Below are 133,714 nucleotides of genomic sequence, written 5' to 3'. Positions count from 1 at the left end.
TACACCCAGGCTCTTCGATGAAACTAAAGCCTGCTTGATTTTATAATAGGTGCTGTATCATGTGTATCTTGGCACCTGTTGAATATTAAATCATCAGCAGGAGTGTCTAGAGAATGGTAAATGTTTCATCGCATACACTGAGTATTTCTTGTTCTGCATTTCCTTCCCTATATGCTTTGAGAATATTATCAGAGTTGTTTCTGTTCTCAGCATATCTCAAAAAAACCCATATTATTAGCTGTTACTATTCTCAAAATAGAGTGCAAAGTGGTGATATTAGTATAGCGACAAGAGTAAATATCATGTTTACACTTCAAAAACCTTGTACCAGAAGACTGACCCTGCAAACACAAGCGTTTCCTTGTAGTGATGTGTGATTCATGAATGATGTTTCCTTGTGAGTGGTATCTGAAGACAAAAATCCCTTTTCCCTTCTAACTACATTGCCATGCTTTGGGAATATTGGTAATTGACAGATTCTCTCTTCAAAGCTCTTTGTATATCAAAGGCACGGAGCCACTTGGCAGTGTGACAGAGATTTTATGGGAAACCTGTAGACCAAAAAAAAAACAACAGTCAGCAACAGAAAAAAAGCAGTCTTGAATGTCTCTGAGGATATTTCAGATTAATCAGCCAAGCAAATCAGGTCTGCTTACTATTATTATTATTATTATTATTATTCCTGATGTTAGTTTAGTCCCTAGGAATGTTTGGCACAGACCAAAACCCCCCTTAGACTAACAGAGTGATCCCCACATCAGCTGACTTCTGACACAGCTTGGAGTCTAGGCATAAGACAAGAGATGTGCACGCACACAAATGAGAAGAGCAGAGAAACAAGAATTGATCAACTGCATCAGCAATGGCTTTCCACACAACAGTGGAAAAGCATTTTGCAAGGCATCATAATCAATGAACATTTTATTTTTACGCCAGAGTTGGGAAGTAAAAACGCAGCCCTGAATGTTGGCACAAAATATTGATATAAAATCCTTCATAGTCCTCTCTGAATCCTAGATTTGACATAAAAGCTGAATCCCACGCTTTGGTCTAAACTCTTATAGCTAGAGCAGTAATTACAAACATTACTCAGAGGAACATAATTTGCCTTAGAGGCAGGAACCTGTGTATGCCCAGCCTAGGCACAGCACTCTGTTCCCTTCCAAAGTCTGAGTAAAACTGAAGACACCTCTAACAGTGAAACTTCACCTCTGACCTCCCTAAATGTTAGCTCTCAGTCTGGAATAAACAGAGTCTTATAACTCTTTTAAACAGTAAAACCCATTTCTCACTTTGCACCTTCATGCTGCCCAATTTCCTCAGGGGTATTTCCACCATTTCTACTATTTCCAAAGGAAAACTGGATAATGATTCCTGCAACAAACTTTTTCCTTTCCTCTTCAGGTCTATGCAGAGCTCCCTTATAGTGAATCATCACATCTGACTAATCAACTCCCTCTGGGGGCAGTGGGATACTGTTAGCCTGGATTAAGAATTAAAGATCTTGGCTTGTAAACACTTGCCAAAAAATGCTTGTGGCCATTTCCATCTTACAGAATGTCAATCTCTGAGCAGAAATAATAAATATGTAACATCTCAAAGGACTTAGTACCCAGGGCATTCAGCTATAATGTCCTTTACAACAAAGGGAGTCAGACCTCAGTCCCAGTAAGGTTCTCACTCATTGCTCTGCTTACTCCTTTTTTGGTTACTTTTCTTTCCCCAGAAAACTAAGCTAGGGGCCTGACTTGTGTTTAACTTCACTCGATGCCTTTACAAAGCAGCAAGGAAAATGGCTTCCGTGTTTTGTTACAAGAAATGCATTATCCAGAGAGCTGCAGTTGGGACCCAGATGCTTATGGCAGCTCTCTGCAAATGTGAATAGCTTTGATGCAAAAGCAGAAAGATGACTTGGCCTTACTCCCTCTTGGAGCACTTGCCCACAGGGTAAAACTTCGGATAAATGCCTGGCAGAAAGAGGAATGCCATAGCCATCTGGGATCTAGCCCAGTAGTTTTACTGAAACAGATACATGAACCAGAACTTTCTACAGGAGAATTAACTTTTGCAATCATTATGTATTCTTCTCCTGGATTCATATGTAGAAGTGGGCACTAATTGCAAATTGAGGAATTCCAAACTGAATTTCCAACAGACATGAACAAAGCAGGGCAAGGACACTGTGACACCAATCAGCTTTGTATTTCTACCTGTAGAAGCTTGCCAGCAAGCTGAAAGACAAAGTAGACAGGAATTTGGCACCCAAAGCAAAGCAGAGCTTAGAAGCACATCTGTTAGCATGTTAGCATCTTCCTGCATTGGGCTCCATGAGGTGTGCACAGTTGTCTTCTCCCAAGAGGTTTTTCCAAACACCTGCTTGCAAGAAGGTGCCAAAACTGTGGTGCAGCCATCTCTGGTATTATGTCTGTTTGGTGATTCCTGCTGGTCCTTCCAAGAGATGCAAGCCTAACACAATGTCTTTGCTTAGTTCCTTCTGTGGAATACACCTGCAAGGAAAAAAATCTCACCGGTTCCACTCTCTAAAGCAAAATTGGTCTTTGACTTTGAGGATCAGCTGTAAAACCACAGGACTTGTCCTCTGGCCATCTATGACTGAGGAACACTTGGCACATTATAAAACTGTACCATTAATAGACTGAAAAATTATAATAAAGAAGACTTTGTGGGGATTTAACTGTTCCCATCTGTTGGTCTACCTGCTCTGTCCATTTTTTAGTTAGTTGATGCAATGGAAGGAAACGAGTATACCAGGAACCATAAGGAAATGTACCATATTGTGGAAGGAGAATTAGAAAGCAAAATAGTAATGATTATACCACACCATCCAACCTTACCTGAAAAACATAATAAGGAGAAGTAACAAGTTATGAGAGTATATTGACTGGGGATGCACCTGACCGGACAGATGCCATCTGTCTCAAGGGCTTCCAAATTCTGGCAAACGGGTGGATCATGGCTGATACACAAATTACTTCAAAGCAGCACACCCACAACTCGTAGTTCTCCCCTCCCACAGAGGTGTCAGGGAATACTTCAGAAACATGGAACTGAGAGACTCAGAGTCCCTGTTTCTCTTCAAAACACAGTGTCACTCTTGATTTTCTCCTCACTGCCCAGCTGCTGAATTTGCAGCCTTCTCTTTCCACTGTTCAGTTTGTCTCTCATCTTCAGCATATCCACTCAATGCACATTTCTCAGGCAGAGTAACAACTCCCACTGGCTGTAATACACCAGCAGAGGTATTATCAAGTGCTACAGAGGGAAAGCACAAAGTTGTGAGCCGACTTGGTCTACAGCCCATTTTCCCAACCTGGTATTTATAATTTTCACACTATCATAGAGTCAAATCAAGAATCACACTCTCTCATAGCTCAGATATTGTCCTGAAAAATTGCTGCCCATCCAGTAGTTCTTCTACCTGGTGCTTGTCATTCATAATAAGCAGAGCAGGGCATTCACCTAAGAGGTTACATACTGGGGTGTTTCTCTCTTTTGGACCATTTATGAAAGTTAAGATAATAAATTTTTTAGTTCTAATCTTCTCAGTCATTACGCTTGCCAGTCCTCTCACTTTGGTGCCATTTCTAGATTTCATAAGAACACTTCCCTTCTTCATCCCAACTTCTTCCCCTGTACTCAGCACAGGTGAGGGTGGCCTCACCTTGAGTCCTGTGTCCAGTTCTGGGTCCCTCAGTTCAGGAAGGAGATTGAGGTGCTGGAGTAGGTCCAGAGAAAAGCAAGGAGGCTGTGAAGGGACTGGAGCACAAGTCCTACAAGGAAGGGCTTGAGGGAGATGGGGTTGTTTAGTCTGGAGAAGACGAGGCTCAGGGGAGACCTCATCACTCTCTACAACTACCTGAAAGGAGGTTGGAGCCCAGGGGAGGTTGGTCTCTTCTCCCAAGTAGCTACCAGTAAGATAAGAGAGCATGAACTTAAGCCCTGCCAGGGGAGGTTTAGGTTAGATACTAGGAAGAAATTCTTTATAGATCAGGCATTGGTATGGGCTGCCCAGGGACGTGGTTGATTCCTGTTGTGAAATGAGGCAACCAGGTGCCACTAATTACCAGGTAGTGGGCATGAGCTTGTGTTAAGCCCACCTGTGCCTGATTAGGGCAGGCTCCAACTGTGCATGAGCAGGATTAGGGGGCCAATAAAGCAGTTGGGGCCCCTCCTAATCAGGCACAGGTGGGCTTAACACAAGCTCATGCCCACTACCTGGTAATTAGTGGCACCTGGTTGCCTTATTGCACTACAATTCTCTGTCCTTGGAGGTTTTTAAGAGGAGACTGATGTGGCACTTAGTGCCATGGTCTGGTAAACCACGGGGGTAGTGGATCAAGGGTTGGACTTGATGATCTCAGAGATCCTTTCCAACCCAGATAATTCTATGATTCTGTGATTTTGTCTTCAGCCAAATCATGCAAGAACAGTGCTCAACCTAAGATGGCCACTCCTGGATGTAACTACTAGCCACAGCTCTCTGTATGTAACAATTTAGCTGCTTTTGCAATTATTTTATTATACATCAAAACACACAACAACTTCCTAGCGTACTATATGTATGTTATTTAAAGCAGCATCAAAGCCTTATTAAAATCAAAGTAAATAATTTCTATTTAAAAAGCCTGTTTCTGTCTTACCCACAAAAAAACCCCAAAGCAGGAATCGATTTGACACCATTTATTCTTTTAAAAAATTCTGCTTTTCCTTTTACTTATTAGCTTCTGAGCACCTATAAACAGTTTAAATATTGGTTATGCTGGTTTACAGTAACTGGGGCATAGTCTATAGGTCCTTGACAGTTTTGCACTCCCTCATCCCTTTTTAAAAGTAGGTGTTACATCTGTAATCTTTTCCAGGAAAATCATTAATGCTTCTGAGGTTGCTTTAGCCAGATTTTATTTACCTTGAGTTAATTTCACCTGATTTGAAAACATCACCATTCTTTAAGCACAGTCTGACTTTTCTTGTTTTATCTTGAATAACTTTTTGCTGCTGGTATTAATTGTGCTGCTGCCTAATTGCAGCCTGACCTTTGTAAACAGGCAGTCCTCCACAGCTGTCAATTATTCAATTGGCTCAAAAGACAGAAGCATATGCTGTGGGTCCAAAGGTTTCTACCAGCTGAAACCCATACCGGTATCAGGAGAAATCCATTCGATGGAATTTCATCCTATTTCTTGAATGTGCTTTTTCACTATGAAGTAAAGAGAACATTCAGGTTGCGAAAGTCCAGGTCCAAAATGTGGGGAAATTCTGATATTTAAGTTTTTCTTGTAACCTTAACCAAGTACTTTCAAGGGTATACGATCCAGGTTTCACTACAGGAGCAGCTATGTTCTGCAATGCTATAATCCCTTTCAATACATGTTGGGATAAAATAAGGGCTGTGCACTAAAGGTGTCATGAAACTCATGCCTCATTTGTTACAAAAATTGGGAAACATGGAGCAAAAGAGGACATCTATATGATTATGGTAACTGAATGACATTTTAAGGATTAAATTATCTGGTTTTATTCAGCAGGTTGCTATGTTCTGATTTACAAATCATTTGAACCAAGTCTCTCACCAGTAGGCACTGCTTCTGTGAGTCACATTTTCTTAGTCCTCAGTTTGAGATACAGTCAGATTTGCAAAGTGCTAAGAGCACACAGGTGTTCATGAAAGGAGCTTCACTTTCAACAATGGAGCTTCACTTCCTTACAAATGTTCTGAAAAAAATCAGCTGCAAAGAATCTTAGAAGGGCACCAGGACTTCATAGACATTTGCAGGTTTTTTAATCCTTGTGCCTTTGCTGCCACATATAAGTTTATCTGCAGTTATGTTACATGATATTGGGGAAAAAAAAAAAAAAAGTGTTTCTGTGAAGCACTTTGGTTATGGTGATATATTAATGAGAGATTGCTTTGCAGAATCTGTGTAAATGGGTTCTGTCCACACTTTGAAATATAAGGGTAAATATAATATATATATATATAAGGGTAAATATAAATATAAATATATATATAAGGAAATATAAGGGTAAAACAAAATGCTGGAATGGCCTCTCATTAAATGCTTTCAAATGCACAACTATATAAACCTGGCCAGAAAAAGAATAGCCTGAACTCCTGTGATCAAAGATTGGTTCAGCTTGCATACCTATACGGAACAGGAAAGGAAGGGATTAATTTTATATGAATATATTAAAAATTGGCACCACGTAACATCTTAGTACTTGCCATTGCACTTTCACCTTACGTAGACTTGTTTGGATGTATTTCTAAGGCAGGAACAAAGAATACCGCAGTGGGCTTTTCCCACTGTTTTCCCAGTTCAGCCACTGGAGGGCACCATGATCCCAGTCACCCGGGCAGAGGAAGCGCCGCAGCCTCCAGGGTTCAGCAGCGCCCACCCAGACCGCCACCCGACAGCAGAAATCAGAGTTAAAAAAGCGAAATTTAAAAAAATGTTTCTATATTGTAGGATTTTTTTTTTGGAAGGTACATTTATAAATTTGTTCTTACATCTAAAAACTAGGAAGCTGGGTTTCTGCTTAGGATGATGTTTTCATGAGTTTTAAATATATGGATTAGCTAAAAGGTTTCTGAAGCAGGGGATGCGAGGCCCATTCAGCAGAGTATGAGGAGAGGTGAAATATTTCCCCCTGCTAAATAACTGAAAACTCTACACGTTTCTACTCTTTTAAATAACACTGGCAGACTTTTCTGGATTAGTTGGTAAATCCATTGCAACAGATGATTTCTTTGGGAGACTTTAGAGGACTATACGCAGCATTGGGGCAAATTTTCTTCAAAATTAATACAAATAGTTTGTGTTACTTGAACTCTGGAGCACCTGAGGTTCCTGGAGAGAACCAAAGAGTTCATGTGCGGTTTGCTGACTTTGAAGAAGCAAAAGAATAGCAAATAGTGTTTGAAAAAAGTTAAAGCTGGTATTTCAGGAAGAGGTAATAAGTACAAAGCAGATGCTGACAAAAAGAAATGGCACATTAGAAACTGGTGGAAAATGCAGTCTGTATTGTAGGACATCGCAGAATTTTGCTCCAATTTGTGTTGGCTGCTGCTCTTTCAGATTGGGATATTGCAGAAGCAGAATCTCGTCCATGTTTTGTTCAAAAACACATTAGAAGCTGACACAGCTTAGGGCAAATAATGGATTTTAGAAAGAAAGAGTGAATGAAAAACATGCTCTTGGTTTTGCAGCCTCTCTCCCTGTTTCACCTCTGTGCAGTAAATCTTTGTTTGTAGCCATTACCAATCCAGCTGTGATTTCAGCATCTCTGGAAAGCGCTTTCATGTAGCGCGATTGTTCTGGACAAGCTGTCCAGGGTAACTCACTGTGTGAAGGATTTGCTTTGTGGTTGCACAAGGATAAGCCTTTAGTATCCTCCCCCCACCAGCATCTTGCACGTATGCATGCATGCACGCACATGCACTGGCTCACGGTCCAATTTAATCCTCATAGCAGAGGGATTTGTTCCTTATCCATCCAACTGGCCTGCGGGAGGGGACACAGAGTCTTTAGCTGCCAAGCAAGGCTCTCTCCAAACAGGGAGGGAGGACCCCATTTTAGATTCCTCTTTGTTTTCCTGCACCTAGAAGCAGGCTGAAATCAGACTGAAAGTTTGGAATTTTGGATGTTTAGAGTAAAATCAGCCTTAATGCACTTTAAAATGGTACACTGCAAACACAGAAGAGGAGACTTCATGTTTTAAAGTTCTTGTGAGTCATGTTTTAAAGCACTTGATTCTTGTGAGTTCCCGGTTTGCACAGCTTTGGAGAACAAAGCAGCAGTGTGAGGAAGGGAGCTTCTATTTGAGAGAAAAGAAGGAATTAAGTTTGGTTTTTATTTGCATAAACTGATGCTAATCCATGGCACTAGCAGATACATAACAGTGTCAGATGTAGAGGCAGGGAAAGAATAATTTTGTGTTTTTCCTGTCAGCTATTTTTTGCAGGAATTCCTTGGAGGGAAGAGACCCATCAAGATGTCAGCTGCTGATTTCTGCAGATTTTTTTGTACTAGACAAGGCAGATGTTCAAACTTTTCTAACTTTCTATTGAAATAAATGGCAAATTTAGCCATCAAAAGTGAGTTGATTTTAGGGTGGAATTGGAGCTTCAGAGAAATCCTGCTGAAGTCATCACCACCACAGGAAACTCTTGCCTTAGAGTCTGTTTCTAATATTGAGTTCAGCACTCCAGCAGTGTGTCATCACACTGTGGAGTAGTTGCTATAATCTACTTTGAATCACTAAAGGTAGCTCTACCAACACAGATTTGTAAGAACTGAGATGTCATTTAGCAGTGACACTACATATGCCTTGGGATGATACTGCATGCTATATTAAATACTTTGTTGGGTTTTTTTTTCTAATACATGCAGATACTAGGAATTACTTCTGCTCATTTCCTAAGTCACAGAGAAGGTTGTTTGAATAAATTAATGAAGGTTACAATTGCTTCTGTTTCTTAATTATGCATGCAAATATTACAGGTTGAAATGTTAAGGAAAATCTCCATTATTAAGTAAGGAATTTCTAGTAATTCCCTGTAATTATAAGGACAGCTCACTACAAATGCATTTAAATACATCATAGCAAAAGACATTTGAAGCTGACATAGCTTAGGACAAATAATGTCTTTTAGAAAGAAAGAACACATAAAAACCATGATCTCCTTAGGCTGACCAAGGACCTGTTTAATTCATGCACAGCATTGACAGTATAAAAGGCATTCAGTTTACTTACGATATTTGGGGTCATTAGGATCACAACTGCAGCTGATTCAGATAACCAGCTAGAATAAATGAAGCTGCATTTATGCTGTATCACTCTAAGCCAGTTTCCTGATGTTTTGTAGTACAAATGATTCACTTACCTTATCACTGTAGGAGAAAAAAAATTCTGTACATATGAAGATATTAAAAGGCACTTTGAAATATATAGATCTTAATAGATGTTGCTGATGGAGGAACTTGAAATAAACCAAGCCCTCAGGGAACATGCTGCCTGGGAAGTGGTTTTTTATCCTATTTGCCAGGCAGATCATACTATCACATTCACTAGTTATCCATTTTTATCTTGTGAAGTTAAATTTCCAATGTAAAGAAATAGTTAGGAAAAGGATCCCTAAGACATGGAGATCTCATCTAGGCATAAACTTCGTATGTTTAGAGGGCAGATCTGAATTTCAATGGATGCAAAGTACAACAGATTTTAGCTGCTCTGGGCTTTGAGGGAAGGTTCTGTGTTTCAGTTCACCCAAAGCAAAGGCTTTTTTTTTCAACAGAGGGACAAATGCACTGCTGACCTGACTCAAGTGTTCTCTAAATGCATTCTGACTGACTTCAGCTACCATGTAATGACAAGAAATCAGGGAGACTGAAACTTAAAGGAACTGGGTGAACAGGGGGGGGTCCATGACAGAACCTCAAGCCTCATTTGCCTGGGTTGCCTGTTCAAATGCAGCCACACTTCACTCATTTACATGAAAGCATCCTTACGGGGCTTTTTGAACCCCATGGCAGTTCACCCTGCTATCAAATTAAAAAACAGACTCTCTCTCATCATCATCAAGTGGCTGCCTGTTGGAAGAGAAATCATGCTTTAGTAGTTAAAACAAGCAAACATGATGTCCCTTCTAATTTGCCACTTAAATGACAAGTTGTGTTTTCAGGTAGATTAGCCCCCTTTTATGGGTAGTGGTATTTGGAAAATGTCTGAATTTGCTTCAATCTCTCTTTTTTTGTGTGTGACTTCCCATTTCCTCATAGGGAACAAATTTGGATGGAATAATATATTCAGAAATGAATCCACAATAATCTAACTACCTCCACATCGACAAATCTTTGGCAGGAAGTAGGAAGGTCACTGATCCCAGAGATAATTCTCTGCCTGGGACAGAAAAAGGTATGCATAAATTTTGAGAAAAATTGTATCCTCCACAGGCTGTGTATTGGTGTTTTCTCTCTTTAATGCTAAAGTGTAATTGCATGATTCAGTGTTCAAGAACACATTGGAGTGGCTTTTCATAACTAGTGATTGCAGTTTCAAGAGGGTATCCATGGGGGTGGCCACATGGATCCATGGAGCAGATCCTGCTAATAGTTTCAGAGTGAGGAATTACAAGATCCTGGCCTTGGGATTCAAAGCACTGGCCCAGGGGATTAGAAGGGTGAATTCAAGAGCCTAATTGTGGTTAAAAGCACAGTTCACTGTGTGACTGTTTCAGTTCTTAAAGAAACTGAGTGGGATGGATAAATAAGCAGGTAGAACCTTCTATTCCCCTGGTGAACTACATGGTGCAGTCATACAGGTGTGTTTTGCCTGGTTCAAAGGTCTTCCATAGGAGCTTCTCCCATGGCTAACAGTTATCTTAAAAAGTTATTACCTTGTACCTCAAAGGGTAGAACTACAAATGTCAATGAGCTAATTCCCTGGTCCCACTACCTCAATCCCACCATGCCACACCAGGAAGCAGTTTGTGAACAACTAGGTTCCTCACTGGAGGTGGGAACTCCCTGACAGAAATCCACCAGGATAATCCTGTTCTTTTTTCAACATTTGTAACAGGCATCACACCAAGAGCACCTTCCTGGTATTTCCAGCTGCTGTGTTGGACATGTCACTGCCAGTGTGAAGAATTCAACTGGAGATAGCTTTTTGGCTTGAAGAGATGTTATATTGAAGCTGTGCTACCACTCAGCTTGGAATTTAATCTGGGTTTTCCAAAGATACATATCTCCTTCTCAGAAGAAGGAAAATGCCAAGTAAGTGTCTGCCCTGTGCTAGCAGGAGGGTGGAACTGTAGTAAGACTGTGTGGGAGAGCACTGAGGGTGTGTGTGTCATTTAATATTTAGACACCTTGAAGAACTATACTGGTAGATTCTCCTTTGAGTTACCATAACAGAGACCTGTCTGGAGTACTTAGGAGTTGTAAGAAATATTCCCAGCATAGCCATAAATAGCAGCTCCAAGTCACAGACACACAGACCATATTTGTTGAGTTAAACGTACTTCCTATTTTGGTATGGAAGTGTGTCCTTCCCTACAGATCCTTGGGGCTAAAGCCAAACAGATAGCCAATGAGATCAGAAAGTTTCCATTTGTGGTCTATGAAGTGAAAACAAAGAACCCAGAGCCCAGAGATATGACAGTTCTGGACAGGCACAAGAGATAATAAAACTGAGACCCATTTCAGCCACAGTGTAAAGTGGGTCTTCAAAGATAAATTACTTTAATAATTAATCACCCGCAGAGAATGATTGTGTCCATTCCACAGCACTGTTATTAACACAAAGTCAAGCAGAGGCAGGAGAGCAACACTCTTTTAAAGACACATACATCTTTATTCTCCACCCAGGCCAGCAAGGATGGAGAAAGGGAATGCAATTTAAAATAACAATCAGCAAACACACATTATCTTTACTTTAAAAAAAAAAAACAACAACATCCAAACTTGAGCAGCCAGAAACACACTCGACAATCAGAGTATCTGGAATTCCCTGCAGTTTGACAGTGGCACATAAGCAGAAATTATTTGTAAGTTTCTGAAAGAAAGGGTAGAGCATGACAAAAAATTGTGCTTTTTTTCTACTACAACAAGTGATTATGGTTATATTTTTGCAGCAGGCAAACCACTCTGGGAGATAACGGGCAAGAGAGAAAGCTATCCAGAGTTATTTTGAGAAAAGTTTGAATAAAACTTATACAAATAGCACCAGAAATAACCCCAAGCTTAAGCTAGCCCTCACTAAAATCGATGGCAGAACACCCTGACTTCAGTAGGAGCAGAGGCAAGCTTGGTTAACTGTAAAGAAGTAGAAAACACATGATGGATTGTTCCAGTTAATCCCCAAAAGGTGGCCTCCAAAACCAGAAGCATAGCTGCCATGGGAGAAGGAGGGTAATACGACTTCTCTGACACTCCTTTGTGTTTACATAGCAGTAAGAGGCACAGATTTGGGTTTGTCTCTGCTCTGGCAGGCTGTTTGCAATTCTGAAAGCAAATCCTACAGCTCAGCAGACATTTCACATGGCTGTATCTGTGAAAAGCCAGTATTTATCATTCAAGCCCTCTGTAAGTGAGGGCTCTTTGTGCTACTGACCCCAGCCTTTCGTCTAGTCTTGAACAGCTGCTGTTGAGCAGTGACAGCTGAATTGGGGTTTCTCCTTCTGCAGCAATGCACACTTGCCAGCCATGCTTTCCTCAAGCCCACTTGTCTGATGTATGTAGGGGCCAAGACACACAATCCACTCCTTTCACACCAGCAGTATCCCTCTAGGCAAAGTGTGAGAACGCTTGCCAGTAAGCTGTCCTTCCCATTAATGCTTGTTAAGCATCGTTTTTTCCCACCATCCAGCCATGTGGGAGCCTGCGATTTCCATGTGGAAGATTATTAAGCAGAGTGGCTGCACGGGGTCACGACAGACTGCCAGCACTGGCATGACTTATTCTCAGCTTCTCTATTAATCCAGAAGCATATCAAACTCCCTGACTGAAACAACCTTGTGGAAGGCATTTCACTACTTGAACTAGTCCCAGGCATATGTCAGCCTCTTTGAATCCCATTCAATTTGAATCCCACTCAATTGCTTCACAGGTTGCTGTCTTTTTTTTGTTTTGATGAAAGTTGGTCATTACCTTTGAAGAGAGAGCGTGTAAAAACTGAAAGCTGTGCATCAGGAAGGAGCAAACACAGCCTGGCTGTACCTGTTAAGGCTGAGGCCAAACCTTCTCTTGATATTTGGCTTGTACACTATTCACACTGTTAATCCTCAAGCTAGTGCTTAGAGGCTGCTTTGCCTGGACCTCCCAGAAGGGGATGGAACAAGGATGCTGCTAGGACTTTCTCACTGTCAGGCCTGGAGCATAGGATGGGCTTGCTTATACATCCCAGATGTCTGAACTAGGACAGACAGTCAGTGTAGTCTTGACCCTATCTTTGAAATGCAACATGAAGCATTAGTTCCTGTTAAATCAAATTTCTGAATGTTTCTCTTTACCATCCTAAAAGTAGAGCAGTTCCCCCTCTGGCAGGGAGACCAGGGAAGTGAAACACCTATACAGACATGAGGGACTATGCAGCCTGACTGACTGCACACTAGGAATTAACTACCTACATGCATGCAAATGGTGGGTTCCTCTAGTTTGGGACTGAGACAGACCTCCTAGCAGCAGCATTTGTGAACTAGAGCACTCATAAAATTAATCATGTTTCAGACATGTAACTCAGTCCCCATCAGAGTCCATTACACCTCTCTTTTATTTTTCTTGTGTCTTCCCTAGGAGAAAATGCCAACATTCAATTCAGAACAATGTTTCTGCTAGCTGTTTTTTTAAAATAGACAATTAAAATTTCTCCAGATTATAGTAGTCACCTCAGCCTGCTCTGGGAGCCCACTAAGATGACATGCAGTGTCCTAAAAGGAAGAAAAACAATTATGAAAATGAGGCATGAGGCAAGGAGGATATATAGTCCAGTGCTCTTCCATATAATTAACTGGAAAGTGTGTCTGGGATGCAGATTTCCAGAGCTGAGGCACTAATGCTGTTTGCAGTGGCACTAACAGACAGAGGCTCAGGGATGCCCCCATTCTGAAAGATTGGAAGACTTGCTACACTTATCAGAAGAACTGGAAAAGGATCTTTCCTAGGAAAACTTCAGGAACATCACGTTTTGCAATGTAGCCATCACCTCTGAATGATTTCCTAGATCCTGAAGGTCATCCCCTAAGTAGAGACTTCTTTTTTTCAGGTCACTGTTATGCCCCATTCCCTAAAAGTAAAGTATGATTATACATAAGTGGACCTCTTAGCACATAACTGTGCCACCTCACAAACAGCTCAAGCCCCACAGACCTGGATTTTCTCACCATTTCCAGAAGTTAGCTAAACCAGATGGCAAATCCCTGGAGTGCTATGTACCTTTCTACCCAGCCCACTTAAAGTTAGCACACTTGCATTCTGTGACACTTAAAGAGCACTCCCAGCCCAATATTTAATTCATTATGTTTGTGTTTATATATGTATATATATATAAAAAAAAATCAGTGTGTTTTTTCTAGATGGCAGCCACTCACGTATGACCAAAATAGTCAGCCAGGATAAAGGCTCAGACAGCTGAGGTCTCAACCCCCTGTGCAGAGCTTTTCCCAGAGAGACTACCTGAGATATTGTCAGAATCTAGCAGCTCAACAATGCTGTACGGAGAGCAATCTTCCAAACCCAGCTTGCTGCAGAGCCAGCCACAGAAGCCTTTCTCCATATCCCTGACAACACGCCACCAGTACCCAAAGGACCATGCTACCTGGGCCACAGCTGAGTACAGGCCTAGGGAAAAAGACACAACCATAATTATAATTGGGTAGAAGATGATCAAAAAGGGACAAAAGGTGATTTTGTGCCAGAAGGTCCTCTCTTCATTGTACACCAAGAAGATATTGTACCATGTAATGGTTCCATAGTAAAATGAAACCACAAAGGACACTACAAAAATGACGGGAAGGCAGATGATGGTCCAGAGGACAATGTGGGGTCCTCTGTCCAGTCCAACATCACAATTCTTCTTCTTCTCAGGTGTGTCCTCTTTAGGAGGTTCCTTTGATTTAGCCAGTTCCTGCAGCTCTTTGTCTGTTAGTGTGACATGGATGTCCACCATCTGACCCTTCTTCTTTCCCCTGGTGATTGTTCCAGTCAAGGTGACATACCGGCTGTCTAAAGGCATGTTCCAGACACCTATGAACACATATCAACTAATCTCCATTAGATTTATTTTCTGTAACAAGTACTTTGTGTAAATCCTCAAAGACCCTGAAGACATACTGCATATGAAGTTATAGTTTAATTTAAAAAAAGAAAGATGGAATGCAAAAAGCAATGCTGTATAAAGAAGATTGTCAGAGAAGAAAATTGAAGAAGAGCTAATGAGGGAGAAGACAGAAATTCTGGGTGACAGAAACCACAAGGATCTGCACTGGGGAAATGTGTGAACGGAGAGTGCTGCATGAGTATATGAGAAAGAGATGAGACAGAGTAACTGAATAAAAAATAGTATGCTTATTATCTCTGATACCCTCATAGATTTATTCATGAACAGCACTACAAATTGTAGTGAATTAGATATTAAATATGACTAAAATTCTTGTTCTGGAATAAGAACATCCACACAAGGACTTATACCTGAACAGGTAATATTTCATTCATTTACATTTGCACTGTATCTCAACACAAATTAATTTTCAAAGCTTAGAAAATCCTTACAAATCTTTGTATAATTATATTTGCATTTTAAGGCATCAACAAAAGCACCAAACAGGAAAGTGTTGAGATGTGTGTTAAAGTCACAGAGACTGCCAGAGCTTCCAAGTGACGTTAGTTTAGCATGGTCCCTGTACTGGTACTGGCCATAAACTGTTCTATGGGGCTAAAATAAGCTTCTTCCTGGTCTTAATTCTGACTATTTTGGAAGGAGGTCTTCAGAGGCTCTTATAAGAAGACTTAGTTGTAATATGTGACTCATAAAAATAGGAAGACAGCAGACAAACCATGAAAATAGGGCCTGAGATCATAGGGGAACATGGTGTGGCTGATGGACCAGGAGCATGCATCAACATTTAAGCATTTCTCAGCCTGAACTGTAGCCTCACAAGAGCGTTAGCTATAAGACCTATTTCCCACACTTCATCCCTACTAGGGTTTCCAGGACAGGCATCAGAAGTGAAAGTGGCCCCAAGATACCTCATGATGACCTTGCCAAATAATCACTCTTTAAGAGGAAGCTGTGCTAAGAATATGAGAAGGCAACAGCAAATCCTACATAATGGGTAAAGCTCCCAGTCCCAACTAAGTCCATCTGCTTCGATACTTTCACTTAAAATGCCTAAAACAACTGCCTGTTGAAACCAAGAGTGTGGGAACAACCAACTTCTGTGAAGAACTGCAGGAGACACCCCAAATCACCTTGTAAGGCTTTTTATTTCAGAGTGTTTTCATGTATGAACTCAAGATGTCCTTGCCACAGTACTGGAGAGGGTTGGTCCCACAGTCACGTTCATATGACCTCAGTGGATGCTGTCACCAGAAAATGTTTATGGAAACATAAACATGTGTTCTCAGGAATACATACCATCTGCCATGGTCTGACCCAGGAATTTGGAGCCTTCCTCAGAGCTCCTCTGTCCTCCTTCCTCATCTGCCTGATCTTCTTCCACCTTATTCTCATTGTCTGACCGATACACTATTATTGACTCAGGACGAGACTCTTTCTTCTTCTTTTTCCTCCGGTCCATAGTGGCTTCCCCATCAAAGGTGACAGAGGTTGCCACAGCCCTTCTCACAGAGCCATGGCAAGGGCTCTGGCTTCCAGACTTGCTCTCTTTCTGCGTGGTCTCCTCCATGCCACTGCTGCTCTCAAGTACCTCACTTGGCATCTTGTAGCACTTGTTTCCAATCTACGAGCTCCTTTACTTAGAAGTCAATGAGTAGACAACAGTCCCATGGATTCTTTGTTTTGGTACAAAGTCCCACTGCAGACACCCGAACTATGCACTCCATACCCAGCCTAAAAAGAGAAAGAAGGCTGAAAAAGTGTGGTTTTGTTAACAAGCAGAGAAAGTTGCCAGAATTCACCTTTAGTGGGTTACTTCCAACTGGTTTAAGTGACATCTGAAGATCCTTATTCCTGTCTTGAACATCAATTTTATTACAAGCACACGTTTTGTAATACCACCCAATCCTGATTCTCAGATTCCAAATTTAAATAACAACAATATCAAGTAGTAGTTTTAACTATGGTAAAGCTGCCTAAGTAAAAAACATATGATTAAAAATGCTTCAAAGCAGACAAATCCTGCTTCATAAATGGAGGAAGACGCAGTGGTTCTCAAATTCTGAGACATTTAAGAAATGGATTGTACCAAATATTCATGTTTAGGTACAAATCTGAATACACTGAATAACTTGTTAACAAATCTGTAGAGCTCTGTTGAGCATTTACATGAACATTTGTCTTTAAAAGAATTAATGAGGAATAATTAAGCTGTAATCTAGTATCTGAGTCATCTCTTTAACAGGAAACTAAGAAACACAGTTACCATAATTTATAGCCCACACAACGCTGGGGAAATCATTTCACTTGAACAGATGCTAGAAAAAAGTTGAGCATTTTTAGATTTGGCAATATGGTTCTGGTCTTCCCACAGATACAAAATTTTGCTGGTTTGTTTTGAAATTTGTTGTGGAATGTTAGATTAACTATTTATGCTTCTTACATATAACTTTTAACAGTATCACTTTAACTCCTAGGCCTGGGGCCAGATGGGTATATGAGGCTTTGAAGAACTCAACAATCCAGATTATTGTTTTGCATTATAGAAAATAAATCATCCATGTTGATCAGAAAACACACAAAATGGTAATTAAAAAATCAAGATTAGGCATACCCCAGAAATCAGACAACTTCTGAATCACTGGGCAGGGAATGTCATGGCTTGGTATGCAGCCTGGCTGGGAACAGACTGCTTAGATTGCCACCTGAGTTTACACCTGCCATGCAAAAATCTATGCCTAAATCTGTAGACATACCAGAAAACAGCTCTATAAAAGACTAAATTTGCTACAAATACTCTCCCCTCACCGCAGTGTCAAGAGTTGAACTTCAGAGATACCTAGAAGCAGTTGTTAAATCTTTCACTGGAGGGAATAAGAACAAGGAAAGAAAGAACAAAGAGAGGTGGTGATGATGGATGCCCTAGCCTGGTGTACCAGGTAGGTGTGGTTCAGTCTGGGGTTCTTCAAGATCATGGTGCATTCTTCTCCCATCCCAAAGTCCAGCCTTAACAGAGAATGGAGAAATAAAAAAAATAATGAACTTTTTCCCAGAGACTTTGGGTGTCTAGGAGAAGATATTCGTCACCTCAAACCCCTCCCCAAAAACACATAAACAAGCTATTATAAACACCAGAGTATAAAGAAAGAATGGGATATGCAAGGAACTTCACAGTGAAATCTAATGCTTTGCGTTCCTCTTCCTCCTTTTAGCTCCAAAGTGAGCCATCCACTGACTTCAAAGATAGCGAGCTCTGGATCTTAATATGTTAACATTGGCAGGAAACCAACACCTCTTCAGATCAGTTGGAATTCATGTAAGCTTTTGTTCAGTGTTCTATAAACATGTCTTTGTGGGGAACTGGATTAAATTTATTCTGTGGAATAAGCTCACTCTTTGTAGTAAATTCATCCAGGAGCTCCAATAGGCTCTAACATTCTTTGACAATCAACAATAAAACTTCATGGTTTGGATCTACGAAATCCTAAAATCACTAATGAGCCTCTGAAACAACAGTAAGATTCCCCTCCCAGAGGTGGTGAAAAGAAAGCAGGCCTGGAGTCACAGAGAAGTCAAATAATCACTGCTGAAATGATTTACTAAAAGTCTGGATACACCAAAGCTGATCTGTGATCAGATTCCAGATGTTCCTGGCTTTAGTTCCACTTTCAGTCCCTACTTCCTTGAAAAGGGGACAACTTGCCAGCAACATTCAAAAAAACCCACAAAGATACAGGCAAAGATTTTGTGGCTGGGCTTTTTTTTTCTTCAAGTTTATCCAGCTGTGACCTTAGTTAAAATCCCAGCAACTGATAAGCTAGTGTCAGTTCTTGGTGTGATGACAAATCTTAAAGAACCATGTCAACCTTGACTATACAATGAGGAGCAAGGTGATGTCATTGTGAGTCTGGCACAGATAAGCTCTAGAAATCTGCTCAGTTCTTGTGCTCACTGCACAGGGAGGATGCTGATTACTGACCAGAAGACACCCATGATCACCAAGTTGTTTTGCTATGTCTAACATTCCTACCCAGACTACATCAGCTATTGCCACTGTGAATTACCACCAGGACTGGAAACACCTCAGCAGCTGAGTTATGAAGGGTGGCAGCTCAGTTCCTTCTTCTCTTGCTCCTGAGCTGAGGGGAGGAAACAGGCAATGGGGAACAAGCCCCTAAAATGTGCCACTGCTGTGGCTGGGTCATAGCCCATGGGATAGGAAAGCAAGGGAGCACAGATTATTCTGCTTAGGGCACAAGGAGGTAAAGTCTGATGTCAGTCTGCCCATATCAGAAACAAAAACATGGTGAAGAAGATCCTCATTTTCAGCAGAGAAGGATGGAATAAAATGAAAATCTGAAAGATAGAAATATAGAGCAGACGTTAGGTAGGTGTTTTAACAAAGTGGGTAGGTGTCACTTGGTATACATCATGTAGGGCGGTGGAGAGCTGTCCCATCACTGGAAACTTCCAAATCTGGACTGGGCACCTTGGCAGCAATTTGGTTACTATTACTTGATAAGAAATGTTAATGTGGGGAAGTCCTCTGCCTTCTAATAAGGAGAAGTCAGACTGAAAGATCACAAAGATACCTCCTGATCTTAAGTCTGTTTTCACAGGAGATACGTAGATATGTAGATAGATAATATGTATTTATTACTTTCTCATCTGTTTCTGCCAATGGATCAGGATACACCCTTCCACCTGGTCCAGACTTTCTGCATACAGCAGAAACACAACCATCAACCCTATATCCTGCAGGGATGCTAGAGAATCAAACAGGTTCATGCCCCAGTTCCATTTTTCCTGGGAATATTTTGTCCATAGTGAAAAAAAAGGGCTTTTGCAGAAATCACAGTACTGTACACAAAGTTAATTTTTCCTCTCTTCTTTTTCTTTACAACCTGCAAGAACAAGGCCAGGCCTCAGCACTACACAGCTGTCCACAGCACCAACTCTTTCAGCCACACACTGAGATCTTCACACCTTAAAAGCCTTGCTGTGGAGCTCAAGCATGACAACTGCTGTGCATCTAATATTAGTGATTACATGGAGGAGACAGGAATCTAATAACAGTCCATGGGAGGAAAGGAAAAGAAATGGTCAAATTTCAGAGATAGCAGGGAACAGTTTATTAGCCACACAATTTGTTAGTAATCTCCATGTGAAAACAGATGGAGAATGCTGAGGAGGTGACTCTGAAAAAACACACTGTAGAGAAATTTTTAGAAGCACAGTCTTCTGTTACTATGCAGGAAAGCTACTGCTGCTTATGCTTCCCATGACAATATTAGTCTTTGACACACAAAAAAAGAGACTAAAATCTTGGCCTTGCACCATTTAGGTCAAAGGAAGTTATTTCCATTGGTCTTCAGGCCTTGATGCTGCTATTAACAGAAGAGAAATTATCTGGTTTGAATACAGACAGGAAGGAAGAGCCTTTCCACAACTGAATAAAATCCTTTGTCTTAAATGCCTTCTACAGCATAAATAACCTCTTTATGACTGCTCAGAACAGATATGAGAAGAAAAAATGTAGACGGTATGAAGTGAGGAACATCAATTTTTATTTTTATAGTCACATAAAATGTACAATACATAAGAAGAACTGTCACTGTATCTTCACTCACATCATGCAGGGATTATCTGCAGAAACAAAAAACAACCTGTGCTTTAAAGGTAATGGGAGTTACCCAGGACGGGGGATAGAGAAAGGGAGATTTTACCCCAGAGACCTACCTGGAGAGAGCTCACCAGGCATGGATCTTCCTTTACCTGCTCCTTCACTTCATAGCCTAATCCCTTCATTCCTAATCCCTTCCCTACTCGACTCCACCTCTGATTTTGTGCACGTGCATGGGTGTGTTTCTAAGGATCCATGCTACCCAAAGGATTATTTCCAATCCGTAGTATTTTTAAAGGGGTTGTGTGCTGGCAGATTGTACGCATGAAAAATAGATGGTATAGGATTCATCCAGCTGTTCAGAATGGATCTGTCTGCCACCAGTCAATCATGTTATGACAAAATGCACTGGTCTAATGCATAACACACAACCCCAGACCCTACAAAAACATGGAAAGGACTGTGTAAGAAAGCCCATTTAATTCAGACCTTATGCTGGGAGAGGACAAAATGGTAGGACTCCCTCAGCAGCTTTGAATCTGTTTTAAATATCTAAATGACTCCACATGATCTTTCACATATTCAACTTCACTATACCCTGCTGAAACAGAGGACAATATCTGTGTTAATTTAATGGTGAAATAGCTCAAAATAGAGTACAATTACTTGAATCCTGCAAATAGTCAAGTCTGTGATGAATGACATGTTAGAAGGTAAGGCAAGAACAGCCCTTCCCTATCAGTATGTGTCTGTGCAGCTTGCGGTGAGCTTGACAGAGCCTTTTATCTCACTGAAAATAACCCTTTTGCATTTTAAAAGAAATTAAAATGTCATTTTCAGCCAGATGCATTCCCTTGTAAGGTTCACCATGCAGCTATCCCTAGAGGAAAGATTGTCTACAGAAGGGGAAAAAAGCCACCCCTTCATGGCGTGGGCCATAGCAAGGTCACAATGAATGCCACCTTGGAGACAGATAGCAAATGTCGATTGTGAAGAATATGGATACATTATTCTTTTTGGTATGACTAAACTATTGATTAGCTGTGGACATTTGAAAGAACTTTATTTGGGCTCAGAAGATTTGTTGACTTGGGGGAAAAAATTTGTTTTCTTGCATTTTCAGTTCATGTTACGTACTTTGGATTTTGCTGATTGCTGTATAGTATTTGTTAGGAAAAATTAATATTAAATAGCAGTACAATAGCAAGAGAAACAAAAAATCATCTGTCTGCCATCCCAAAAAGGTAGGAGAAAGCAATCAGCAAAGCTCATAAATCACATCAGTCTTCCCCTCCTTCCTTACTCCACAAGCTTCAAAACACTTTTGTATCTTGGTGAAAGAGACAAGAAAAATGCCCGGGCTCTGGGTTTGCATCTGAGTGGGAGCAGACCTCAAGGTGGACTGCTGATAGCAGAAGATGGCACTGAGCACCAGAGCAGAGGGTTGGTATTTAACATGCCACCAAAAACTTCATGGGTGTTTACTAATGGATACCCCCACCCCATGGAGAAGGTAACTACGTACAAGAAGCAATCTCTGCAGGCAAACACCAACAGACCCAAGTTTGCTCTGTCCTTCCAATTCATCACTGGCACAAGTCTCTGGCCTGTTAGCTCCCTGGTGCCCACACCGTGCCAGGCAGCTCAGGGACCTTGCTCTCCCTGCCACCCTTCTGTGAGACCCCAATGTTTGCTGACAGTGTTCTATGGATACAGCCGGAACAAAATGCAGTGGTGAAGAGAGGTGTTCCAAAGTATGACTAAATTGTTTCTGGATGGCATTTTCAAAGGATTTTTTTTTAAAAGTCAAGGGCATTTTACAGAGTATCTGTTTTACAAATGTTATTTTTATTTTCTTCTGCTGTTCCATAACTTTTCCAAATGTCACAGAACAATAACTGCTGTGTAGATCAGTATTATGGAGGCTGGAAAACAGCATAGAAGAATATTATACTAAATGAAGTGCCTTATTGATTTTCTTGCATACTAACTTTTTCAAAATCCCCAAGTGTACTGTTATACCTTTTTTTAGAGTGAAAGCCTGAAGCACTACCTCTCTATTGTGTCCCCATGGCTTTGTCCAGTCTTTTAAAAGAAAGAGAAATTAAGACAAAGGATTCAAAGCTTCCTATTGCCTCCACAGGTATGAGATCTGTTTCTTTATTATAGTTTGCTAAAAATGTCAATGAATGGCACATGAACAATAGCCTTTAAAGAGAACCAAGGCTTTAAAAGGAGAATGACTTGAAAATAGAGGTTGGTTTGAAATCTTCAAAGTAATCCAGGTGGTTTAGATAAGAAACTTGAATACAAGTTAACAGATGTCCCCAGATCTTGTAGGAAAAAAATCTCCACATTAAAGACATGCTCTCTCTGATGCTCTGCTCTCCCCTTCACTTATGTATTTGTCAAATTCCTACCCCATCCACCAGGTCACTGATAAGACTAGAAGGTTCCACAGAAACAGTTGAACCACATGAGAACCATCAACTCAAGACCAGAATCCTGTTTCCACAGCACTACCTGTAGGATGGAATCAGGTGTAGGATCTTTTTTTATTGGTATAATACCCGATACATCCTCAGTTTGAAGCCTTCATATTAAATGAGATTGGAAGATGCACAAGGAGGCTGCTCCACTCAGCAAAGCAGTGGTCCAGTGGTGGGCTTCCTCTAAGCACCTAAGCAATGTCTAGAAAAAAGTAACACCAGAGCAAGCATGTAGTACCTGAAACAGTGTTTTGAGCCCCCTACCTCCCTTTCCTGAATGCAGAGGAAACAAATCTTCTGCACAGTGTACATCCACACACAAATATAAATCAGAAGCACCATGAGTTGCCCTGAAGACTGTAGAGCCATGAAGCACTACTGGTGGGTTTGAAGTACCAGTGATGGGTGTGAAGCTCATGCAAGACAGCACAGTCCTAGATAGCTAGAGATCTGGCTAAATATAATCTAAGATATTTAGACAGTATCTCCAGCAGCAGGAGATGGCACAGGGGACTTTTGATTGGATACAAGTGCAGGTACAGACTCATGATGCTGAACTATTAAAAACGGAGCACATTCAACTGCAGACAAGAGAACAGTTCAGTAATATTAGTATGGTATTAGCAAGGTGTGTGATAATTTTGAAAATCTGTCTACATACCAGTTCCAAACTGATGCTGATATTCTACATCTTGCATCACTGTGAACTCTGCTTTGAGTGGGGTGTCTGTCTTTGGTATCTTCTGTATTTTTTTTTTTTAATCACTGGAATGAAATTCCTATGGATAATGATGAAAAGTTTTAAAATCCTGATCATCATCTGATAAGAGTGAAATCCCCCAAGATACCCCTGAGAGTAAAATACCTTTCTAGAGGGGAATTCCCTACAGAGAGAAATTGACCAGAAAACCTGACCAGGTCAGTTGGTGCTGAGCAGGAGGCATTCTGACTTGGAAAGCTGAACCCACAAAGCAGAAAGGCTCTCACTTGCTGGTGAGAGATGATGAAAGGAAAAACAGCCACAGGAGAAACTGCACAGACAGGAGGTGGAAGTAGAAGAGATTTCCAGCAAGGCTTTTTCTGTAATCCCACAGAGAGGTCCAGAGAAGTAAGCAAACAGAATTTTACACTGGTTTTTTTTTGGCTTTGGCTCAATACAGGCATTTCTTGTAATAGGTATGGGGGCTGAGAAATGCTGTTACATTTCATGCATTTTGGATTCCCAGGAGAAGTAAGATATGAATGTGAAGCATCCATGAAAGTGGGGTTCTGGCTGCTGGAGAGCGGGCCTTATTTTTTCTGAAAGCCAACTAGCAGAAACCCTCTGTCAGAAATAATCTTTGACCTTAATGTTTTATTCCTGGCACTGAGATGCTTTTTGTTAAATCTCCTCTGCTCTCACCTCTTTATGAGACTGCTGGCCCCAGGAATACCTCTCCCAGGGTTTGGATCCCAGATTTTTCTCCTGTTTGGAGCCATCTGTTTTCTCACATCAGGTTGGTACTGAACAACTTTGAGACCTTCCTCCTTGCCAACAAGGATTATGAGCTACTGGAGCACACAGATACTCTGGAGGACAGCAGGACAAGAGGAATTACTACAACAGCAGATAGAGCTGCCAGGAGTGTACTGGACTGGCAGATGTCACCAGCTGAATAGCTGAGGCATAGGCTGGCAAGTCACAAAATCAGCTTTTGACAAAGTAGCCTTTTCTGAAAATGCAGTTTCCTATTCATCTCAACAAATTGAACTAATTCATTCAAAGCCAAGTCACAATCTGGGAGATGTAAAAACAGGAAATCTGCTTTTTCCTCTTCAATCTATAAATAAAAAAGTAGATGTTGAAGAATTATTGTGCTAATCCAACAACTCTGAAAGAGCTGACAACTGGAAAAAAAATCTACTGGTGAATTCTTTTCCTAAATGTGTAATTTTGGTTTTTGAATGGATAATGGTTTAAGATGTGTAAGAATTAAAAATTCAGGTGGTATTTAACTTTGAAAAACAAAAATTAAGGCTCCTAGCCTTTAAATGCAGATTTATTTTCTTCCAAATGCAAGCTGAAACATACTGACAAAAATAAAATAAAATATCAGCTATCTAATTTCATAATACATAAAAATTAAGACTCTGAACCTTAAGTTTCTAGAACAACATCAGTACATAAAAAGAGTCTTCTTACTGAATTTACCATTATGGCTTCATGTAGTGATTACCAACATGTTTTAATGCTACCAATAACATAAAAATTAACACTCTTTTGCAAATAAAAAAGTGCAGGCATAGGAGATTAAAATTTACTTCAGTTAACAAGATTTTCTTCTTTTCAGCTAAAATAATTTTGGATTTCAACCACTGGAGGAAAATTAATTCACAGAAAGGTACACCTTGAGCCCTTGGTTCAAAGGCAACCCACACAATAGTGAATAGAAGCCACTGCCTTGCTGAAAACAACTGTGAGCATTGGTTACCTCAGCTCAATTCTTTGTGGATAGATTTTGTAGCAGATGGGGCTACCCTCAACTGAATGCTGAGGAATGGATGTCTCCTTTTCTTGCCTCCTTACTCTCCAAGTCCTTATGCCTTTCCCCTTTCTCCTCCCACCCATCACTCACAGAACCTTAATTCCTTCCTTCTGCCCTTTATTTATAAAACTTCTGTGGCTCCTATAAAAATGAAAAATCCAAAGCAATCTATCCTGATAGTGAAGAAAAAACATAGTACCCTCCTGGAAGCACACTGAAACCAAGCAAGTCACGAGAGAAAAGAGGCTCAGTAGATTCTCCTTGGGGGGCCTGCGGCTCAGTTGGGATTCCAACCTCAGGAAGGTTGGAATATGAAGATCTAGTTCAGTAGCACAGATGAGTGCTTCTCCCTGGGATTAATTAATGATTGCTCTGATGCGACCTGCCAGAGGCAGTTAGCAGGGATACGTGGAGTCTATAGAAGAAAAAAATTCTTGCAGTGTCATCCCCAGTGCTTCACATTTTCCTCCCTGAAAGCAATACTGTGCTTTAAAACACTGAAGTATTCAGCAAAGATTAACCCACTTAGAAGGCAACCTTGCCTAATGGTTGCCTCACTGGCCTAAGCCACCATTCAGAAGTCCATTCCTGTCTTGTCACCTTTTGCTGAGTGATTCTGGACACACCATTAACTTCACCATGATTCCCCTTCCCTACACTTGCAAGGAGGGTATAGAGCTTCCTTTTAAACACACTGAACTTAAGGATGAAGATGTTATATTACAATTGTCTCTCATTTAGAGTATTAAACCTTAGAACATGTTTTGAGAAAAGTAGATAAATCCATGTAACAAATGAAAACCAAAACAGACTCAATGATTCTGTCATTTTATTTATGGTTGGTTGGTTTGTTTGTTTGTTTGTTTTAAATCACTCCTCCCTCTCATTAGCCATCTCCCCTAAGGCAAAAATACCAGGACAAACCTGAAACATACTTTCAGCATCTCTTCTATTGAAAAAGACAGGGAAGATGCCTGAAAACATATCTGAACATGCACACATACACAGGTCCTGGGCACATCAGCACTGGTTAAAATCACCTGCAAAGGATAAAGATGCTCTGTCACTTCACCATGGGATAGGCTGTTCTCTGTTCCAAGTGATTAATACAGAGCTTATTGAGAGGGATTTTCAGTGAGAAAACAAAACAAAACAAAATAACAACAAAAAACACAAAACCACCAAAACCAACCGAACAAAGAAGACTCTAAAGACATTTAGGCACAAAATGGCTATGTCAGGAACACGGTAAATGGTACCACCTCAGCCTCCGCGGCCTCTTCCCGACAGAAGTCCACGCCTGAAGAGGAGATTCTCCTCCCGGGGGGGTCCCTGGCAGGAGAACGCCAGCATCTTTCCCTGCTATTCCTGACACCTTCACACCACGGCACTGCGCGGGGCTCCGCTCCCCGTGCTCCCGAGAGTGCCTTCCCGCGTCGCTGCGGAAGGTGACCCAAACGGTACAGGAAACACCAACACCCCTCCCTTTCAAGCAGATGAGACCACGGGTGGGGTGCAGGTGGGTTTGCTGCAAGGCTCTAGCAGGCAGAAGCGACCCTGAGGCACCAGGACGGTACCTGAGGAACCGATCCCACCCAGGCGCTGAAGCCACCGCGGGGACAGATCCGGGCGGTACTGACCCGTGGATAAGCGCCCCTCTTACCTGCCGCCCGCCGGCTCCAGGGCCGCCTTGTACCGTCCCTCAGGACGCGGGAGCGACCCGGTCCGCCGGAATCCCGGGCACACCCGGCACTGCAGCCAGCACCGGCACCGGCACCGCCGGCACCGCCGCCGATCCCTGCCCACCGTGCCCGGCACTGGCGGGCGGGGCCGCGCGTCACGTGTGGGGGGCGGTGGCGGTGGCTGAGCGATCCGCGGTGTGAGGGAGGAGGGGGAAGATGGCGGCGGGCCGGGGGCTGCTAGCGGCCGGGCTGTTCCGCGGGAAGGTGGCCATTGTCACCGGCGGCGGCACCGGCATCGGCAAGGCGATCTCTGCTGACTTACTGTCGCTAGGTGGGCGCGGGGACTGAGGAACAGGGGGGTTGGGGGGATTGGTGAGGGAAGCTCCGCAGGGAGCCCCGGTAAGGCAGCGGGGCAGGGGGGGTTTCTCGGGGAGCAGGGCCTGGGCTTGAGGTGAAGGCGGGGGCTGGCGTTGGAGGGGACGGGTCGGGAAGTGTTCGGGGGTTGTGGTGCGTTTGGGGGCGGCTGCGCTCGGGGAGTGGATCTGTGAGTTTGTGACTGGGACATGTGTGTGACAGCGGGGGACAGGTCAGTCCTGACAGGGGGTGTGGCAGCGGTCAGTGAGCAGCGGGGAGAACCGGGGGGGAGTGATGCCGCGCGGTGCCATTGGACCCCCTGGCGCTTAAAAGATGCACCGTTTTAAATTCAGTGGTCAAAATGAGCTTATATTAATATTTATATGACACCGTCTCTCATGCTGCCCCTTAAGTGAGTTTTCATCTCACTTAACCGGGGGATTTATCTGGTTTATGGAACAGCATGGTTTTCAACTGTTGTTTACACAGTAAGCTTAGAGAAATGATGCTTCTTGATCAGTGTTTGTGACAGAAATGTCCTGAAAGCAAAGTACACCCTTTGTGTACTTTGAGGGCTTTCTTTCTGTGCCCAGTAAAGAGAATTGGTAAAATCTGTAGTGAAAGGAAATCTTCTGAGTCATTCACCTTACAATACCTTTACTGCAGGTTTCAACATAAGATGCTGGGGATCATCCTCATCAGGCTGCTTTTTGCGTAATGTTTATTATCATTATTGGATTCACTGTCTTCAAGATACCAGGACCAGCTCTGTGCTTCATGGTTCCACACTCCCTGTAGTTCGCTGTGTTGAAACGTGAGCCATGCCGTTTCACTGCATGGTCAAGAGCTCTCTTTGTCAAGATGGTGCTGAGCAAAATCCCTTCTTCTCCTGGTCTTTCTTGTCCCAACTTTCCATGGAGCTGAAACAAGGGCTAATTCTGCTACCTTTGTATGACTGGGAACTAGGCATTCTTAAGGTGTCCTTACATGTTGCCTTAAAGAGGTGGCCTGTAAAACTCCTCACAATGTTGGTTGTTGATGTTACCCAGTTACCTTAAAATTAAACTCAATTTGATCTATATTACTTTTCTCAGGTAAAGTACAAGTAACACAAGTGTGTGTCTATAACATTGTACACGTAAAATAAGGCTGCAAATCTCTTCAAAGCAAATGTGAGAAAATGAAGGGCTATGGCTTTAGTGTATCTGAGTTACCTTCCTCACCTGGATACTTGTTGGCCTACTCCTAACAATAAGATAAATAAAGCCTTAAAGCTGATCTGAGCCTTTTGGTGCAACACTAGAAATTAAACTGGTTGTAGTGCGAGCTTGCCATGAATTTGGCACCTGCATTGTTTTTCTTTGTAGAATTAGTCCCATCTATCTCCAAACGCTGAAAAATGCAGAAGGCTTGAGCTCCCTTTTCTGAGCTAGGATTCTACAGCATGTGCCAGTGCCATGAGGAAGCCTCTCGCCTCTCTTCTTTCTGTGCAGGTAGGAATGAATCTTGTGAGGCTGTCATCCTTTCCTTCAGTTTCTGTAGGGTTAAAAAGCAGAGAATTACATTCACTCAGCAGTAGTAAAAATTACAGTCAGGCATACAGTGAGATTATTTTTGTGGTTTTTAGGAGCAAGCATTTTTTTTGTAATCAGGACCTGCTGAAACATCTAAGTCACATAATTGATAAATGAGGCGGCTGTGAGCAGAGGCAGCAAAAGAGATGCCTGAAAGCTACTTTGCTGACTCTGCAACTCACAAGCTATCTTCCCTTCTGCAGGAACCTTGTGGACAATTTTTTGATTGCTATTTTCCTGGCACAGTGGCATGGTGTTGCTAAGAAGCACTTGGCATCAATCATCTCTCTCTCTCTCCAGCAGGAACTTCAACATTGTATCTTCGAGGCAGTGACAAATAAACTCAGATCCTACAGGATACCTCCATAATGACATTGAAAAACTATGGTAAGCCTGATTTTAACTGTGTTAGCTGAAGGATGTCACATTTTGTCTCTACAGGTTGCAGTGTTGTTATTGCCTCTCGTAAATTTGACCGATTAAAGGCTGCAGCAGAAGAGTTGAACAATACATTTTCTTCCATGGGTCCTGCCAAAGTGACTCCCATACAATGCAATATCCGCAAAGAAGATGAGGTAACCAGCACAACAAGTGATCTTGTTCTGGGGAGTAATGTGTCAAAATCATATTCTGTGTATAAAATCTTGGATCCCCAAAGGTCTTCTCTGCCCCTCTCAAAAGTGAAGGGATGAAGGGACAGGTGCAGTAAAGCACTGTCAAGTTGATCTAGCTAAAGATGTGCTTTCCAAGAGAAGACAGTTTGGCCATGTAAGCAAGAAGGCATTTGTAATTGCAAATATTTTTCTGAGCATGGGTATGTATTTGACATACTTCTGGGGGAGGCAGGCCTTGGAACTGGCATATTCTACAACAGAGCCAGGGCCCAGTTAGCAAGGTTCTACGTCACACGTGTGTCAGCAGTGAGGGGGTGTTAGGTTGTGAGGGTGGAGACTTTAGAATTTTTCCTTTAAACACGAAGTCATAGCATGGATCTGAGTGCTTGTGACTTGCCACAAGTGCCCAGCATTGTCAGTTTTGCTTGTATGAAAGCAAATAAAACCACACAGATATTACTGTTTTTAGCCATGTTTCAAATTTTTGTTTACCATCTGAGATGTGCTTCATTATGAATTCTTATTATCCCAGCTGAGTTTTTTTCCTTTTTCTTCATATTACTAAAATGGAAGATCAAGAGCAAAAGTATTTAATCCAGGTTTGTTAGAAGTCTGCATTCACCTCCTGATTTAATCTATGTAAATAAACATTTAAAAATCCAGCATCAAGTTGGACTTTAAGCTTGCTGAACACAGCTAGAAAATATTTTACCAATGACTGCTTGCTACCTTATTCCTACCCTTTCTAAGTCTCTGTTGAATTCTAGCATAACTTTATTAATAACCTTCAGTAGCTATGTAGAATATGGAAATATCCTAATATACAACCATAAAAGTAAAATTTTTCCCCCGTGGAATGGCTCCTGCCATAAAATATTTATAGTGGTACTTTCTCTCCTGAAGGAGATGAACCCTGGGGCTGTGCAGCATGTCACTTCACCTACCAGTGAATTTTAGATTTGTATTTACTTGCATCAGCACTGTGATATAATAGGTCATGACAGATGTCAGAGGGCAACTTACATGATTAAAGCTACAGGGAAGAAAAGAGGTAAAGAGGTAGACGATACTTAAGCCTTCTTTCACATGACTGTTCTTTCAGAAAGTGCTCTGGCAAGCCTGAAAACCTTCTGCAGATGAATCTTATTTCTGCATCAGTTTAAAAATTATTTAATAGGAACTGCAGTGTTCTGTGAAATGGTAGAGGGCTTAGATGGTGAAATGAGGCCATCTCCACTGAACAGATTACCATTCATTCTTTGTTTCCTGTTTACTAAGTGTGACTAAATACTTATCTAGCAAAAAAATCTTAGTCTTTGGAAACTTTTTTGGAAGTTCTTTTAAAGCCATTTTTACAGTTCTGTGTAAAGTGTTTAGGCATTATTTTGGGTTACAAGTAGCCATGCTGATGATTTGAGACACTTCTGTCTTTGCTATTACCCTGCAGTTTCGTCAGAGAACTGTCTTGTTTCCAGTTTAGCTTTAAGCTTTACTCATTTACAGACACACCAGAAATTTCTTAGAATTTTTCATACAATATTGGAGAAGGCTCTATCAGGTGTCTTCTTCCAGTGGAAGTTCTTATGAATTGTTTTCATTTCATCTCTGTATCTATTGAGGATACATAGGAATAAGGTAGATTAAAATTCTGTTTTGAGTTTTTCAGTCATTGGCTCAGTCATATAGTTTGACTCACTTCAGTTCTTCAGCCACACTTACTTCTTTCATTTGAAGTCCTATTTAGACAAAAAATCCCTATGAAAATTTCCTAAGCCTTTTGTGGAACTTTTGGGTAAGCAATGCAATTTCTGTTGCATGTTTATGTAAGAACTTAAGCGTACCTATTAAAGATGTCCATCTTCAAGAGCAGATACTTTGGTGGTTAGAGACAGCCTATGATTTTTGGGGTTTAGTTTTTATTTTTCTGGTTTTACCCTTTTCCATTAGCTCTTTACTGCTGAGATTCTTTAAGATTGATAAATCCTGTTAACTTGTTACTTTATTTCTAAATTTACTTTTGGACCAGCAGTATGTGGATTATGTTTTCAGCTTTTTATTTGTAGTGAGGATATTACTTCCTTACATTATTGTGTTTAGTGTTTGTACGTTGAAGCTAGATAAATTTACAGTTCAACAATTGGTAACCTAAACAGCTAAAAACTTGTCAGAACTGAGGAATGTGGCAAATTTTCCACAACCCATTGCTCACTATTGCTTATTTATTGTATTTGCTAAGAGCACCAATGGTAAGTACTGTTTTCTAACTTGCATTTGATTATCTTGCAGAGACTAGAGGAAAAGTACCTTTAGCTTATCCACTTTCAAAGCCCCTTCCATTCTTAGCCCAGAATTTAGTGCCTGGGACTTGTAGTCTTAGGAACAGGGATCAATAAAAGATGTAGTGAAGGATTTTTCTAGCCTTGGGGTAAATCTTGAGTAGAGGCAACAGCAATATAACTCACTTCACGATTTTCAGAAATACAGGAGTAGCTTCCTGTTTACAGTGAAAGATGGGGTGAGTAGGCATTTAAACTTTAGGCTTTCCTTGTGAAAGAAATAAGACTTGTACAACTGTGTTGTCTCTCTGTGCTACTCATTAATAGCTTTACAATTCATTGTCTGGTTTCAGCATAGTACATGTGAAGAGTATTTACCTCAGAAATTCATGCAAGCACTGTTGGGTAGAGACAACAGCTTGCACAAGTATTCTGTGCAAGTCATTACATCCTCTTTCTCAACCTCTATACCAGGTACCCAAGAATGTGTGAAGAAGAAGGATCTTCTAAGTGTTTTAACAAACGTAAAGATTCAGTAGTTCAAGCCTTCTGAGATGCCAGAACTGATCCATCACAAGTTGCGAAGCTCAGGAAGCTTCCTGAAGAGCCTTATAATTCATTTAGTATCTCCTTCTCTTTGATATCTCAGTGAAAATTTTCTTAGAGAAATCTTTTTTTAAAGGAAGCCACTGTGATTACCTATAGGAACCAGCCATCTGTTCTTACTGTAGCATACCTTTTTTTCATCCCTCTGTCTCCATTGGTTGTTCTGCATTTCTCTGAAGGCCCCTATGAATTCTGTCCTGGTTTTAATTTTTAAATCATACAAACTGGACAGAGCAACTTAGATGAAGGTGCTTTCAAAATTGCCAGATGATGTGGAGTTTTTTTGCCTTCTATTGCAAGCCTGAAAGTAACTGATCTGCTTTGAAGATGACACAGTTCACTCTTCTTGTGCCCTATTTTGGATCTGTGAAATCCAAGCATTAGAAAACTCACACCTCATCATATAGTGCAATATGTCTGTAACAGCTTCTTCTGGCCTAGGAACAGTCAAAAAAAGGTGCAGTGAATTAATTGCTGCAGAAGCTTGATGGTAGATATCATGGGAATAGCTTAATGAATTCACATTTTTAAGTCTCTTAATCTTCATTCTCAGAGGCCCACTTGCTTTCTAGCAAAGCTGACTTTTTGTTCAATGCGCAAGAAATTTTGCTTGATGGAGGATTTTCAACCAATGCATATCCTGTCAGGCTTATTTCTGTCATGAGTTTACTGCTGCAACTTTTGGCTAGTTTTCCATTGAGTCTTTTATAATAGATAAAAAATGTCTTTTGTTTTCAAGATTGATGAGTAGAGGGTGATGGAATACCAATAAGAGCACCTGAGATTTCTACATTGAGTCTTCATCCTGAAGCTGTGATTGTCCACCTTAGAATCATAGAATAGGCTGGGTTGGAAGGGACCTCAAAGATCATCGAGTCCAACCCTTGATCAACTACCGCCACAGTCACTAGACTATGGCACTGAGTGCCATATCGAGTCAGTTTATCCTGTGGTCTGGAGTGTATGTAGTGATCAAAATTGCTTCTGAATTATTATGAAGCTGAAGTGTTTTTAATTATTTAGATATTTTCTAACACTGCCCACATAACATGTTGAATTTAACAAGAGCAGGTCAGTTTGCTCTCACTGAGGTTCAGACCAGACTGCTGTGTATGTGCCTCTCTTCAAACCAAGCTCTTTTTCAAAAATCCCAGGATCTAATTAATTAATTCCAGTGCCTCAATGTAATGGTAGCCAGAGTGGAGGAGAGAGAACCTATACTTTTTCTGTTATGAAATGTGCTTTCTGATTATCTTTGCTGGTGCTGGGAAGAGGAGGCACATCTTTGCCTTTAATGTTGAGCTACACCAAATCTATTGATGGGGTAAAGAAAGAGATAAGGAACTTTTTACTCTATTGAAGTCATAAGTCATGCTCTGTACAAGCATTTTTTTAACTGGCATCTAGATAAGTACAAGACATATCTAAGTATGTGGAAGATAAAACTTCATACTTCTAATAGGCAACTACACTTCTTGAGATCAGTAATTCAGCATTCTGTGCACCTGTCCGCTTTCCATATTTGAACTTCAACAAGAGCTGCTGGACTAGACCCTGAGGGTAGAACCTATCACTTGGACATCTGGCAGACAAGACTTCTTGGGACAGACTCAGTACAGTACCATTTAGCACTTACTTTGTGTCTGAGTTCATTAGTAGCTTTCCTTTTCTAATAAATTTTATAGGTTAGCACAGTCTCAGTTGGTTTATAAATGCTTAACTCCAGTCTGCATGAAGACTGTAGTGGAAGAGTGTGGCTTGGTGGAGAGCTGTGGATAAGAGATTCCTGTTGTCTTACTTTAAAATAACATGGCAATAACAATCTCTTAACACTCAGTGGTGTGTGGTTTTCCTGTTGAGTTTTACTCAAGTTCAAAGTGACCTGTGGACATTTGTCCTTTTTATCTCAGTTATCTGTGAAAGTGTGCTGCTGCATAGTACTCTGGAGTTGCAGTTATGCAAAAAAAGATCCTTACTGAAGAGCTGCAGTCTTCAGACTATGTCTGAAGTGCCTGATTTTGTTCTTTTTGGTTTTGTTTGGTTTTTGGTTTTTTTCAGAAGAATGTCTAAAACTGTTAGCTCTACATTATGGAGTTTTGCTTTGCTTCCAGAGAGAGGCTTTAATATCTTCTCTTAAGATGTTCTTTCCATGTGGATTTTAATTGTTTTGGATTAGAAATAAATCTTTAGTTCTGACTGTGATTTGAGTATGTTCTACCAGACCCTCTTTCTCAGACCCTCTTTCTCACTGTGTGGTGGCTGCTGTCAGCTTGTTTACTGTAACTGGGAGAAAAACTTGCAGTGATGCTGCCTCAACAACATAGAAGACATTGTGAAGGTTGCTACAGTTAGAACAATCTGAGCTGTCATTGCAGGGTCTGCCAGCCTTTGCTGGCTTTTGGAAGGCAGAACTGGTAGGCATTTCTTGTTGGTTTTTTTGGTTTGGTTTGGTTTGGGTTTTTTTATTGCTCTGAGAATATGGCGTAAAAAGTAGGACCAGAGTTTCTGAAGATACAACATATGCACTGTTTTGAATTGATAAATCATAGCAGCTTTTGTCCAACTGTTGAAAACTTCCTTTCAATGTCTCTTCTCAGTGCCTTTCTTTTTTTTAAGATTCTTAGCATTTTCTCTCTCTCTCTCTCTCTCTCTCTTCTTTTTTCCCCTAGCCTGAATAGCCATAGTCTCTTCAAAAATATCTTGTAGTGAAACCATTTCTCTTCCATAAATGAGCCCATATTACAGTAACTTATGAAGAACAGTATTTAAAGGAAGATTCTCAGGTTGTCAGGGAGAAGAGTTTAATATTTCTGAGAAAAGCATAACATTTGCTGCTTAGCAAGACATAAGCTACTTTTCTCTGGTTGTGAGCAACCTGGAAGTCTTTGTGTTGGAAGTCTTACTTCGGTAAGGCTCACAAGTCATGGGTTTGGGACTGCTGTCACAGATATTTTGGTATTTTGGTGTATTTTTTTCTCAGATCCCACAAACTGCAGTGAGGAATGTGAGGAATAAGATGCCATTCAGAACTCAAAGATGGTGATTTAGGTATCAAAATTATTTTCTTAAGGCATTTTTTTTCCTCAGCAGGGATTGTTTTTTCAATTAGCATCTTCAGTCATGTATGTTTAGATTTTTTCTTCAGAGAGATGCATCCTTACAGGATCTGTGCTGTCCCATTAAACCAGTCTGAAGTTGAAAGCAAAAGCTGTAAGGCTGCTGTTTATTGTGACAGAGTTGCTTTAACTCTTGATGAGATACAGACCGTGCATTGCTTGTTGTTTTATTTCTGATGTTTTCTACTGCTAATTCAGTACAGAGGAAATCTGATTGATATCCCTCCCCAGTCAAATCTGTTTCAACAGCAGCATCTATCTCTTCTATTATTTAGGGTTTTTTTTGTCTATGTTTTCTTTGATCACAGATGCTAGATTAATTTTTACATATGCTTGAGTAGGAGTAACTGATGCATGGTGTCTAGTCCTGATAGGTAATGTAAGCAGGAAATAGTCAGGTTGTCCCATTTCCTCTGTTTCTGAGGTAAAAGTTAAACTACTAAGCAGTTGCTATAGAGTTCTTACTCTCAACTGACTAAACCTGTCATACCAATTTTCCAGCCTCTCTGAGGCAGGTACCTCCTCTTATCTGTGAAAACAATTTGAGAGAGAGAATACTGTATGAAAATTAAAATGGTGTATATAGCTTAATCAGTATACCACACAAATATTGTTTCAGGTAGAAGCTTTAGTAAAGTCTACACTGAGTCTGCATGGGAAGGTTGACTTCCTGGTGAATAATGGAGGGGGCCAATTCCCAAGTCTTTCTGAAGCCATCAGTGCAAAAGGCTGGAATGCTGTAATAGACACGAATCTGACAGGGACTTTCTACTGCTGCAAAGCAGGTAAGGACTGAATATTAAGCTTTTTTTGTTGTTTTGTTTTTTACAGCAATACCAGAAAACAAGCAGTGTAAAGTTTCCCTACCTTCTTTTTTCACACATTTATCTGGCAGTGGATATTTGTTTTTATTAATCTCATCCAAAGCTTTACATTAAACTGTACATTACATTTGTTCATATATACAAATGTACATTCAGACAAGTATAATCTCCTGATTAAGGCCAGGTTTGGCAAGTCTGTTGTCTTGGATACTCACTTAAAGGACTACATGCAAACCACTTCTGTGGCCTGTATTTATTTCCTCTGTGTGTAACAGAGAAAAAGACTTCTCTCTCATCAGGGATATAAAGTTAAAGGTAAATTGAAGTATAATACATGATTCTGAGATAGAGTTAGGAATATGGAAATGAAAGTACTTTATGTGGAAGCAGGAAATCGTGATTTCCACCAAAAGGCTTCCTGACAAACTTGAAACCTTACCTAGACCACACTTGTTACCAGTAGTGAGATGATACAAAAAGCAGATTGTTTATCTAGAGTGGCACAGGAAATGTGTAGTCTAGTTGGAGTTAGCACTCCAAGTTTGGTTTCCACTTGGCAAGTTAATTTGGCATTTCTTCTGACATTTATAGATTATCTTGCTCATTTATACAGTGTACAATGCCTGGATGCAGAAACATGGAGGAGTCATTGTCAACATTACTGCTACTGTGAGAAATGGGTTTCCTGGAATGTCGTAATATATATTTTATTTTATTTTTATGTTTTCCTATACTTTTCCCTTAGAAGTATTAATTGCTCCTAAATACTTCATATTAGAAAGGTGTGCACTGGGCAGCAGCAGAGTATAGAAATACAGCAGCTAGGTCGGAGGAGAGCAGGAGCATCAGTTGGCTGCATTTCTTATTGATTCAGTACAAACTGCAGGAGTAAATGTCTCTGTCAACTTATTTTGAGAAGCTATGAATCAGGACTTGCCAGGGAAGCTTTCACTGGCAATGGTATGCTAGTGGGACTAGTTGCACTGAAATGTAAACTTCGCTTCTTCTCTCTCCAAATTTCTGGAGGGTTTGCAAGAACTTGGCACCTTGGAAGCTGTAGTTTTGTTTAATCTACTACAGTTTGCAGTACTTGATGAGTAATGAGTTATGGGAGTTAGACTGGAAGGAGAGGAGCAGGAGGAACATTTATAGTATGTTACCAGATTTTGGGTTTGTCCTTCGGATCACAAAGTGCCTGCCTTTTCCCTTTTACTCTGACTTTGTAGCAAACTTTCTTGGGGAAGGTCCCTGATGATGAGAATTGGTTCTGTTTTCTCTGCTACTTTCTTGGCTGGGGGGAGGCTGCTTGGTACAAACATGGTAACATAGTTGTTTTATAGTGACACAAATAATCACATCTGTCTGTATGAAAATGCAGCATCCTCTCCTTACATGTACCATATTTATACAAATTTCTTTATCCTTGAAATGGAGGTGAGTAGTAGTCTTCTGATTTGAAACTTTTCCACCAATAAAGACCTAGTTTAGTGAAAGAGAAATAATTCTCAGAAAATTATTTTTTCTTTTCAAAGAAAATTTTGAACTTATCAAAATGCTGTGTTTTTAGTTTAATTGAAAAAAATCTTAATTTCTTACTTGAAATGACTTTTTAGAAAACTTTGAAATTTAATTTCTGTTGAAGAAATACAATTTGAGCAAATGTTACATTACTGCTCTTTGTTCAGGGTTGAAAGATTTCAACATTCAAAGTTGTTAAGGAACAGCAGAATATTTTCTATAGCTTGTTCTTTGCACTACAGAATAAATTTAGAGATCCACAGGGTGGTGCTGAAGCTTCAGTTATTTGAGTTTCTCCACTGTAATTTAAAGTCTGGATGAACTCTCATGGCAAATAGGCTGAATCTGTATTTGAGAGATGAATCAGAAGATAAAAACCATAATGCTGAATAATAGAGGAAGAAAAGTTTCCCTAGTAACTGTGTGTGGGTGTAGGTAGATAGATGGACAAAACTACTTTCAAATTATATTCTTGTTGAATTGATGCTTGCTCTAGAAATGTACTATTTAAAAAGAGTTGATTTTACAAGTCCAGCCAGTCATGCCAGAAATAATTTCAGACGGTTTTTCATAAGTATTAATTTTGAACATAAAACTAGTCAAGTTTGATTCCTCATAGTGTGCTTGGAAGTTGTTTATTTCTGGCCTATATGTATTAAGAAGCTGGGTTTTCTTGAGGTTTCTTTTATTTTTTCTCATTCCTTTCCTGGTGTCTGAGGAACTATTGTATCTGTCTCCTCTACATCTCTTTTGCTATGCTGAAGGAATTAAAACTCATTCACTTTTCTCTGAATCCCACTGTCCCCTATTCATCAGCACACTAATTTTTTTTGCATTTGTTCAAGCTTGTAAACATTTCATAATAGTTTCCTCTAGCAGCAAGGTGTATGAGATCACTCTGCCTATGGGCATCTCTATCTTCATCCACCTATGGTAATTTTTGAATAGTGGCTTATATTAATCTTGTTTACCAGAAGATCTGAACTATTTTTCAGACCACTGTCCTTTCAAGTGTTGCTCTGCCTGTGCAGCCTGCCTTTCATAGTATTACACATTTTGAACTTTGCCTCCAGTTCGTTTTCATTTTACAAGCCTGCTTCAGCAGTAGAATGTAGCTGACCTAAAGTCAGTTTGGGGAAGAGATGATAAGTATTTCCAGAAATTATGGGAATATAGATTGTTTAAAGTGTGAAGCTACAGTCAAACTTACAAACTAGAAAATCTCTCAGAGATGGTTGGTCCAGGCATAGAAAACTACTCTGACTGCCCTAGGGAGGCTGTGGTAGAATTAGCAGTGGGCACTGTTAGCTGACAGAACAGATGCTGCTTTTGCTTTCTTCTCTCAATAGGCATACGGCAGCTGCAAGAGCTGCAGTGAATAACCTGACCAAGACTTTAGCTTTAGAATGGGCCCACAGTGGAGTAAGAATCAACAGCATTGCTCCTGTAAGTAATGGCAAACAGTCCCCTTAAACTTAACCATCATAGATGGTCACGATTAAATCTTTCAGACCTAAAGGGATTTAAAAATCTATATCCTATAGTTGTTTGTGGATTGTTTGTATTTCCCTCATGTATGTTCCTCAGGTCATTTAAGATTATTTCATAATGTTTGGATAAAAAGCCAGAGATGTGAGATAAAATTGCTTCTGCTTTGGCTTGGTCCTCTTGGGGACTGAAAGCTGACTGAAATCTGTTTGCTTTTGTATTTCACAATAAAATCCATCTAGTGTTCTTACAGATCACAAGATGTAGTTGAGAACTTGTTCTTTTGGCTTTGCAGTTTCCTGCTATAAGCTAATATGAAATACTTGTAATTTCAAAGCAGTCTTTCAGTTTCTTCTTTATGTTCTTCACTTCATAGTTGTTGAAGAGACAGTGGAGAATTGGAATAATCTGAATTATTGCACTTGAACAGAGATGTGGCTAGCCAAATTACCTTCTTGTATAAATCGTACTATTTCATTAAATTTAATAATTTGCATTCAAGCACTGTTTAGATTTAATTAGATTCAAGCACTGTTTAATCCCACAGAAAATCCTGGTAATGACAATATCACAAGCTTACAATGATCAAAGTTCAAATATATACAGGAGAACTTAATTTTTATTATGCTCTTTTAAATAGGGAACAGTATTTTCAGAAACTGCTGTTGCAAACTATGGAGAACAAGGTGCAATGATGTGGTTAAACAGCATACCAAAGATTCCTGCCAAGAGGTCAGCAGTTCCTGAGGAGGTAATGTATTTCAGAACATTCGTGATATTTCTACTTCTCTGTCTCTGTTTTGAAGCCACCTTATTATGCAGAGAACAAAAAGACTTAATTTTGCACTTTGGTAGGATATAAAAAAGATAAAAAAGCTTGTAGAAATGTATAGTAGTGCCAAGTGAGGGATTTAACCAGTAATCACTGTTGCATTGAAAATTTAACTTTGGTTCCTCTTGCAGATGAAATGTTTAGTTCCTTAAAAAGTTGACTTCCAGCAGGGAGGACTGAAATAATTAATATTAATATGAAAAAAATTGTATCTGAAAAGTATGTAGCTGTCTTCCACCAAGAATCTGCACCATTGTTACACTGTTCATCTTTTTTCTTTGACTTTCAGCATCTGATGCTGATCTTTGACAGCTTGCTGGTCTTCATCTGTTATGTACTTGATGTTTGCTGCTGGCGGGATGGCTTTAAGACTTACAGTTTTTATTACTGACTAGAAAACGTTGCTGTGTATCACAAGTTTTTACAAGTGTCTTTTTGACGTGAATAGTTCCCAGCAATTTAAGATACTTTAAAACTGTTCTGGTGTTTTTTGTTAGATCTCACCTGCAGTGTGTTTCCTGCTGTCTCCAGCTGCTTCTTACATAACGGGGATAACCCTGGCTGTGGATGGTGGCCAGAGTTTATATAGCCATTTCCTAGAAATACCTGGTAAGAAATGGGCTACAAAAAAGTGTCCTTCAAGTGACTGAAGTTGAGCAGTGGGAAGATACAGAAGTGAAATGCTTACTCTCTCAGTCTACTAAGTATGTTGTTTTACTTCTTTTCCTCAGATCATGACAGATGGCCCTCACCACCAGAAGGAAAAAATTCTGAAATGCTTAAACAGCTTCTTTCTGGAAAGTTCAAGCCAAAGCTGTAAAAGAATGAGATTTCATCTTATTCCCAGTTGCACACTTGCTGATAATCTTGCTTTGTGATTTGGGCTTATTGTTCTTAGTAATATATATTTTTTGCTCATATGTAACTACATTGTGTGCCTTGATTTTTGTTCGTTTATATTTAAAACTTGGAAGGCTGTATGTAGTTGCTTTCAGTGAAACACTCGCTGCCCTGAAAACATTTGGTCTCCTGGTAAGGGAACGTATAAAAGACAAATTCTCCATTAGCACAAGCATTAAGTAATTAAGAATCTCAGGCAGAAGTGAATTTAAAAATACTTCTTTTGAAGTGAGTTGTGTGGAGAGGGAATGTTACAGAAACCTATTCTGCATGAGTTTGAGGAGAAGGTAATTTAAGTCTCTGTTGCTAGTTACATCAGTATCCCTTGAGGTGGCTGTTAGCTCTGCACTGTTTCTGTTCAGCCACACAGAGTGTGCAGCCATGATTTTAAAGACTAGATAGATAAATTATTTATCTGAAAAGAATTAAAAATAAGGCAGAATACTGCTATTAATGTTTCAAACTAATATGGTGTATTATATTTGGAATGTTTTGAATTGTTTGCAAATAATGTAATGGAATTAAGCTGGCTGCAACTCAAGTTTGACAATAGAATAAACAGATAATAAACTTAAGCTGTAACATGTAGTGGTGGAAAACAGAATGGATTCAACAATTCAACCTGCAAAATATTTTAAGTAAAAGTTAATGTGTATATTGCAGTGTTTTCTGCAGTCTGCTGTAGTGTTAAAGGAGAAAATTGAAATCCTTAATTTATCATTTTCTGTCTCCACTGTGTTGTCTTGCAAAGTTAACACGGTTTTGTTCATCATTGTCTCTAAAACTGGTGTAATATTTGTTGTCAATGCAAAGATGCCATTTAAAAAACAAAAATCCTGCAAATATCACTCAAAGAGGCTACATTTGTCAGTACTCACTTTTTTAAAATTCACTTTAAGGCAAGTGTTCCCATGTGTGATAACTTAATCAAAATATAAAATTAAGTGATGACTTGTGCTGTAGCAATTGAAATTTGAGGAATAAAGTTGCTGCTATACAAGTGACCTCTTTAATGCTTCATTTTGGGTTGAGTATAAGAGTCTCTGCCAATTTTTTGTTCTCTGCAAAGATATTTGACTTTTATGTCTTTCATTAAAATCTGGGAACCTACGTATGTACATTTATATCACTTTTTCATGGAAATCTGAATGCCTATTTTGTGGAAGAGGTGACGTTTCAGCCAAAATGCTTTCTTCTTCTCATATATCTTCTTTCCTTAGTTACTGGGTGGTCTTTAAGGGGCTGTGAGAAACTTGTACAGACATAAAAACAACTTTTTTCAAACCTCTTCTGCAAGGTATATTTTGATTATGGCAAATATTAGTTCAGGGTACACAGCAAGAGAATTCCTGGAAGAAAATGCACCTGCTAGGTATCCAACTCCAGAAGCCTAGCCCATTGCATTTAAGTGAAATTATTTGGTTTGTTAAGAGATTATTTATGCATTCTTAACATGTTTCTGTAAAAGAAGATTAAACACAAACAGGCTTGAGACTTGTGGAATTTACTTTCTTTTCTTGTTTGACTGTGAGCTTTTATGATATGTGTGGACTGTAGATTTGACATGAAGTGGAAGTTATATGATGTTAAATAGCTTTTATTATGCCCCAGAGCTGTTATCTACATTATTTGAGCATGAACTTGGATAATTATTTTATAGTGTTGCCGATTTCTTCTTTTGCTTTGATGGAATTCATAAAGAAGGGGAGTTCATGCATAATGATTGTGAAATGCATCACTCATCTCAGTGAGATGGGACATGAGAAAGATGAGTATTTTCCTGTGTGGGAGACAGGTTCAGTCCACAATTTAAAAACTCCTCCACCTATAAGAACTATAACAAACCGTTCTGCTTGCACTGAATACAAGGAATTTCTATTTGACCTTGCCCTCTTCAACTTGTAGCAAAGCAGTGGTGGATGTATTAAAAGATCTAAGTTCTTAGAAGAGGCTTTTTCTTGTGTGGGCTTTTTTCTCTGGCAAGAAATTGAAACAGCCAGCATTTGTGGAGCCATAATGCACTGCTGCTTAATGCAATAGGAGAATACACTCAAAAGTACAGTGTAAGAATACAGAATATACATGCTCAAAAAGAGATGTGTAAAGAAGGGCAACATCAGTGTTCTTTGCTTTTTTTTTTTCTTTTTTTCTTAGTAATAATGTTCCCCATATTTTGAGGCTTACTGTGCACACTATTAAAATGATTATCACGTTGAATTACTCCTCTGCTGTAATGTTTTTGCAATGATCACAGCCTGGTGTTTTTTGTGTGCATTTTTTCTTCTTGCATCAGAGAGAACATGAAATGTTTAATTCTCAGAACAGAGGGTTTATTTTGGTCCTTGCCTCTTCACTCTTTTTTTATGGAGATTAAAATTATTTTAAAAGTCTTGCAGTGCCTGGCAGAAACCCAGTGTTGTGTCAGCTGGCAGCATGAACGTTTCAGGTTTCTGCTGTTAGTGCTGCAGATGGTATCAGCTGTAGCAAAGCTCTTCCTATCCTGTTCTAACAAGAGCCCTTGATCGAAGGGCATTGAGAGGTTAAAAAAAAAAGGGTGTGGTAACAGAAGCATCCTTGACTTGTATAAGATTCAGGTATCTGAGGTTCAGAAAACAGGACTTAATTTTATTTTCTTTTTCAAGAGAGGTGAATGCAACTGTGGGTAAAGGGCTGAGAAACCTCAGGATGAATCAATTTATTAACCAAGCACTATAATGTTTTAATAAGCAAAGAGAATAATGTTAGGATAACAGTTAACATTTACCATTGTGTTAGGAATCTCTTGTTAGTTGGTTAAATACTTAGAGCTGGCAAAGCTGAACCTATTCTGCCTACCCTTTATCACACTGATTTGGCTGATAAATAGGTACTTATCAGCCGCTACTTTGCCCCACTGTTTGGTGGTGTATTTGAATTTGTGTTACAGAACTTTATATCTATGAAAGCCTTTGTGGTTCTATGAAGGGAAATTTTTGTCAACTGTGGTTGCCTTATGTTTTACAGATATTCCTTGTGTTAAGCAGAATATTAATTATTCAGAGTATTTATTTTGTGTAAAATGAAGTTTGGGTATTCAGGGGTTTTAGTTAGTGTAAAATGAAGTCTGTGCTGTAAAAATAATTCTTCAAAGATTAACAGTCCTCATGTTTGTTAAAGGGAATATAGTCTGTGCAGTGTCATTCTGTGGTAAGGTCCCTTGTCTGCCTTAGGACACAAGTTAACAAATATGAGGCACCAGTTGTTTCTTTAAGTTTTATGGCTGTGTTTAGTCTTCTAAATAGTTCACAGAATCACAGAATTGTCACAGTTGGAAAAGAACTCTAAGATCGCTGTGTCCAACAGTCAACATCTTCCCCCCAGTAAAATATGTATATAAATATCTGTATCACTCACTAGAGCATACTAGAGAATATTAGAGTCCTGAAGTGCCTTGTCTACGTTGTTTTATAATACTTCCAGGGATGGTGATTCCACCACATTCCTGGCTAGCCCAGTCCATTGCCTAACTATTCTCTCAGTAAAGAAATTCTTCCTCAGATCTAGTCTCAGCATCCCCTGGTTCAGCTTCAGCCCATTTCCTCTAATGCTATCATTATTCACTTCAGAGAAGAGGCCAGCACCCACCTTCCTACAACCTCCTTTCAGGTAGCTGTAGAGAGCAATAAGCTCTCCTCTCAGCCTTCTCTCTTCCAAACTAAAAAAATCCCAGTTCCCTCAGCATCTCCTCAGCCTTGTTCTCATCAGCCTTGTTCTCCAGACCCTTCACCAGCTTGGTTGCCCTTCTCTGACCTCTCTTCAGCAGCTCAATGTCTTTCCTGTAGTGAGAGGCCCAGAACTGAACACAGGACTTGAGCTGTGTTCTCATCAGTGCTGAACAGAAGCACCCGATCACTTCCCTTCTCCTGCTGGCCACACTATTCCCAGTTATATAACCCAGTTATATAGAATATTCTTTAAGAAAGCCTGTTATTCATCAGAGTGATTTCATATGTTTCTCATAAGCATCTCCTAATATACTTTTGCCATCTTGCATAGCAGACTTGTGTTAAATGGCTGAATAATGTAGACATTAGGGGAATAATCTTATTAGTAAAGTCAACAGTGCCTGCATTCTGTATTAGTGAAAATAGCCAAGTCCTAAAGGTAAATTAATTGCTTCATAAATTTCAGTGATGGAGTTTGTCTGGAGCAAACAAACCTATCAGTACTGCTGCCCAGTTTCATTTATAGTGTGCAGTTTCTAGAGAAGCAGCTCCATACCTGAATGACTACTGTGTTTTTCCCTTGTTTTGTTCCTTTTCAGATATTACAGGCAAATCAATAGCTGCCTGGTTCTTTTTTTTTTTTTTTTTTTTTTTTTTTTTTTTTTTTTTAATTTTATTTTTTTATTTGAGCTTGGGTAGTGAGAATGTGTCCTGAAATGTGAAATACTTAGTATGATGGGAGATTCCAGTCTGGGTAAGACATACAGTTGCTAGGGGAGAAGATGAAGCTTCCTACCAGAGTTGAGACTCATCGAAATAGAATTCAAATGAGATTGTTAATAATTTATATTCTGTGTCATTCTTTTTTATTTTAACCTAAGTCCCTTAATTTTAAAGTGTAGATAAAATCTTACTTAGGTGTCATCTTTTAAAATTACTTCTGTTTGGCTTCTTTCCTTATATTCATTTAAGAGTTATTTTTTCGTTAATTTTTTCTTGCTTTGGGGTGAGAAGAACTGGTTCCTGTAACTGTTCACCATAGCTGTATGTACTCTGAAGAAATCACTTTTTGCTTCAGATCTGTAACTCTACAGCTCTAGCTGAAAAAGTGTAATGAATCTTCCAGCAGTGATTTAGGATTGTCTTCCCCAAGCTATTTGCTCTTGCTTTCTTTTGGCATCAGCCTCACAGTAATGGTGACAGGTAGAACTAGCAGGGTCTTGAAGTATTACTGTTGTTTGCTCGATTCATGCAATCTGGATTTAAATTTATGAACAGAATCTTTGCCCTCCTGCTGGTGAGGACTCTTTATCATGTTATAATATCCTGGCATCACAAACTCTGTGCTACTGCTCTTCCCAAAAGAAGCCATTTTGACTTCCCTTACCTGTTTTGTCTCCAGCAGCTTATTTCTTTGCCAGTTAACCCCTCCGAGCTTGATTTTAAAAACATTAAATGAATCACTTTCTAAACTAGATCCTTTTCTGGATGTAGTTCAAAACATGGTAGCATGCTAATACAGTGATAGCCATAGGAAGAAGTTGTGGTGAGGCACAGAAACTTGGGGAGGAAAAGTAGGAGGATTGGCATGGCCATAGAAAGGGACTGGTTTGTTCTCATTTAAAGTGCTTAGAAGATGTGGCTTTATTGTTAATTATACAGGCACTTGGTAGCCTCAAGCTATACATCTAGAAGGAGAAAACCTCTTAGTGCAATGAGGTATTGATTCTGGAACCCAGGGAGAGTCATACTGCCAGATTTCAGTCAATTGCTTGAATAGACTGTCCTAAGATGTGCTTACCCTACAATTTCCACTCCCACTCCTCACAGCTTCCATTGCCTGTTTAGGGCTTGTGCTGAATGCATAAATAATATGCTTTATTGCAACTTCTGACATCTATTTTTAAATGCTGCTTTTCCATATCAGCAATTAGACTGTTCCTATAAGCTTTATTTCACTCCAGTAGAACCATGCCCCTGGGTTTGGGTTGAGTTCAGTGTAAGCAAGTGTCATGAGCGCTGGTCCCTTGTGTTAAAAGATCGTTTTTATTTCAAAGTCAATATTTAGCTGTTTGTCCTGCTCCTGATACTGAAGATGTTCTGTTTTAGGGATTATGGCACAACAACACTGATGCTTCTCAGGATGTACATCACCCCTGCAAAGCCCTCTGGGGGTGGTGCTCACAGTGACCACAGTGATTCTTCATGCAGAAGCACAAAGAACCACAAGGGCAGAGGAATATGGAATGATTTTCCACAACTCTTGCTAACTTCTTTGGTAGTGGAGAAACTCTTATGTCAATATCTACTGTTCACTAACCTTCCTCCCTCTATGAGATCCATTTACAAGATGCTAAAACTGATGAGTGGCCATGAACTGCAATATCAAGGCAAGGAAAACCCTGGATGTGTTTTCAAAGCTGTGTAAGCAGCTGTGGCTCATTGATCTTGCTTGATGGTGCAGGAGCATCACACAGCATCAGCATTTTTCTCTGCTCCTTCTCTATCACTTAGCAGGAAAGGTCGCCTTTTTAACTTTCTAGTTAAAGACTCTTGGTCATGACAAGTGTCTCATGAACATGGCTGACAATTTTGCTGACTATGGAATAAGGGATGACTACGTCTCCATGTTGGCTCTGGAGTTCATATAAACCAGTGATTCAGAGCCCTATGCCTTTGTTGGATATGCTTCATCATTGGTCTTTCTTTAGCACACACTCTTCAATATTTTTTTTTTTTTAACATTACAGTATTTATCATTTTCTGCAGCCTATTTAATTGGAAGGCCCACAAGCTGTGGGCCTTGATGTGCAATGTCTTATTTTCAGATGCATTTCCCACTGGATGTTTACTTGTCTGGATATGCAGCTGAGGGTCTTGTCCCACTGAAAACTTGAATATTTGGAAGAGCTTACTGGCATAATGACATCTAACTACAGTAACAATGTAAGTTTTAAACTTTCACTCAAGTAGTCTTTTCCAGGTTTCTTTAGGGTGACCCCCAAACCCTTTTTTTGAGTAGATTTTGAGGGCTCGCTCAGACTTTACAAACCTCTAATTGTCTTAAAGGGTTTAAATAGTTCTGGCCACAAGGCCAGAAAGTATCGTGTGAGTGGCAGCTCAGTCGGGATTAATGTGCCGTAGCTGCCACAGCCCAGGGCACCACTGCCACAGTACGACTCTGAACACGCGTGATCCGTCAGCGTGGCACAGGAGGGCTTCACACACAGTGCTAAACTCCTCTTAAGCTTGTTTTTAAATATGTATGAAACTAATTACAGTGCCGTAATAATATTTACTGTCCTCCGCTTTTAGGCTTCGAGGGTAGCAGCCGTAGCTATCCTGCGATGTCCTGAGAGGTGAGTGCCCCCCGCTGCTGACAGAGATGGCTCCTGCGGGGAGCTGTCAGCCTGCCCTGGGAGCAAAGGGGAAGGTGAAGGCGGCAGAGCGGCCCTGGAATTGTCCTACACGGCGTGCTCCTAATCACGGCGGAGCCGCTGGCCGCAGCTCTGGGATTGGGAAGGGAAGGGCTGTTTCGGGGTAACACGCGGAACCGCCACAGGCTGGCCCGGAATTACACTCGCTCGACAAAACTCGGGGGCAAAGGCGCACGGCTTCCAGCAGGTTCCCGGGAGGCGCAGATTCCCGAGCCGGCTGCCGCTCGGGACTCCGCGGCCGCTGGGTGCGGCGGAAGTACCCCGCCGGGGCCTGGCTGCGTCTCCCGGTACCACGGCAACAGCGGATGGGGCAGCACCGCATCCCTGCAGCCGCCCCGGAGCAGACGGGACCCGGACCCGGCCCCGCCTCTGGTCTCTACTCTCGTCACTGGGGCCGCCTGAGGGAGCGGAGCGGTGCAATGCGTTGGGTCTCACGCACCGCCCGTTCCCCGACTCCGGGACCGGAGCTGCCGGGGTGCGGAGGGATCGGGTGGCGGGGAGCCGGAGCTTGTTGCGCACGCGCCCCCGCGGCGCTGCGCCTCGAGCTGCCCGCGCCCCCGCGGCGCTGCGCCTCGAGCTGCCCGCGCCCCGCCTCCTCGTCGTGCGCCTGCGCGGAGGAGGCCGTTGATTCTCGCGCCGCCCGCGCGCCCTGCCGTGATGACGTCTCGCGCTCTCCTCCCCGCGCCTCCAGCCGGCGGCGCTGTCGACGTCACGAGTTTCGGCGGAGCGGGAGGCGGAGCTTTCGGTTGGCAGAAGCGGCGGTGGCAGCCGGCGCCTCACGGCTGAAGGGATCTTTCCTTCTTTTCTCCTTTCTTCCCTCCCTCCCTTCCCCGCTGTAGTTCCCCACGTCCCAGTCCCGGCGCGGCACCAGCGCTCGGGAGCACCTTCCCCGCTCCCTTCCGCGCGGGCCCACCGCGGCCGCGCCGACCTCGGTGCCTGCTGTCAGCCTCCCCGCCGTGCCTCCGCGCGGGCAGGCCCCGGGCCCCTTCCCCCCCTCCTCCGGGGGGGTGGGCTCCTCTCCGGAAACCTGGCCGCTCTTTCCGTGCCGCCTGCCCAGCCGGGCCTTCGCCCGCCGCTGCCGGGCAGCGCGGGGGGTCCCTCCCGGCCTCCGCCGTGACACAGGTCGGTGCGGGCGGGGGTGTCTCTGGGAAAGGCCGGGTGGCGGGCGGGGACCGGCCCTTGGCGGCGCGGATGCGTCTGTGTTTCTTGGGGACAGAGGGGGTGTGTTAGTGCGCGTTGGAGGGGACCGCCGGTGTGGGGGGAGCCTGGGGCACTTTCGGCATCCAGGAGGTGCCCGAGCTGTGGGGGGAGCACGAACCGCGGTGCTGGGTGCCGCCGGGGGCACCGTCCCTCTGCAGATGGAGCTACGCGTCGGTGTGGTTACTCGGGGTGCTGGGGGCTCACAACGTGCTAGTTATAGACGTTACCATTGCAGAATCTTAAAGGTTTTACGAGCTCTACAAATATTTCTGTGTCAGCGTAAACCTCCCTGTGATTGCATGCTGATGCTGTAGTCTCTTCAAATTGCTCTGCAGTGATAGCAGTGCTGCGAATTGGGTATGTAGGTCAGATTCTGCGAGATATTTTTGTCGGGGGAAAAAGTGAATGTTAGAATATTTTTCCCTTCAAGCTTCTGAGGTGCATTGCAGCACCCACGAGGTTGGTTTTGTTTTTTTCTGGCTTCCTCTCCAGCTTCATAAATCTGGTTTCAGTTTTTGGCTACGGAATTACTGAAAATCAAAGAATTAAATAAGCTGAGTGCTTTGAAGCTGTATTGTATCATGAAGTGCCCTCTAAGAGGGTGGTGAAAGATAATAGAAGTCTGGCTTGAAATAAGCCAGAAAATTCCTTGAAATAAGGGATTTCTAGTCCATGCGGAAAATGTTACTCAGCTAGAATATTTCTTTTCTTCAAACAATGCAGCACGTTGCAGAGTGCAAGAGGCCTTCAGAAATGTGTTGCTATGCATATAGTAAAGACAGTATTTGCAGAATGAATGGCTGCACGTTTGTCTTGTGCAATATCTTGGATTCTCTCGTGGCATAGCACTAGCAGAATACCCTAGAAAGTATTCCTTTGGAATTCTCTTATGAATAGTTTTAAGGGAATGGACAACTATGAATTGGTTCTTATGCTACACTCAAAAGCCGTAAAAGAGTTTTCTTCATTGGTTTTGTTTGTTGTTTTTTTCCCTACCCTATAGGTAAATCCTTCACTGTCATTTGAATAAAAAAGCCAAATACTGTGAAAGGAAATTATACTTTCGTCTATACCTTTGTTTACAGTGGCTTTTTAAATAGCTGCTTTTTTCAGAAATATGTTAAAAATGAGATCTCAGTACGATTCCTGTTCTCTTTGTACTTGATTCTGTCATGGTTGCTGCTGAAAGGTATTGAACTCCAATGTTGATTCAGATAGCAAAGTTGTATATAATTGATTTAAAGGTTTTATTATGTTTTGTTAAAGCAGAATATCAAGGTAATATTTGTTAAATTGTCTCAGAAAAATCTGCGTACAGTTTGTCTTGTGCTCTGTGTCAGTGGTTTACCTGACAGTAATGGAAGACTACACTGAAGAAAACAGATGTTTCTGTGTTGCTTGTCTTGGCTTGCTGAGATTTCTAAACTGTCAGAAGAAACTTTTCCTAAGATAGATGTGATGTTTGGTAATCTTTAGAGCTTATGAAGTGTATGTGGGTAGTGTGAGTATGCAGGTATCTGTGACTGGTAGAATTTATTAACACAGTGTAACTCTAGATAATTTATAGTAAAAATAAATAACCTTTCAGATTTGTTCACATACCCTGTCAGTGGTTCTTTGCTGTGGTTCTTCAGAAATCTAGTCAGTGTGCAGACTTCTGGAATTTTAAGCTGATTGAGTGTTTGGAGCTAAATGCTAAATGTATAAAAATAAGAAGATATTTATAAAAATAAGGTTTTCTTCTTGAAAAAGCAAGAAAGTGGGTCATGCTGCAAATTTAATTAACATTTATAGTTTTTACTTTACATTTTGATCTTACAGTTTCCAAAAATACAGTAGTAAGATATAGGTACAAATCAGAATTGCCATTTTTAAAAAACTTGTTGTTATTAATAATTACATATTGAGAATTTCTTGGCAAAAGCTTTGTATATTAGCAATCAATGTTGCATTTTTTTTGTTCATTTACATTCTCTTTACTGCAGGCTGGATTTTTACATATGGAAGCTTGAGTTAAAAATAATTAATAATGTGTAATTTTAAATTTATGACACATTCAGCGGCTCTTTGACAGTGTTCTTTGAACTGAAAAAAAGTATTTTCTTATAAAATGCAACCTGAGAATGGTACTAGAGTGATTTCCTTCAGTGATTTCCCCTTTCCCACTGAACACACAGCCCAAATGGATCTGATCTATTGAGAAGTACGTGTTTGGTTTGGAGTAATAAGCATATATATATTCTAACAGTTTCTTATTAGATCTGTGCTTCTAACATTACCCTCTGTTTAGACTACTATCTGGAGAAAAATAATGATGAAACTGTGACTGCTCAGTGTAGTTAAATATATCTTGTTGCTTTTCTGGAGCTTATATTTGTCTTAAGTGGGTTTTTTTGAGGTTTTGTGATGATTGAGTAAAGGAAAGATGGAGTTTTATGTCGAAGTATTGCACTGATTTCCATCTGTGGGAACTGCTGCTCTAGAGACACTTGACCCAAAAATACACATATGGCATAATTTAGAGCCCAGCTTAATGAGGTCATTTGAAATTGGATTTACTTGAGCAAGGCCAAAGCAGGGGTATCTGCAATTTGCTTTAGAAACTGACAGTCAGGAATTGGGAATTTGGGGAGGCTTGTAGAGATATGACTTTTTCTTGCCTGTTTAACAAGTCTTTTACTTATGTTTACTTCTGTATTTAAAATTATGCTATTGAAATTACACCAGCAAATTGTAGCTTAGTTTTTCCACAGGGGTGGAAAATAATATCTTTTAGGCTCAAGGTTTTTTTCTTTGCTATAGCTTTGTTTTCAACAATTTTTTTTTCCCAGTCCTTTGCTTTTTTTTCCTCACTTTCCTCTCTTTCTCTATTTCCATCCAGTCTTTTATCCACTTCTGTGGATTATCTGCAGTAGTAGAAGGTACTTCTTTTGTGTTCCTCAGTTGTTTTGTGCTAAATACACTAACAGGCTGACAACAACAATGTAATAAAATTCAAATGTTTCAGGTAGATGTTGATGTTGCAAAGACTGTAACATGAGCTACAAACTGTAGCTCAAGTATGATAACACTAATAAACAGTTCTCATTTGGATAAATGAAGTGAGAGATGTGTAAGGGATTTATTTCACGAGATCAGTCCCTACTATGAGGCAGAAGCAAAAACGTGGAAATCATGTTGGACACATTTGTCTGATCTCAAAAAAATCAGAAGAGGGGAATACCACACCTCTTCACAGGTTTATTTATAGCTGGCACACAACTATCATTATAGTTAGGAGGCTTTTCTTAATATTTAACTTATGCTTCTGTCTTGGTGCTAGTTAAGCCAGTTAGTTCTTGTTCAACTATTATTGCTCATGCAGGATAATGATTTCTGTACTCTGTGCTGTTTGCGTATGTGAAGACTGTTCCTGTCTCCTTTTATTTCAGACATCTTTTTACTGAACTTGCAAACAAGCCTTTTCTTCTCAGGTCATGTTTTCTCAGGATTTTTGCTGTTGCTATTAGCTGTCACTAGGCCCTGTGTAATTTTTTTTGTCTCTATCTTTTTGAAAGTTCCCCTTGCAAAGTCTTACAACAGCAGAGTAATTAACATAGTAAGTTGCAGCATATGTAATATGAGTGCCTTATTAAAATGTCATTCTAGGGTGTGTGTGACCAGGTATGCTTGGCTTTTTTTTTATTTTTTGTTGGGGGTTTTTGTTTAGTTTTTGTTTTTGGTGTTTTTTGTTTTGTTTGGGTTTTTTTGTTTTTGTGTTTTTTGGTTTTGGGGGTTTTTTGTTTGTGGGTTTTTTGTTTTTGTTTTTTTTTGTGTGTGTGTGGTTTTTGTGGGTTTTTTTTTTTTTTTTTTTGCAACACCATCAGGTTCTTGGTTCTTGCATTTGTTAGGACAGAAGCTTCTAATAGTGTTTATTAAATCAGCTATCTCTTTCTTCATATATATATGAATCCGATTTATCTTCCTGGAGAATAGAGTCTTATACTGTAGAGAATTCAGTCTTTATTTCAGATCAATATTCTTATAGTAAGCGTTTCTTAACTCAACAGCATTACGGTTCAATAAGTTGTTCTATGGGAAAGTATGCAGTTACTGCTCTTCTACATCTATTTCCTGGCACATACAATCCCTTTGGCTTTTTGCATATTTGCATATTGCTATGCAATAGGCAACTTGAATGAGAATGAGTTATCCTAGGGTTAAATGCTACTTCTGTTGGCAAAAATGTGGTTTTGGCAGTCTGTCTTACGTGTGTGCTCTCTTTGAAGTATTGCTAAGATAACTTTTCCTGTAACTGTATCTGAACAAGCCTTCTGCCATTTTGAGATGTCTAATGACTTATAAGACACATGTTTCCTATAGGTGTGCTTTTATAGGAAGAGTGGCAGAGCCAACTACAAACAGGTGTATTCAATGTGTTCCCTGACTTTATTTCATTTTATCTGATTTATGTAAATGATTTTATCAGTTGTTTTTGAGGGTAGATCAAAAATGAGACAAACTGTGTGAATCTTTCAAAAGTTCTGCCTTCACAAAAAATTAAATAGGCACTAGTATGGTTATTAAAGAAATTTAGTTTCTTACAGGAATAATTATTTAACTAGTCAGTTTTGATTAGCTCTTACCTATCAAAATTATTTTGAAATAATTCAGACAGGAGAGTTCTGTAAAAGCCAGCTGTTTGAATTCAGTGGTATCAAAATTATGATAATGAGAACTATAGTCTTACCTTTGAATAAAGGTTTGAAGACAGGAAAACATCTGGATCAAGCTGTTGTTTGAATTAAAAACCCAGACAAAAAACGCAACAAAACCCCTAGAATATGGACACAAGCAAGAATTAAACTTTGTAAGAAAATATAAAGAAAATAAAACATTCTATTGATGAACATGAGGATTGTCTGTTAAGGCCCTGTGTCTGTGACATTGGCATGATCATGAATACCAAATGAGACTTTCAAATGAAAATTGAAATGTTACTGGTGAAGTTGTTGTCAGCTTTTAGGTAAAATCTTAATACATAATGAAATCAGACAAAAGATAATCCACTGTTAGTCCTCCAATGATGATCTTGAATTAATGTTTATGGAAGAGTGAGAACAGGGCAAGCATAAATAATACCTACCTTAAAAATTCTTTCAATCCCTGACCATTTTATAGGGCTTTGAGCAACCTGGTCTAGTGGGAAGTGTTGCTGCCCATGGTGCGGGGATGAAACTAGATGATCTTTAAGATCCCTTCCAACCCAAACTGTTCTATTATTCTATTTTCTGTTGTGGTTTTTGGATAGCTAGTAACCTTTGGATTTTTATGCTCAAACTTTGCCAGTCCTTTTTTTCTCATGTAGCTTAATGCCTCGCTTCCAAATATCTGTTGATAAGAAATTCTACAGGTATGCTTTCTGTTATAGTAAAAATCTGCCTTTTTTTTTTAAAATTATTTTTCAACATAGCTTGTACTGATATCCTTGGTGCCACTCATCTTTTGGAAGAGAGTGAACAATCCATCACTGTCCAATACAACAATCCTTCCCTCTTCCTCATAGGATTTTGTAGCTTTTTATCACTTTCTCCTTCCCACCGTGTATTTGAAACCAAAGAGCCTCTAGCTTGCCTATTTGTTTTCTGCTGTAGAACCCATTCTGTGCCTTCAATTAGAACTTTTGGTTTCTCTGAAACTGCTGTGTTCTACCACATCCTCTCTGGAGGTGAAGGCCCTAGGATTGCTAGTGATATTCAAGATGGGCACACATTGATCTGTTTTGGACTGATTTTTTCCATAATAATTCCTAACATTGGCTTTCATTTCTTGAATGCTTGTAATATTCAGTGGGAAGTCCATTGGTCTTCTATATGCAAAGTTAGAACTACTTCCCTTCATCCTTGCCCTCAGTTACGTAGGCTGATGGTTAGTTAAAATATAAAATAAATTTCTTCATCCTGATCATCTGTTTGCTCTGGATCTCCTGCTTATCATTGAGATTCAACTGTAAAACAGTAGCTACTGTAGTAAAGCAGGAGTGTTCCCTTGGCAAATGTAGTCTTAAAGATGATTAGGTGTGGGCATGTACATACTAATGCTTCTTCTGGAACTTTTGAATCTCTACTTAGTTAACCTTATTACTGTGTTTATGAGGGTTATTAGATTTTTATCACTTAAGAGAAGAATGATTATGTAGCATCATAGATGTTACTGTAATGTAATGATTTGGCACCCTGTGCTAAAGGTGTACTCTGCAAGAAGGAAAGCTATGTGTTGCCTTCATGTCTCTGCGTTTGATTTTTGAGTGGTTTGACAAAGTTAAGTTTTTGTTATTACACGTTTGTTTAAACATTATTATGAAGGATTGAGTTATGAATTGAATTATGTTTGGTTTTTTTTCTGGTTTGCTGGAAGCTCAAGATTGTTACCAAAGCACAAAGTGAAAAAGAGCTTGGGTATTTGATTGCTTAGCAGCATCTTGATGTGTTTGTTGGTGTGGGTCATCCAGTTCAAAACCGGTACCTACTGAATGAAAAATTACACATTTGTCCATTTAGACCTGCTCAGTGAGAACTACTGGCTACAAAAATGATGCACATTATAGTCATATTATGTGGGTAGTAAAAAAATCTTTGGAGTTCACACAGGATGTGTTACCTGTACATACACGCCAGGTTCTCTCAGTTTCCACTAAGTACACTCTTGTCTGGCTTCTCAGTGGTATTATTGAGCCCTCTGTACAGTTAGTTCCAAGCATGAAAGATCTGAGCTAACCCATACCTGTGGCTCTCTGCTTAAATTTATTGTGCTTTGTGGTCATGGTTGTTGAATGCTTTAATCTTGAATTGGAGATTGATTCAGGAGTATTTTTCCATGTTGTGTTGGAAATCAATATAGTGCATAAAGGTCTTATCCTACTTAAATATTCCATGATTGTGTATTATGAGATTCTTTTGCATTTTTTGCACGGGTATGTAGCAAGAGGACAAGGCACAATGGTTTAAAACTTGGAAGAGGGGAGATTTAGTTTAGATATTAAGAAAAAAATATCTGTGAGGGTAGTGAGATGCTGGGACAGGTTGACCAGAGAAGTCGTGGCTGCCTCCTCCCTAGAAGTGTTCAAGGCCAGGTTGGATGGGGCCCTGAGCAACCTGGTATAGTGGGAGGCATCCCTGCCCATGACAGAGGGGTTGGAACTAGGTGGTCTTTAAGGCCCCTTCCAACCCAAACCATTCTATGATTTTATGTTGTTATTGATGATAGAAATAATGGAAGAAATGTCTAAATGGATGTACTGAATTAATTTGAGTTAAACATGGTAATATGAACCAGGAAATGCTTTTTATGCAGAAATTCCAGGTGATGGTATCAATGGGCTGGAAAAACTTGATGGCAAGGTAGAAGATGGTGAGAAAAAATCATTATATTGCTTTACTCTGTGTTTCCTCACTGTATCGTGTGTGGAAAGAGCTGTGCTTTGAGGAGTAAGATAGTATGAAATGAAGGCTGTTCACTGAGGAGGATTTCTTCTTGATTTGTTGCAAAATTTGAAAGATGTATACCAAATGAGACTGATAAGTCTTTACAGTGAAGATACAAAAATGCCACTAGAGAACTAGATTCTGTCTTTGCTGCTGTCACAAGCAAATTCCCAGGAAGATCACATTAATCTGAAAGGTTCATATATATTGTTGTGTTCAGGTTACTTTGAAATTATAGTAGTGGGATTTGCATCCATGATTTAAACTCACAACTACTACAGCTGTGAAATCAGAGATTTTGTGCTGAATGGAAGATGTTATCAAATGTGGTGGTTATAGTGAAGAAAAAGATCACTTCTTGGGTTTAGCACTTGTTATAGATATTAAAACTAGTTCTAGAATTGGAGAGTGGATTTATTTCTCTTGTTTATTTCCCCAAAATACTAATCTTTCAACCTTCACGGTCACAGAATTGGAAGATAAACTGAAAAAGAAAGAACTAGTTATGGGAGTTTAAGGGTATGCTTTGTTCTGTAGGTTCTCAGCACAATCTGAACGGTGATTTGTATATAATTGCTCTCATACATTAATTGAAATGCTCATCTTGTTTGCAATACCCAGTTTGAGCTAGAAGCCTGATTTCTGCATCAAATACTTTATTTTTGCTTAAAGAATAATGGGCACAGATTGTAAGTGGTTTGTAGTGGGTTTGGTAGCATAGTCTTCCATTCTTAGAGTTGATAACATTGCAGGAATTGCCAATACCAGTAGTTCTGGTAAAGTTAAGTTTATTTACTGTCTACGATTATTTCTGTGGCTTTACTGGTGATCTTCAATTCTGTCACAAGGAAGAGAGATATACTGGATTCCTTTATGGTATATATTGTGACTTGTCTCTGATAATGATGCCTTTCTTCACAAAGACTCTTCTTCACCAATAGTTTGACTTGCTAGTCAAAAGTTTATAGTAAAACTAACATAGATGCCACTTGTAAACATCAGCAGGCAGCTTCCAAATGACAGCAGCAGGTGCAGAGCTAAGACCACCACTGAGATTTTCAGAAGGAGAAAGAGAAGCAACTAAATCAGATTATAACACTCACAGTAGTACATGTTTCATTGGACTGAACAGTTTAAAATTTCATGTACCTTTTCTCTTTGAGAAGTCTTTTATGGGGCTACTCTGTTTGCGTAAGATAAGCATATTATGAAAAAGTTATATCAGAGAAGTGTTTTGCTCTGTGTACTTGTGGGCACTGTAAAATTATCTTAATATAGTAAGTAAGCCTTAAACATTTTATGATGTGTGAATAGCATTAATTGGCATATGTAGCATATAGCATAGTTAGTAGCAAGGATTTCGTTCTTCCTAGTGTTGTGGTGCTCTGAGACTTTCCACTGTGGTGGTGGTGATAAATTTCCAAGAAGCCAAAGTGATTTGGAGGCAGTGATGCAATTATTTGTAGCCCAGTGAACTGTATCTATTACTTTTTAACATACTTTTGTGAGAAAAATATGGTGTTGGATAAGAGTAGAGGAGTGTGAGCTATCGATTTCTAGCCAGCATGTTGTTCTGCAAAATTGGCAATACTAAAATATTTTGCAGGGTGTCATTTTGGCATCTGTTTGCAAGTTTCAGCTGTTTTGACCCTTCCTCAACTTAGGATACATACATTTTCTTCCCAACAGGATTTTGTTGCTGTTGTGGATTTTCTTTCCTGGAATAATGAACAGGTTTTAAGAGAGCATCATAGCTTTCAAGGCAGATTTGCTTGATATATCAGCAAAATCATTCCTCAGGTTGAGAAATGAGCTGCCAGGAGTGCTTTACTATTGAAGCAATAACAGATACAAGAAATGGGGAAGTTCTGTAAAATTTAAATTAGGTGAAGAAAGATCTTGTTGAGGAAAGTAGATACATTTCTTTTTGAGGTCTATTAGTCTTATTCTTTTTGTGTACTTGGAGTAGGCTTATGAGGGGTTAGGTGAGAGAGGCTCTAAAGCAGGAAACATAGATTTAAGTGCCTTGAGACTTTCTAAATATGTGTATCTCTCCCTATCAACAGTAAAGGAAGTGTGAAGAGATTAGCTTTCCTGGGCTACAGTTACTCATAGTGAGTATTGCTGTAAGTATTAAGAGATCTCAAACATAATTTTGCTATAAACTCATCTTGAACTAGATTATCTGCTACTTTGCATTTTTATGAGAATAATCCTTAAAATACTGTTGTTGCATTCTCAGACCTTCTGGTGCTTTGTAACGTTTTCCAGTCAAGATCATTTTTCATCCAGTGGATGAATGTTACATGAATATCTCAAACTCCAGTTTATAGAACAGTAGGAACTTTAAGGTTTAATCTGAGTAGGATGGGGTTTTACTTTTGTCACTGGGCATATTGGATCCTTCAGTTCAATCTGAAGTCCATTTCCCAAACGTACTTTTAGAAATGAGCTGCAGTTATGATACTAGAACTGACAGCACTGCTTTTTGAGGTTTTATCCTCCCTGTAACTGAAAGGGCACTGTCTATAATTGGAAATTCTATTTTATGCAAGTGTTTTTTCCTTTTTTTTCTTTTTTCTTTTTTTTTTTTTTTTAATTGAACTCTGGAAGGAGTACAGCTAGTAAGCATTCTTTTCAGAAAATAAACAAATACCAACTCATGTCTGTAGCTGAACAGATGAGATCTGTGTGGTCTTGTGTGCTAAATTAGACATAAATTCTTTTTTTTTTTTTGCTTGCCAGGAAGATTTATAAAAAGTCTCCAGTTTAAGATATTTCAAGTCTGCACGCTGTAGAGATACCTGATACATCTGTTAGAGCAGCAAAGGTGCTGATGCCATCCTGCATTTGCTGTCTGCAGTCTTTCTGCACTGAACAGTGCATCTAGGTTGTGTACAGAAGCAAGATGGCTTCTGCATACACTGCATTTTTATGTTCACAAGGATTGTATTATTCTCTAATATTGTATTATACTTACATTAGATAATTATACATTAGGATTTAATAATTCTTCTGAATTGTCTCTTGCTAAGATTATCCAGTGTTGCAATTGCATCTTTTTTCCAGTTTCCTAAATGACTGTATTTATGCCAACATGCATTCAATGCAAAACCATTATTGAATTAACACAATAAACCACAATATTTATGCTTATATAAAATACAACTTTTAATCATGGGTGGTGCTGTCGAGGTTGCAGGGATGCTAAACGTTCAAAAAGCTGTGCTGTCAGTTTTACCACTGTAAAAGCAGGTAATTTCTTAAAACTCTTGGGTTTAGGCACAATAAACATATTAAATGAGGGGAAACTAACAATAAATTGTTACATACATTTAAAATATTTAACTGTATTTTAATACATTTTAATACATTTTATTGTAACTGCTTTCAAAGACAACTCAGGTCATTTGCTTCCTTTATTTGTGTATCTCATGCACCTACCTGATCATTGCCTATCTGTAGGAGGTTGCACTGGGACTCATGTTCATGGATGTTATCTGTAAATTGAAAATAGATATCAATATTTTATTCCATCAACTGAGTTTCTTGCTAGTTAATTGAGGCTTTAAAGCAAATAATTAAAAAATCATGTAATATTTAGCTGAATATATTGAAAAAGTCTAAGTATGGTAATTGCTGTAGTTAGTTCTGTTAACTAATCTGTAATTATTTCAAGAAGCCATATTTTGCTTGGCAGTAATAATCCTGGAATCAAGGCATTTACTGTGTTTTTCTTTCAATATTATAGTATCTAAGCTTATTCTTACAGTATTTTAAACTCAACTGAAACAAATAATCGGCAGCTTTTTCAGTCTTTCCCTTTTCATTCTCAGCTATTTAGACAACATTTAGACAACAGCTATTTACAACACAGCAGAATCTTGTTTTCAAAGTATTTCAAAATATTTGCAAGAACGGTCCAGAAAACTGAACCACTAATTTTGTAAAGAGACTTGTACTCTTTTAAATCTCCAGATCTTTAACTTAAAATGTTTGGTCTGAAATATATAGCAAATAATGCATTGCATCTCTTTGTTGTGGATGGTGAAATTTCTTTTCCAGTAACACTGTGCAGTGGTTTGGATACGTTCTCTTGTTTGTTTTTGAAACCAGAACGAAAAATTGATGCATTCGATTTCTTCCTGTTTTTATCACCACTCGTTATTTCACAATCTGAATGCAGTAAAACACATGTGTCTGAGGACTTGCCCCCCCCAAAAAAAAAGTCTTAATTTTGAGTGAGTTGTGTGCTGTTGTGCCCATTGTGCTGACAGTGGTAGATGGCTCATGGTATGATGTGTTTAAGGTTGTTGCTTGGTCTCTGTACCATAGGTTAAAATACCTTGGGGTTCTGAATGAACTGGTTTAGTTACAAGACAGTGAGAAATTCAGGGCAAAGTTTAGAAATATACTAACTAAGCTACATACATTTAGAACAAGACTTAAGGTATTTAGAAAATAAACCCAAGTTGGGTTTGGCAGAAAATAAACCCATGTACTCTGGCAGGAAATAAACCAGAAATGCCCTTTCTGTAAAGGAGTGTCTGTGCTGTTTCTGCCATTTTAGTGACAGAAGGGTTTAATTCGGCTGTTCAGAACAGAACTGTTGAATGGTAGTTACTGTGTAAAAGAAAGACATTGGGGGAAAATAGAGGGGAATACACTTTCTGTCTGATGCTGAGTCCTGGACAGGTAGTCAGTCCTGAGTTTCTGTTGTAGTTGAGAGAGATGCTTCTCGAGATTGTATCCCTTTTCCTTGCCCCGGGACATGAGCTGGCGCAGCTTGATTGGTTCTGCTGTTTTGCTCGTTTTAGCACAGCAGAACTAGGTGGTTCTTCTCAGTGTACTCTGTCCAGTACTCTCACTAACAGGATAAATTAAAGGGGGAAGAAAGTGCTTGAGGATTGAAAGGGGCACATGACAGAGGAAGAACTAAGGAGAGTAGTACTTATCTGTGTCTCATGCCCCTAATGTCATGTTGTCGAGAGGCAAGATCTCTCCCTGCTGACTTTTAGACCTTAAGATTCCTTGAGATGTGCTAAGAAGGCTGGAATCAAACATTTTAACAGCTTTCTCCTAAAAATATATTTTCCCTCCGATATATTTTCATTTCATAGTGCTGTTACGGGACGAATATTTCTATTATTTTATTCACAAGGTAAATTTAATTTCTAATGCCCCAAATTTGACAGCATCTTTTTGTTTCTTTTTGTGTTTTTTGTTTTGTTTTCTAAATACTACCCAAATTTATCAACATGTCATTCACAGGCTTTTTGATTAAGGTTGGTTTAATCCTTCTCTCCCTCTTCTACTTTTCCTATGAACATCTTTTCTTATGTATTGCTACAATGTGTTAGAGATCTGAATTTTTCTTAAACCAAACTCACATCTGATACCGTATTGTTAGATTCCAGTTATTAACACACCTTTCTGTTGCTGGCTTAAATATTTTTCTTATTACAGCTCTTTGCTTCTATTTTTTTCTGTCTTTCATTATTTTGTGCTACTGCTGCTACTTTCATATTCTTTGAAAAGGGCAGCTTTTTGTCCAATGTTCATTTATGCATATGTCCATATAAAATTCTCTCTTTTACACTCATTTATATGGAGTTACCATCTTTTAGGTATCTGCTAATGTCTCATAACAATACTGGATTTTCTCCTATGCTTGCCACACTATGTGAATTCCTGTTGTTTATGCCAACAATTGCTTTGAACTATGGAGAAGCCTATAGATAAAGTTCAGATTTAGGTATTACTGTTTGTTGTTCACAAGTGCACTTTTAATTCAAATTTAAATAAAAATCACACAATGAGCAGCGCAGCACATTATTTTAGGTAAAGGTTAAGTAGGTGTATTTGAATAGGTGATACCTTGATGCTTTGTCAGCCTTGCTTACTGTGATCTATAAGAGGTTGCTTGTGAGACCAAGCATTTGATTTTTTAAAAGTAACATTTTGAGGGTAAAAGTTTTGTCTGGCTCTATTTTTACTATGAAATAAATGCTTATAGTTTTACTTTATATTCTGATTATCCATACTATGGTCTGAAAAATTACCTGTGAACATGCTCTCTTCATGTTTACCTGTCTCTCTGTATCATGTAGTTTTTGTATTGACAAGTATGTCTCTGAATAGTAGTGCTAGCAAATTTTGATTTCTTGTCATTTTGGTTTAACTTGTTAAGACTGAAATAGTATAATTTCCAATTTAATCTCTACCTGTGATTGCAATAATTACAGTGCATCTTTATTTTTGAGTTCACGCTGTCATTTTGCTTTGATGCAAAAATGGGGAACTACGGATCCTTGGGCTGATTTATTTTAGTTAAAATTCGTAAGGAATTGATATCTTTCAGATTCTTGCCCCACTATTAGAGCAGGTTTGGACTTCAAAGATGTGTTTCTGTCTGTTAGGTACAAGTGTTAATGTATAAGACTGAATTCCTTACAAAATCAGGCTAAGCTAAATTACTTGCTTCACTGTTTTTTCCCCCTTGTTTTTTAACATATGAGGCAGCATGAAAGCTGTCTATGTCCTTGAGTTCTTATATACTACCTATACTGTTCTCATATGATTAGTTTATGGCTGTCAGTGTATCCGTAGCTAATTATACCTTTTAGAAATTGTAATTCTGCTATGAAGGTGATGCTGTAGAAATGTTTCATTTCTGCACACTGCATAGCTCCATATTCCACAGAACTAAAACACCATTTCTAACTCAGTAAGTATTCATCTCATCCAGTGTCTGCTTGCTTACTTCCACTGCTGAATGAGGGTAAAGGTTTTTTTTCTTGATGACAAATTTTTAATGTGACAATCAGTAATGAGAGAGGATGTTATATGTATGCCAGTGTCTGTGTACTTTTATCTCTCAGAAACCAACAGGCAACTGAGCCCTGTTGCATTTATTATAGGAAAAGTGTATGCATATGGACAATTAGCACAGAATATTAAAACATGACTTACATGCCCTTATATTTTCCATGATAAAGCTAAAAACATTTTCCACCTGGGTATTTTCTTTCTTCAGTGGATTTCTCAGATCCTGAAAGATTTCAAGGCTCTGGGGAAGGTGGCTGATGGGAAGTAAATCATGAATATGAATCAGCATCTCTCCACCCTTATATCCAAAATGCTGTTGCTAGGATATTCTTTGTTTGCTAATCTTATCACATCATCACCTTTTTGAAATTCACTCTATGTCATCTGTTCTTTAAGTACATTCAAATTCAAGCTGCTTGTGTTTGTCTGCAAGACCTTGAAAAAAATCTTACTCTACCTTTGCATCTCTTTGTGTTTTGCTGGCTTTGCTTCTCCTGAATCTTTCTCCAAGTTCCAGTTTAATCTGTTTCACTTCCTTTTTGTCCTAGGTTGTCATCTACTCTGTGTGTGGGTGTTTTGTTTTTGGTTTTGGTTTTTTTTAACTCAAGCTGCTTTGTAACAGTGGGTTAGGGTACACTTTTTTCTCTTTTTATGGAATTTTTTGTTGTTGTTTAAAAAAATGTTTTTTGTAATCTTGTTTGTACTCTGTCCTCACCACTACCCTATTATTATAGTCCATGGTAAAAATGAGCTGTTAAACACAGGTGTTTTTTCAGTTTACTAAGGTGAAGTTTTCATAAAGCTTGATTTATTACACATTTAGTTGAAATAATAATGTTGTTAGCTTATTTTTGATGTGACAGTAAATGCAGCAAGATTGAGACTTTTACTTGGTGATTAGTTTATAGCTGAAAAGGAAGAATTTTTGTTAGAAGTGAGAAGTCCCTAAGTTATTCAGAGAAATTAAGTTTTCTAATTCTTTTTTTTTCCAACTATGGAATAAGAAGGAAGTGGAAGGGAAAAGTAATGGTTGTCACTGATTGTATAATAAAGAAAGGATACTTGTAGCTGAAGGGACTTGCTGAAGACACAAGCTACTATGTTTCTTCTTCAGCTTGCCTGCCTTTTTGAAGACTTGTAGTTCAGTATCTTAAATCTTTCAAGTTTGGTTATTTTATCTAGGCTGAGAAAGAACATCTGGGGTATTTTTATTTGGAATTATAACTTGTACTTGTTTTCTTAAATTGTGGCAGAAGATTTAAAATGCCTTAGAGAACTGTTGTATTTCTTTAAAGGAATTATTACAAAAGTACTTAATCTGAAGTTACGCAACACATTTTTATGGTTAATGTATTAAGACAGCTAATTAAATCAGATGTTTGATGAAAATGACAATAGCTCTCATTTTAAGACAGTTGGATCACATACAGAATGAAATATTTTAAAAGTATTTTCGTGAGTAATGCTTTGGAAGATACCCCAAGACTACTGCTGATACAAAAAGCAGTAGAGGAGGTAGTCGAATGTATGTTCTTTTTTGCTTTTTTTGACTCTTAGGGATGCAAAAGACACAAAGAATCAGACTTGGGGGTGAAAAAAGTTAGTTGTGTTACTGAAGACTATAGAGGTAATCGCAGTTTACCAGGTAAACCAGATCTCCTGGCATCTTGTGTGAGTGTAAGGCACAAAATTCTGTCCTTATTGTGAGTGATCTTGGCTACTATCATTCAGCAAATAAATTAAATTCAGTCCCTGTTTTTCTGTGTGCAGATCAGTGCAAATCCCCTTCTTCTGTATCATTGTAGTTTTCCCTTTCTGTTATGGAGCAGCAGAGTAATTTTATTTTTTAGGTTTTTTTTGAAACAGAATATTTTCTCCTTTACTGTGATGGCATCAAGAGGCTAGAGACCTTGTTAGCAGTAAAAGCTGGGGTTGTGTCTTGAGGCTGCAGGCAGCTCAGGCCAAATATCAGAGCTTGCAAGAATGTAGTGTATGTTATAATGCATTAAACAGGAGCTTTGTTCCCACAACACTTGAAAGGTGTTTTAGGTTTTGTTTTCAGGCTGTCTGTACACTCAGGAGCAGGTAACTGAATAGACTTGAATAATATTTTTGGCTTTATTTTCTAATATGCTCTTCTGTGTGCTATTTCATCTGAAATCTGTGATTGCAGAGTGGGACCACAGGGTGTTCTTTAAAAGCCTGATCTGTTCTTGCTTATTAGTAAGCTTGAAGTACACAATATCAGATGAGTCATCTGATTTGTAGGTAAAAGGCACAGCAGAGAACTTTATATGGCTCTCAAATCCAGATTTCTTTCTGAAAAAAATGTGCCAAACGTACCTAAAACTTTACAGTTTTACTGGTGAAATGAATGCTTCCTAAAAGACTGTTTGCATGGAGAGAGTGTGTAAAAGACAATGCCAGAAGATGCTCAGAAATCCTTTGGAAAATTTAAAGTAATTTGCCAGCTAGAAAGTTGGCAGAATTTTGAAAAAAGAAGCCTGACTGGATGGTGCTCAAAGAGCTGGCTTACCACCCCTGTGTTGCTATCAAGTTGACACTGGTAAGGAGCTGTAAACCATGAGAAAAAAAATTCTATTTAAAAAAGAAAAGAAAAAAAAAAGTCATTCTGTTGGTGTAGCTCCTTCAATGAACCTGCAGGGAAATCATGTTTTATCATAGTAGGGTAGATCTTTGTGCTCTGAGACAGAGGTTGGTCCACTGCAGCCAGGAAAAGGGAGAAGGAAACAGTCTTTCCCTACTTGGTCACAGTGACTGCCTAAGAAATTGGAGAGTTTTCCTTGAAGATCTTTTGTTAAAAATGGTGAATTCTTCCTGCTGTAGCCTATATTAGAACAAGTCTTGTTGTCTATTTGGGGATATCTCTTTAGTTTTTCCTATTAAACTCAATAATAACATCTCATAGATAATTTTAATTGGTCCTTAATTTTTTTTTTAGATTGGTTGATGTTAAAATTATTATAATAGGGTTTGCTAAAAAATGTGTCCCCTATGTTTCTGCTTTTCTGGATAACTTATGTATTATGTATTTAAAGTTAATACCAGGGCCATTTGCTTTCAGGGGTATTGTGGTATCTGTGTAATACTCTTGAAATATGATGAAAAAACTTACTGATTGAAGGTTTTTAGGTTATATAATAAATAGGTATTGATGCCTCTTGATTTGTGCTGTGATATATAAATATGTAATATTACTCAGAGCCTAGTGTGGATATGGGGACAATATCAGTTTTCTCCACATGATACCTACATATGCAGCCTTGTTTGTAGCTTATATACATATTTGATCTGTAGAATACTAGAAAACTATGTGTAAACAATGAAGTGTCAACTGTTTTAAGTGCCTTGGACAACTTCAGTAATTGTGTACTTTTAATTTTGTGTTTTAGGGAATAAAATAATACTGATGAAGCAACCATTTTCCTGAAGTTCAAGTTCTCAGGCTTACTGTTATTATGGGTAAGTCTTGTGTGTAACGTATATAAAATTTTAATTCAGATACTTTCCATTTCTATTGAAGACCAAAGTCATTAATTTGGCTGTGTAATTCAATTTAATGCCTACATGAAAGTCAATGTTCAACTGCTTTGCTAGTATTCAAAACAATGTTGGTTGTTTTTTTTCCATTGGAATATTGTCCTTTTCCTTTCACTGTGTGGTATGTTAAAAATTCAAATATAGGAAATTGGCATGCATGGTATTAGGGTACAGAGCAGTATTTGCTGTGCTTTAAATGGTGATGGCTATTGGGGAAAAAAATCCAACCCAAAAAGTCTATATTGAAGAAATCTATTGTATTGTGTCATTGCAGTGCAAAGCCAGGACTGTGTAGATGGTCTGTACTGCGTTTTTCTAAATATGTAACATAGTTGTATTACTTTCTAAAAATTGACATAAAAATTAAAGTCCTATATGCTTTTTCATGAATGGACCATGTTGTTGTAATCACTTAGGGTGCTCACTCTCAAAAAATCCCAACCAACCAACCAAAATACACGTTCTTATGGTGCTTTTGTTTATCTTTAATTGTTATGCTATTTTTTCCTAACTTTGTGCTTAATAATGAAGTAGCTGAAGGTAGGAATACAGTACTCTTTAGATTTGTGATATTCTCTAACATTTCGTTTGGGACTCCTGTTGGATGTTCAGTGAACTTCAGATGCTTTGCCAGCTATGTTTGTTTCCTTTGGATGAAATGTGCTACATAGTGACCACTGGGAATTAAACCTCCAAAGAACTGCTAGAAGAACAGCTTTTTTTTGTCACTGAGCACTAGAATAGGCTATAACACAATGAAATAGATTTAACTAGAACTGTGGCAAGTACTGACATGGTTTAGTGTGAAAAAGGAATAACTGAGCTGTAAGGATACCTTTTGTTCTGCTATTAAGTATTTCTAAAAAAACTTGCTTTTATAGATTTACATGTCTTAGTAGGAATAATGACAGCATGATGATCAAAGTTGCTCATTTTCAGACCAGCAGTCTGATCTGTTAGGAATCTGTTAAACTAGAACACTGGCATCCCACAGTTTCCTGATACAATAAATATGCTTGGTCATATTAGAACAGAGTATGAAGAAATTCTTATAATTGCTGAATACCTGGAATTCTTGCTTGGCGATTTCAATGCTGAGTTTATCTCAGGTCCTTGTTTGCTAAATATTGTTCTTTGTAAATCACAGCACTTTGCAATGAATTCAACAAACATATCTGTAAGTGTTAGAACTAGATGGTCTTTAAGGTCTCTTCCAACCTGAACCATTCTATAGTTCTGTAGTGAACTAGCATGAAGAAATACAATCACAGCTTTGTAGATAAATTTTGTTATCCAGTGTTCTAGATGTATGTTGTGTATAGTACTGGTGCTGTGGCAAGGAACTAATACAAAGTATCAGTGACAAATAGATTTCCCTTAGTGGTGCTTGTAGAGGCTTTTGAGCTCTTAAGTGCTTTCCTGTCTAAGGAACATCCCCGTTCTAAAGCAGACCTTATTTAGCATGGCCCTAAGCCATCACAGCTGCAGTAGATTATCAGGATTTAGGATTTTATATGAACTTGAAATCTAAATTTTTTTGTTTCTCCTTGAAAATTACTTCCCCAAAACCCACTGCATTTTGCAGCCCTGGAAAACTTCTGTGGTATTTTGGGTTTGTTTGGTTTGGGGTTTTTTTAATTTCTCTGTGGGCTGTCAGCAGATGCTCATACAGTGGAGGTTTTCCTCCAAGAGTGTATGTTTCATATGTGCATGACTGTACCTGTTCATGACAGAGAAAAAATGATTAAAATTATTTGCTTTCCTTTTTCTTGATTTTATGATCTGAGGAAGGGCAGTATGATATCTAGTTAATAACTGATGCCATGGATATTATTTAAACGAAGTAGGTAAATTTTTTTTTTCTCCCAGCCTCCTCTTAATACAGCCCACAGTTCTGCAGCCTGTAGATGGGTAATCTACAGAATTAGATTGTTGTGGCAGAGATTATAAGGTTTTTTTTACTTGCCATGTAAGTGCATTTTACTGAATCAGCTGTTTTATTTCCTTAGACACTGTTAGTGATAAATAAAATTTAAATGTTTGCAGTGTTCATGGCAGTATTACTTTCATTTGGCAGTTACATATTAAAGTGTAGTATGTAGTTTTATATTTTAGAATCTGCCTGATTCTGAAAAGAGACAGTAATGCACTTAAAAGGTAACAGTCATTTACTCTCCTCTGTGGTCTTTCTCTCTGAGCAGATGAGCAGCAAGCTTTGAATTCAATCATGCAGGATTTGGCGGTGCTTCATAAGGCCAGTCGTCCTGTGTTGCCCCAGCAAGAAACAGGAAAACCAAAGTCATCTTCGCCTAAAAAACAGGTAATCTTTAGTGTCATTCTCACCTACTGGACACAGAATGTCCTGCTGTGACTTCTGTGATGATTATTCTTGCCAGACCAGTGAACACACCAGAATGAGCTATTAGTTTCACCCATGTGCTGCCTTTTTCTTTGTTAATGTTCTTATATTAGCAGGAAATTAAATGGTAGCATTTGAGACCAAATCATAGTGGATGCTTAAATTACACCAATCCCAATAAATTGAAGATCAGAGGGGTGTTCTGGCACTGTGTGTAGATTTTTAAATTATTATTGTTGTTAGATTGATTATGGAGTATTTTAAAAATATCAGGGTGTGCTGGCCTCTCTTATTTGAAATGCTTTTTTAGAATTAATTTTATAGGTACGCTAGACTGCCCATTTGTCACCTGTGTCATACTAAAGACTATCAGTACAGCAGCAGAAACATACTTAAGCTTATTAACTGCATCTCTGGCTCAGTTTGTTGTTTGTTCATATAATGGAAACAGGAGTTCATTTCAGCTCTCTTTTTTCTGCAGATACTGAACACAGTTGGAAAAGTAGTAAATAATAAATTGATAGATTTGAAGTACTACATGGAGGGATTAGGAGAGGAAAGGATGTGAATTTTTACTCAAATTGCTGTAATAGCCCTGTTGAATTAACTGTATGTTTATTTGATTGGATCCTCAATTGACATTCCAATATTTCATGAAACCTCATTCTGTGCCATCTTGTTTTAACCTGTACTTGAATATATTTGGCTTTTATATGTTTAACAGACAGTTGTGTCTTTTTTGTTCTGTGTTTAAAAGCTGTAGGAATCCAATATATCACATATGTCTATATATATATATCTCACATATATCTAATATGTGCTCTGTTAGTATTATGTAACTCTTCTGAGCTGTGCATTTAGACATTGAAGTAATGTACATACAGGATCCAAACTTATTTGAATATTATGTTTAGAAAGTTAGAAGAGAAATAATTGAACCATTTCTCAGTTTAAAAATGGTAGTTGAGGGAGAAATACATGTTTGTCATTCTGTTTAAATTTGTGAATTTTTAAAGTAATCACTTGTGAATCAAGTAATTCTTTTGGAAGATACAGTGGTGTTAATTGAATATGATCCCTGTGCTTATAAGATCCCTGTGTTTGAATGCATTATTTTTTCCTGCAATAGGTGCTAATACAATTTGATTCTTAAAATTGTTTCACAAAACAGGATTTTTTTCCCATCTAACTGCAGATATTTATGTATATCCTTGTTACTGGGAAACTAATTGCATGCATTCTGGTTTAATTACTTCTTTGTGTTTCTATTGTAATGCTTATGAAATAAGATATGTTTCTTAAGCCTGGAATGCTCAGTGCTGAAGCGTACATAAAAATACATACTAAGCTAAGCCCACCTGCCTGCTATTGATAAATTCTTTTGTAATCAGTTCCAAACTGAATTTGAAATCTTGAATCTCTTATATTAAATTGTATTTTTAGAAAAGACTATGTTTACTTACAAAGCATTTATTGTACTTCAGAAATTTTTTTTACATATTTTAAGCAACAATCAGGTACCTGAGGTAAAGTAGGTTGTTAAAATGCTTGGTATATCAGGATGGACAGAAAAATAATAGACTGCTTAAGGGTTTTACTTCTAGTGTAGGATTATTGAGTGGGATTTCATGACCTTCATTAAAGGAAATTAACAAGCTAATAGTGCTTTCTTTATCTCTTCTCTTACAGAATGATGTTAGAGTCAAATTTGAACATCGAGGTGAAAAAAGGTAAGGTTGAGAACACAGGAAACAGTCTCGTCTTAGTTATTTACTGAATTTTATTGGGCTCCTATCAAAGTTTCAAATCTATTCAAAGCGTTTCAGATATTTGTGTGTATTTGGTTTGCTCTTTAAATTAATTTTTATATTAATACAATTTAAGGAGAATTATTCTGTTTAAAATATATACATAACATATACATGCCCTAAGTATACATAAATGCAGAAGTATTTCACTGTAAATATATCCTATGTAATACCCTTCATTTGTTTACCCTTCAGGTAGATGTTTATAGCTTAGAACAATTGTTTAGGTCATTAATGTAGATCTCAAATGTGACTAGACCAGAAAATAATTTTTTTATTACATCATGTGCATGAGAGCATAATAATAGGTTGTTACTGTAACACCTAAAGGAAGAAGCCTAGATCTTAAAGCTCAATAATTGATTGTACTTTGTGGAGGAACCAGTCTGAAAACTGTAAAAGGAAGAAGATCTATCAAACTTAGTAATTAGATTGTTTACGTTTATAATTTTGAATAATCAGTTAAAATTTATTTTGATTTTGTGTGAGAGAGATGAATGATATACATACTTAAAGTATGCAGACATCTATCTCTGCTCTGACAGCTGCTCATAAGCTTTTACAGAAGTTGATTTACAGTTCTGTGCAGAACCACTTTGTGGACAACCCATTATGTCTGCCTCTTTCTGAAAACATAAGCCTTCATTTTACCTGCAGTGAAACGATTACAGAATAAGTTCTTTGCAAATATGTAATGAAAAAAGGAAATAATATTCTGGCCATGCTATTTGTCAATAAAAATGGTAAATTTCTTAAGTAAAGGTTGCTTCAGAATGAAACCCGTGCTACTTCTAGGCAGTCCTTAGCATGATGAGCAACGGATCAGTGTGTATCCATGCGGATCACAGCATGTGCTCTCTCTTCTCTTGGGGTAGTAGAACATAAGTAAGTTCCCTAGGTATTAACATTCTTCAGCTTCTGTCACTTTTCTGATTATCACATGTGATAGTGCATTGGGAATGGCTGAGTGCTGTAAGTAATTTGGAGAAAATAAGTCTTTTCAAAAGCTTTGAAAATTGAGGAGTCTTCTAGCTAGCAATTTCTTGTGGAATAAGGGGATGCATGAATTTAAAATGGATTGTTTCCTTGCTGCCAGTCAGAACTGACAGTGCATTTTTGTAGCTTATCTTTGCTTTTGCAGTAGACTTAAGTCAATTCAATATGAATACAAGCATAAAGTGCATGCAAAGATACCTTGCCCAAGCTTTTTTGCTGATGGGCTTAGCACTGTTTATACTGTCCCAAATAAAAAAAACCTGCTTGACCAGGGATCCTAGGTAGCCCAGGCTCATTGCTCAGCAATGTTGCTTGAGTGTGTAGCTCTAAAGATGAAATTATACAAGAAAAATAAGTTATGCAATGACATTCTTACTGGTTTTTGAGAAGGGAAGTAGAAAAGAGTAGCGATTCTAGAGTCTCTTTCAGTAGTGTGCCTCCCTTTGTACCAAGAAATGTGCAGTATGATGCGCTGAGTTCCAGGCTTGCTTAATAAATTAGTAACTACAGTGAGAATTGGTGTTGGTTTTTTTTAAATTTTTTTTTTTCAAAACAATTTTTAATTGGAGGTGGCTTCTAGCTTCATTTCAGTGAAGAATATTGTTCCCTAACCAGTGTGTCAACTGAAACACTAATAAAAAGCAAAGTTACCCTTTGCTAATTTTCATGCTTCACAATATTCAAGTGTTAATTCTTTTATGACTGTGAACTAGTTGTGCCTCACTTACTTAATCACTTCTAAAAACTGTTTTTAATGGTGTTGTTCCTCAAATGATATGATAGTTTTCTGTAGTAAATGGTCAGTTACAGGCATTTTGGGCTGTTCGGTTTCAAGAGACATTGAGCTAGAATCTGAGTTACTGATGTATAACTGCACCATTCTTAAAGGGGTACCCTTGAAGCATTTAGTGAGCAGCTCAGCAGAATGAGCATAAATTGGTTGTAGTAAGGACAGTGACATTTAGTTACCTGCCTCAGATGAGACGTTATTTTGATTTCAGAAAAATATGGACTATAGGAGTAATTCCTAATTCTAGCTTGTGCTAGTCAGCCTGTGGTACTCTATTGTCTTAGTTTTCTGAAACAGAAGATTTTACAAGTTTCTAAAAATTTGCTTCTGCAATGCAGGCATGCAGAGCATTCAGAAAGAAGCAATGTGCAAGCAAGTAAAATAGTCATAAGAATTTTATGCATGATTATCCCTTGTAACTTTTTTGCTGCTTTTCTCTCTTCTAATGAATCAAAATATGGAGTACATTGAATAAAACATAGCCTCTTATGGTTGTCTGTAGTGATAAATTTATTTCTATGATTGCTCTTAAGTAATGGGTTGCCACATTTTCATCATTAATGTACAAAAAAAATCTTTACCTTAAATTGTGTTTCAGGATCCTGCAATTACCAAGGCCTGTTAAACTTGAAGATCTTGCAGCTAAAGCTAGAGTTGCTTTTGGACAGACTATGGATTTACATTACAGCAATAATGAGGTAATATTCTGTGTCTTCTAAATTCTCAGCGACTTGTACATTGATTATTTTAAGGCTAAAATTTAGCCTCCTAAGCAATGAGAACCACTCCCATGACAAAACTTATGTGTGAGATAAAACTTACTCTGGTGACAAAACCACAGATTTCTAATGTGTGTGTTATCAAATATATAAGACTTGTCTAAATTAGCATAAGCAGGAGATGCATGAAATGTTTTATCAGGAGAATTGTATCTTAGAGAATTTTGTCTTGGAATTAGTTGAGAATTGGTAAATTGTCTTCATGCCACAGTAGCATTGTGTGACTTAGGAAAAGTCAAATTCTTTGAGCTTTGTTATATCTGCAAATTGGAAATAACATTTATCCTTTCTTGTTCACCTTTTTAAGGATTAATCATTGTTAGATAATGACTAGAATGCTGCGTTCAGTAATGTTTAGATTGGACAACTAGGCTTAACTGTTGCACCTCTGAAAGTGGCTCATTCACAAAGTTTTCTTGAGAACAGTGCTAGCTGTCAAGCCCTTTTCTCTGCAACTGCATATATGTGAGGATTTACTCCACTGTGCTGTAGCTACTGTAGGCATCTGAAGAAAGAGTTAAAGTTGAACTCCATATGTTTTGAAACTAATTCAGGGCATTGTTTGATAAATTTTATTTTCAAGCCTGTTTGGAATAAATGGGAACAATGTTAGTTTATATGTTTTTCTGCACTTGACTTCCTAATTAATTTTTGTCCTGTTTAAGGCATTTATTTGTATATTTTAAATTTATTATTATTTTCCTCTTTTTGTAGCTTGTAATTCCATTAACCACACAGGATGACCTGGACAAAGCTATTGAGTTGCTTGACCGTAGTGTTCATATGAAGAGTCTCAAGATATTGCTTGTAATACATGGAAATACACAGGTATGAGGTGACATGCTAATTGTCTTTTTCCTTGGTTTTTGTATTGAAGTAAGAAATTATCTTTTCTTATAGATGACATTTTTTTGTTGATAATATTATTGTTAGCTTCTTCACATTATGCATCTATTAGCATTTTGTATTGGCTCCGTTTTGACTTTTTCCTAGATCATGTTCTTTTCTTTCTTTGCCTTCCCTACCGTGGTAAGATTTTAAGTAACAGTTGTTATCTGGTACTGTTCTTAAGTCCTAGGTTGGGCGACACTCCCCTATGGCAAGTTAAATGTTTGTTGTAGCTGTGGGCTGTAGGCTGAACACTGAGTTATTTTGGTATTAGCTAACATATCACACCCATGATATTGATAGGATTTGTGTATTAGCACGAGTTAAAAATTATTTTTAAATTTCAACTACTACCTTCTAAAATGGATGAATTCTTATATAAGCTGACAAGCTGCTTTTTAACTGCTAGAAAAAGGAATGTGCTGCACAAAGCTGGTTGTGAGGCAGTTTTATTGTCAGGAGTATAAGGTTATAACTGCAGTTTGTGTGTATGTGTTTTCAGTCACCCAGTGTAAATAATGTGGAACCCTTGCCCTCCTCACTGGAAGATTTAGATAATACAGTGTCTGGTGTGACAGACAGAAAAAGGCAACTATCTATAATAGGTAAGCTACGAATTTTAGTATCTCAGTTGTAAGAACATTTCTTCTGTAATATTCTCTTCATAAAGATCTTGCTCTCAGCACAGACTGAGTTTCTCTTACTCACCGATGACTCTGTTATGGAGTTTGCACTTGGGGAAGTGGATTTTGAATTTTAAGTAAAAGGGGGTTTAAATACACATAATACAGAAGATTAACCAGAAAATTACAAGCATCTAAATGTATGAGTGCTTATTTGAGGTTACTGATGGCTACCCTAAAAAGCTGATATTAGTAGTTCCCCTTATTTCCAAATTCAGGAATGAGTTTGTGAAAAATGTGTTTGTTTATATGGTGATGCATTTTCTTGCTCAATTTAGGACCCCCCATGGTTTTTTTTAATACTTATTTTGGCATAGAAACTTTTTTGTCTTTGTTTTAAAGTAAGTGTGATTTAACTTCCTAATTTAATTATGAAACTAGACAGTTTAATCACAAATATTTCAGAAAATTTATTATGAATAGTTATTCATATTCTTGCAGAAAAAGGAAAACGGACATTTTGAAGAATTTGAAAGGACTAGTTGACATTGATTGAGGGGTTTGGATTTTTGTTTTCAGACAAAAAAAATTGGGCTGCTAGACAGATGTGTGGGCAAATTATATTACTCTTCATAAGTAATTATTTTTAATAATACTGAGGCTACCATGCTAAAATTTTTTCATAATTCCTGGACTCCAGGTTTTAAATGGTGTGCATAAGTTTTGTATTGCTTAGGCATTTGGTAAATTTATAAAGCAAGAAGTGATCAAGGTGGGCTCTGTGCCTGTGAAGCAATTGGAGAAAGCCCTTGCTTTTTGGATTAATTAAAAGACTGACTCATCCTTTTCTTTGTAAAGGTTCTAATACTCGTGATAGAAGTTCTCCTCCCCCAGGATACATTCCAGATGAGCTGCATCAGGTGGCCCGAAACGGATCCTTCACCAGTATCAACAGTGAGGGTGAATTCATTCCAGAAAGTATGGATCAGGTATGTGTGTGATTTACTAAAATTAAAATTTTTGTTAGGATGATTTATGAAACACTGCTGTTTAAGAAGGATATGGTATTGTTAGAAAGAACAGGTAAATAAATTATGACAACCCTAGAAAATAGAATCTGTGAGAGAAAGTTAAGATAATTGATTGTGGAACTTGGTTTTTTTTTTCTGTCTCTTCAATTTTTTAAATGTGTTGCTACAAGGACAAAGACAGTAGTCTTAATTTCCATGGCGCATGACGTAGTGATAGATATAAATTAAAACAAGAGATGTCTCAATTAGGAAGCACAAAGCCATTTGAGAAGGATATGTAAGCAAGACAAATTTTACAACTTTTCTAGGCAGTTAAAGGAGTTTTTAAAGAAGTGTTTGCATCTGTCTGAATTATTTGTTCATACTGCATTGAAAATAGAGGTAAGGGGAAGGCAATGGTCCTGGTGTAAATAAGCTCTGAAATACTATCCACAGTCACATTTTATTAAGACCAGCCCTGAAGAGAAGACAAAGATTTGGGCATGCTGGTTGATGAGAAGCTCAACATGAGCTGGCTTGTGGCAGCCCAGAAAGTCAACTGTGTCCTGGACAGCACCAAAAGAAGCATGGCCAGCAGGTCAAGGGAGATGAGTGTCCCCCTCAACTCTGCTGTCATGAGGCCCCACCTGGAGTACTGTGTCCAGTTCTGGACCCCCACAACACAAGAAGGGCATGGAGCTGTTGGAGCAAATCTGGAGGAGGGCACCAGAGATTATCAGAGGGTTGGAGCACCTCTCTAAAGATAGTCAGATAGTTGGGGTTCTTCAGCCTGGAGAAGAGAAGGCTCTGGAGACACCTTATAGCAGCCTTCCAGTACTACTTCCAGAAGAGGGTCTACAGGAAGCTGGGGAGGAACTTCTTGCAAGGGCATGGAGTAGTTGGTAGGATGAGGGGTGACAGTTTAAAGCTGGAGGAGGGGAGGTTTCGATTAGACAGTAGGAAGAAATTCTTTTCTGTGAGAGTGGTGAGACACTGGCCCAGGCTGCCCAGAGAAGTTATGGCTACCTCTTCCCTGAAAGTGTTCAAGGGCGGGTGGGATGGGCTTTGAGCAATCTAGTCTAATAAAAGGTGTCATCTGCCCATGGCAGCAGGGCTGGACCTAGATGATCTTTAAGGCCTCTTTCAACTCAAGTCAACCTGTGATTCTGTATTTTTTTGTGTGAGGTTCACAAATGTAGGCTATTTCTTTTTCCTTATTCACCTGCATTATCGGTGTGGGTATCAGCACACATGAATAAGAATCCTGCTGTCTGGATATCAAAATTGCTTGGAAGAACAGCAGGAAAAGATAGAGGAAAATAATGGCTCAGAGAATTGGCAATGGAGAAAAAGATATTTAAAAGACATGAAAAAAAAGAATTCTGCCTACCCAAATCACTTCAGATTGTTGTTGATATTGGCACTGTGTTCAAAATGGCAAGAGGCAATGGTTTTTATCAGCTGACTAAATGAGAGTCATATGATAGAATAAAAATAGAGGGGAAAGAGATTGTGCAATTTGTTGCACAATTTTAATGACTGAGCTGGGAATAGAGACTGAATCTGCTAATTTTCAGGGCAGGGTGCTATTTATTAATGTAGCCACATGGTCAGATCCAGCCCAGGCCTGGAAAATTATTACTTTTGGCCTGAGCAAAGTAATTTTTGCTCACTGACTGGTGAAACAGACAGATGAGCTGAGGCTCAAGATGTCCTTTCACTCCAGAGTACTGAGGAAACATGTAACCTGTCATGTACACATTGCTGTGGGAATTGGTCAGCAGTATATGCATTTTACTGTCATAGGAAGCCAGGTTAGTTCAACCCAAGCATCCTTGAGGGCCAAACTAAGGTGTTGGGAGCTCACTTCTGTTTACTCCCTTCCCTAAGTTGCCACATCACTTTGGCAAGTGTTGAGCATGCTGCCAACATCTGTCACAGCCTGCCCCACAAAGACAAGGAGGGAATTTGGCAGCAGAGGATTTTTCTCTCCTTTGATCTGCCTGAGCACAGCCAGTACACTGACAGCAAACCACGCACTTTCTCCACATAAGAGGTGATGGGTTGTTAAGAAGTAGCCTCTGGTTTGCCCAACAGCAGATGAGGTTTTTCCCCTTTAGGACCCACTGTTCAGCATAAGAAAAGAGAAATCTAGTTTCTGAATCTGTGGTAAATGTTGTCCTCCCCAATACAGAGATCACACATGTGTCACTTTCTGGACACTATTTCTTGACTGGTACTTGGCAAAGTATGTGCCCAGGACCTTTAAAGTGCAGCACAGATCATAAAAATTGGAGTGACAATTGCTTACTGTGCAGCAGAAAGACTGGTGTCCAATTCACAGAAAATAATAGATGCTATATAATGTGCCAAAACTTTACTTTAGGTAGGAGCTTATTTTAAGACAACAGACAAGCTGTTTTGGAGAGGCAGGCTGGTAAAATTGTCACATTCAATAATTGAAAATAGAGATTTTCACTTCTTCTGAAAAATAAATGTGTAAAACATTCCAGGTTGTTTTACTGCAAAGGAGAAGAGGGTGATGTTTGCCTGTCGTTAAGCTAAGAGTGTTAGTGCAAGGCAAACAAAATGGCTGTCAGCCAATAGTTATAGCTGGTAGTCAAGCTAACACTCTTTTACTATCTCAATTTATTTTTCTCTGGATTAGAGTTTGAGAAACAAAGAAAGTGTTGACAATTCTGTTTATTTTGTAATAGATCTGGCCTAGATAGTTTTATGACTTTGACATCGATTTTCTCAGAGCTTGTGAGCATCAGTTAATTACTAGGTCATCAGAAGAGTTCTAGGAAAAAAATGCTTTGTTTTTTTAAAACTACTTTCACTTGATAGTTTAAAATAAGCTCACTTAGCTTTTTGTCCTTTAAAGGCCTTATTTTTGTTATTCTATTAAGCTACTCATGCAGATATTGATGCAGTGTTTACAGACTACGTTGTACACAGAAGACTAGCAGTACAACTTGTTAGGTACAATGCATGATGCAGGATGAAATACTTCAATATATTCTAGCTAAATGTGACAAAAATGGCAATCATTTCAGGAAAAAGAATGCAATGCAGGTTCAACTATGGTAGCTAAATTTTTCTCTAGTAATTTATATTTCTGGTCTGTTTTGTTTTTACAGTTCTTTCAAAGCAGAATTTAAAAAAATGAACTTGTTGGTCATTCTCTGCTTGTTACTTATTAGATGCTGGATCCATTGTCTTTGAGTAGTCCTGAAAACTCTGGCTCAGGAAGCTGTCCCTCACTTGACAGCCCTTTAGATGGGTAAGAATCACTTCCTTTCAGTATGTGTCTTTGTTAGATTGCATAATGTATCAGTTGTAAGATGTAACTCCAGCAACAGCTATTGCTGAACTTCTTCCAGAAAGTTCTCTATAAGTTACAGAACATTTATAAAAGCTTATTTAAAGTTAATTGCTTACTAATGCATGAAAAGTAGAAGTAGCTTTTTTGGTTTTGTTTTAGTTTTTTTTATTATTATTATTTCACATTTTGCATTTGAAGGACAAAAACGTAGACTTAAGATCCTACAAAAATGTAATGAAGATTTTTACATCATTTTGCCATTCTTATCTATATGTGAAGTATATTCCCTGGCAGTGAGCAGTCCCATCAAATGTACATTTCTCAGGTACTGCTTTATAAAGTAAGGTTGCCTTTTCCAAGGTTGAGGGTACCTGATTCAAGAAAGTGTTTAGAAGCATTTAAAGACTTCAACAGACAGTTCCATCCTTTTCTTTCCAATTACTGTCCACTCCTCTCCCCTTGTTCCCATGGTAAACTTTCCATTTATTTTTCCATGCTTAAAGCTGCCAGTTAGAAAGAGACAGTGTTTACTGTGGTGGGTCTAGAGATCTGTCTTGATTGACCTGTTAGAAGAGTGCTGTGTTTTGGGAGGGTCAGTGTCCAGTTTCTCAGGCATTAGGTAATCCAAACAGAACATACTCCTGTTTGGTTTGTCAGGCAAATAATGTTAGGTCTTCTCTTGTGCAGACTGGCTACTCACTTGTTTGGATGTGCTTTACTGCACTACTGCTAATTAAATGTTTTTATTTCATAGCTAGTAAGGTAAAACACGTGGAAAGCAGTGCCTGTGGCTAATAATCAGAGCAATAGTGTTCTGTAGTACCATTTCATTTGGAAGTGTGGTTTGAGGACACAAGTACATTTAGTCTAACAAATTAATTACTGACTTAATAAGTCTTCACAAGCAAAGCAATGATAGTTATGAAAAGTATTTTGTGGTTGGAGTGTGATAGGTTATGCACACAGTTTTTAATGTAGCTGGATAGGCTAGAAATCCTACCAAATGCCAAATTTTTAGTTTTCTGGGGGGTAGGAATGAGTGGATGAAGGGGAAACAAAGCAATCTTAATTTGACTCATGCTTCTTCTTCAAAACTTTTTGGTTGTTCTTTATTTACTTCACTTGTCACAGCTACTTAGTTTGTTTTCCTTTTTTTTTTTTTTTTTTTTTTTTTTCCCCCAACTCAAATATTTCCTACAAAGTTGTAGGTTTTGTGTCTCCACTTAGCTTCTGTTACCCATTAGAGAAATTCTTACCAGAAAAAGGAGGACATTGTTTTGGTATGTTTATGGAAATATACTGTATTCGGTTGCTCTGACTGGCAATCCCATCCATTCCTTTTGGTGGCTGGGAGTTACATACCAACTGTAGGTAAGAAACAACATGATTGTGTAAGAACCAAAAAATTCTTCATCACTCTGTAACTCAATAAAATTACTCTCTTAATCCTATGACTTTCATGGAGAGAAGAGGAGGTATTTTGACACGTTAAAAGGTTCTACATTTCTTTGGCTAAGTTTCCTCGAGAGATTTTGTGTAAGAGATTCTGGCAGTCTATAAAACTTTGTGTTTGGCCTTAAAGGCATTAAACACAACAGTGCTCCTTTGTGGCTTTGCTTGTGATAATTCATGTTTTTGCTAATATCATTGCTCATTAACAGTCTGTTGCTTTCTTACTACATTAAGCTCAATAAGCAAGCTTTTCCATTGTTACTGATCTGGAATTGTTATTGGTACATATTAGATTCTATTTTCAAAATTGAGTCCCACATTTGTAAACTTGTTAAGCAACATGTATAGCAATAACCTTTCATCTGTTACTGTCTCACAATTCTAAGATGAAATGTTTAAGTACTAAAAGAACAGCAGTTTTTAGATGCTGTATGCTTTTGCACTTCCAGAGACAACTATCCCAAATCTCGGATGCCAAGAGCACAGAGCTATCCAGATAATCATCAGGAATTCTCAGGTAGGTAAAATCACTGGACATACTTACTATCTTTCCAGAATTCTTCCTCTTGCAAATAATACGGCTAAAAAGGAAAGTGCACACTGAGAGGTATTGTATTGCACAAACTTAATATGCAGAAGAAAACTTCATATGGTAGGAGAAAAAAAAAATTGTCTAAGTGCACACATTAAAAGATAAAATGAAACATCTTCCAAATGTTTTCCTCTGTCTTAGCATGTGTAACACCACAGTTAGTGTGTATAACTTATCTGCTATGCTAACACCATCATTAGTGTGTATAACTTACCTGCTTCTCTGAAAAAAGCAAATTATGCAGCAGATAGGGACATGGAACGGTTTGGTAAACTGGACTGTAATATCTGTCTTTGAGTTGGCACATAACCTTGGTTAGTTTATTTAATTTTTGAGTGTTGTTGTTTAATGCCCGTAGGCAGCTAAGCACCACACAGCTGCTCACTCGCTCCTTTGCAGTTGGATGAAGGGAGAGAACTGGAAGAGTAAAAGTGAGAAAAGTTGTGAGTTGAGATTAAGGACAGTTTAACAGGTAAAACAGAAGCTATGTATGCAGACAAAGCAAAACAAGGAACTCATTCGCTGCAGCTGACAGATGTTAAACCATTTCTAGGAAAGCAGGATTTACACCTAACAGTTACCTGGGAAGACAAATTTCATAGCTCTGAACATAGTACTTCTCCCTCTCTCTTTCTTCCAGCTTTTATTGCTGAGCATAGCTGCATATGGTGTAGGCAATTCCTTTGGTCAGTTTGGGTCAGCTGTCCCAGTTGTGTCCCTTCCCAACTTCTTGTGCACCCCCAGCCTACTGGCTGGTAAGACAGACAGAGAAACAAAAAAAGCCTCAGTGCTGTGTAAACAAGGTTCAGCAATAGCTACAACATCCCTATGTTATCAACACTGTTCTGGGTCACAAAACCAAAACATAGCACCATACCAGCTACTACGAGGAAAATTAACTCTATCCTAGCCAAAGCCTGTGTGTGGATCCTTCATGTGAAATGAGGATCCCTTTAAAGTGCTCATGAATACTGAAACTGAAAGCACTTCAAAGTGTAAGGCTAAAGGAGAACTGTATGCTCTGCTTACAAGTCAACCATCACCACTGATGTTATCAGATGGTACTCTGGCTTGCATCCAAGTAGTTGTCTGTAGTTCAGGATACAAAGTGCTATCAAATGTCTTTCATGAACATGCCTCACTACAGAATATTACTATTGAAGAATAATTATCTTACAGTGAATCTGGGGTGTTTCTTGGGTTTTGTGCTATTATATCCTTCAAGGCTTCTGTTTATTTTTTGGTGAAGCTTTATCCATATAACTGTGATGGTGATTGTTCTTCTAAAGATTCTGGAGTGCTTAACAGATTGCACCACTTTTAAATAAAAGTAAAATCAAAACTATCTTTAACAAGCATTTAGTTGGCAGAGATAAATACCAAAAAAAGTTGGAAATACAAGATTTTTTTTTCCAGTGGGATTATCTGGTATTTTAACAGTGGCATAGACAGCTATCAATAATTCCATATTCAACACTTATTCTCATGATTTTATGTGTAACAAAACCAGAGAAGTATATAGTCAGAGAAAAAAATGTCCATCTGGTCTAGTCTTTCCCCTGCTACAAGTACCAGGCTTCTATAGAGGAGTGTGTTGTATTTCTTCCCTAGAATATGTTCCTAGTCATGTATAGCTTTAGAGTTCTGCAAATGCAAGATGCTCTTCTATGATCTGATGGTTTGTTTTTTTTTCCTTCAGCAAATTTTTCTAGTCCCTATTTCAATTTGTATAAACTTAGTCAATATCAATAGTATAGTGTGACAAGAAGTTCTGCAACTTACTGAGTGTTATTGATACGCCCTTTGTGTTTGGTTTTTGTTTTTTTTTTTTAGACTTCTCTATATCTCCCTTTGAGCTGTTGCCTTTCTAGTCCATCGAGGCCTACATTCCTTATGGGGAAGCAATTTTGTATCTTCGATCTTTGTACTTATAAACCTTTTTCCAGTTTTACTAAATCCTTTGAAATGGAGTAATCCAAAACTTTGTTCAGTGTATCTTCATGATTTATAGCATTTAATTTGCTTCTTAGCCAATACAAGAGATTCAGCTGCTGCTTTATTGAACTTTTATCACAGTCTTTGTGCTAGCCTACACTGAATTTCATCTGCCATTGTACCATCCAGTCATGTAGACTCTTAAGGACTTTCCCTAATTCTTCTATTGGCTTTATTTCTCCAAATGATTTTGTCACTTCGCTATTTATTCTGTCCATAAAATTCATGCATAATTAAAATGCATGAGTTTTAGCCCAGATTTCTGTGGAACTATTGACCATTTACTCCCATATTATGGACTTATTTTCTAAACAATTATTTATGCATGAGGGGCTTTCCCCTTTATCGTAATACTTCTGTCTTTTAGTAATTTTTAAGAGGAGATATTGAATGTGTTTTAGTAATTTAAGCTATTTTAGCTCATTCACCAATTTTTCATATTTATAAATCTTTAAATTGTGTTCTTCGTAATAGTTTCTGCCAATTCTTCTAGTGAACTGGAATTTCCCAGAATTCCTCTAGAAATTGTTTTTTAAAACTGGAGTAATTAGGCATGCTGCAGCTCACTGACATTCTTTTAAGGATTGGATTCCTGATCTGTTGGAACTTTTGGGTCAATGTACTTTTAGTTCTTGTGTTATGTTAGATTTCTGGCTTTTGTTTTTAAATCATCTTTTGCTCTAGTGCTTCAACTTTAAGTATATCCTTTGATGTGTTCCTCCATGTTTAAGTTTATAATTCCAGCCAGTACATTTTAAATTTTGAAATGTATCTTTTTATTTTCTAGTAGAGTACGATATTCCAATGTTTGAGAAATTTGGAAAGGGGGGGACTTATCCGCGAAGATACCATATCTCATATCATCAACAGGACTACAATGATGGTAAGTGTGAATACAGCAAGTTATGCTTTATTAATTTTTTTTCTTTTCATAAAAAGGGAAAGAAGAAAATTTACATAGTAAAATAGTAATGAATGAAAATACTGAAGAAATTGAAAATTTAACTTCTTTTGCTAAACTCACTTGATAAACTTCTAATGATTCATAGAACTGCTGAGGTCTTAACCCTGATAAAGTTATAGATTACTGAATTCATGACTCATATGCAGTTATGAAAATGTTCTCTTATCTTTGGTCATTGTTGGGTCATCCATGATAAGCTTTTGACCTTTGTGACCCTTTTCTGTCCACAGCAGCTATGTCAGGTTGTCATTTCTTGTTTTGCTTTAAAAAAATGCCAGATATTTGAGGGTGTTCCTATTAAGAGTTTCTCAAGTTAAATGATTAAATAAAATCCAAGACCAGCGTCTTAAGCAAATAATTAACATTTAGCTGATGAAATCAATTACTGGAATGCAAGGCAACAACTGCTATTCTGGCCACCAAACTAATTTGGACACTAATAACATTGATGCAAGTTTAACACATTAAATTTCAAAAGGAAGCAAAGAGGAGCAGTTGAAGGATGGACTTGGTGTGCCAAGTACTAGATTAGAAGTGGTAAGAAACTTCTTCAAAGACCAGATGGTTTAATTTGCAGTATAGAGTAAGTGCAGCAATAAATGGAATTCTGTTGCAGAAATCATGAAAGTACCAAGTTAAAGAACTGCAAGGCAGCTTTGGTCCAATTCCTTGCTCTAAGACAATCTTAAAGAGGCAAAGATCTGTCCCACTGTCTTCTTAGTAAACTCTAAATTGACTTCTAAAGGTATTGTCTTAAATAACTTCAATTAATGGGCTATTTTATAACTGCCTTTCACAGAAGTTTTCCTGCTAATGAAATTAGTGACTAGTTACTCCATTTTAACATAGTTAAAAATTGGTCATTGCCCGTATGGAACACTACAACACACACACTTCTGTTTTCGATTCTTAGTTCTCTTCTTTCAAGCTTTTAACCTTACCTCAGACATTTTTGCAAGACTCATGTTTTTGGGTTTTTTTGTTTCTTCTCGACTCTTGTAGTGGCCAAAGTTGAATAGAGTATTCTAGCTGAGGCTTTACTAATGGCCAATTCATGCATAAGATAGCATATAACTATAACTTGGTGTATAACAGTTATGTTAATAAATTCCAGAATTACACTTTTACTTTTTTTCACAGTCATCCACCACACTGAACAGCTTGTCAGTCTGTGGTCTATTACAGTTCCTGTGTTCTTTTCTACATGACTTTTAGTCAACTAATTATTTCACACTTTGTGGTTTCTGCATTTAATTTCTCTTTAAATATGTATGGTGTACTTCCTTATTAAATTTCATCATCTTGATTTCTGAATCATCTCCAACTTAATAATATTGTGAATTTTGATTTTTATCTTTAAACAGACTTCCAGCCACATTAACTCAATGTCATCTATAATATTTCAGTGAATTATCATAGAATCACAGGCTGACTTGAATTGAAAGAGGCCTTAAAGATCATCTAGGTCCAGCCCTGCTGCCATGGGCAGATGACACCTTTTATTAGACTAGATTGCTCAAAGCCCCATCCCACCCGCCCTTGAACACTTTCAGGGAAGAGGTAGCCATAACTTCTCTGGGCAGCCTGGGCCAGTGTCTCACCACTCTCACAGAAAAGAATTTCTTCCTACTGTCTAATCGAAACCTCCCCTCCTCCAGCTTTAAACTGTCACCCCTCATCCTACCAACTACTCCATGCCCTTGCAAGAAGTTCCTCCCCAGCTTCCTGTAGACCCTCTTCTGGAAGTAGTACTGGAAGGCTGCTATAAGGTGTCTCCAGAGCCTTCTCTTCTCCAGGCTGAAGAACCCCAACTATCTGACTATCTTTAGAGAGGTGCTCCAACCCTCTGATAATCTCTGGTGCCCTCCTCCAGATTTGCTCCAACAGCTCCATGCCCTTCTTGTGTTGTGGGGGTCCAGAACTGGACACAGTACTCCAGGTGGGGCCTCATGACAGCAGAGTTGAGGGGGACACTCATCTCCCTTGACCTGCTGGCCATGCTTCTTTTGATGCTGTCCAGGACACAGCTGACTTTCTGGGCTGCCACAAGCCAGCTCATGTTGAGCTCCTCATCAACCAGCATGCCCAAATCTTTGTCTTCAGGGCTGGTCTTAATAAAATGTGACTGTGGACAGCCACTTTCCTCAGGGCTGTTATCAGGCTATTCCCTGCCCAGACTGTATTTTTTCTTGAGATTGCCCTGACCCATGTGCAGGACCTTGTACTTGGCCTTATTGATCTTCATGAGGTTGGCATAGGCCCACCTCTCCAGCCCACAGTTGTCCCTCTGCATGGTATCCCTTCCATCCAACATTTTTAATCATAAGTTCCGTACATCATATGGAAGTGACCTGAAGGTAAACTGCTGTGAGTGTCCACTTAAATTACTTTCTTCTTTGGTGAGAAATTGCTAATGTGAGAAATACCAGAAGTCAATGCTCTGAATCTGGTTTGGGCATACCTACTCAGCTGGTCTATTCAACGATTCACCTGTTGCTGTTGGAGAATGTCCTGATGAAATGGGGAAAATGAATTAGCTACATGTGACAAAGGAATTAGGGCTATTTTATTACATTATTATCTCCTTAGGACTTTATAAATCTGCTTAATAATTTATTTGCATTTCTTTCTTAGAATTTAAATTGTCCAGACTAGTATATAAGTATGAGTCTACTTTTTCAAAGATATTTTATCTGCTGCTGTCAGATTTCTTCAGCTATTTCGGAGTCCTGTAGGATAAAACTTCATCAAGCTGACCTAAAAATGTTTGTGTTCTCTAAATATATTCACACAAATTTGTTAATTATCTTGTAATTAGTCTTTTTGAAGTTAGATGAGTTTTGTTTTTTAATTCTAATGCTGTAGCTATCTCTGAATTATGAGTTGTTCATGATTTGGTTTTGTTTTGTTTTTTTTTTTTTGCTTCCAATTTTTTTAATAGTTGTGTGGTCTTCAAGTTGGTTCCATGTGTAGATCTTTCTCTGCATTCAGCTCTTATTAGTTTACAGGATGAAGAAGCTAACCTTAGCACCACTGAAATGTAATCATATTGCTCTCTCTCCTATTTATGAGCAATTTGGTATTTTCATCTTAATAGAACAATAAAAGCAGAGGCTGGACATATTCTTTTCTCCTCTCACAGAAACCTCCAGGTTTCTGAAGCATGCTGATTACATTTCAGAACTGTTCCAGCATTTGGTCCTTATTTTGGTCACTTAAATGTATGCCAGTTTTTGATTCAGGGTAGTTCTTACATACATCTGTGATAAATGTTTCGTTTCTTCTGGGTGGAAAGTTAAATTTCATTATCATGACATCATATCATACGCTGTGATATTGTGACCTACATCATGTGGGATTCATAAAGTATTTGCATATGCACATTGCATAGCAGTATTTTTCAGTAGTGTAACTTGAGTATTCTTTGTCACTGAAGGTCGTAAAACGTTTCCACGAGCCAGAAGGACTCAGGGGAACAACTTCCGATCCCCAGTGAGTTTCAGTCCCACTGACCACTCACTGAGCACCAGTAGTGGGAGCAGCATCTTTACGCCAGAGTATGAAGACAACCGAATGAGGAGGAGGGGAAGTGACATAGACAATCCTACCTTGTCAGTCATGGACATCAGCCCGCCCAGTCGCTGTAAGATACAACGTTTTGTGAACTCTTCTGTAAAACTTTCTTACCTTTCAAGTGTATAACATCAAAACCAATCATGTCATCAAAACACATGCAATTGAATAATGTTTTTACTTCTTTAACAGGAAAAAGTCAAGACTTGTATGTTCATCAGGTTTTTTCATTGCTTTCCATTGCTAACCCTTAGGTAGATTTTCAAGTAGAGTTTGCATCTGTGATAACAAAACACTGTAAAAATATTTTTGATTTGTTAAAAGGACTCAAGAAGGGTTATGTAGATTGCAGTAACTATTTTTGCAGATGGTGGTTATGTTTTCTGATAAATTGTAGACTGTAAGTGATACTGGATTATCTTTGCAGTGGTATTTCAAGAGCAAATATATTCTGTGATGACTTCGGTAGCTGATACATTTTAATCATGGCTCAATTTTTAAAGAAATGGTTTTAAGTTTGTTTAACATGCTTTTTCTGTTTTTCAGATTAGCTGCTGCTTAGTTGTTTTAAGTATTTGTATCTCTACCACAAATTGTTTTATGAATAGATAAAAAGTTGCTCATGTTTTCCATCTTGCAGTATTTTTTTTAATCTTTCTAATTTGTATTGGGAGGTTTAGGATGCATAGACTCTGTTGTTGAGAAATGTAGTCTTTAAAAAATTATTTTCTGTGTATTCCAGTTTTTCTCGATCAGCTGAATAACAAGCTCATTTGAAAACCAAAACATACTTATATTTTCAGCACCACGAGCTCCAACTAACTGGAGGCTTGGTAAACTGCTGGGTCAAGGTGCATTTGGCAGAGTATATCTGTGTTATGATGCTGACACCGGAAGAGAACTGGCTGTTAAACAAGTTCAGTTTGATCCTGATAGTCCAGAAACCAGCAAGGTAAGTGATACCTTAGAGAAAGTTTGCAAAAGAGTTCTTCTGAAGTGGTATGTTCTAGGCTAGACTGATGTTTATTTCCTTGAACAGGATCATGTTTTAAAACATGTATTTTCATGTTCTTGTTAGGGATCAAGGTTTAAGTTTATTTGATTTTAATGTTACATGATATTTTTTTAATTTCAGATATATCCTTGTGCAGTGAGCATACATAATTTCAATTGGTGCAGTCTGTCTCTAAAATTAAGCAATCCATCAAAGTCTCCTCCAAAATAAATAATTATTTATATTTATGGAACTTAGAACAGGTTCCATTTATAAACAGAAAAATTCATACTAATTTAAGTGTTCCTGAAAATAAATTTTCAAGGATATTTTGTCTGGCTGTGAACACAGTTTGCAACTCTTATCTTTCTAATCTGGGGGGGGATTTGGTGGAGTGTTTGGGTAAAACTTTGTGCATCAGGGCTAACTACTACTACTCACTATATTTCTATCTGATGAGCAAATGTTTAACTGTCAGTTTATTATCTCTCTAAAATTGAACTTCTTTAAATACTGGACAGTTGAGAAGAGAAACTATTTAAAAGTAGCACAAATATTCTATTTCTTTTTTTCCCAAACCATACTTGCTGCTTTTTACAGGATGGAAAAAGAATTATTACTTTTCCTGCTTTAGGACTTCCTTCTGCACTGTGGGGAGCAAGGCCAGGGAAACAGTGGGTGTAAGCATGATTGCAGAATTGAGTAGCTACCAGTTATAGTTGCTGCTACTAATGATGTAAGATCAAGGAAAAACCTAAGAATATTTTGTGCTGTAGATTTCTAGTGTAGTTATTTTTGCTAGTTTTTTAAAATGTAACAGAAAAAACTGATTATGCTTTGGAAATGTTAAATACTGTAGTGTCTTCTGTAGAAACAGTTTGTGACTTCACTTGCTATAGCATTTTGTAATGTGAGCCTCTCAGTGTCAAAAAAACTGCCTTCTAACGTCAGAAGTGTGAGATAAAGGGTTGGATGTAAAGTAAGTTTTCATAAAAGACTTTGAGATGAAATTTGGCATCCAGTCAAGTTTGAATTTGTTAGTATTTTTCCAGCATCTTACTGTACAGTTAATTTCATGATACTTCCTTCCTTGCAAAATTTTTAATATTTCATCTGGTTCTAGGGAAAGCACCACGTGTTAATGTTTGTTGTATTTCATTCTTAAAACACTAAGTTGTCCTCAAAGACATTTTTACTGTATAGTCTTTTGTCCTGAAAAAGTTAAGAATTACTTCTAATTATGCCACTACAAAGACTTAAAGACTGTTTTACCCAGTTGTAGGCCTGTGACATGTTGCATAATGACCACTGGCTTCATATACATATTGATATATTCTGTGCTTTGAAACATAGTATTTTGTTACTTAGTTGGAATAACCCTTCATTGTGTACATACTGTCCTCCTTTAAAAAACCCAAAACATTATTACTACATCAAGCATTGTAAGTCTTGCTTTTCTTTTTTTTCTTTTTTTTTCTGTTAGGAGGTAAATGCACTTGAATGTGAGATTCAGTTGCTGAAAAATCTGCTGCATGAAAGAATTGTTCAGTATTATGGCTTCTTGAGAGATTCACCAGAAAGGACACTCTCTATATTCATGGAATATATGCCTGGGGTAAGCAGGAGAGCCAGTCCACTTCAACCATTGTTTCTATGCAGTGTGATGAGCTCCCAAGTGGACAGCTTTTGCAGAAGTGCATGCAGATATTAAAGAAATAGCCAAGATAAAATCAGGAGCCAAAAATGGGTACTGGCGAGTGTTTACAGTAGCCTGTCTTCTCCATTGCTTGCTTGGGTTTTCATAATTACAGTGATTTGTACAAAAGTTCTCTGCATTTGATTTTGGCAGAAGTGGTGCCTGGCAATATCTTTGAAAAGACAACATTATCATTAGTAAATTCTTGAATCTTCCTGAGTTTTAATGTTTCTTTTTGCTGTGCTTCAGCTTGTGCTTTTTCGTAGTCACCATCTTAAGTGATCGATTATTCCAGGAAGATAAAAAGTAGGCAAGATGGGAGTGGAAATAAGTGTGTACAGAAAATAGTCTTGGTATTTTTTCTTAGTGTGGCACCTAAGTACATGCTGAAGGTCAGAAAACTTCATTTTCTCACCAAGTGGGGTCAGCAGAGGTAAATAAAATATGCTTGTGTACATACATAAGCTCTGCATTTCTGAGTAGTTTAAGCACTCTACTGAGACTCCACAGAATAAAAATTGAGGTGTTGTTTTTTAAGTTCTGGGCTTTATTTTGGCAAAGCAGTTGAATTTTTCTGAGATTTGGAGGACAGTGACACAGAAGTGATCTTAGTTTGTAACTATGTGTGACAAAGCCAGGTTTGTCACAAAAATTTGTGATTTTTTTTTTTTAACTACATTTGATTTAATGCTATTTTAAGCCAGGACTTGTTTACCTCTTAATTTTTACATACAGTACTGTCCTCCAGCATGTGGTGTTTATTTTTCTTGACAAGCCTTTTTTTTTTCATGAGTCTAAACTATCCAGGATAAATGACATCTGTTTTGCCCAATTTGAGTAAAACCATGTAACCATACAAGAAGCTGAGAGTGGTATTTGAGGAAAAGTAATGCTGTTCTCTTCTTTTCTGCATCACACTGGAACACTCAGCTGCTTGACAGTTTTAAAGCTAATAGCTTAATGATTCAGTATATGACCTCTTTGTCCAGCCTCCTATTTGTTGAAGTTTGTATTTTTCTCAGTGAAAGTTAAATTGTATCTGTACTTTTAAGTTGATCTAGAGAAATATTGCAACTTAAAATGTCTACATATCAGGCATAAATTTAATTTAAATTCAACTGTAGTATTAGATCACTTATGAATCTGGAAATGTTACATTGTTTTATACTTCTTGTTTTCCATAGGGTTCCATCAAAGACCAGTTGAAGTCATATGGAGCACTCACAGAGAATGTGACTCGTAAATATACGCGGCAGATTTTGGAAGGTGTTCATTATTTGCACAGTAATATGATTGTCCATCGAGACATTAAAGGTAAATAATGGTGCTGTGCACAGCAAATGGCTCTTTAAGGCAGATTTTTTCCTGGTCTTATGTAAAGTGCTAAAATATAATTGTTTGAAATGCCAAAATACTGACTTAAGATCAATAGGACTGCTTTCCATCATTTAATCTTGTCACTGTTGTAACCTGAACAGGAGGGGGGAAATGAACATCTTTGTGATGTTCTAGCAGATTTCTGAAACTGTTTATATAGTATCTGACTGCAAAACAATCATGATATATACCTTTCTGATATTATTTTAGTAATAATTTTACAATATTAAATGGAGCCATTATAAATATATAGAATGTACAGAGGAAAGCATCATGACTCAGTAGTCTATTTCTTCAGAGTTGTTTCTATCAGTTGTATAGAAATTACTGTGCACCTCACTGCTACAATAAGGGACTGGCAAGATGTGACTTGCCAGATCAGATGACTCAGATTTCTTCCATTTTACTTCTGGGAAACTTGATCAAGCAGATGGGTACTTTTTGCAAATATATACAGGTGACTTCCAAGTGCTGCATGAGTAAGTTAAAAGTATGTAGGAAGATGGTGATATACAAAACAGGTGTGTTGAACACAATGTTGTGTTCCCTAAAACTTTTATAACTTTCCTGTTGCTTTGTATAAGTAGTTTTCAAAAAAAGGTTGATGTACCACTGTCGATTTGTGCATGCTTATGCAGATAAGGTTATTGAATTTTTGAATTTTGAAATTCAATTATCTGTCTCAAAAACTAGGCTAATCTTGCATTGTATCACTGAATCCAAATGTCTGTTTAACAATGTTAACATTCTCAACACCAAAATGTTAATGAGCATGTCCTGGATGTAACACTATGGTGCCTTTCTTTCAGGGGCAAATATTCTGCGAGATTCAGCAGGCAATGTGAAGCTCGGTGACTTCGGTGCCAGCAAACGACTGCAGACTATCTGTCTCTCTGGTACAGGAATGAAGTCAGTCACAGGAACTCCATACTGGATGAGTCCAGAAGTTATTAGTGGAGAAGGTTATGGCAGAAAAGCAGATATCTGGTATGTTACGAAAACACTTTTCTACTGAAAGTTGTCATTTCTATAAGAGCATAGATATAGATTAGGAAGAAATTCTTCACTGTCAGGGTGGTTGGGATACAGAAAAAGTTGCCCAGGGAAGTTGTGGAGGCCCTGTTCCTGGAAGTGATGAAGATGAGGTTGGATGTAGTTGTGAGCAACCTGGTCTAGTGGGAGGTGTCCCTGCCAATGGCAGGTAGTTGGAACTAGATGATCTTTAAGGTCCCTTCCAAGCCAAACCATTCTGTGATTCTATGATTTCAGAATGATTTACACTCAACAAAGTGTAAGTGTTCATTATCTGAAGTTGGAGTGTTTCATTCTGGGGTTTTAGCTGAAGAAGGTGGCAAGTGTGAGCACTGACAGCCACATTTGGAGAGTAAACCACTGAAATTTGGGAATTTTTCATTTGGCAGTTTTTCAGCCCCATAAATTTAGGGATCGTCATAAAATCCTTTGAATATACCTTGTATGAATTTAAGATTACCAGACTGTTTGTAAATCTAGGGGAGGTACTGGGTGAAAACAACGTGAAACATTGAATCATCATGTAGAGCAATTCCCTGTAATGAAACCTACCTTTGATACAAGGCAGAAAATGAAATGCTGGTCCTTTAAAAGATGAGCACGTTGGAATGAATTAGCCAGATTTAAATGGGTAGCATGAAAAATAATTTAAGTTGTTAATAAATATTCAAGAATTAAAAAGGGAACAGTAAATTTAAAAAATGAATGATGCATTGTGTAATATGGCATACTCTGACTTGGCTTTAGGCCAATGGACAGATTGTTTCATCAGTTAGGTTCCTCGCACTGCCAGGTGATCTATGAACACACAAAGTTGTGGGTGCGTAACAACAGATATGCATCAGTAGTTGTGATTTGTGTGTTTAAAAATGAAACACATTATATCCAATCAATGACAGTAATTTTAATGTCAGAGAAATTAATATAGGCTACTTCAGATCACTTAGTGATTATTCTGCTATTCTCAAATAACAGAACAGCCTTGCAGATTTCAGACAGTTGACTTACTCAACTTTGAAATATTTCTACCAAGGCTAATGCATGTATTTTGATGGAGAAAATTCAGGTTAAAACTAAGAAAAAATACTTAAGTCTGACTTCTGTCATTCAGTAAATCCTTATTGTGTAAAATAATGTACCTCTTCTCTAACCATAGAACTTGTAAGTACTTTGAAAAACCATAGAACTTCCTAAAAACTGTGGAATTATTCCAGCGAGTCTTGCAGTACTGTTTGTTATTGAGTCAGGCTGATCTTGCAGAACAAAGTTTTTCTGGCTATCCACGTAGCCTTGCTTTACTACATTCTTTAAAAATAATCTTTGCATACAAAGATTGTTTAGGATTTTTTTTTTTGCAAGCCATGTATATTTTCAGTATCCTGAACTACAAGATACCACTGAATTATGGTTTTAAACTTCTCAACCTCCGTGTTATGTTTGTGCATTATTTATTGGCGATAACCTATACACTTCTGATGAGCTAGCAGTATACACAGGATGCTCCCATGTCAGTGTTGCTGTTGCTTTGCATTTCCATTAGGCCTTAATGAGCAAGAAGGCTTTCAAGTGCATTCAAATCCTGCAGGTGTCTGAAGAGCCCAGGTACAAGGGTCGTGCAGCACTTGGGGCATGTGTCAACCTGCTGAGCACTGAAAAGCAGCAGTGACACAACACAGTTGGTATCACCTGGAGAAATACCCAATTACTGCTTCACTAAGGTGGTGGCTTTTGGCCCGGTGAAGTAATAAAGCAAAGATGTTGGTAGTGATTTGCATAATTTTGAGATAAAGCATATAGCTGTACATGAAATTTTTTTAAACACCTGTTCTACTAAAGTTGCTCCGTAGAGTTAAGTGGACACTATTTATTTGTGGTATTTCAGTTGCTCTCTGCTATTTCTTGTTTTCTTAGGAGGTCATGACTCTGTTGTAATCTGCTGTTCCACTTCTGCCTCTGTTTCAGGAGCGTAGGTTGTACAGTGGTAGAAATGCTCACTGAGAAGCCCCCATGGGCAGAGTTTGAAGCAATGGCTGCCATCTTTAAAATTGCCACTCAGCCAACCAACCCCCAGCTGCCACCTTATGTCTCCGACCATGCTCGGGATTTCTTGAAACGGATTTTTATCGAGGCCAAGCTGCGACCATTTGCAGATGAACTGCTAAGACACACGTTTGCACACTATCACTAACAGCCTGCCTCGACTTGGCTTGCATCTACTGCATTTGTTTTCTATTTGACTGCACTTTTATTTTTATTTTTTACAAAAAAAAAAAAGAGAAATAAGACAAGAGAGAGAATATTCTCTTGAATCTTTGTTTCACTTAGATTGTAAACAATCTAAATTTTGTATCTAAATGAGAATCTTCTCTCCCCTGCTCCTTCCAGGACTAGAACTTTTTGTTTATATAATGTACTGATGTGGTTCATGTAGATAAAGCACTTTAGTACATATTTGTTCTTTATTTAAGGGAAAAAAAAGAAAAAAAAAAGACATGCTTGGACAGTCAGGAACTGTGTGACTTTTTCTGACACTGCTGACTGACTCAGGTTGCAGGGAAAAATAGACATGCAGCTAAAGGACAAGAAGGTTACTTCTATGTAATTCTTCTTTATCTTGTAGGTACTTGCAGCAGAGAGTTCTAACTTCTTAATATAATTTATCATTTTAATCAGTTCCTGGATTTTACAGTTCAAGCTGGAACATGCTGGAACAGCTAACCAAACAGCCGGAAGAACTTGGAACTCTTTGCGCAGCGGCGTGTCTGACCAGTACTTCTATGTGACCAAAAGAAAATAACAAAAAATAACTCAACACTGATGTACTAGTTAGAGGGTTTGGTGTAGAACTCTTGTATTATCTTAACAGGAAAATAATAACAGGTGAACAGATCATGGACCCAGACTGCTAGGAACTCCTATACTGCAAGGAAAAAATTTCTGTAGTAGACAAGAGTCAGCTGTTGGATGTAAATAGTTAGGAGAATGCCTCCTGCTGTATCTGCCAAAGAGAACTTCTGTTGCATAAGCTTGGAGGGAAGACGGTTATCTTAGGTAAGAACAATTAATGATGATGAGAGTCATTTCTCCTTCACAACCCCCTGAATAGTGTCAGGGGAAAGGGAGTGACTAATCCTTGTGTAGTATATGAGTTAATTCAGAATGAGCTATAAGAAAAAAAACATTTTCAAAGCTGTCATGAGGCGCTAGGATGGAATGTATGTCAACATCAAGTGCCTGAATAATATAAAATTCTTCCTGTTACGCACTGAAAAAAAAGTTGTTTTAGTAGCACAGGGCAGTCATCTAGGATGTGTTGAAAAGTCCTAAAGTAAAGTTAGTATAAATACAAGCATCTTTTAACACCAGGAATAAGTCACTGAGAGGTAAGACTCCAGTTGTATTTTAAAAAGGTAGCAATGATGAATCCACATGAATAAGAAGGTACAGCACAAAAAATGGTATGAAGAACAGGCCAAAAGTGCAAAGAGAGCCAGCATGAATACTCCAGCCCAGTAGTCCGGATGTTTGGTGTTTGTCAGATTTCCAGTTGTCATAAAACCATCACTTTTGCCATTTCTGAAAAAGTATAATGAAAGAACAAAACTAATACTCTGAAATACTGCTTCTCAGTTGAGAAGTTCAGCTACTGATCAGGTGTAGTGAGTAGCTGACTTTTCACAACAGAAAAGTTAAACTCGTATTTTTGTAGAACACAACATAAACATTTTAAAAGGGCATTTTGAAATAAACTACTGGACTATAGACCTGAAATAATGCATACTGGTTTGGATGATTCATTGCTTGGTTTTGCTATTTTGTAAAGGCAGAGTGGGGTGGTACTATGAACCCTGTGTGCATTAACAAAGCTCTACCTGTTTTGCATTTTTAGGGAACTATCAGAACTATGAGGTGCATGGAAATAGAAAAATAAGCTTATCCATTCCCATAGTAGTTCACTCATGAGATTTCTGAAATAACTCTGCTAACTTCCAAATTTTACATTAGAGCATAAGCAGGAATATGGATCAATCGTAATTATTTTACCTACAGTGGAGTAACAATGATTTTTTTGAGGCCATCTCTCCTCTGGCTGAGAGTAGTGGCTTCTTTGGTTTATGTGAATATTTCACCCAGCTTACCATTTTCTCAGTCAGGGCACAAAACTGTGCCAGCTTTTCTGAGCATGGGAAAAACTACTCAGATCACAGAAAGTTTAGAAGGCTGAAAGGAAAGCCAGCTTGTACTGACTTTTTTGCTTCTCTGTCACTAGATAAAAGCTATGAAAACAGCCTTTAAGAATATTTGGTTCATACTCTGTGTAAAGGACCTGTGCTTTATAAGCAATATTTAGTGACAGCAGGGATGGGAAGCTTAATGTAGAGCCTAATATTTTGTGTAAGTAATTTAAAGATCATAAAACTGAAATTATTGATTTCAAGCAGATTAAGAAGATACAGAAACCTAGGTGAAAATGTATATAAAAATCAGTAGTGGACAGTGATATCTGAAAAGGTAAGGAAATTTTATATTACCAAAAAAAAAAAAAGGACATTAAAGGGAAAATGTAACCAGGTTTAGCTGTAGCATTCGTAACATTTAAATATAGTATTCCAAAAAGAAGCTGCACTCTCTGAAGCTTGAAAATTTTCAGAATCTAGTGTTCTTATAATGTGTCCTTTTTGTGAGACAGTGCTGGCTCACGTATATTGCAATATCACTTCATTGTGATTTTTAATAACTGAATAATCATGTTTGCTGCTTTTGTGCCTTTTCTAAAATACGGCATTCAGTCATGACAACGGTAAGCATCTTGGAGCCAGGAAAAATAGAATTTGCAGAATGCATTTTCCTTAATTTTTTTAACATATCAGAAAGGTACCAACAGAAAGACAGTGCTTCTTAAATGAAGATGACCTTTGCCATTTCCAGTGATTCAGGTAAAAGTTCATTAATTTAACTAAGATGAGGTTTGCACTGTTGGGTTTGGGTTTTGGTGTTTTGTTTTTTTTTCACCCTATGAAGAATTTGTCTGCTGATTTAAGTAGATATTTATCAATGTAGATGTTTTGAAATATAAATAATTATGAAGCTAAATCAGACTTTTATTGAAAGGTTAGCTAATATTAATCCCCTGTTGGGGCAATGTAGTAAACCAAGCTGCATTAAATAACAGTACCTCTGTATACAATGTCTGCAGAACACGTTGTATGATACTGAACAAACCCCTGGTTCTAGAATTCGAGAGTGTGCATGGAATTATATGCTTAAAACACCATTGGATAAGGGTTGCGGAGCCAAGATCCCTGCTCACAACTTCTAATATCTTATAAAGATACCAGCATTTTAGAATCATTAATTATTCTTAATTGTTGAATACAATTCCTAGAAAATGCAATGAAAACAATGCTGTAATGTTGTTCTTTAAATGCCACAATGAAGCTCTGCTCTCAAAAAATAAGGATCAAGGTTCACAGTGAGCATGCATATTTTCAAAGGATTTGCCTGCTAATGACTTTTAGTATTCTCTTCATTGCACGCTATTAAGTAAGAAAAAGTTAAGCTACTTCTTTGGTATGGTTTTAATAGTGTAACAGTCCTGTGAGATTGAGCCTGAAAGTTTCAGTTGAGCTAGAGCAAGTTGTTTATTTGTAATTAACTGCAGGGTTAAATCTACATTGGCTTTTTTCTTGACAGTTTAAAATTTTAACTTCATTTGCTGTTTGATTTGTAGCTGGTTTTGTACTGTCCTTTCAGTATAACAACGAAGTTTTGTGTTTTTTTTTTTACTTTTTTTTTCCTTTTGAATGGTATGCCTTAATTGAAGTATGTGACATTCCATGTCACCAAAACAGCCACAGAGTATGTTTTTTTTCAGTGCTCAAACCAGAATTCACCTAATTCATTGAAAAGTGGACTCAAATTATGCTCTGCTGCTGACATTGAAATTGAGAAGTTTACAAAGGGACTTTGGAAGCACTTCCTGTGCGAACGCAGGGTTTGTATTTGTGTTTTGGAGAAGGTACACTGGTGTACATACCAGAAAACTTACTTTTCTGCACTTAAAAAGGTACTCTTAAGAGTCAAGGTGGAGCTTCCTAGCTCTGGGTCCTGGACTCTGCAGTAAACCCAGAGTGCAGCTTAAGTTCTTAATGGACTTGAAGTCACAGGCGGTACATTTGTGAACATGGTATACATTGAAAATTGTTTACTTTCAGTACACAGGAATAATATTATGTGTCTAAGCAAATCAACAGATTTCTCAGTGTAGCCAGCATTGTGCCCATGAAATTCTTTCCTGTGCCTTTTGGATAACCCTGATCCTGCCATTGTCTTGACTGAACGCCTTGTAGCACCTGTAGGTACAGCACAGTACAGCAAGCCATTCTTTGGGACAACACAGAGCAATGTCTTAACTGCAGCTTTGGAGACCTGAGCAAATTGGTCAGATCTACAGTAACTTATTACTCTTACTTCTTACTCTTTAATCTTGAAAGTCTTTGTCATGCATATAGAAAAGCGTAATGTGTGTGCTTGAATGTGAGTCCCTATGGTGTTCCTGGAAAAGCAAAAGTATTACTGCCAGTATCATTTCCTCTTGCTGGTAACTTGCTGTCTTGTGTTAATGACAAGTCTGCAGTGTAAAATGACATAAAATTACCAAAGCTTTTCTATCCCCATATATACATATAGCCAAAAAGTGAGATTTCATGGATTAGTACTGTTACTTATATATATCCATCAGTAAGCTATTGCTAACAGCATAAAGCAGGTACTAGTGAAAAGTGATAGACACTGCCCATAATTAAGAGATTTGGGTGTTCGTAGTTGCTGTTTTGATGTGCAGAATTCATGCCAGCATTAAAACTAAGAGTTTGCCTTTTAAAACTCTTTTTAACTTTATCGTACTGTTGTTACTCTAAAATTAAAGCATAAGCTTGGTGACTAAACCTGGTGAATTTACTCGCCAGGTTTGAGCTTTGGGACATTTAAGGGACGCCGTGGAGATGAGTAGATTTGTGACTGAATTGCTGTGTGTGCCATAGTCAGAACATTTCACAGTCAGCTTGCTGGGACACCCAGCTGTCACCCACAGCTACTGGGGTGTCAGTGCTGCCTTCAGGAGGAGCCACACACACACCCCAAAAAGGCAGCAGGCAGAATTGCCATCTGCTGGGGTTTCTGAATCCAAATCCTTGATCAGAAACAAAGGAGCTCCTTTATCTTTTTATTTTTCCCCACTTAGCCCTCACAGTTTATTTTTCATTCTAGTTGGCATCGCTCCTGAACAAAGGTGTGAGTTTATGTACAGCTTTATAGCAAGGTCCCATCACTTGCACCCAGGATGCTGCAGGTTCCCCTGGCTGGGGGTGATGAGGGAGCAGGGCTGCCCTGCCCCAGGGGTGCTGCCAGCCCTGGGCACCCTGCCCAGCTCCCCCTCCTTCCACAGCCCAGGAGGATCCCCCACCTGCTGGCACTGAGCCCCCCTGGCACCCTCTGCAGCTCTGGGCCATGCAAAGCTTTGGCTTTTCTCTAGGGATATACACGTGTATGTTTTTGAGGGGTAGATGGGATGGAAAGAATTAATTTGTCATGTTTCAAAGCACCACTCCTCACAGTCACAGCTTTGCCTAGGTCTCAGTTTTCATAAACTTACTTTAAATGGAGAGCAACTGGATTAAAACACATAAAATTTTATCTCATGGTTCAGGTCTTAATTTGAGTCCACCAATGAGGACACAGGGTCAGGGTTTTCTGTCAAGAGATAAGGAAAAGGATACTCAATTCCAGAGTGGATATTCATGGGAAACACTTTGGAGGGTTTTCCTGTCTTTTACTCCAGAACTAGACCATCCTTTTCCCCAGAGGTTGTACTGTGTGGATTTAAATCCAGGGATTGTGTTTTCTTTTCTGAGCAGGCGTTAGATTGTCAGTTCCCTGGGGTTTGTTTCTTGTATAAAAGATGGTGTCATCCTGAAATTGGAATGGTTTATTAGCGCGTCATGTCTGCATCTCAGACCTCACAGGAGTCCTGTAATGTAATAGCATTGCAATCACACGGAGGAGGCTTAGATGGATTGGAGTGTAGGCTTTTAGTCTTCATGAAGCTATGAAGAGAAATTTGTAAGTTTACTCCTGATCTAATGTACATTTTTATGTAGCCATTAAATTCTCTATTTAATCTATCAGTTTCTCACTGTAAATGTTTTTACTCTCAGTTGAATGCTGGGCACAGTTTGTAATGTATGTACACAAAGGTGTTTTTTTCTATCAACGTTGACTTTTTTGCACATTTTTGGAAATATTTAATTTGTACACTGATTTAATACTCTGACCAATTGTTGACGGATGTATGAGAATCACGTGTGTGTGCAATGTACTACTGTCTGGATGTATGGTTTTTTTATTACTTTTGAGATGTTGCTACCAGTAACTGCACTGCTGTTGCTGCTTTACATGGAATATCTTGTGTATAAAAAAAAAAAAAAAAAAAGATATAAACAATTTAAAAATTAGCCTATGGTTACCTTGGTTGAGGAACTCAGGAGTTCAGCATTGCTTACTAGTTCCCTTGGTCTACCAACCTTCCAAACGTTAAAAAAAACAATCCCCCCAACAAAAGAAAATCCCCCCCCTTGTAATTCTGTGTATGCATTGAATGTGTGTGTATATATATCCCAGTAATCTTATTCCACAATTTCATTTCTACATTTTTATGAACTTGTTTTTTAAGGGTACTATGTTTAGTTAGAATAATTAAATATATAAAAGCTTTGAGAGATGATTTACTAGATAAATATATTTTCAGCTGGCTGATGTTCAAAATATTTTTTTAATTTTTGTTTTTAACCATTCGAAATGTATTTGTATTTCCAAAATCAGACACGAATTGTACTTAGAAATATATTAAAACACTCTGTAGGGATAACAGTGTCATTTCTCTTTTAAGTATTTTGTCTTTCAGAACAGTCCGGAATGTCAGTCTCCCGCCTGAACTGTCGGTGGGCTTTTTACTTAAATTACGGTGTCCTGCGGGAGCCTCTATTTTTAATTAAGATCGCTATTTGTAAAAGCCGCGTCCCGTTCCCTTTCCCCGCGGATCCGTGGCTATTCTGGGGGGGCTGCTGCTCGCCCCACCCCAGGACCACCACCCCCCCCCCTTCTCTGCCCTCCCGCCCGCGCTTCCACGCGCCGCGGGGGCGGCCCCGGGAACAGAGAATCGATGGGGCTGCGCGCGGCTCGCCGGCTCTGTACCTCCTCCCCTCCCGCCTGCCGGAAGTGACGCGCCGGGCAGGCGCTGGCGCGCGGCGGGAGGTGCGCAGCGGCCATGGGGAAGAAGGAGAGAGGTGAGCGGCGGCCCGGGCGGGGAGGGAGCCCGGCGGGGAGCGGTCTGGAGACGCCGTACCGGGAGAGGGTGAGGAGGGGAGATCCCCTCTGGGGAGCCTCAGGTGCGGGTCCCAGCTTCCACTTTGCTCCCAGATAAGAAGAAGTCCAAGAAGCGCCATTACGATGACGACGAAGAGGATGAAGATGAAGCTCCCGGCAAGGAGTCGCAGGAGGCGGTGCCCTCCGCCGCGGGGAAGCAGGTGGAGGAGATCGGCACCAAAGTGGACGAGTACGGAGCGAAGGATTACAGGCAGCAGATGCCCCTGAAGGCCGACCACTCCTCGCGTCCCCTCTGGGTGGTACGTGCGGTCCCGGGGCCTCCCCGCACCTCGCCTCGGGCTGGGGGCCACGGGGCGCGGAGAAAGCGCCGGCGGCTCCCGCTGGAGCTGGCGGATGTCACGGTGACATCGGCTGCGGGCCGGGGCAGGTGGCCCGCCTGCTGCACCCCTGCCCCTTACGGGTGGGGTTTGAGAGGGAAAGTGACTGGGGCGTTTTAGCTCCCTGCGCTTTCCTCCCCCGCGTAGAGAAGCCGGGAGTGCCGCACGGACCCTCCGGGGAAGCGTAGTCCGGAGTCAAGGGGGGGAACACTGAGGGGAAGGGTTGGTGAGAGCCTGACCCTGGAGTTGGCTGTGGCAGTTCAACCCAAGCCGGGTTTGCTGTAGTTTGGGTGGGATGTGCCAGTGCGGAGCCTGTGCGGAGCGGCGGGGCTGTGAGCAGTGAGATGTCGCCTGAGATAACTCCTCTGCCCTGCCTGGGAGCCTCTTGGAAAGCCCAGGTGGGTGGCTCCCATCCCAGCAGTCTCCTCACAGGCACCCTTCTACAGCATGCGCCTTTTCTGTGTAGGGGCCATTGATTAGATGAGGCAGTGGAGCTCTGATATGCCAGCCCAGGTGCCTCTGGAAGGGAGGTGAAGTAGTTTGCAGAGGTCACTGTATATAATAATGACACAAATAGGACCTGTTGTTGCAGTGACACAGCAACAGGGTTTGTATATTGGCAAGAAAGCCTGTCTTAAAAGCTGGGGTCATCTTCTAGAACTGGTACCCTTTGTTTTTTCTGTCCAATAAGAGATGTTAATAAACCTTCCCTGGAAGCAGCCAAGCAGTACAAGTGTATAAAGACGACGTGGTTGCCCTAACAGCATCCGCAGGGCATCTGTTACTGTCTGTTGCACACAAGCAACTTGCATCTCTTCTCCTTTGTTCACACTTTGTAAAATGAGTGAGGAGTTTTGTTTCAGGGGAATAGGGCTGGAAGCTTGCCTCTGCTCAGGCAATTTGCTTAGTGTGAAAAAGACTGGGATGCCAGTCTGGTAAAGCTTAATTGATCTGAGTGTGGTTTATTGTTTCTTAGCACCTTAGAAAGGACAAATCCATGTCTTGACTCTTTCAGAAGACAAAAGTCTCTTTCTAATTTTTGTAGTTCTGGGTAAAGTTGTCTTTTTCTTTTTAGATTGCTTCAGCATCTTGATGGGGAAGAAGAGTAACAGTGAAATATATTAGAAATATATGCTAAATTTACATTAGTTTTTTTGGTTATTTGGGTTTTTTAAGTTGGTTCTTTGTTTCCAAGGATCCTTTCTTCTTTTTTGTGTAACTTTGCTGTTAGGGCAAATGCTTTTTTTAATATATAAAAACCAAGTGATGCATCATCATCTAAATACTGGAGTATTTGTAGCATAATGGCTGCTTTATTGGAAGGTTCTTATTCTGCTCAGCAAACACTATTTTATCTTCAGCATTTCTTTTTGTTTCTGTAGGCTCCTGATGGCCATATATTTCTGGAAGCCTTTTCTCCACTTTACAAATATGCACAGGATTTTTTGGTTGCCATTGCTGAGCCTGTGTGCAGACCAACCCACATTCATGAGTACAAGCTGACTGCTTACTCTCTGTATGCTGCTGTTAGTGTTGGCTTACAAACGAGTGACATCACAGAGTACTTACAAAAGCTGAGCAAGACTGGTGTCCCAGATGGAATCATTCAGTTTATCAAGGTAAGTGTATGGTTTTTCTTTGGAAATATATCTACTGCAGTTGGTGAAAACCTTTCCTGCTTCTGCTTAACTGATTTAGAGGTTTTTAATCTAAAAACTAAGAAATTGGTTTTACTATCTTACTCTATTCTGTCACTGTTTCAAGAGAACTGGAGCTTTATCCTATGCTTTTTTTTTTTTATACTACATTGCTGCATGCATACTGTTTTCAGAATGCATCCTAAGTGGTCTGTAGAATTTTTTTGAAGAAGAAGTATAGTGAAGTGTCTGTGTGCATGCTTTTAACCAGTAGCAATTGCAAGTGGGGAGTTACCTCAGATTTGCTCTGGAAGATGACTGAATGTGGGAAGCAGTCTGGAATAGCTGGGTGCTATAAGACACAGCCTGCCTTATCCTGCGAATATGTTGTTGCTGCCTTGGAAACAGATTGGAATTAAGACACAAAGCCTGAATGTTTGTGAGTTACCTCCTCCATGAGATGATGTCTGTACCTTCTGAAAGTAACTTTTCAGGTTTGTTCCTTAAGTCTGACATTGGGAGTAAGTGCATTACAGTATCATGCTTCCCCACAGAGACCTGAACTGCACTGCAGCATTTGGTCCCAAACATAGAATGTCTCTTTTGCATATTCCTAATGACTGCTCCTGTTTCTTTGTAGCTGTGTACTGTCAGCTATGGGAAGGTGAAGCTGGTACTGAAACATAACAGGTAAGTGGCTGCTGCTTTAACTAGTGTGAGAAAGGAAGCCTTCCTGATGCACTGCTGTGCATAAATGAGTGGTCTCAGAAGCTGAGTAGCTCTCACAGCTCCCATCTGAGCTCAGTTGCAGGTGTTTAATACATCAATCAATTAATTCAGTTTGGCTCTCCCAAGCTATTAGTAGTTATCACAACATTTTTAAAAGCAGGTTGCAATTTTGATATAGTAGTTTGTTTCTTTATTGCTTAGACTGGTAGCATATCCTTAGGGTTTTCAGACAGCTGTTTCATTCATTGCTTCCTAATTTACACAAGTCTGGTTAGACAGGTTTTCTGCAGCTGTCTTTCTGTCTCATATATTATTTGTAATCCCTTATTCAGGAAGGATAAGCAATTCCACTGGCAAGAGTTGTGTGCTTGTGTGAGATCTGCTTGTTCCTCAGTTGAGTATTGTGTGTTTTAAACAAGATAATGTTGAAACAGACCTTGAGAGGTCGCCAGTTTTATCTAAAACTGTGATTCTGCAGTAGGGAGAGGCAAGGGAAGGAGACAGCAGAGACTTTAAGCCTATGTCTGCACCTTACATGTTTTGTTTTCTCCTTCTATTTCTTTTGCAAATTTCTCTGTTGTCTGGCATCCACAGATAAACTCTGGGACTGTAATCCAATGCTCTGCTTGTGCAGCTCCTTTGGAGAAAATTAGTGCTAATATTAATAGCAGGTTTTGTCCTCTTCCTAGGTGTTTCTGACTAAAAAAAGAGCTCCCATGCGAGCTCAAACGTAAATCTCTCTTGACTCATGTTTTATCTGTGTTCTTCAACCAGTGTAATTACTGATAAATGTGCAGGGAGAGAAACAATTTCAGGATGCACTGATTTAAATTTTTAGATGGTCTGTGCTTTGCAGTTCTTGGGTTTTTGTCTTGTGGGCTTTTTTGGCCCTGTAGGCAGCTCTTTGAAGTATCACAGACAGTGTTTTCAGAGTCTCAAAAAAACCTGACTTGTTACAAATAAGACATGTATGTGAGAGCTCTCTCTAGCCACTTCTGCTGGAGTTTTCTCATGTATGTCATTTGAGAGAGACAAGTAACTCAAAGTACATGCTGCTTCTGATCCGAAGCATCTTTTAAAAAAATTTATTGCCATAATTTTGTTCTAAAATTCCATTTCTAAGATGGGATATTTGACAATGCATCTGGGGTTTAAGCATCTGCACCATTCTTCCTATCAGTTATTCAGAGCATTAGTTCATAAAAATGTTTTTCCTTTAATTTTAGATATTTTGTGGAAAGTACCCACCCTGATGTCATTCAGCAGCTTCTGCAGGACCCTGTTATTAAAGATTGTCGCCTGAGAAATGCTGAGGGTGAAGAAACAGAGCTCATTACAGAGACATTCACAAGTAAATCAGCGGTATGTTTGGGCATGTTTTTAAATGACTGAATTAGCATTAGGTAAACTGTTGTTTGGGGTGGTTGTTTGTTTGTTGTATCAGTAGTTGCTTTCAGTTCTGTCAGCAAAGATCTGGGCCTCTTTAATGAGTCCAGACTGGGAAAAGGTGTGGGAAGTGTGTCTAATGAAACTCTTAGTGACAATTCACATCTGTTTTAGATTTCCAAATCCAGTGAAGGAGGTTTTGGTCCATCAACATCACAGGGAACAGATGCTCAGAATAAGCCAGATGTCCCAGCTGACTTATATGAGTTTTATGAACAGATGGACAAAGATGAGGAGGAGGAGGAGGAAACACAGACAGTATCTTTTGAAATCAAGCAGGTATGATTATTTTAGTCTTTGCATTTGTAGCTCTGGGGAATGGGCCGAGCACCTGCAAATCAACATGAGAACTTGTACTCATGAATACATGTAGCTCTCTGTTTGATAGGGAAGGTCACTGGAAGTCATTAACATTTCTTCCTTGTTGCCTTCTGAAATCTTTCCTCTTCAGTGTGGACTGTGGCAGACAGATTGTTCCTTCCCTGCCTGCAAGACATAGCAAGATTTTGCTTGTTGAGTTTTTATTTTGTGATTCATGTTTGTAGAAGGAACTTTCATAGCTTGAGAAGAAGGGTAGTTGGATGTTGGACCACAGTCCTGGCTTCAGAAAGCTTTTGTAAAATTTCTCAAGTAGTTTTTGGACTCCGTGATTCTTATGATGCTTTACTAGGGCAAACAACATTTTTTTTCAAAAGAACTTTATTATTTCTTTAAAAACACCAACATAGTTAACAACTTCTTGGTGATTGAATCAGCCTGTCATTGTAGTGGAATAACTATGTTGCCAGGGTGTGAAGATTTTCCAGAGAATAGAGGTGCATCTTTGGTAGGCTTTCCCTGTAACACCACAGAATCTTTTGTGTCTGTTAATGAGGTCTTTTAGTTTAGTTATTGCCAGATAAAAAAAAAACATATCTGAGATGAAAGAATTGTGTTCTTCCATCTGTCTAAATAGCCCTCTAATACAGATTGTTACTTATGTTTGATTGGGTGGGGGTGTTCACAAATAAAGGTTTTTGAATAAACTTGAACTCTTGCAGACTTCATAAGTGTAAAAGATAGATGTAACTTCACATGGTACTATGTAATTAGGTTGTTTGGGAAAAAAAAAAGAATGATTAATTCAGATGTAGAGAATTTACTATCTGAAGCTTTGTTTCCTCTTCAGGAGATGATTGAAGAACTTCAGAAGCGTTGTATCCATTTGGAGTACCCTTTGCTGGCAGAATATGATTTCAGAAATGATTCTGTGAATCCTGATATTAATATAGATCTGAAACCTACAGCTGTTCTCAGGCCCTATCAAGAGAAGAGCCTACGGAAGATGTTTGGAAATGGACGAGCCAGATCTGGTGTTATTGTCTTGCCGTGTGGTAGGTTTCAGGGTTGGCATTTAAGTGTTTTCTTTATTCACCAGTAGTCAAGTAACTTCCCAACATGACAGCTGCTTAGACTGCACACAGTAGTAGGGACTGTTCTGGGTCACTAGTGTATAACCTGTTGGTTTTTAGCAAGTGTGTGCTGAGGCTGTGGTGGGGGAGAGCCTGGTTGATGGAGCTGTCAGGCATCTGCTCAGCAGTACTATCAGTCTCCCTGAAGAACTGAATTTTTTTTTCTTTTTTTTTTTTTTTTTTTTAGCTGTGGTTGTGGTGGCTTCCAGTTGCCATTCAGGCTTTGACTGCTCCCTCTTAAGTCAGTTCTGCTGATCTAGGGAAATACATAGCTGTTGGCATTGAAATATGTTCCCTGGTTGGCAGTCAGGAGACTGGGAGAAGCTGAGAATACAAATATGGCTGAAAGGAGGGTGCAAGGAACAGAAGAGCTTGCACACACAAGTTCTGGGCATGGAGCTTGAGAAAGAAGTGAGGAATGTGCAGATTGGGAAAACCTAGGGCAAGCAGTGGAAAAGGGAGAGAGCAGGAGACTGTGTGGCAGTGCCCTTAGTATTAGGAGTGGAGGCACACAGGAGGTACAGCAAGGGCCTGAGAGAGTGTGTAAGGGATGCTGGAAGGAGTGTGAAGGAGGAAAAGAAAGATTTACGGACTTTCTGTATGGGGGAATGAGCATGGCTGATAGGGTGGTGGGAAAGATTACCTCTAGGGGAAGCTTTCTGTAGCCACCTGGAATTTAACCTGCTTTTGAAATTAAGTGTTAAAATTAGGTTAAAATAAGACTGCTTCTAACGAAAATCCAGCTGTTTTTGTTTTTTTTCTTAGAAATACTCCATTTCTTTGAAATAGTATAGTGATGAAACAAAAAAGAATTCGCCCTTACTTGATTTCATATCCTCTTAGTTTTCCTTTGCCCCTTTTTGTTTTTTTTCTTCTCCTACTGAAGTGATACCTGAGAGGTGACTGATGAACATCACTCTTCTTCCCCTGCAGGTGCTGGCAAGTCTCTGGTGGGAGTGACAGCTGCCTGTACTGTCCGCAAGCGCTGCCTGGTCCTGGGCAACTCTGCGGTGTCTGTAGAGCAGTGGAAGGCCCAGTTCAAGATGTGGTCCACCATTGATGACAGTCAGATATGTCGGTTCACTTCTGATGCCAAAGACAAACCCATTGGCTGTTCTATTGCTATCAGCACATATTCCATGTTGGGGCACACGACAAAAAGATCCTGGGAAGCAGAAAGAGTAATGGAATGGCTTAAAAGTCAAGAGTGGGGCCTTATGATACTTGATGAAGTACATACTATCCCTGGTAAGGAAACTGTGCAGACATTTGATGTTGTCTTTCTCATGATTAATATAGTGAGTAAGCCTGTGGCGTAGGGCTTGTGAAACAGACTGCCTTTCTTTCCCCTGGATACTGTAGAGTTTATCTGAACATGGGTTCAGCCTTCTAATTGACACTGTGATCTGTGTAATGGCAGTGTAAAACCCACATGCCTTCTCTTCCTGTTTAGGCTGATGAAGTGCTGTAAGGTACCTGAATTACATTTGTATAATTTTGCTGCAGATAGATTTGAGTAGGAGAGGAAATCATCTGCCTTTCATTTGAGATGTAGTGGCACTTTGGGATAGCTTTTAATGTATTTCTACTCCATAAAATGTGAGTAACCATAGTGATTACTGTTCAGAAATAGCTGTTGTAGTCAAAATGACTATGTAGTTGACATTTATACTGTTGGAAATCACTAGTGTCATATTGAAGTTTCTCAGGAATAGTCCTGGCTAGAAACACCATCCAGGATTCTGTTAAGATGCTCTACCTTGTTTTCATTATTTAATCTGAATATAGTTTGGTATAAATCATACAGAAATGATGGATTTCAGAAGCAGATCTTGATGATTTAACAGCTGTTTCATCGAAGTACTATGTTGCTGCCACTGTTCTTCCAATTTTGTTCATTCTTAATTTCATAAAAGTGAAGGTCTGGAATCTCTTCTATCATCTCTAGCAATACTAATGATGAGTAATTCTGCCATATATTAAAAATCCTGAATGTGGCTGTCAGTCTAAGTCCTTCGGTCACGGTTCTTTCTATTAAATACTATATAACCTAAAACAAGCCAGGTAACTTAAGCGTATTTAATTTTCTCTTGGGAAAGGGGAAATTATAACAATACATGTGAACTAAAGCTGCAGTCAGTGAAGTTTTGCTCTAACACAGATTTGTTAGATTTGTATATGAAATGGGGTAAAATTTCCCAACTCTGTGCTTGTTTTGTGTTCAGGAGTTTAAGAAACTGGTTTTTAAGTTGCAGTATTTGTCTTCTAAATCCATTCAGGAAAGTAAACAGAAAATTTGTCTTGCATTTCTTAGCAAAAATGTTCAGACGTGTGCTCACTATTGTGCAAGCTCATTGTAAACTGGGGCTGACTGCTACCCTGGTCAGAGAAGATGATAAAATTGTTGACCTGAACTTCCTGATTGGACCAAAGCTCTATGAAGCCAACTGGATGGAGCTGCAGAACAGTGGTTACATTGCTAAAGTCCAGTGTGCTGAGGTGATGCTCTGCTTTTTGGTATTGCTAGTGTTTATTTAGTATGCTTATAATTTATTTGCATATTTCTTGGTATTTTCTTGACATGTTTAGAAGTAGCATCTGTAATCAACTTGGTTTATTCCCCAGAGCCAAGAGGTGCCTGGTTCAGCCTTTATGTGCAGTTTTTTCCAGGTGGCAGGAGAGGGCAGTGCTGCTGTCTAGTAAGGCAGGTCATGGTGAAGGCAAAGAACAAGCAGCACAGTTAAAGAAGCTAAAAGTGTTACAAAAGAGAACAAGCCTGTTCTTTACCTATATTTTCAAATTTTGTAATTTACAAATAATCCCAGTTGCCATACCAGGTTTTTTGCTTACTGTGTGTGCCTTGCAAAATATAAAAATGAAAATATCATTGGAGTGAGAAGTGTATCTGACCCGTTTCCAAATCCAGAAGAGAGTTCAAATACAAATAAAAATCAGTGTGCTGTGTAATTAGACACACTGAGCAATAGATCAATTAGTCTACTACAATCAAATGCTCAGTCTCATTCTCACTTTGAAATATTCTCTTCTGATTTAAGAATCTTAGATCTTTAATATATTTCATACAATAACAGTGGAGCCTATTCAATACATATATTTATTGTTAATGTAGTCAAAGGATGAAAAAAGCCTCATCTGCCATTTAACTTGCTGGAAAAAATGTTCAAAAAAAGTAGTTTAACAGTACAGAACAATTCCAATTTAAATTAACTTCAGTAAGTTGTCACGTAAATGTCTTAGCGGAAAGATGGCTATGAAAGAGGCTTTTCTATACAGTATTTTGTGAATTTGTAGTGTGCAGTGGAAATGGGGAAATAACCCATGACAGCAGTGTGGGTATCTTCTAAAGTATATGCACTGTGGATAGTGTTTTGAATCTTAGTGTTTTGAAAGCTGCAGACTCAATAGCTATAAAATAAAGGTCACTCCTTTGTGGGTATATGAAAAAAAGATCAGTAAATTTCTTGAGTAATGAAGACTAAATATATCTTAGCTTCCAGAATACAGATGAAAATGAATTTTTATGGAAAAAGCCTTGACTGCTGTAACAGAGAGATTATGCAGACAGTTCATTCCCTGAATTACTGCTTTGTAAAAATATAGTAGCATTCAGTAAAGTTATTAAGTATGAAACATAAAGGAAGTAACTTCAGTCTTGTTCCAGTTCTGCTGTCTCTTTCTCTTGGTGAACTCATTGCCAAAGAATTTTGGAAGACTGTAATATTAATCTAGGTTAAACAGTTTGGCAATGCTTGAGACCAGTAGATTTCATTTTTGTAGAGAAATTACTGTGTTAAAAGTCTGTGGCTTGTGCTACACAGAGTGTCATAATGCAATATCATCCCACCATTATCTTTTCAGAGGGTTACTTTTGTGTGTGTGTATGTTTTCTAATTCTAGGTTTGGTGCCCAATGTCACCTGAATTTTACAGAGAATATGTAGCTATCAAAACAAAGAAACGGATCCTGCTGTACACCATGAACCCAAATAAGTTCAGAGCCTGCCAGTTCCTGATTAAGTTTCACGAGCGGCGGAATGATAAAATAATTGTATTTGCTGACAATGTCTTCGCACTGAAGGAGTATGCTGTCAGACTTGGAAAGTAAGTGTTCACAACCAGCCATGGCACTGTTGTTTTTCCTTGTAATCTCGCAGCTTTCAGTTGTCTTTAGGTATTTCTTGTAATACTTTGATTTAACTCCAGTCCTCCTATCTAAAAAGAACCTCAGGAGTTCATTGTCACTGCAATATTATTTCAGTGTGGAACTGTTCAGTGCTTGCTTCAGAGGGGTTTTCATCCAAGATCTTTCTGAAAGACTGTTACTATGTCTCCATTTCAGTATAAAAAGCCAGTGGAAAAATGAAAGGCTTTAAAAAATATCACTGAAGTATTTCTTTAGTAGGTGGTAGCTTCCCCTATCTCTGAGACCAAATACCTGCTCTCTGGATCTTTCAAGATCTTTTGGGATGTAGGGTGTCTTCTTCGGGTTCTCAAAAGGTCTGAACCTTGCCTAAAACAATATTCTGGGCGATCTGTGCTGTACCAGTGCATTGCCTAGAACTACTGCAGTCATTTAATAAACAGAAGGATGTTGGTGCCAGGAGCTCCTCACCTACCTTAAATGACTCTTAAGGCGAGTGCAGTTACAGAAGGTTGTACGAATGGACTTTAATGAGGGGTTAGCATCAGTGTGTTTGTAGGGTTTGGGGAGGCATGATCAGGGAGAGGGTTTGCCAGGATCAGGCACAGAGCAACTATTGAGGAAAATAAGCATAGAAGCTAGCCTGGTCCTTTCTTCAACAAGCCCTAATAACACCTTGCTTGCTGGAACCTGCGTGGCACTTTGACTGCACTTGATTTAATGTCTAGGAATTTCATCAGTTCTTGTTAGCAGAACCACAAACAAGTCTTACACTTTCCAACATTCATGATCAGTTTTGACTGTAGTATAACAGCCACATTGTGCTGCCTTGCTGTGACATCAAATAGTAAGCAGAGCTAATGGTGCTGGATGAATTCCAACACCCGTGGTCTCTTTCATCATTTTTTTAATCTGTCTGGACAGAGATTAGCTGTAATGATGCCTCTGGAATGTCTCTAGCAGAGTTCAGCACACCACAGGAAAAGTCTTTAGCAAAGGTGATGCTGGGAGGGGGTGCTTGCTGAGTAGCAGCAGCTGAGTAGGGGGATAAATGCTATAGAAGCATGGCAGGAAAAGTAACTGAAAAAATACTGATGCTTGCTTTTCATATGCTTGAGTGAATTTACTGTTCCTCACATCACGTAGGGAGCCCCAGCGTGTGTGGCTGTTACAAAAAAAGGAGGCTCGCAGCACTGGATAAAAGTGAGGGGGTCTTTATTTTAAGGAGAGAATTTTCTGTCATAGTTTGCTGTGATCATGCTGAAACAAAGGGAGCTGTTGGTTTGGGGGAGGCAGGAGTTGCACCTGTAAGGAGAAGAGAGCAGCCCAGCAGGTACAGCACTGCCTGTCTGCCAGGCCTGTGCTGGCCCTGTAGGAGGGCAGCTCCTGCTGTACTTCTGGTGACCTGATTCAAGCATGAGGGTGGTTGGACCCCTGGATGGATGGAGGGAGGGAGAAATAACCATCACCTGTCTGGCTTACAGCTCCTCCCTAACCCCCCATTTCCTGTGGCACTGTCAGGGAGAAAATACGCACATGACACAAGTTACTTTAAATTTTGGGGCTACAGAATTTGAATCTGTGTAGCCAGCTTTTACTCTGTCATGAGTCTGTCATCCAGTGTCCTATAGCTCATGTGATGAAGGTTGTTACTGGTGTTACTAATATGTTTAAATCACTGTTCTAAAAAGTCTCTGCCTTTAAGGTTTTGACAGTTACGTCAGCTAACAGCAGAGAGATCTATCTTTGCAAATCCCTCAACTGCCTATTTTGCAGTGAGGAAAAGGGGTCATTTTAGAAAAAAAATAGAAAAAAATTATATAGCATTGGGTGTTCTAGGTCTGGGATCTGGTGGGAACCCAAGTGGGGGTTGATGGCCAGGAGTTCTAGGTTATTTTATTTTTCATAAATATGTGTTTGAACCCCTTCGTGGTGGCTTGAAGAAACAGAAAGCTCACAAATGCTTTAGTTTCAGTTTAAATCTTCCACTTACCTTTTGTTGGGGATTAAAATTGTCACAATTTTTAACTATTAAGTGAGATTTCCAATAAGGATTCAAAATGTTACTGAATGCAACTAATTGAATAATAACACTATTGTTTCAGAGTTGACTCATTTGCCTCTTTCATTTTTGTATGGGTTTTTCTAAAAATCTGGTTAAATACACTAAATAGAAGAATTAGATGATAGGTGACTGGGACTGACTTGGAGCTTGTGTGAGCCTTCTGGACTGAGATACTACATGTTCCAGGTGATTCATATTCCAGTGTTAGAAGCTTTAGCTGAAATGTCACTGTGAGCTGCTCGTGGCCATGGAATGTTTGGGACCTTGTTCTGTTTCAGCAGGTCCAGAAAGTATCAGGAGGGCAAGAGGTGAGCTGCAAAAGCAAAAATAATTTTCCCAGGACACCATCCAGTAGCTGTCTCATAACACTCAGCATATCATTGATAAGAGATGCCTGGATTTTCAAGTGTTTAAATAGGAAGCCATGGTTGCAGCTGTCTGTGCTAACTCAGTAGATTTGAGGGAAGAAAAAAAAAATCTCTTATTTTAACAGCTGCCTTGACTCTTCCATGTAAGCTTATAAGATGTATTCAGCTGTCTATCTGCAGCTTCATTGGTGCATATAATTGCAAAACATAACTGTCAGGATTGATTTCTGGCAGATTGGGTTTCACAAGCAATTTGGTAGCAGCCATAAAAAGCCAAACAAGTTAGAAATAAATTAAGGTGTACCGAAACCTGCTTTGGTTTTATATCAATTCAAATTGTGTACTGCACTCCCTGCTACGATATCTTAGTACCTTTTAAGAAATTGTTGAGAAATCATAATTTAATTTGTATATGTTCTATTCTTTCCAGACCCTATATTTATGGTCCTACCGCACAAGGAGAAAGAATGCAAATTCTACAAAACTTCAAGCACAATCCAAAAATCAACACTATTTTCATTTCCAAGGTGAGGACATTCAGTCTGTCCTTGTGTGCATCTTCATCGTGAACTTTATTTAACAGAGCATGAACTTTATTTAGCAAGCATATACATGCTTGTTGTGCCTTTGACATCTTTGTATTGCAGCTCACAAAGGTGTACTTTGTAATTAAGTCTTTATTTATGATATATGGAAATAAGGTGCTGCTCAGAGGCTGCTTCTCTCTTCCAGGTAGGCGACACATCCTTTGATCTGCCAGAAGCCAATGTTCTCATTCAGATATCTTCCCATGGTGGGTCTCGAAGGCAGGAGGCACAAAGACTGGGACGAGTGCTGAGAGCCAAAAAAGGTAAATGAGGTGACTGGCTCTGGGCCTTGGCTCATAGGATCATAGAACTGCAGAGAAACTGGGTATTCATGATACTACTTTGTATTGTCCTTGGGTTTATGTTTTGGTCAAAGACTATATATGCCTATATGCCAGTGAATTAAAAGGAAGCATTTTCTGGGTCAGTAAAGCTTTGTTTTGCAAAAACTTCCAAAGAACAAAAAAAGCTGAAGGGAAACTGACCTTTTTCTGTTATTTGGTGGCTCTTTCTGATTAAATTCCTCAACAGAAAATAGTTGGTTTTTTATAAATCATAGCAAGCTTCTAGAAAGCACTTTTTTGATACTGCAGGTTAATTTTCTTTTAAAAATAGGATTTTCTTTCCAGCTAGTAGTGTTATTGCAAAACATAACCAAAGAGCTTTATGTTTAGAAAATGATTCTTAAACTTTCTCCTGTCAGTTTAGATCTGCCCACACTTATTTTATGGCAGTTTGTGTTTAGTACTGCTGAGGCCTTGTTTGAAAATGCATACGAAAGCCATGTTAGTGAATTAACAAAGTCTTAGTGAAAACCTGGGTTTTAAAGAGAACCCAGTGCTGTTTGGTAATAGGTCTTAAGGACTGTAAGTTTAAAAAAATAAATTATATGCAGCCTAGTATATCCTGTGCTTCAAATAGACCAATCAATTTTTAGCTAAATATCTTTGTCTCACCTTTTTCAGTGCAAACCCACTGTGAGTTCTAGTTTACATCAGTAATTTTTTTCCTTTGTCCTATTCTGTTGAACTTTTTAAATGTGTTGTAATCCTTGCTTTTCACTTTGTAATAGACTTAAAAATTATTTTATCTTTCACCTTGCCTAGCATAATAAAGCAAGTTCCTCTCAGAGCACCAGTATAATTGGCTTAGTCTACATTTTCTTTCCTATTTTTTTCCTTCACGCATTCTCAAGTTAAGTATAGGAATATCAGTGCTGTGTACTGTCTCAGTCAGCTTATGTAAAGTCTGGGTGCAGTTAAACTTTGCAGGTTGTTTTTGTGGAGAGACAACCTACTGAAACACCTTTTTAAAGTATGGAGTCTTCTTTTGTTCTTGGTTGCAGTGTTCCAAATGGAACTAATCACTCAGTGTCTTTGTCTCCTAGGCATGGTTGCAGAGGAATACAATGCCTTTTTTTATTCTCTTGTATCCCAAGACACTCAGGAAATGGCATATTCAACAAAGCGACAGCGTTTTCTTGTAGATCAAGGTTATAGCTTCAAGGTAACTTGTCCTTCCTGTTTGTTATATCTGTGGCCTAAAATTTTAACTTTCTTATTGTTTCTTGTTAGCATTAAGTCAAATACTTGAGAATTCCAGGTTTAGAATGTATTAATGAAGGTTTTACTCAAATGCAAGAACTGTTCAGTCTTGCTTTATCATCTGTGCGGGTAGATACAAGTAGCTTAAGTACAGCTTCTGGAAGGTAAGTGTTTTAACTTCAAACCAGGCACCCACTGGGCAGTGAAGCAGAACTTTACTTGCATGGTTGGGTTATGTTCATGCACTTCAGTTGTCCATCCATGCAGGCCTCCTGTTACACGTTACCAAACTGGTTGTGCACAAAGTGTTGCTGATAGGTGTTCTGTCATAGCAGACAGCACCAATTCAGAGAACTTCCAAAACATCACAAATCACAATTAATTTTCAAAGAACCCCAGTCTCAGGCCCATATTGCACTATGGGGAGAAAATATTTTTCCTTGATAGCTGAAGATATTCAGTGGGCAGGATTCATCTGTCCTATATTCATACATCTGACTTTGGGAAGCATAAAATTAGGTGTCTGAAGTGTCTAGCAAACCATTCCAAAACAAATACCTTTTGAGGCTTTTTGTTCTCACGCTAAACTTATGCATCATTTCCACAGTGCTAGAGCTGTCCAAAGCCTGCAGTGGTACAGAAAATTAGTCAGGATGCAGACATGTTGATGCAGTGGCTCCATGTGAGCAGAAACTGTTCTGACAAAGGAAGGTCTCCAACAGTTTGACCCTTCCTCTTGTAATTTTTTCTGCACAGAATGAGGTATATCACCAAAATCACTGGGTTAAATATTAATTATTTAAGAAATGTCAGAATTTACTGGATGAAAGGACTGTTATTGCAGAGTAGTAGTCTTCCTACCTGCGACTAAAATGTACTCCTCAAAACAGAAAACATTTTCAGTGTTGGCAATATAAAAGATCCATAAGTTGAAAGCCAGAAGTTACCTGTAAAGTACCAAATGCTGTTTCATTTTTCCAGACATACTTGAAAATTGATTATCCCTTGTAATTCAGTTTATGATGCATCTCTGTATGCTGGCTTCTTCCAAACAAAATCTCATTCCACCAAAACACCTCCATGTTATAGATTTCATAGTGTATCTCATTTATTTTTCTTTAAATCCATGGACTTCCCCACTTGCTCATCAGCTGGGTTGTTAAAGCCAACAGGATGTTATGATAGCTCTTGCTTTTAGGTAGAGTATTCTGTTACTAAACTGCAGTTTACTGGTCTGATTAGAAGTCTTCCCAATAAGAAACGTTGCTGAGAAGAAGAATAAAAAGCTCCTTAATCTGCCTTCAGGGATGAAACTCAAGCTCATGGCACTGACAGAATCACCCAAGGAGGGCAAGAGGTGTAAGGACAAGCAGCCTCTGCTAGAGTGCACTTGAGCCTCCCTGTAGAAGATCTTTTCATCATGAGGCACACATGCAGTACAGGACATTCCCATGGGTAAAACCTCTCTGAACTACAGCTCTGCTGAAGTAAATAATTGTTCTGTAATCACTGGCTCATTAAAGAGAGCTTTAGGGGAGGGGTTCCTTACAGCAAAAGTGACATGTCACAGTCTTTGTAATGTTTTGCTTTGTAGTGAATGTATTGTGACAAAATTGTAGATCAGTACTAAGCTGCAACTAATTACAGCAAATGCATCTGGGGCTATAGCCAAGAAGATTAAAGAAAACCTTTTGCTTATATTTTAGTGCCTTGGATTTTACAACTAAGAGAGAGGTTAAAATAGAGGGATTTTATTTTGCAAAGAAGACCTAGTCCTAGCTTTGGTGTAATATGGGGGAAAAAAAAGGCACTGCAAGTGGCAGCTGAGTATCTGGAGCAACATTTTAGCTGCCTATTGGAATGTTCTTTACTTGCAGTTTAGGAACAAAATGCTAGAATATCTGTTTTCTTCTGTTTAACAAACTTTAAGCCTTAGTCATAGCTGGCATCAAAGAATAATAAGGCTGGAAGAAACTTCCAAGCAGCTATCTGTAGTGTTTCTTCATTCCAAGCCAGAATCAGCTATGTTGTATGTCATTCCCAGCAGATGTTTGCCTTCTTATTCTTCCAAATATAGGCTCTCTACCTCATCTTTAGGTAACTCAGTGTTTATGTCCTCTCTTCAGAATTTTTGTTTCTAAATTAGTAAAACTTCATTAATCCTTTAAAAGGATAACAGTTTTCACTTTTTTCCTAGAACCTACTTTCTTCTTGCCATCTCTCAGCATCTCCATTCTCTGCCTTTCTTCAGAAGGAGGACTATAATCTTTTTTATTGCTAAGTCACATATTTTGTCTTTGCTTCTTAAATAGGAGCCTTGTCATCACAATTTACTGCTTGGAGTTTACTGCTAGCAGTTCGGGTTTTTTTGTTAGCTAACCATAGCTTAGTTATTTACTGTCTTGTGTTTTTACTTGGTGGCCAAATTAGGATATATTAAATTTTAAACAAATAAAACACTCACTGTGTCGAAGAATTGGGGATAACTCTGAACTTGGCATCTGTTGAACAGCTTAAAAAATTATGATGCAGTGAGAATTCTTTCCTGTCTATGAATCATGTTAGCACTGTTTTGCAACCACAACTGGAAACAGGCTAATGCAATTTAAAATTGCTTTTTGTGACTCTCTGCCTTTAGTTTTGAGGTGATCATAGCACATGCCCTTCTAAATATACAAGAAGAAGGGGATCACGGTGTTCTTTTAGCCATAGAGTAGAACAGGTTGCTTCCCTGAATAGATGGGTAAAGCTAGGGCATTACTCAGACAGACATCAGTTTTCAGATTAGAAATACCACTGGCAGGAGCCCACACCCCCATTGTTCAAAACCAGTACTTTGCATGTAATGTGGATTTGGTTTACCTTAAGCTCTATTTATATTTTTTTTAATCAGTCTTTGTGATCAGATACAGCCCAGATTACTGAGGTAATTAGTTTCTAATTGTATTGACTCCAGAGAAAAGCTATAAAAAAGGAAGCTGAGGAGGAGAAACACTGTATAATCAAGGGAAACGTCTGAGTTAGAATGTCTGTCTCAAAGTTCTTCAAGTTGGAAATGTAGTGGGAAAACTGATATAAATGCAGAATACATTTAACTGCAGGAAAAAAATCTGGTAAAAAACCAAAAGTTTTATAACTTTTTGGTTCTTGAGGTTTTTCAGCTGATGGAGTAGTTAATGGCTCCGTGTTGCCAGTAGATGGCATGTGTCTTGCATCCCTGGTTATCAGATGAGTTACTGAAAATTTCAGAGAACAGGAATAACAAATTGTTTTGTGTCCAAACACAGAAACACTGAACGAGTCCTTGTACTCTGCTGTTGATGCTTCACTGTCTCTCAACAACTGTTAGTAGATCTCAACTTGTTAGGTTTGGTTTTCCCCATATTCCTTACTGTTTATGCCAAAACTTATAGGAAAGGATATGTGTGTGTATACATCTGCACACCACTTGGCAAGCTGCTGTCTGTAGTGTTAAGCTGTTCAGATCATGAATAGAAGATCACTAATGGAAGTTGAAGGCAGTTCCAGCAAGATACAGAACCAGAAATCTGTCTTGGTTTTGAATAGCTAACACTGAGGAAAAAGAGCCCTCACCTCGTACTGTGCTCTGTTTCTTAGGTAATAACAAAGCTCGCAGGCATGGAAGAAGAAGAACTGGCATTTTCAACCAAAGAAGAACAGCAGCAGCTTCTCCAGAAAGTCCTGCAAGCATCTGACCTGGATGCTGAGGAGGAAGTAGTAGCTGGAGAATATGGTTCAAAGTCAGCTCAGGTAACAAGGATGACTACAAATGTGACAAAACTGGGCCAGTCCATTTTAATTCTATATACTTATGCCATCATTGATGCCCTCATATCTTTATGAAACATTAGAGAACAGAGTTCTTTTTTAAGCTGGTGTTAGCACTTACATATTCAAGTAATTCACTCAAGTTTGCTGCTGCAAAGAAGTTAAACATGGAATTCATGTCTTTCTCCATCATATTTGAGGGACAAGATTACAGATCTGTTATTACAGATTTTGAAGTGGATCTTTTGAGTCACAAGAAATGAAAATATTTTAAGACATTTTTAAGATACACATAGGTTACAGCATAAACTCTTGTGGTAGCACTGTGCTTCTTCAGTCATGAACTGATTTCCTCATGCCCAGAAAGGAGAAACTTTTAGGCTAAGTAGCCGAAAATATAAGTTGACTATGTGGCATTCCATTTTTAGGGTTAATTTTTAGCTAAATTGCATTGTTCTGAAATGCATGAAGAACTCCCTCTCTAAGGTACCTTTCCATGTTAAGCCTCACATATGTTTGTATACTTATGCTGAGTGTCAGGCAGTGACTTTCTTGCTAGAAATTCTTCTTAAGGAAAAAACTTTGAAGACTCTTTGCCATGGAGGGCACTAAATGAAGAAGAATAAACTGCCCAGGAGCCAGTGAGCATTGGTATGTTAGAGTTGGTCAGTCTAATCACACACCAAGCACGTGTTTTTTCTCCCCTTACTCACAGGTCTCACGTCGTACAGGCACAATGAGCTCGATGTCAGGAGCTGATGATACAGTTTACATGGAATACCACTCTGCACGGAGCAAGGCTTCTTCAAATAAACACATCCATCCACTATTTAAACGCTTCCGGAAATGAGGTGCTTCATCTCTGCCTTTTGGTCAAACTGGGGATCCATGTACCTCTTCCCAGAGCTAAAAATGTGGAGCTGAAATATTCAAAAGGTCTCTTTCAAAGACTTTTCTGATCTCCAGCTGTAGAGCCACATATTTATTTAGAGATCTATGTGCTTTCATGGGTGAATATGAAATAAGGAAATTGAGTCATACCAGAGGAAAGATCATCTCCAGTGGCTGGATCCTGGTTATACCTGTCTGGTTTTCAGGGTAATTAATAGAATTTATTTTTATCATCTGAAGACCCTTTTTCAGAAGAATTCTGGAAAAGTTTTGTAAATGAAGTTTGTATTAATGTTTGAAATATTATTTATCTGGTTATTGTGTCTCTTCAACAAAAATGCTGTTTTTTAAAATACTTAAATAAAAATCATTCATTGAGCTGAAAAAATCCTGATGGGAGCACTTTATATAGTATTTTTACACTGGGAGCTAATTTATACTGATGGTTTAACCTGTCTTAAAATTCTAACAAATTATTTGGAAATATTTTGATGTTAGAAATGGGGACTTTGTCTCTCAAGAAAACTCAAGAAGGAAAAACTCCAGGATACATAAGTAAATACAAATAAATTCTGTCCTCTGTTCTCATTTTTCTACTGTTGAGGTGATGCTGAAATAAAAGCTATTTCCATTGTCACTTATGTACTGTTTATTAAACAGTCAATAAAACTATCACAACTAGTAAACAGTGCAGTGTCCCTACAGAAGTTACGGAACCAAAAAGGGTTTTGACTTGTCATAAGGTGAGCTGGAAGCAGTAGTGTAAGGAAAGATTTCTGAGGATTTTTTTTTCTTAATAAAGACTACAGTGTATTTCTAGAAAAACTGAGAAGAGAGGGTGGTGATTTGTGGTAGAAGAAGGCTTTTAAATGACATATTGTTAATATTGTAATAGTTATGCTCTTGGCATTGAATTATGTGGTGTTTGGGGTTTTTTTTGCTGAGAATTTCTAGAGCTTTAGGGACAACCTATGAAGTAACATTGATCTGTTGGTTCAAAATAGGTTTGTATAAATCCTTACCATACTGGAAGGAGTATGTATGGTAGAGCTATCCTGATTCTATGACAAGCATACTTCAGGAAAATATTGCTTCTGTTTCTTAATAGCATAAGTCCACAAACTGGGAATATATAAATATTGGAAGCATATTTCAGAACACATGTTGCTTGTTTTTGGTGTCTATCAGAATCAGGTAATTTCTACAATGGAACTGCACTGGTTCAGTCTAAACTTGGTTTTGTGTCAGATCCCTGTACCACAATCCATGGTTCTTTCTCTTGTTCTGAGTTGCCTTCCTCACATGCTGGGAGCAGCCAAGACAGGGCTTGAGGGGTTTACATGGAAGAGACTAATGTGCAGTATTCTGAAACTGACCTCTCCCCCCTTTTAAAGCAGTTCATATTTCTAACTAGTTTGGAGCAGCTCTTGTGGCAACAGTTAGTGGAAAGATGGCAATTTAGTATAATGGGAGGGGTCTGTGGCAGTGGGATAGCTGAGCAAGTCAGCCAGCATCTCCTGCCTAATTCTCTCAGCACACTTGATGAATTGCTTTGGATCTGTTCTCCACTTCACAGATGAAAAAACCCCACTACTAAATGTGGAAATAGATTAATAGTAATACTAATTTCTGTAACTGTTGCACTAGTTAGTAACTCTAGGTTTTTATGCAGTAAATCTTGTCTATGATGACTTAATGATCTTTTCTAAGTACTGCGTCTGTGGGGAGTGCAGTACTTTCAGCATCAAGTAAAGCATAATTTTACGAGGTGAAAATGACTCTGTGCTTCAGAGTTGGTATTCAAACTTCAAATTTAATTACTTTGATATAATTACTGCAGTAATTACTGCCTGCTATTACTCCAGACTGTAGCAGTGAGTGGCAGACTGGTGTGCATTTACTCACTACAAAGAGTTTGTGCTGTACACGGTAGCATCTGTCCTGAAATACAGTCAGTTCTGCTTTCCAGACATGAGTTAGTCACTGAGAAACACTGCTGGTTTCTGGGGCTTTTGTTGTACCTTGCTACTCTTGCAGTCCAGCAGCATTCAGAGTTACGACTCCTCACCAGCAATGGGCTGCTCCAGAACTAATTTGTAATCCCAGCCCTCTAGGGAATTGAATTGTCACTCAGCCCCAAAACTCAGCAGTGTGTGTTGTCAGGCAGGTGTCTTGAAGCAGTACTGTGGACTGCAGTGGTAAAACTTCCCCAGGAGCAGACAGGGCATGGTGGGTTCTTGCTGTCTTGTAGCCTGAATTAAAGGAATCTGGGCCCCAGCTTTCTCAGTGCAGTCAGGTCTTCATGTGCTTTATCAGTGCTTCATGTGCTGTCCAGTGCTTGCTGGGTAGCAAGATCCCTTGCTCTGTACCTTGTTTCCTTGCTGGAAACAACATGGTCGAGAGCTTCATGTTTGCCTTAAAAATGCTGCAAATGAAGAAAATCTTGCTTTCTACCACAGTTCATGGATCCAGATGACCTCCAAATGAACAGTGATGGCCAGCTGATTACCTAGAAATTACTTGTTTCCTGCAGTACTCTCACTAAACTGAGGGCACAGTAATATTGGTGTGGCAAAACTGTTTCAAACCATGAGTGAGAGCAAAGGCAAGTGAATTTTGGGGTGAGTACATTGCTTGGAAGTCTGCTGTGGATAGAGGAGGTGCAGTTTTACTGGACGTAATTCAGGTTTCTTTACTGAAATAAAAGCTTTTATTCTGCTCCTTGACTGCCTTCTCAGCATGAATTCCAGATGGAGGAAACTTAATTGAATTGCCATTTTTTTAATAGTTCTTTTTTGTGTGTTTCTGATAAGCTACAATACTGAAACTTGGTTTTGTGCTTTTCATCCTCGTGGCAAGCCAGTAAGTGTTGGTTCGTAAAGGGTTAATGCTTGTTACTTGTTAAAATGGACTTCTAGATTAAAAGGACATAGTGAAATTAGCAACTGAAAGCTCAGCAAAGCAAGCACTAACCAACCCCAAATTCTATGTCTTTGGTATCTTATGCCTTCCTGGTGGTCATGACTTTTAGTAATGCTTTACTTTTTTCTAGTGTGTTGAAATACTTGGGACTTGAAGAACTTGGGAATGATGAGGTGTGCCCCAGTAAGAGGCACGGGAAAAGGATATGAACCTGCTATAAAACCTCTGCCAGCAGAGGTGAATTCTTTATTGCAGTAAATTAATGGGGTTTTTGTTAGTCACTAAACAATAAATCATGCACAGTGCTAACAACACCTGGGATGGGGTAGCCTGCTCAGGTTTAAGTATCTTTTTGTACTAAAGTAAGATTTTATTTGTTGTCATGTGGTAGGTGAAACTAATGACTGAGAGAAGGTTTATTTTTCTTTTGAACCAAAGGTGTATTCAGTATTAAATTACCCCTAAGCTCTGTTCTCACTTTATAGTCTGTCTAGTTGAAATTTGTCCCCTTCTTAGGGAAAAGCACAGGAATTTAGAAGGCATTTAAAATTCCAAAGAAATAACTTCACAACTTGAAAAGCTCTTTCAGAAGATGGGTTTGAGGGAAGTCAGAAAAGCTAAAAAATAACTAACTATATGGCTTTTTCAGTGAAGAGATGTTTCAGAATACATTGAAAAAATTTGCTTATATTTATGATGTTTCAACATTGTTTTTTAGCTTTTCTCCTTGCAAGTGTTCTGAGGAGCTTATCTATACAGTCTCCAGTGCAGGTGTTCCTTGGTGCCTCCACTCACATCTCTCTTACTTCTGGGAATTTTACTTGCTATACATTAGCTATTTAAACAGTAAAACATACAGTACAGCATTTATTATACTGTGTATCATAAAAAAATGGTCAAGTAACTACAAGCCAGATATGGCCAAGATTGTTAAAAAGTGAGAATGATCCTAAGAACAGAGAATTCCTGGTAAGTTGGTAATATAACCATTGACTCTGAATACTGACGTTATTAGGACACAAAGAAAGCTTCAACTGAACTTTGACAAAGTTCACAGAAAGAGGAAGGCAAGTTTAAATTGGATTTAGAAGTAACTATGTGAAGGTAATAGTACAATTAGTGTGACCTCACTAGAGGGTCTAGACTGAGCAAATAGTGTGACTGCATATTTGGACACAAATTGTCATCCAAAAATGATATGTAATCTAAAATTATCTATAGTTGAGTTCAACTTATATTGTGATCCCATTACATACCAGAAGTTAACTAAAATTGCCTCTAATGCGAAGAGGCATGTGCTCTAACTTGTTTGAAATAACAAAAGTCCAAACTGAAGTTACATAAAACAGTTTTTCAGACTCGGCAGACCTACAGGCTGGGACAAATGTCATTATTTAAATAACTGTGAGTGTATTTTCAAGTCCTTGTTAAGACCTCTTACATATATACATTCTGAAAGGTTGTAGAGGTAGGAGAAAACATTTATCTTTTAGGTCACATAAATAGGTTTTGGTTGTATAGTGCTGATGACATAACTTATCCCTGTTTTATGGTTTGGTGGGTTTATATAGATTTGAAGTAGGTCTTACATCATGCCTGCTACAATTACCATTATCCTTTGGAATTCTGTGGTGATACTAGTGGACTGCTGTTAATTTGAAACAAGTCTGTGATCCTATTTGGGAGGAAAATGAGGATCAGGCAATGCCAATCCCTCCGTCACTTTAGTTTACCTCTTGAACTTTTCAGGTTTTTCAAATATTCGTTGGTTTCTTTCCCTCATTCTTCCTTTCTCTTCTTCAAGGCTCCATTAAGAAACTTATTTAAACCTCACCAGTCTCTTTTAGCATACATTTTGGGGGGTTACTCATAATGGTGATTATTTAATGTGCTGCAATATTAAGGATGCCAAGTGTGTCAGTAAAGCAGCACCCTTAGTGGCACACACATGCATTAATATATCTAATTTGAAAGTCAAACAGAACCACACAGTTATGATCTGGTACAGCAAAGAGAAGCAAATAATCTAATTACAGATTCCATGTTGTGGTAGCCCACATGTACTCATTCACATTCATAAATATTTGCTCCCTGTATTTGGCTATTTGACTGCCATGCAACCTGGCAATTGGAGTATTCTTTGTCTATAGTTTACCTAGAAAAGCAAACTTGTATCTGCACCAACAGGTTACTATAGTATTGTTGATTATTGTTGTAGTGTGGTGTTACAAGAGCATACCTGAACCTGAATCTATTGGTGGCTCTGCATTTCTAATCCATCTAACAAACCTCCTATAATTATCTATTATTTATAAAAATTTTTGAGTATTAAAGCAGGCTTATTTAGTAACCTGCCTTGTGACCCTTCTGCAATCTGTTACAACAAACTCTAGTATGTAGTATGGACTTTTCTACCACCTGTACTATGTAAAAATTTCTTCGGATGTCGATTCACCCATATCTCTCTTTGTAGAAGGAAGGTATTCTTTATGAAGACTGCAGAACAGCTGCTTTATTTCCCTTCAAATCCTTCTTTCCTTCTTTTATATCCAACTTGGCAATTTTCATCATTAATGCAGTGCTACTTTGTGTGCTTTCTTCATTTATTTCTTTCTGTTATACTCAGCTGGTGTCTCTAACCTACTCTGGAGATTCTTCAGGATAGGGTGGTTTTGGTTTCCTTTGTAAGACCCGGTGATGGCACTTTGCTACTTCCTATCTTGTATTTTTATTACAATGGAAGTGTCTCATAGGCATTCCCTGGTTAGGACTCTTCTCAAATGGTATGTATATTCCACCATTTCTTCAGAACAGATTGTAAGTAAAATTTCTTATACAGGTTAATGACATCATTTGAGGTTTTCCTGTTGTTGCTTTGGTTGCTTGCTTGCTTTTTTTGTTTTGTTGTTGTGGGGGTTTTGTGTCTGTGTGTGTTGTTGGCTTTTTTATTAGCAAATATTTGCATATGAATAATGGCCAAAACTTTCTTAGACTTCCCATTTCTGAGCACTATCTTAAAAACCAACAGAGAGCATCAGATTTCTCAGGAGACTTGGCACAATGGGTAGGTAGAACTTTTTTTCCTGAAACTGGCTTTATTATGATTGTATAAGCTGCACATATAAACTTGATAGCTGGTAACCACAGAATGTTTTACTAATGTTAAATATCTTCTGAGGATTGCCAATAATGAGTAATACCTGAAGCTGTTTTCCATGCCATACCAGGTGAGGTAGTAAACAGAGAATATATATATAAATGTACACAGGCTGTGAAGAAGCATAGCTGCCCTAGCTGCAATTAAAGACAAGACAGATCTGCTTTATATTATTAAATTCATAGTACAGCACTCTCTCTGTCCTGTATTACTACTGCCTTGCACATTGTACCCAGGGTCTGTGGTTCAGTCTCTCCTGAAGTGAATGGCATGTGGATGATGAGTGCTGTCTTCAGCTCCCTGTTTTACAGAAATTGCATATTCTCTGAGTGTTTACCTGTTTATGTTAAATGAGATCTGTGTGTCAGACCATTTTAGTGCAAACAAATGAACAACAAATCTAACAATAAGTAAATTGCTTGGAAGACTGAGTGAAAGTGGGGTTATACAACACAGTTTCTATGATGGAATTACTGCCACCTTTAGAAAATCCTCAGGGAAATCAGGTATTCTACTGGTCAAGTACCTAAAAGCAAAACTAAAACACTTTTTCAAGTAGCTTGGCTAGAAACACCCTCTCTTACAATGATTTTCTTCAAAAACGGGTAACAGTGGGGAAAAAAAGTGAATGTTCAAAGCCAGAATTTGCTGCAAAAACACACAACTAGAGAAAGCTACTGCCAGCTGCAAAACTATAACCTTTACAGCATAATGTGTCTGAGTTTATCTCAGTGGCATATCAATGGAAGCAGATGCTTTGCATGATCTTCCTCACTGAAAGGGCTGTGAGGCACTGGAAGAGATTGCCCAGGGCAGTGGTGGAGTCACCATCCCTGGGGGTATTTAAAAAACATGTAGATGAGGTGATCTGGGACACAGTTTAGTGGTGGCCTTGGCAGTGCTGGGTTAATGGTTGGACTTGGTGATCTCCTAGGGTCTCCTGCAACTAAAATGATTCTGTGATTCTATCTTAATGGTGTATGACTTAAAAATAATTTAATAATACCTTGATAGCTTGATAGCTCTGAGCAGCATCTTTTAGGAGGAGTGCATATATTCTTTCCACCAACCTAGAAATAACAATATGAATTTAATTTTTAAATCTGGAGAGCTACTGCAAAAATTTGAAAAATAATTAATTTTCAAAGTATTACTACTTGAGATTATTTTATTTTTTAAATGCTGGTATAATCTTTAATATATATAGATAAAGGATTATATTTGTGTTCATTTTAAAATAAATTCCTATTCTTTCCATTGTTTGCTGACTTACAGTCTAGGAGCATCTGTTGTTCAATACTCTTTTTTTTTTAAGTTATTATTCATAGAACATAGCAAATACATACTCTAGGACTTGTGTCCATCTTTCCTGTCAAATAAACAAAAGTTCTCTTCTAAAATCCTTGTGCAGACATCTCATAGTCCATCTGCTTGCTCTGAGAGAGTTGTTCTTGTATCCATTGTCCTTCAGTGAGATATGGACTTAGCCTTTCATTTACTTGTGATGATTTTCTGAGTAACTGTGTATCTCAAAGCATCCTCAGATAAATATTAAAGCAATGATGTAGCTACACTATGTAGAAATGTGGGATGAAAAGGGAATCTCCAGAGGTACCCTAGACTGTGAAATACCCAGATGTGCCTGAGAGATGTTTCTAAGATGTGTTAGTACAAAGTTCAGTGATAGCAGTTACATAACCTCCTGAGACACCCTGGCTCTCTGAAATATCTAAGAAACCACAAAAATACCTGAGATATCAAGGCTACCTGAAAATTTAACCAAGGAATCTATAGTTGCAAACTAAGCTTATTATTTTCTGTCTTCTCTCTCTGACATGCATCTTTTTTTGACAAAAGACGTACACATCTGTAGGCTGATGTCATGCTCCTGGTAGTCACCTTTCCCTGATGAAATAATTTGCAACCACTTATATATTTTTTTAAAAAACTTGAATTTGTTTCTGTTGTTGACGGTCTCTGGACTCTCTGGAGCATGATAGACTATTTTAAAGACAGTAGTCTAGCTAAAAACAGTATATACTTTATAGATTTTAAGACAGTTCACCATCCACCTTTTCTTCCTGTAATATTTACTTCTGTAACTACAAAGGTGGATGCACATGTCTAACTTCAGAAGTAGATTTGTTTCCATGGGTTTGTAAGTGGTAAAATTAAGCATGTACACAAAACTTAGTTGGATTTCAGCCTCAAAAAAAAACAAATGCAGAGAAATAAGTAGAAGGAAAAACAAAGTCAAATAACTTGGAAGCTCACTAGAGTTCCTTTCCCATCAGTTTATTTATATCTAAATTCTGGAAATGTGGATCTTGAGACATTCCAGTGTCCTCAAGTTTTACCTGAGTTGCTGATTCAGTTAAAACCAAGGTGATCTCTTCCATATAATTTCTGATACTGATCAACGTTTTAGATATTATCACTAACACCTTTAGAATGGAAGAGATTTAGGTATGAAGAAGGCATAAGTGCTTTTGAAACTATGCAAAACAAACTGATACATAGGTCCGAGCTCAAGTTCTCTGCATTGTTATAAATCTGTGCAGAAGAACTGAGGAAAACCTGTAGGGGAACACTAAGCAGTTACAGTGTACTCGTTTTCTACAAAGGTGGCACAAACTGCTTCCAGAGTATCGTGTCCAAAGAGAAATAATTCTGCAATACAAATACCATCTCTATATATTGTAATTTACAGGAATTGTGTGTAAGGTTACTGTGTAAAACCATTGCTAAATGTTTTCCATATATGTTACAGGATGATGAACGGCAGTCAAGAGACCTTCTGGCAAAAAATACAGTATTTTCTAACTCATGGAAATTAATTAATGCCAAAGAAAAAATTGCCCTAAACCCACCTTTTTAATGAAGGAGAAACAGGATAATCCTTCTGTGAGCTTTCTGCTAAACCAATGGGGGGGAAGAGGGAAAAACTAAACTTTGGCTGCATGCTTAAACGGATAAATGTATCTGATTTGAGTTATACAAAATAATAGGTTCTTTCTATTCAAGTCTCATCCCAGACCCACCCCCCTTTTCCAGCCCTAGGGGAGGGAGCGTTAAATAATGGTCTGTGTAAACTGATGCTCATGCAGTAAGAGTTTGGAGAAGTGCTGCTTGTACAAGTCAAAGCAGGCAGCGAAGAAAGAGCAACCAAATAAAAAGCAGCTGCAGGAGCAAACTGGACCTTTCTGAAATTAAGAGACATGTCTTTCTTCACGAGAGTTTTGACAATGAAGTGCAAGCAGACGTTTGAAACCGAGAGGACTTACCAGGCGGTTTTTGTCAGCAGGTTTCACCAGCTGCCCAAACTTTCCAGCAGCCCTTCCCTGGAGGTGCAGAACAACTCGGCAGCGGCGGCAGAGAACAAAGGCGAGGAGAAGGTGGGGGAGCCGGGGCGGGCAGGGGAGCTGCCGCAGCCCCCCCCGCTCCGGCTTGGTAGAGTGAAGAGCCTGCAAGAAATGCCTGGACCCAACACCCTCTACAATCTCTACGAGTTCTTCTGGAAGGACGGCTTCGGCCGCATTCATGAAATCCAGGTACAACTTACTCGGCTATTTCATATTTTATTCACGCCGGGGTTGTTACTTCAACCTTTCCTTTCCCCCCTCAAAAGTTCCCTCAGTCACCGTGTCCCCTGCACCGCGGATGGGCACCGCCGCCTTCCCGCTGTTGGGAAGAGCCGGGGTCCAGAGAGCTCCCCCCATATCCTATCTCCCTCTCCCGCACCACTTGGACCTTTTAGCACTTTTGTTGGGGTGAGGACCCCACGAGTAAGTGCCCTGCGGGCCGTGCCGAACCCCTGCTCCCGGTTCTCCCCTCTCCCTCAGGGGGTGACTGCCCCGCCGGGAGCTTCTGCGCTCTCCCCCTTTTCATGTTGATGAGTATTTTTAACTTTTAGGTAGATGCCTTAAAAAAAAACCCTGGAAAACTCATCTTTTTCATCTGGCTTGTTTCACAACCTTCCACATCACTTAATTTTGGCGGGCAGAGCTGGGAAACGTGGGCTTTCTCCCTGATGGTGCGGCCGTGCCGGCATCCGGGGCCGCTTCCATCGTGCTCTGGCTTGCGGCTGAGTCTCAAGCTCCCTCCGCTTTCCTCCCCTCAGGCCAGCCCAGCGCCCCTTTGCTGTGGCCAGAGACCATTTTGTCTCTTCCACCCTCACTTCTACCCTGGCCTCCCCTTACATAAATACGCCTCGCATATATAGGTCCCCTGAGGGGGCGGTAGATGCGCCTGGCCCCGCTGCCGTCAGAGCCGGCCGGCCCACGGCTGCCTCTCCGCTTCCCTCACCAGGAGGCGGGCGGTTTGAAACCATCCCGGGGGGGAGGGCAAGAACGGGACGGGGGAGGGGGGACACGGATGGCGGCTGCCGCTGCCCGCCCGCCCGGAGCCCTCCGTCGGCCCCGCCGCCCCTTCCCCAGGCGGCCCCATTGGCCTGGGGGCGGGCGGGGGGGGAGGGGAGGCGGGAAGCGGGGCCTGGAGGCGGCGGGAGGGGAGAGGTTCCTGTCACCTGGCGTGTGGCAGCTCGGAAGCGTGCGGTGGGGATGGGATGGGAGATTTTATGGGGATGGGAGGTGGCGTGAGCAGCCTCGGCCCTCGGGTGGGGTTTGAGACACGTCCTCTGTGGGTTTGGGCACCTCCCGGGTGGCCCCGTGGCCTTAGTCCCACTCGCGGAGATGGGTGAGTGGGGACGGCAGGAGTCTGCCCAGACAGTGTCCTTGCTCTCTGTAGTCTTTTCTTGGATGCTGGCATGGGCAGCTGTCTTACCGTAAGGCCGACTTTATCCAAGGATGACTTTTTAATGTTTCCTTGGCCAAACATGTGGGTTTCATTCCTGAAAAGTCAGTGCATCTCCTGGGGGCCCTTCTCCATGTTGGCTGTTATTCTAAAATCGAGCACTGTTTGAGGGAGTAAAGCTCTGTCTTTTGCCCTTTTTTCGAAGTTGTGGATCTGTAACGCTTTCCGCTGGCACTACGGATCTCTTTGGGACTACTTCAAACGTGGCATTTGCTATTTTGCTTTTTTTAGTAACCTTTCCCAGCTGCCTAGGAAGAAATTCACGGACAACCCCGAGTGGTTCACTGCCTGAAAATCACTGAAATAAATAAAAAACAAAAAACATCCCAAAAGGAAGTAAAAGCAGAAAAGGGAAACGAACAGAGCAGGACAAAAGTTTAGATGATTTGAGGATCAAAACTCAAAAAGCTAGCATTTACAGAGGGCCTAAAAACATTAGAAAGAGGCCGGTAAAATAACAAAAATCTAAATCATCCCTGACTTATTGTGTTTACTATTGAGATTTCTAGAAAGAAGTGTTAGGCTTCTCTTAGTCAAACTAAGATTGCTTCTGTTGCTGAAATGCACAACCTAATTGCTTGTTAACCAAGACATATGCAGATGAAACTTTATGATTGCTAATGTTTTTTTCTGCATTATTTATTATTTTTTCTCTGCCTCTGTGGTGG

At 38.9% G+C, this 133,714-nt stretch overlaps 5 protein-coding genes across 7 annotated transcripts in view; 4 read left to right on the top strand and 1 right to left on the bottom strand.

Annotated features, from left to right (window-relative positions):
- Positions 1-14,142: 14,142 nt before the first annotated feature.
- TMEM169 (transmembrane protein 169) lies at positions 14,143-16,459 on the bottom strand. Its single transcript, XM_008496991.2, has 2 exons — positions 16,156-16,459; positions 14,143-14,765 (listed from the first exon to the last, which is right to left on the bottom strand). Exons 1-2 carry the CDS (start codon positions 16,457-16,459, stop codon positions 14,143-14,145), a joined length of 927 nt encoding a protein of 308 aa, XP_008495213.1.
- Positions 16,460-27,371: 10,912 nt separating this feature from the next.
- On the top strand, positions 27,372-42,386 carry PECR (peroxisomal trans-2-enoyl-CoA reductase). 2 transcript variants are annotated; one of them, XM_030454620.1, is made up of 8 exons: positions 27,372-27,506; positions 29,545-29,678; positions 36,335-36,500; positions 37,153-37,231; positions 39,407-39,503; positions 40,186-40,296; positions 40,875-40,986; positions 41,109-42,386. In XM_030454620.1, the coding sequence occupies exons 1-8, from the start codon at positions 27,392-27,394 to the stop codon at positions 41,195-41,197; spliced, it is 903 nt and encodes a 300-aa protein (XP_030310480.1). In that variant the 5' UTR covers positions 27,372-27,391; the 3' UTR covers positions 41,198-42,386. The 2 variants fall into 2 exon arrangements, with proteins under 2 accessions (XP_030310480.1, XP_008495278.2); XM_008497056.2 differs by having other exon boundaries at positions 37,153-37,234.
- Positions 42,387-49,118: 6,732 nt separating this feature from the next.
- Positions 49,119-101,909, top strand: MAP3K2 (mitogen-activated protein kinase kinase kinase 2). 2 transcript variants are annotated; one of them, XM_030454432.1, is made up of 17 exons: positions 49,119-49,540; positions 67,323-67,392; positions 69,672-69,790; positions 71,519-71,559; positions 74,022-74,121; positions 74,917-75,030; positions 75,593-75,695; positions 76,572-76,702; positions 79,930-80,009; positions 81,953-82,020; positions 84,881-84,973; positions 88,491-88,697; positions 89,431-89,579; positions 91,105-91,236; positions 92,502-92,631; positions 93,504-93,681; positions 95,689-101,909. In XM_030454432.1, exons 2-17 carry the CDS (start codon positions 67,389-67,391, stop codon positions 95,912-95,914), a joined length of 1,875 nt encoding a protein of 624 aa, XP_030310292.1. In that variant the 5' UTR covers positions 49,119-49,540; positions 67,323-67,388; the 3' UTR covers positions 95,915-101,909. The 2 variants fall into 2 exon arrangements, with proteins under 2 accessions (XP_030310292.1, XP_030310291.1); XM_030454431.1 differs by having other exon boundaries at positions 84,878-84,973.
- Positions 101,910-102,983: 1,074 nt separating this feature from the next.
- ERCC3 (ERCC excision repair 3, TFIIH core complex helicase subunit) lies at positions 102,984-122,834 on the top strand. The gene is made up of 15 exons (XM_030454537.1): positions 102,984-103,070; positions 103,204-103,409; positions 104,870-105,106; positions 105,765-105,814; positions 107,080-107,215; positions 107,414-107,578; positions 108,468-108,672; positions 109,684-109,998; positions 111,065-111,249; positions 112,669-112,871; positions 115,775-115,871; positions 116,077-116,194; positions 117,319-117,437; positions 121,094-121,246; positions 121,980-122,834. The coding sequence occupies exons 1-15, from the start codon at positions 103,052-103,054 to the stop codon at positions 122,112-122,114; spliced, it is 2,343 nt and encodes a 780-aa protein (XP_030310397.1). The 5' UTR covers positions 102,984-103,051; the 3' UTR covers positions 122,115-122,834.
- Positions 122,835-131,452: 8,618 nt separating this feature from the next.
- The window catches only part of LOC103531353 (cytochrome P450 27C1), a 20,079-nt gene continuing 17,817 nt past the window's right edge, over positions 131,453-133,714 (top strand). The window contains exon 1 of the mRNA XM_008496994.2: positions 131,453-131,785. Coding sequence (XP_008495216.2) covers positions 131,453-131,785 — 333 coding nt within the window. The remainder of the gene's footprint in view (positions 131,786-133,714) is intronic.

The sequence above is a fragment of the Calypte anna genome, chromosome 7 (genome assembly GCF_003957555.1).
Source record: "Calypte anna isolate BGI_N300 chromosome 7, bCalAnn1_v1.p, whole genome shotgun sequence".
NCBI classification, from domain to species: Eukaryota; Metazoa; Chordata; class Aves; order Apodiformes; family Trochilidae; genus Calypte; species Calypte anna.
This window is presented reverse-complemented; position numbering and strand designations above follow the sequence as displayed.

Excerpts from the sequence above, each read along its gene's own strand:
- TMEM169 (XM_008496991.2), bottom strand. The coding sequence starts at position 16,459 with ATGCCAAGTGAGGTACTTGAGAGCAGCAGTGGCATGGAGGAGACCACG. Across the intron at positions 14,766-16,155 it reads GGGTCAGACCATGGCAGATG|GTGTCTGGAACATGCCTTTA; the intron begins GTATGTATTCCT and ends ATGTGTTCATAG.
- PECR (XM_008497056.2), top strand. The coding sequence starts at position 27,392 with ATGGCGGCGGGCCGGGGGCTGCTAGCGGCCGGGCTGTTCCGCGGGAAG. Across the intron at positions 29,679-36,334 it reads ATATCCGCAAAGAAGATGAG|GTAGAAGCTTTAGTAAAGTC; the intron begins GTAACCAGCACA and ends ATATTGTTTCAG. Across the intron at positions 40,987-41,108 it reads CCATTTCCTAGAAATACCTG|ATCATGACAGATGGCCCTCA; the intron begins GTAAGAAATGGG and ends TCTTTTCCTCAG.
- MAP3K2 (XM_030454431.1), top strand. Across the intron at positions 75,696-76,571 it reads AAGGCAACTATCTATAATAG|GTTCTAATACTCGTGATAGA; the intron begins GTAAGCTACGAA and ends TTCTTTGTAAAG. Across the intron at positions 92,632-93,503 it reads TGTCCATCGAGACATTAAAG|GGGCAAATATTCTGCGAGAT; the intron begins GTAAATAATGGT and ends CCTTTCTTTCAG.
- ERCC3 (XM_030454537.1), top strand. Across the intron at positions 107,216-107,413 it reads CATTCACAAGTAAATCAGCG|ATTTCCAAATCCAGTGAAGG; the intron begins GTATGTTTGGGC and ends CATCTGTTTTAG. Across the intron at positions 117,438-121,093 it reads ATCAAGGTTATAGCTTCAAG|GTAATAACAAAGCTCGCAGG; the intron begins GTAACTTGTCCT and ends TCTGTTTCTTAG.